The following is a 142,489-nucleotide window of genomic DNA, read 5'->3' on the forward strand; positions in this document are numbered from 1 at the left end:
ACGCACACACGTGTCCACACACACATGAGCTCACATGCATGTAACACACACGCATGTGCTTGCACGCGCACACACATACGCCTGCCACCTCGTGTTTGTCACCTCCTCCTGGTCTCGCTTCTTTCCCTGCCAGGACCGACGGTCTGTACGTCCATCTCAGTTGCACGCTGGTTCTCTGCTGCTCCTGACGCATGCGAGACCCCAGTACTTTGTGGTGTATGTGTGGCGAGCATTTTCTCCCAGCCTGTGTTTTGCTTATTCATTTTAACCATGTTTCCTGATGGTCAGAAGTTTCTAATTTTGATGACCTCTAACTCGTCAGTTCTACTTACATGATTACAGCTCTTTCTGTGTGTGCAGCCCAAGAAGACCCTACCTTTCCCCCAAGTCACAAGATATTCTCCTGGGATGCCTTTTTAACATCTTAATGGTCTAACGTTGATGTTCAGATCTATGACCTAGTTTGAATTCATATTTTTCTGTAGGGTGTGGAGTAGGACTCAAAGTTTATTTTTCCCCATCTGGAGATCCAGCTGCCCTAACACCTTTTGTTGAAAAGAATCTCCTCTCCTCACTGGATTGCTTAGGTGCCATTGTTGGAAATCAGATGATTACATAAATTAGGGTTTACTAGTGGGCCTTCTATTCTCTTCTAAGGTCTGTTTGCTGATTCTTACTCTGGAAGCTGTCTTGATTACCATAGCTTTATGGTATGTCTTGGAATCGATAGTGCAGGTCCTCTAACTTTTTTTTCCCCCCAAAAGTGTTTTAAAGAAAAAAAACCTTTGTATTTCTACACATTTTCAGCTTGTCAATTTCTACCAAAAAATTGGTAGATTTAAAGAGATTTTAAAAAATCTCTTTTTTTAAAGATTTTATTCATTCATTCGACAGACAGAAATCACAAGTAGGCAGAGAGGCAGGCAGAGAGGGAGAGGAGGAAGCAGGCTCCCCGCTGAGCAGAGAGCCCGACGCAGGGCTCCACCCCAGAACCCTGGGATCATGACCTGAGCCGAAGGCAGAGGCTTTAACCCACTGAGCCACCCAGGCACCCCTCCCACTGGGTTTTTGATTAGGATTGCCTTGAGTCTATAGATTAATGTGATGAGAGCAGACATCTTAACTATAAATCTCATCTTGAATTATTTATCTCTCACACCCCTCCGCAGTCTGCTCTTACACGATGTGCTATCATGCCTGCCCCTGAAGCCGGGAGGCACCCTAGATTTGGCCCTCTCCCTTAGCCTTAACAACAATCACTGAGGCCTGCTGATTCTTCTCCCTGAACATTTGCTGGATCCATTTTTACCTCTCCCTACTGCTTTGCAGAATGCAGGCTTTCCTCCTCACTCAGAGAATGGCAGTCACTGTTTACTTGACTGCACTCTGCAAAGCTAGCTGCACAGCAGCCTCAGAGAGAATCTTTTGAAGATCTGGCCATGGATCTCTGGCTCAAAGCTCATTAGCCCCAGGGTGAAGTCCCAACTGCCTTAGCTTGAAATGCACCATGTTCCTGAACTGTCTCTTCCGCAGCTTTTCAGCAGCATTTCCTGATCTCCCCCGTACCTTCCTCTTTCTGAAAGCCTCCCCATCCCCCAAATAAATTAGGGGACCCTCCTTGATGTGCCCATTATGCCCTATGCATAAGAAAGAGTATCCAGGGGCACCTGGGTGGCTCAGTGGGTCAAGCCTCTGCCTTTGGCTCAGGTCATGGTCTCAGGGTCCTGGAATCGAATCCCGCATCAGCCTCTCTGCTTAGCGGGTGCCTGCCTCCCCCTCTCTCTCAGCCTGCCTCTCTGCCTACTTGTGATCGCTCTCTCTCCATCAAATAAATAAATAAAGTCTTTAAAAAAGAAAAAAGAAAGGGTATCTAATGTGGGGGCCCTTGATGAAAAATTACTAAGAATTTCATGATGGTGACAGCAGAGTATTAAGCCAAGTATAAGGCTTTTCTGAGCACAGGGCCCTGTGTGACTGCATGGGTCCTTTGTACATCTCACACATGTAACTGTCTCTGTTTCTATAGAGCCGGAAGCCCTACAGCTCTGGAAGGCCCAGGCAAGTCATCCTGAAAATGAGTTGCTTTTTCCTAGAATCAGTGGCTTTTGTCTTTTGGTATAACCTGATCATTTTCAACACTCTTCAAAGGCAGAACATCATATTGTAGTATTGTAGTCAAGTTACTCGGTCCTCAAGACTAAGTCAACAAATAGCTACGCATGAGACCCACTGAGATCAGAACATTGTGAGCTCTGACGGAATGAATTTGCTTGTGGCCATAATGCCAGCCGGCAACTCCATCATAAGGAGAGGTCGTGAAAAGCTTTCAGGCACAGAAATCACCCGTTTGTATTCTGTGCAGTGTAATTAGCCTGAGTTCACTCTCAGTAAAGAGTTGTTCTTATTCAAAGAAGTCCATGCATTAAACACTCCAGCTATCCCCTTCCAAACAGGCTGGAAATACATGCACATTCGTATTTGCTATTCTTTATGCAAACTGTAAGTGATTGAGGAGGAAATATCTACTGAGATAGCTTCTCACTGTCTCGGGCTGGGCGCGGGGTGATGACTGTGGTCTGGTTTGGGGCATAGTCCTAGTGAAGGTGTCTGCGGTCAAGTGTAAGAAGTCTTCCCAGTCTATTTTACTGCTCAGCAGCCCAGCTTTGATTTCTCCCTCTCCTGGTTTCCTTAGCAGTGTGGGCTCTCTCCTATGTGGGCTTTTATTCCTAACACACACAAGGTCCAATAAATATTTGGCTGATGAATGCCTGAGAAGGAGGAGGGAGAAAGGGGAAGGAAACGGGGAGACTTCAAGCCAGGATCCTATTGTCTTGTGGAAATAAGATAACTTCCTCCCCACCCCCATCACCTAAATCCAACAAGCAAACAAAACAACCTGACTTAATCTAAAGCCCAGCTTAATTTTGTGCTTAATGTAAGTAATAAATTATTCTGGTCCACTGGAGACCATGAAATGCCCGTATTAATAATACTAATGAAAACAGTAATAAATTTACATCAGTAACGTTTATGAAATGTTATTTTATTAATAACATGCATATAATACAGCTTTCATCATTTTTTTAGTTTGGCTATTCATTTATTTATTTATTCAACAGACATCGAGTGCCTATTATGTGTCATAACTAGGGAATAAATTTCCATGATCAAACATTCTGTAGTTTATTTTACCATTGGACATTTGTGGATTTAAACATTTAAAAAAAAAAAAACAACCCACCAGACACCGGGGTGGCTCCTTTGGTTGAGCCTCTGACTTGTTTCCAGCTCCGGTCATGATCTCATGCACTGTGGGACTGAGCACCGAGTAGAACTCCATGCTCAGCAAGCAGTCTGCTTGGGATTCTCTTTCTTCTTCTCCTTCTGGCCCTCTCCCTGCTCTCTTTCTCTCTCTCAAAATAAATAAATAAATAAATAAATCTTATTTTTAAAAAGATTTTATTTATTTATTTGACAGAGTAGGCAGAGAGGCAGACAGAGAGAGAGGAGGAAGCAGGGTCCCCGCTGAGCAGAGAGCCTGATGCGGGGCTCGATCCCAGGACCCTGAGATCATGACCTGAGCTGAAGGCAGAGGCTTAACCCACTGAGCCACCCAGGCACCCTAAATAAGTAAATCTTAAAAAAAAATTTAAAAAGTGAATCTTTCTAATGGTGAAAAAGTTAACTGTATATTCTTTTTTCTTTCTTGTCCAACCCATATGAAATGGCCAAAAGGCCTAACACAGGGTCATATAAAAATACAGAAAAAAAAATAAAGAACCACTGTGTGTTCTCATTCCAGAAAATGTCGCCATTATCCAGTATGCACTCTGCGATCTCTATCCCAGCTCAGCTCACAGAGAGAGTAATAGTCATGACCAAGTTCTGCACAATAATGTCATCTACAGGGCATTTTCTTATATTTAATTTCACTTGAAACCTGCCTTCTGGAAGCTTACAGCCTAGAGCAGACATATTGACAAATGTCTGAGCTGTGCCTGGTGTGCAGTAACAACTCCATAAATATTTGCTGAATAAATGTAGGAATGAGTATGGTCATGGTACATGGGAACAAAGGTAAAGAAGTATGAAGATAACACAAAACTACAAGAAATTTACAGCAAGTCCTCAAGGCACTTCAATTCAGTTCCAACATGGTGTTTACACATCGTAGCAGCTGAACACATGGTGACCTTAACCGGATGGGGTTTGTCAAATCCTGGCTGTGTGCCAGGACTCAGTTGCATGGAGGGAGGAGTGACTGTCTCCTCCCTCGGCAGAAAAGACAGCTTGTGCCGGGTGGTGGCATTGATGGCAGTGGTGATGACTCTTCAGGTGTGGTCGGCGGTGATCTCAAATGACCCAGTGACCCTCGCCTTTCTGTGATTCCCTCCCCTGTGCATTCGATAGGATATTATGGTATGTTACACCGCAACAGAGATTTTTGCAGGTGTAATTAAGGTTATTAATCAGTTGATCTTGCGATAGGACCTAACTTACACAAGCCCTTTAGAAGAAGAGTTTTCTCTGTGGGACACAGAGGAGGAGATCAGAGAGACCTGCTCTGAGTGGCCTGAAAGAGCACAAGTGACCATATAGTGAGCTGCCTCCGGGGGCCTCAGAGGCAGGACCTGAGACTGGTCTCTGGGAGCTCTGAATGGCCCCCAGCGGATAGCCAGCCAGGAAAACAAGGGATCTCAGTCCTTCAACTGCAGAAAAATGGATTCTGCTGACAAGAATAAACTTGGAAGCTGATTTTCCCCCGGAGCTTCCAGCCCAGAACTCAGCCTGGCCACCACCTTTGTTTCTGCCTTATTCTAAGTACAGCCATTCCGTGCCAGACTTCTGACCTACAGAGCTGTTGAGCCAATGTTTATGTGGTTTTTTTTGTTTGTTTGTTTTAAAAATATATATTTATTTTTCATTAGTAAAAGAAAGTTCAATACTGATAGAAAGATGCAAAATTGTCCTTTCATGCATTTGTGGAGCTTTAACTTAGTGACTGTGATCCACTACCATCTCCCACCCCCCAACAGTTGAGTCTCTCCATGACAAGGCTGACCCTAAGAACTTAGCCTTCCTGTTGGATTTTCCCATCAAGGAACAAGTGGAATGTTTGAAGTCTTTCTTACAATTCTAAACCAAAGCTCAGCATCAATGACCTAGCTATTGGAAAACTATTACTTGGAACTGCCTTACTTTCATCATCCTGAATTAAGATTTCTTAATAACCTTACTGGAGGGATGCCTGGGTGGCTCAGTTGGTTAAGCAGCTGCCTTCAGCTCAGGTCATGATCCCAGAGTCCTGGCATCGAGTCCCACATCGGGCTCCTTGCTCGGCAGGGAGCCTGCTTCTCCCTCTGCCTCTGCCTGCCTCTCTGTCTGCCTGTGCTTGCTCACTCTCTCCCTCTGTCTCTGACAAATAAATAAAAATCTTTAAAAAAAATAACCTTACTGGAGATGTACCAGAAAGCCACTCGGTTTGTGGTGGTTTCTTACAGAGCAAGAGAAAACTAATAGCATTTTTAAGATATGGCAATTTGTTCTAACCCTAAGTGATGATGCAGAGAAGCACGGAGATGGGCACGGGTGGGAGCCCCGGCTCCCGGGTGGGGAAGGGCTCTGCTAGGAGGAAGAGGGGGTGGTCCACAGTCACTCACGCAAGGTCTGCCTCCTGTCTCTCATGCAAGTTGGGGCAAGATTTTTTTAAACTTTCAAACCTACAGAAAAGTTGAGAAAACAGTATTTTTAACATATCACATACCCCTTTACATAAATGGAACAAATATTAACATCTTTTGTAATATTGGACAATTAATTCTGCCCCCTGCACCCGTCTTGGTGAAGATTAAGAGAGAAGACTTATATAAAGCATTAAGTTAGAATGCTTACCTTCCACACACTGAAGTTTTGACTTTATTCTCTCTTTTTTTTTAAGATTTTATTTATTTATTTTGACAGAGAGAGATCACAAGTAGGCAGAGAGGCAGGCAGAGAGAGAAGCGGAAGCAGGTTCACCACCGAGCAGAGAGCCTGACTCGAGGCCCGATCCCAGGACCCTGAGACCCGGACCCGAGCTGAAGGCAGAGGCTTAACCCACTGAGCCACCCAGGTGCCCTGATTTTATTCTTATTAATTCTTGCAACACACACTTAGCAGCGTCTGCACGGGGCAAGTCACTTTCAATTCAGCAGAGATCTGACGACGTATCTTGCAGTTTAGGAATCCATGGAAATGTGGATAAGTAAATAAAAAGTTACAAAATTTTCAACCTTAAGTAATGAGCATTCAGGTAAGGGGATAAGAAATCTCACCCTCAGGGGGCGCCTGGGTGGCTCAGTGGGTTAGGTGTCTGCCTTTGGCCTCAGGGTCCTGGGATCAAGCCCTGTGCACATCGGGCTCTTTGCTCTGCGGGGAGCCTGCTTTCCCCCCCCCCTGCTCTCTCTGCCTACATGTGATCTCTCTCTCTCTCTCTGTCAAATAAATAAAATCTTTAAAAAAATTAAAAAAAATAAATCTCACCCTCAGTATTGGCTTAGCTTATTTTTTTTTAAAGATTTTATTTATTTATTTCACAGAGATCACAAGTAGGCAGAGAGGCAGACAGAGAGAGAGGAGGAAGCAGGCTCCCTGCTGAGCAGAGAGCCTGATGCGGGGCTTGATCCCAGGACCCTGAGATCATGACCTGAGCTGAAAGCAGAGGCTTTAACCCACTGAGCCACCCAGGCACCCCTTAGCTTAATTTAAAAAAATATTTTATTTTGAAACAATCTTCAACATGCAGAGAAGTTGTAAATGCACCACAGAAAGTTCCCATACACCCTTCATCCAGCTCCCCTGCTCCTGTCATCTTCCACAACCACGGCATACTTACCAAAGCTCAGAAATGAACACTGAAGCAGTACGATTAACTAAACCACAGATTTTATTCAGATTTCCCTAATTCTTCCATTAACGTCCTCTTTCTGTTCCAGGATCCAATACAGGACACTGCATTGCAGTTAGGACTTAATTTTTTTTTTAATGTTTGACTTGAAAGTGTAGAAATATACACTCAGCTCAAGTTCTCTGTGGTTTTAGCTCTCGCGTTCTTAAACACCGAAGTAAATCTATGCGTTCTTTTCAAGCAAAGCATTAAAAGTCCAAACCAATGTAATTTAAATTAATCTGATTAATCTAATATAATACTGTTTTGATGAAAACCATTTGCCACTTTACTACAGGAATATATAGCACCTCATGAATTCTTTTGCAATCCCTGCCCCTCCCTGATCAAGTTGATTTCCTTCTTCCCATTGCTGTTCTCCATTTGAGAAACTGTAAAACCTTCTTTCACACAGTGGGCCATGACATCACTGGACTTTCACTTGGTTCAAACTTGTCCCTATCACGCTACTTCATACCATCCGCCTCTCCTTCTAATCACTGAGCCAAGACAATGAAAGTAGTGACACGTGGCACCAGTGAACTGTAAACGAAATGAAAACCTGGCATTGACACTGAACTTCTTTCAGAAGATGGCCAGCCAGATAATCAGAGATGCTCATATCACGTTGATAAAAAGACTATCATTGAAATAAGAAAAAAACCCTAAAGACTCTTTTTGAGAATATAGTTGTAAACCCCAGTTTAAAAAAACACTGTAATAAGATTATATACAATGTTGATGAGAACTTAGATATTTTAAGACTTCGGGAGATGAAGAAGGATGAATGGGAGTGACCGAGGTTTGCAGACGGAGGGAGTTGAAAAAAGTCAGGAAAGGCCAGAGAGGGAAGCAAAAGCGGGCAGATATGTTCTTCCAGGTTTGGGGAAAACTGTAGAGTTTTGGGTTAGAGTCTGATGAGATCAAATTTTTCCGTTAGAGACGATTTTTGTCTCCTTTGGGAAACAGAGACCAGGATTACAACGGGTCAGGTGAGAGAGGATGAAGGTTTGAACTCCTGTGGCAGTGGGAACAGAGAAGAATGAATCTGATATCTGAAAAGTAGAATCAGAAGGGTTTAGAGACCAGTTGGCGGTAGAAGGAGAGAATTAAAAGAGGAATCTTGGATAGTACTTGAAAGTTTCTGAAATGGCATCTCATAACAGAACATTTAAGTTATTTGGAGCCTACATTTAGCTCTTTTTTTCTTAAGCAGTTTTAAATATTTTGGTTCCTAGGACTAAACAATAGCAATAACACATGATGCTCACCATGTCAGGCCCTGCTCTGAGCGCTCCAGCTCTACTGTATTTTATTGAATCTAAAAGCCCAAGGGGGCATCTTGCTGGCCCAGTTGGTAGAGCACGTGACTCTTGGTCTCAGGGTTGTGAATTTGAGCCCCGCACTGGGCACTTAACTTATTTAAAAATAAATAAATAAATAAAAGCTCATTAACTATAAGACACACCATTACCTCAAGTACCACTAGAGGAAAAAACTAGAGGCATGATACACAAGACACACCCTCATTTCAGGAATGTTAAAAATAGATGTCCAGGACTGAATGATTTATGGCATATGCTCATTTTATCTTTACAACAGCCCTCTGAAGTAGGTACTCATATTATCCTCATTTTTCAAATAAAAAAACAAATTAGATTAACCCACTGTATCTAGGTTCTCTCTGGGTAGCCAGTAGTAGAACCATGATTGGGCCCCAGGAGATCTGGCTCTAGAGTCTGTTCTCCAAGCAGAGGCATTTAATAAGCACTACACTCAAGGTTCAGTATAACCTCAGGACTGTTTGTGTTACACACGATACTAGGAACACTGGGGAAACTGCACCATGCTTTGCGGTTCTTTTTTTTTTTTTTAGTTTTTAGAAAAGATCTTTATTTATTTACTTGAAAGAGAGAGAGAGAACAAGCAGAAGGAGTGGGAGAGGGAGAGAGAAGACACCCCACTGAGCAGAGTGCCCAATGTGGGGCTCCATCCCATATGACCTGAGCTGAAGGCAGATGCTTAATGGACTGAGCCACCCAGACACCCCGCTTTGCAATTCTGTCCTCAATGGAAAGCAATCCTAGAGAGCGGTAGGTCAAACCCTCAGGCCAGTGACTGTGGGGAGGGAGCTGTCTTGGCACTGAGGAACCAAGAACACCTTGTTTCATCTGGCAGAAAACACTGTGTTCCCTTGTGTATGTTTCCTGACTCAAAGCTCTGACATTTATTGTTGCAGACATAAGATGTAGAAATGGACATGTTTGAAACAATAATCATCTGGCATAGAGACATGTTGTTTTTAATATTACTGAAGGCCAAGATGTATGGACCAAAGAATTAGGACTTTGGGACAAGATGAGCAGTGATAAATTAACTGATTCATTTTTATTAAGAAATACTTACTGAAAATGTGCTACATACTCGGCACTGTGTCGGCCCAGGGAACACAGAGATGAATTAAGACCCAGTGCTCAGCCTTCAAAACAAGGGTTTGTTAAAAAAAGAAGAAGAAGAAGAAGAATCAAATACAAAAATAAAAGGCCCAGTGTTGCCACAGTGTCTCGATGGCGAGGATAGTCAGAGAAGTACATTACAACCCACAAAGATAATTGCCGCAGATTTACTTCAAAATCATTCAAAATAACCCACGGATGAGAGAGTGGTGAGGGTATAACAGAAGCATGATGGGTCACTTGTGAGCTGTGGAAGTTGGGTGATACGTACCTGAGTTTAATACCCTACTATACCTTCAAATATATAGTAATAAGAATGAGGGAGGAAGGAGGTAAAAGAGTGAAGGACATGTACACAAGGAGACTGTCCCAAGTTTATGGGCTCTTGGAAAATGACATTTTAGTTAGCCTTGAGAGGTTGTGGTTATTTAAGGAAACCAGAGCACCTGAAGGAAACCTCTAAGGCTCGACTTTCAGGACAGCATTATATCCAAGTTCATTATTATTATCCTAGTAGGGTGTGTTAAATTACCGAATCTGTTGCTAACGAAAATCTACTAAAAAGATATAATTGCTACAAAGGTACTTATACAGTACAGTGAAAGCATAGGAGAATGAACAAGATATTCAAAAGGTAAGTTTTGAAAAGTTGGTAGAATTTGGATATAAGGAGAAAGGGAGGGCATTCCAGAATCCAGATTAGTATGAGCAAAGATTCGAAACCACCATAATGAAACCAATGCTAACAAAAGAAAAGGAAAATTTAGGGGTCGGTGGGAAATAGGATTGAATAAAGTAGAGTGAAATGGCCTAGGGCCCTTAATTATCAAAATTAGTAGGACAGAGAGAGCTGCCTGGGTGGCTCAGTCGGCTAAAAGATTGACTTTGGCTCAGTTCCTGATGTCAGGGTCTTGGGATGGAACTCTGCCTCAGGCTCTCTACTCAGCCAGGAATCTGCTTGTCCCTCTGCCACTCCCCTGCTGGTGTTCTTTCTCTCTCAAATAAATACATAAAATCTTAAAAAAAAATTAGGTCTACATATCTATCTAACACAGAGCACTTAGTGACAGATACTTATGTTTTACAAAGGGCTTTTACAATGCATTTGTGGAAATAATAAAAGCAGCATTATTTGTATAATGGAAGGTTTCTTGGAAATCATCCTGCATATTTTGGAAAAAGTTTTCTATTTTTATGACTTGCTTAAAAGGTCTATTTTATTATTGCTAGGAAGCCCATGATCTTTCTACTGAGGCACACTGCCTCCCCAAGGAGGATGACGGTCCTGCATACTTCTTCAAAGAAGGTAGTATCTGGACTGGAACTCTGAGGAAACTTACAACAAAAAGAAAATTGCTAAGCCCAGAAGTCCTCACCCTGCCATAAACTAATATAGCCTGTGCTCAAAATGACCCACCTCAGTTACATGTAAGGGACGTGGTGCTATCTCACAATTTCAAAGGGACCCGTTTGAGTGCTGTTGACCTACACTTTCCCCTTAACTTTTCTTGTAGCCGAAAATCCTCCAGTCCTCACATCTGGGTAACAGTAAAGGCTGTTCTCTATGTAACTGGACAATCAGCAGAGTCTGCGGACTTTCTGAAAACGATGTACTGAGGGGCTGCATCTGTCGTTTCTGTCCTACACCCGTCTCCAAAGACATCAGCTGCAAAAGAACTTCGTCCTTGATCTCCACTCTTTTTACCACTTTCCTTAGTATGCTTTTTCTTTTCTTTCCCTCTTTAGTGGAGGAATGACAAACAAATCCAGACGAAAGTAACTTTTTTTTTTTAAGGTTTTATTTGACAGACAGAGATCACAATTTGGCAGAGAGGCAGGCACAGAGAGAGGAAGGGAAGCAGGCTCCCTGCTGAGCAGCCCGATGCGGGGCTCGATCCCAGGGATCCTGGGGATCCTGGAATCCAGGCACCCTGGGATCCTGAACTGAGCCGAAAGCAGAGGCTTTAACCCACTGAGCCGCTGAGCCACCCAGGCGCCCCGAAAGTAACATTTTTAAATACACTAGCTTTAAAGGGCATTCGTCTGTGATGTATTCTTACTGAAACACCGGAGAGAAAATAATACAACTCCACCCTGATTCGTGGCCGCCTTCTCCGCCGGCGTTCCCTGGACCCAGCCCCCAAGCTGTCCGTTCACCCGGCCAGCGCCGCCTGCCCCACTCGGGACCGCGACACCTCGGCCAGGACAGCGACCCTCGGGGGTTCCTAATGTTCGGGGTGTGGGGGGGTGGGAAGAGAGAGCGGCTCCTGGCCCTTCCTGTCGTGAGCTCTCCTCGCCAAAAGCCCACGCGTTTTCCTCCCAGCCTCTCTCCTTCCCTCTTCCGGAAACTGGCGCGGTTCCGGCGCGGGGGCGACGTCATCAGCCGGCGCCGGCGCCGCACGCCGCCCAGTCGCGCGGGGGACACGCTGAGTTTTCTGATGCTCGTGTGCGGCGCGGGGAGAGGGACCCGGGGAGGAACGCGGGTCGCCGCTGCGCTGCGCCGCCATGCAGGTGTCCAGCCTCAACGAGGTGAAGATTTACAGTCTCAGCTGCGGAAAGTCTCTGCCCGAGGTGAGGCACTTCGGGGTCCCCCTCCTGGCAAGGCAGCCGCTGTCTCCTCGGCCCTGGCTGCTGTGTCAGCCTCGTCCTGGCCGGTCCCTGGCTCGGGGAGGCCCGGAGGCTAGTGACGGTGCCCCGTGGAAGCTGGTCGGTGGTGGTGGACGAGGACACTGCTGTTCCCGCGCCAGAAGCGAGGCGGAGGGCTACGGGGGGTCGATGAGCTTCGCTGGAACTTTTGTCACGTTCCCTAGAACAGAGGGCGCGTCTTTGGGGGCTTCTAGGGATGTTCCCAGCTACGCCGCACAGGGGGAAAGCTTGGACAGATGGGTTACAGACATTTCTCCCCCGTTCATCGGCTGTTTGTTGGATGCCTACTGTATGCCGAGCTCTGGAGATACAGCCGTGGGCAAAAAAACGCATCTGCAGAGTTTATGGTGTGCAGGGCAGTATTTCTGAACCTTTCTGACCTTACCTTAACTTCGTCCAGTCTTCGGACCTCAGAGTTAGAAGGGGCTGGGAAAACAGTGATCCCTTTAACAGCCTTCTCTTATTTAAAATACATAACAGTTCCAGTGATGTGAAGGATGGTTTATCCAAGCGCAACCTTGGTTTGCTTTTTCATTTCTTGTAAGTCTTGGTCAAGCCCCTGTCCAAGCTCTTCCAGTAAGAGGAAACTTTTAGCAAGAGCTTATTTCCATTTTTAGATTACTGGTTGGATAGTGGTTTTAAAACTTGTCGTTTTATAGAATGCTGCTGTTGGTTAGACTCTTGCCCTCAGAAATCAGAATAAATGTAGCTCTTCATTGTCTGCCCCTGAAATATTTGGAGTCAGTGATTAGATTCTTCCTTTTCAGAATTCAGGCTAGATAATTCCTCATCAACCAGTTATTCTTCACACAGCGTGATCGTTCTTATTGTGACCAGTGTGCGCATTTGTTGAGAAGTGACTGTATGCTGGCAGCCCGGTTCTGAGATTGGGATGTATGGTGAACACGTCAGATCAGGTTCCTTGTTGGGAAAAAGGATGAGTGAACAGACAAGAAGACACTTCAGATAATGATAAGTGCTTTGAGTGGTGAGTGACTAGAAGTGAGCATTGGGGCCAAAATGTTTAGAGAGAGAGTGTTTTGGATAAAGCCTTCAGGGAAGGCCTTTCTGCAAGAGGTGGTAGGAGCAGAAGCTTGGATAATGGAAAGGAGCCCATCATGTGAAGCTGGGGGAAGAGTTTTCAGTGCTGCGAGAACAGAAGGTATACGTGTTTCCAGGTAGGTGGGCACTTGGCATGTTGGAGAAGCAGAAGAGGCACAGGTGTGACCGTATCCTCAGGGGAGAGAGTGGGGGCAGGGAAGGCTGGAGAGAGGGGCCCTGAAGGCTCAGGCAGGAGGTTAGGGTATTATCGTTAGTGCTTCTGGAAGCCATTGTTGGGCTTTAATCTGGGCTGCTGTGTGCAAAGGACTGTAGCTGGGGAGAGAATGAGTAGGGATGAGGTAGCTCGGCCACCTGAGAGACTTGGGTTTTGGAATTACACTGCCTGCTACACTAAGCTACATTGATTTCAGAAGAAAATTTGCTGTCAGTGAGTATGACTTAAAAGTGTCATTTCTGCATTATCCAGTATCAGCTATCTGGTTAGTTAATGATCTTGTTTTGTTTTTTCTAAAAAAAATAAGTTTACAAAACTTTCTCCTTTTAATGTTTTACTTAGTAATATTTCCCTTGAGTAAAGAAAGTTATTCCATACATTAATTGTAACCCATAACATTTGAGGTTTAGTGCCTTCTGGATGAATTCGTTTTGTTGTGTGTAAAACTTAGCAATTCTAAAACTTACTGTCTAATGTATAAATATATACCAGAAAAAAAAATCCAGAGAATATGTTAACAGGACTGGATTATAAAATATTTTCACTTCCTATGTTAATATGTCCTATAAGATTTTGATTTTTTAGTGTGAGCATTTTTGTAAGCAGAGAAACAAAGTAAATATGATTTGAAGTAAAGTCTCTTCATTTTCTTTAAGTGGCTTTCTGACAGGAAGAAGAGAGCGCTACAGAAGAAAGATGTTGGTGAGTATTATTTTTAACCTCTTTGGCTACATTCGTGATCCATATTACAGTGCTTTCACACATTTGCTGTTATATTTAAGTGGAGGTTTACAAAACAGTGCAGTTAATACGCTGGAAAATATACTTTTTGCCCTTTTCCTTCCCAAGAAACCTTCTGTTGTGTTTGATGTGTTCCTGGTGAATGTGGGGTTTAATTCTACATACTTGGAAGCCAAAAAGTTAGCCTGTTACTATTTCGTAGCTAATAGCGGAAGACATGCTCTCCTGGGTCGGAGGTGAGGCACAGCAGATGGTTATGAGTGTCAGCAGATTACTGTCAGGTCCCCTCGCCCTGAGTCCCCCAGGGGCACTCAGCAGTGCCCCCAGGGCTGCTGGGCACTCGGGGGCCTGTGTTGTGGCTAAGGACCACCACGCTTGGGAAAGTCCACTGCTTTTGTAGCAAGCAGGTAGCAAGCCTGCCCTTTGCCCAGAGGAGACATGTTACCTTAGCCGTCAAGGTTCTCGGCTGCACAAATAACGCTGACCGATAGTTCGGGTGAAGGCATGGCCACGGCGTTGTAGTCTTGCTGTACCTAGCAAGATGTACAGGAATACAGGAGACGTGAGGAGGATCATCTCTCCTGGTTATGCCATAACTGCTTTGTTCTCTTGTGTATCAAAATCTTTTTACTAAAAGATCACTGCAGAAGATACTGATTTTTTTTTTTTTTTTTTATGTCAGCTGGGAAAAATGTAAGATCAGTCCTTTTTTTTTTTTTTTAAAAGGGGGCAGGCAGATCATGACTCCCAGGTATCCTGCAAAATAGGCCAGTCACCTTAGGGGCAACCTTTACCTGCTAAATGATTCATCTCACATTAGCAATGAGGTTTTGGGTGTCACACCAAATTGTTACTTTACTTCTGCATAAGTTTAAGGCATTGATCAGTTTTTCTTAAACAAATTTTCACTGAATTTTCTCTATCACAGCTTGCCATATGTGAAAGGTGATTTATCTTTCCTTATATGTTATTTAAATTCATTCCTAAAAATCAAAGACGAGGATGTTGGAGAGGTTTCTTCTGGGTGTGAGAGAAATAGCCCAAGGCAAGCATCTTGGAAGAGAAGCCTTCATATAGATAGTACCGAAGTTAGATGAGAGAACTTTGAATCAAGGAAAACCAGAACTGCTGCCTTAGTAATGTTCGCTGATTCAGATTTCTTCTGAGTTCCCTGTCCACTCCAGCAAGCTAGTGTGTAGGAAAACAGATCTGGATCACTTAGAGGAAAAAACTGTTCCTCCGCTCTTTGTCTCGACCTGTCTCAAAACGATCCTGTGTCTTCCATATCGAGTGGGCCATTCCTACTGTGTTTCAATCTTATTTTTGTGTTTAATATAATGAACCAGGCAGTAATGTGCTATAGAGTCATAAATGATCGTTGCAGCAGACCCGTTGTTATGATAGCAACTAGCGGGAATGCACATGTTCTTACAGAAGCGAACCAGGTTTTGTGAGAGTTTTGATCTAGAGAACTTGCTCTAAATCTTACTCTAGCTGGGTCCTCTTGGCTCACACCAGCAGAGGCAAAAGTCAGCTTGGTACCAGTTTTTTATATAAACTTTAGATTTTAAGCTTTTATTGTATAGGAGGAAAAAAATGGTAAGATTTTTGTCTTAGCTGTGATTGAGCAGTGATAGTGCTGTAATGTTTGTTCTGTTCGCCCTTCATCCCGGTCTTGAAACTTGGTGTTTGATACACCATTGCAAACACGTTTTTTTTTCAATTAGTGATGATACTTTTACTTTTTTCTTTATAAAAAGTAAAAATGAAATACTAATGTATAAAAATAATGTATGCACTAAGAAAACCCCCCTGTGTGATAGGTGGGTCTGTACAGATGTGCTTTCCCAAGGCTCGGAAGCACAGGGACATTGTTGTCATGTTCGCAGTGACTGCTCTATGTGCTTTGTCTTTTTAGGAAATAAAATAAGCACTTGGTAGTTAAATCCATTACTTATTTCCTCTCTTTGTAGATGTCCGCAGGAGAATCGAACTTATTCAGGATTTTGAAATGCCTACTGTTTGCACCACTATTAAGGTGTCGAAAGATGGACAGTATATCTTAGCAACTGGTAAGCATCTTTTTGGTTAATGATGTCCATGCATTTCATAGCAGGAAGTGCTAGTTTGGGAAAAGTCGCTCTTTAAAATTACCTTAACATTTTACTATAAAAAAGTTCAAACACGCAGAAATACTGAAGAAATTCTGCAGTGAACATCCCTTTGCCCCCCACCTAGATTCTCAGTAGTCTTTTGCTTGGTCTTATCTGTCCATCTCCGACCAGTCGTCAGTCCGTCCTATTTTTTGATACATCTCAGAGCAGGTAGCAGATACCACTGTACTTTTCCTTTAAGTATCTCGGTGTGTATACCATTATCTAGAGTTTACTTTTATTTGTGGTTTTTCTTTTAGGTAAATTTACATATAGTGAAATGCACAGCTCTTTTGAAGGAGTATTGACAGATGTATACACCTGTGTAGGCCAAACCCTAGTCAAGATCCAGAACATTCCTTTCATCCAGAAATGTCTTTCATGTTCCTTACAGTCAGTCCTGCTCTCACCCATGCGCAGGCAACCATTGCTCAGTGTTTGTGTGTGTGTGTGTGTGTTTTTGTACTGGTGACAAGTTTAGCTTGTTTTGGAACTTTATGTAAATGTAGTCATACACTATGGATTTTTTTTCTGTGAGCCTTCTTTTCTTAGGACTTTAAGATTCATACATGTTGGGGGCGCCTGGGTGGCTCAGTGGGTTAAGCCTCTGCCTTCGGCTCAGGTCATGATCTCAGGGTCCTGGGATCGAGCGCCGCATCGGGCTCTCTGCTCAGCGGGGAGCCTGCTTCCCCTTCTCTGCCTGCCTCTCTGCCCACTTACGATCTCTGTCAAATAAATACATAAAATCTTTAAAAAAAAAAAAAGATTCTTACATGTTGTTCTGTGTGTCAGTAGGTTTTTTTGTTTTGTTTTGTTTTTTATTACCAAGTAGTATTTTCCTGTAAGAATATACTGGAGTTTATTTATCCATTCTTCATATGATAGACACCTGGACTGTTTTCATTTTTTGGCTATTACTGATAAAGCACAACGAACAATCTTTCCCAGGCTTGTTTTGAGGACATTGCTAGGTCGGAAGGTAGGTGTCTCTTTAGTTTCCTAGGAAGCTGCCAGACATTTTCCAAAGTGGTCAGATCATTTTATATTCCTACCAGCAAGGAATGAATTCTGAAAGGGTCACTTTTAACATAATTTTCTGTATAATGATATAATGGACTAATATTTTTTATGTCACTAAGATTTTATATTAGAAGATGTATCAGTTCCAAAAAGCCATAAAATATAGGAAACTTTTTTTTTTTTAAGATTTTATTTATTTATTTGACAGAGAGAGATCACAAGTAGGTGGAGAGGCAGGCACAGAGAGAGGGGGAAGCAGGCTCCCCCCTGAGCAGAGAGCCCAATGTGGGGCTCCACCAGGACCCTGGGATCATGACCTGAGCCAAAGGCAGAGGTTTTAACCCACTGAGTCACCCAGGCGCCCCTATAGGAAACTTTTTGAAGAGCATTACCCAGTGTTTGGTTTGGCTGAGATTTGGGCGCATCTGTCCTGTGTATTGTCCACATACTTTTTATTTTATTTTGCTGGATTAACATTATCCTTCTATATCCCTTTCCCAAATCCTTTCTTATTTGACAGCTTTATCCATCAACATGCTAGTCTCTTTTGTTTTATGTTAATGCTTGTCCTAGTGCTAACACTATCCACATTTTTTAGCCCACAGTTCATATGTAAGAACTATGTATGCTGTATATAGTTTTTTTTTTAAGACTTTATTTATTTATTTGAAAGAGAGAGATAGCTAGAGATAGAGCACAAGCAGGAGAGAGAGGGAGAAGCCGGTTCCCTGCTGGATCCCAGGATCATGACCTGAGCCAAAGGCAGAGGCTTTAACCCACTGAGCCACCCAGGCGCCCCTTAATACTGTTTTTAAATGAGTTCTCATTACTTAAAAAAAAAAAGTGCATTGTTTTTAAAAACCAGTCTTTTGGGGCACTGGGTGACTCAGTGGGTTAAGCCCTGGCCTTGGGCTCAGGTCATGATCTCAGGGTCCTGGGATCCAGCCCTGCATTGGGCTCTCTGCTCAGCAGGGAGCCTGCTCTCCCCCACCCCCCTTTGCCTGCTTCTGCCTACTTGTGATCTTTCTCACTGTCAAAAAATAAATAAAATCTTAAAACAAAAAACAAAAAACACAGTCTTTTTGGGGGCGCCTGGGTGGCTCACTCGTTAAGTGTCTGCCTTCAGCTCAGGTCATGATCCCATGGTTCTGGGATTGAATCCTGTAGTGGGCTCCCTGCTCAGTGGGGCGTCTGCTTCTCCCTCTCCCTCTGCTGCTCCCTCTGCTGTGCCCTGTCGCTTTCTCTATCTCTGTCAGTAAATAAGTAAAATCTTAAAAACAAAAAAACAGTCTTTTTCTTTTCTTGATTGCAAACATGATACACTTGTAAAAAATGCAAACATTACAGAAATGCCTAAGATAAAATGTGAAAGGTCCTAAACTTGCCCTTCACAGAGATAAGCAGGCAGTGTGCTTGTTCTTCCAAGCTTTTCTGTACACAGTGCCTACATGACCAGTGTTCGGGTTACAAGTACGCAGCTGTAGGCACTGCTGTGCGGCACTCACCCGCCTCTCTGTACTCTCTTTTACTTGGTAGTATGTTTTGGGGGCTTTCCCCGTCAGTACAGGTCTGCATCCTCTTTATGAGCTACATGACGGTTTGCCATCATCTATTTCATCGTTTCCGTGTCCGCGGACATCTTACTTGCTTTCAGTTTGGGCCGTCTGTGAACTGCTGCAGTGAACACCCCTCACGTCTTTGGTACACTTGTGAGTGTGTTTCTCTAGGATAAATTTGTATAAGTCGGAGTACAGATTCAGGCTGTATAAACATCACATATTTTACAGATATTGCCGGACTGTCCTTCAGAGAAGTTGTAACAATTTATACTAATCACCAAGTGTGTGATTTTAGCTGCCCCTCCCCCGCATCTACACATCTGCACATCTGTCTTAATCTTTGCCATTCCAATGAATAACTGTTTTCATCTACTTTGTTAGATTATTTGTGAAGTTTATTCCTTTTTTATATTTCATTTTCTGTGACTTGCTTGTTTGTATCCTTTGCCGGTTTTCTTCTTGGCATGTTGGGGAGGGCTGCTTTTTCTTCCATGTGGTTATAATGAATCCTGTTTGCCTCTGAACAAAAAGTATACTTAATATATCTTCAGGATATTGACAATGAAAAAAATGTCCTTTAGGTTTTATGTCACATTAATTTTTTTTAATATAGGAACATATAAACCTCGGGTTCGATGTTATGACACCTACCAGTTATCCTTGAAGTTCGAAAGGTGTTTAGATTCAGAAGGTAAGTAAGAGATGAAATTTGACATCGTGAAAGTAGCTTTAATGTATGGCTACTTTTCTGCTTTTTTAAAATGGGAATGTGTCGTGTATAAGTTCTCTTTGCTGTGTAACAAATTACCATGAATGTGGCAGTTCAAAACATGCATTTATTAGCCGATGGCTCTGTAGGCGAAGTTCATCCTGCTGTGTTCTGAGCTCAGGGCCGACCCTCCGGCTTTTATTCCGGGGCTTTGGGCAAGAATCTGCTTCGAAGCTTTCCGGGTGTTGGCAGAATGCAGTTTGTTGTGCTTGTGGGACCAGGGTTCCTGTTTCTTGCCAGCTGTCAGCCTGGGCCACTCAGCTTCAGGGCTGCAGCCTGGGCCACTCAGCTTCAGGGCTGCCCGCACTCCTTGTCACCTGGTCTTCGTCTGTGAGCCAGCACCTACTCACTGGCTCCTCCTCCTGGTTTGAGTCTCTCGTTTGAGAATACCCTGATTCTAAAGATGTGATTCTAGATCTCCCCTTCCCCATCTGATGTGATAGGGTTACAGGTGCGGCCCATCAGCATTCATAGGCTCCGCCCACTCCTCGGGGAAGGCTGCTACCGGGAAGGTCAGGGAGGTGGAGGTCTTTCCGTCAGGGGCCTGGTGTTGGGGGTTGACAGAAAAGCAGTTAATGGGCTAAGTCTTCTTCAGCGGGTTTTACCCTTTCCTTTTTACAAACAAGTCAAACTCCACATGCTGCTACAACTGTTTTCACTCTAATGTGTAGCAGATGTATGATGAATGAGTCAAAAGCTACTATTGTCTTTTAAAAATAAGTAATTAAAAAAAGTTTTGAATGTTCTTTAATGTCTGTTTTATTTTGAGCTTCTCAGAAAAACGGAGAGTTTAGAAGTCATTATGTTTTGTGAGTTTATCTATTTAATTTGCTTCAGTTCTGGTTCTGCAGCAAATCTGTTTGATCTGTGTTGAGAAATTAAAAAGCTTTTAATCTTCCATTGGGTGTTTTGTGCCCAATTTAATGGCAACTTTATTCTTGTCTCATGGAAGGACAAGAAAGGGGAAAAAACCCCATATTTGTATGTAATTTTTGTGTTGAGCCGAATCTTTGCATCAAGTTTGCATTGTTAGAAGAACATGGGTTAATAATTGTAATTTTTCTTACTATTTCTTGTTTTTCAGTTGTCACCTTTGAAACTCTGTCTGATGATTATTCAAAGGTATGCTTGATAGTGTTGGTTGGTACTGGTCATCCTTAGGAAGTCATGATAAGTATTTTTATGATGTTCCCAGTGTTACATTGAAAATGGCTGCATAATAAAGCAAAACCTATCATCTTCTATTAATATATTTTTAGTTTGACACATGTATGATACACAGAGTATCTTTTATTTTCTCTTTAATTTTTAAAAAATTTTTAAATTTTTTTTTCAGAGTATCTTTTAAAAAAATAGTGATAGACTTTGGTCAGTTTAATATCAAAATACGTTTTCTGTATCCTATATAAAACCTTATCTATATTGTCAAGAAATTGGTGGCAGCCATCCTTTTTAATCCATATTAGATTATAGATTTGTGATTTTTAATTATTTCATTTACATTTGTGTTATTTGCCATGTTGCTTTCATATGTGAAAAGTAAAATAGCATTATTGTATGATTAGTTTTCTTAACTCTGCAAATAGTCGTGGAATGGTTCTGAAACAGTTTGAAACACAGCTATACATATTTTTTCTTTTCTTTTTCTGTTGCCATTAGTCCATCTTTCAATTCATGTCATTTTCAGTAGTTACAAAATTGTTAGTAAATCACTTTATTTTTTAGTGATGTCACTTTGAAGGAAAATTGAATTTTCTTTTTTTTTTGAAAATTGAATTTTCTAAGCTGACATGGCTTTATATATTGTCTCAGTTCTGGAAACAATGGAATATAGTTTATTCTTTTGCCTATAGCGGTCATTAATCATGTGTTGGGGGACATGTAATTTTACAAGGTATTTTCTCTAGATATTAATAAATTTGCTGTTAAATACCATTTGCAGATTTTTAAGCTACTTTTGAAATACTTTAATGTTAAATTGGTACAGGGAGTTTATCAAACCTTGAATGGTAATTGTGAGATTATTAAAACATGTTCTTAAGTAAAATAGGAAATTACTTGTGGTTGCTGAGCAGAGCTCCCCGTTGTCAAGTGCTGGTGCCAGATGAATGTAGGGCATTTGCTCTAAGTCTCTGCTCGAAGGCAAGAAGGACTCTTTTGGGTTCAGGAAGGTGTTAAGAAAGCAGGTGAGAGGGTTGACTCTTAGTCGAGATAGAGAGCTGTGTGTGCTTACGTGTGTGTTCACATAGAGAAGCAGGCCAGGAGGGATCAGCGTGTTCTTGCTCTGTCCGTTCTAGTGGTGATGAAGTAAATGCTTTTCCTAGAAACCTCAGCCAACTCATGTTCTTGTTTCATTTCCAGATTGTTTTCTTACATAATGATAGATACATCGAGTTTCACTCACAATCAGGTTTTTACTACAAAACCAGAATACCCAAGTTCGGGAGAGATTTCTCTTACCACTACCCTTCCTGTGACTTGTACTTTGTTGGCGCAAGGTATTGGGTCTGACCGTTTGTTTTCTCCTTTCCACCCCCCAGACAGCGTCTGTTGAAAGCAAGGAGAGGGATTAAAAGAGGAGTAAGATGTGATCCCTACCTTTCTGTTGCTCGAAGGGTATAATATAGTTCCAGAGTAACTAACTCCTCATTGAGGAATTGCATCCTTGACTTTCATTAGCATGGGACTCAGAATCTAGCACAGCAAGCGTAACCTGTGGGGTCATATTGGGGGTGAAGGTGTTTCCTTAGCCCCATTGCATGACATTTGAAAACTTATCATTTTTAAAAACTACCTTCTATGTGATGATAGAAATAATACATATCGATTTTAGAAAATTGAGAAAATATTAAAAAGTATTCGAAAAAATACCCACTGTCATGCTACCCAGAGGAAATCCTTATGGTATTTTGTTGTATTTCATTCTAGTCTTTTTTTCTATATACATATAGATCCGTTTTGGATCTCGTATTCTCCGTGTTATTTGTAAATAATATTCTGCCTAGTAACTTCATAATATTTCCTTGGTTTAAATCACTTCTATACATGAACAGACTCATGAGGTGATTGTTTTTTAGATTGAAAATACATTTTGGTGTTAAGTTTTACAAAGAACAGTCATGCCCTGGAAGCAAGTGATATATGTATATATTTCTTTTTTTTTTTTTTTAGAGATTTTATTTATTTATTTGACAGAGAGAAATCACAAGTAGATGGAGAGGCAGGCAGAGAGAGAGAGGGAAGCAGGCTCCCTGCTGAGCAGAGAGCCCGATGCGGGACTCGATCCCAGGACCCTGAGATCATGACCTGAGCCAAAGGCAGCGGCCTAACCACTGAGCCACCCAGGCGCCCTATGTATATATTTCTGAAAGTTATACTTAATTGAAGCGAAGTTCATTGCAGTTTACCAGATTTCTAACTTTATTCATTACTTTGTAGCTCTGAAGTTTATCGACTAAACTTGGAACAAGGCCGGTACTTGAATCCTCTACAGACTGATGCCGCGTGAGTATTGATTGTGGGAACGCTGCTGTATTTCTCTTGGCCAGGAGGTGGAGCCTGACGCTCAGGTTATCAGATGGAGGTTGCATTTAAACAGAGCTTGGGGAAATTTAGTTCAAAAGAGTATCATTAAGTTTTTTCTTAAACGTAAAATTCACTGAAAGACCTGGTGATTTCTTTAAAAATTTATTTTTTTTAAATATACTCAGAAATTTTATAACTCACTAGAAAGTTGTTTATTATTTTTTGCCCTGTTCTTCAAATTTTCATTTGGATTAACTTGGAGTGTTACTTTTTAAATTTTACTTTTTATGTTTTTGCTGGCAGACATTTAAGGGGTGAAAGCTAAGTTACTTCTCATCTTAAGTGTATAAGGAGCTCGTGGGATTTGCCTTATTGCTTTGAACGGGTTTTTAAAGGTTGGAAGAACGTGTAGTGATAGAGATCAGATAAACTCTCAGTAATTTTTTCTCACATGTCCTTGAAATGCTCTTATTTTCTTTATAAAGACTAGAGGGGCTTCATGACGTATTGTTGGGGAATAAAGAGTTATCTGCCCTTTTGCTGCATCCGTTCCTGTCTGTGTTAGCTCTTATGTATTGTCTCATAAGCTCTAGATGCCATGCTGAATGTTTTGTCGTTTTTGTTTCCTCCTCACAACAACTGAAAGAGTTGGAAGCGTCCATTTGACAGGAAGAGAAGGCGAAGCTCTGACGAGTACCCCCATCTCAAGCTTGTCCGCTCTCAGGACTGGCTTAGTTAGAGCTTGTGTTCTTTCTGCCGTGGGCCAAGATTTACGGAGAAAGTAGAATAAACCTTTATTCTCAAGCTTGTAGGGTAGTATTTCAGAAGGAACGCCTTTCTTGTGTCATCCGCTGGCAGGCTGAGTGTCCGTCTGGGGATTCTTTGATTTCTGGTGCTTTTCATACGCGGAGGAGTAGGGAAGAGCTTGCCTGTCCGCGTTCTCCTTGGGAGTAGGTTGACTGTTCATTTAGAAAGTTCACCGAGTATCCCCCCTGCCTAAGGTAGATAATAATACTTTCTCCCTTACTGCTTTACTGTTTCAGGGAGAATAACGTGTGTGACATCAACTCCGTACATGGCTTGTTTGCCACAGGAACGATAGAGGTAAGCAAACGTTGCCTTTATTTTTAACTTATTTATTTTACATTTGAGAATATTGGTAAAGACAGAGTTGTTTGTTCCTAAGAGCAGAGAGCTAAAGAAGCAAAAAGCCACTGGTTTGCTTTTTGTGGGAACGCTGGTATGCTGCACACGCGGACAGAGCCCTTTTGTTGCTGCAGACTGCCCCGTGGTGCCACTGGCCTGGCACGCTTTGACACGGATCATCTTTGACATTGATCATCAGGGGCTTGATGAGCGTCGCTGGCCTCCAGGGAGCAGTGGCAGCATGACAGCCAGTCCTGTTCGTAACAGGAGGCCCTGTGTCACGCGTTCCCAGCTCTCTGATACTTACCAGCTTTACAACTGAACTACTGTCCCTGAGGCTTGGTTTCCTCATCGGTGACATGGAGGTGATGACAGCCTGCCAGCTTACAGAGGTGCTGGTGAGAGTCACACGGACAAGGGCACAGGGATCATGATCTATGTCCTATATAGCAGGATTCGAGAAATACAGAATGGTTCCCTTTTAAACTGCAGGACTCTTTTTTTTCCCTCCAAAGATTTTATTTATTTATTTGACAGAGAGAGAGATATAGTGAGAGAGGGAGCATAAGCAGAGAGAGTGGAAGAGGGAGAAGCAGGCTGCCTGCGGAGCAGGGAGCCTGATGCGGGTCTCGATCCCAGAACCCTGGGATCATGGCCTGAGCCAAAGGCAGACGCCTAATGACTGAGCCCCAGGTGCCCCTAAACTGCAGTGCTTTTGAATCCCTGTTTTTTATACTTGTCGAGAATTATTCTAGATTTGTGGTTTTTTAATTACAATAGATACTCATAGTAAAAAAAAAGTTAGAAATGTATTACTGAAAAAGTGTTCTCCTGTGCCTCCTAGTCACCAAATCCTACAGCCAGGAGTTTTACTCTGTAATTTTTTGGGGGGTATATGCAAATATGCATATGTGTTAGTCATCTCCTTTTTTAAAGTGTTATATGAAAGTAAAATTATACTTCTTCATTTGCTTTTTTTTAACATGATGGTATATAATATGCATCTTTATACATTGGTTCTTTTAATTACTTATAGTGCTAAACTAATTTTTTAAAACTGGTGGGTAGGATTCCATTTTGTGAATGTGCTGTAGTTTATTAAGCCAATCCCAGAGGAATGAAATTTAGGTCTCTACTCACATTATTTTTGTTAAGAGGTTAGGATTTGAAATGAGACACAAAATTGGTTTAATGAAAATATATAAAGCTGTTGAATGTATTATAATACTGTTGTGCCAAAATTGGTCCAATGAAGCATTTTCTTGGTAAGTACTTTTCTTGACATTACCAAGGGGAAGTTTTAAAATAGTTTCCTTGGGTGACTGGATGGCTTAGGTGGTTGGGCGTCTGCCTTTGGCTCAGGTCCTGATCTCCAGGTCCTAGGATCAAGCCTCACACCAGGCTCCTGGCTGGCTCAGCAGGGAGTCTGCTTCTCCCTCTCCCTCTCTCTCTCCCCCTGCTTGTGTGCTCTCTCTCAAATGAATAGGTAAAATGTTTTTTAAAATTTTAAAAAAATAATATAGAGCAGTTCCCCTGGAAAAGTAGTTTTGAAGTAGAATCCTTCTGGAGCAGTCTAACCCTTACAGGTGCATGCTCTGTCAGAGCCGTACTGTACCCGAGCAGGCTGTTCTTGCCCCAGCTGATTGAAGGCCAGCCCTGAGGGAAGACTAGACCCTTTTTGCATAAAGGTTGGGGTTCCTAAAATTCCTGGATTACTGGGAGCTTGATATCTGATAGACATAGTGAGACCAGACTTTAAAAATTCACTTCTACAATAATTTTTATAATACGTGTTGGATTTTGATTTTGTCTGTGACAGTTCTTATAATAGTACTCATCATTGTTGTCAAAATCAAACCGTAAGGGCTTACATTTTGTGCTTTTTTTTTTTTTTTTTTAAAGATTTTTATTTATTTGTTTGACAGAGAGAGAGAGATCACAAGTAGGCAGAGAGGCAGGCAGAGAGAGGAAGGGAAGCAGGCTCCCTGCTGAGCAGAGAGCCCGATGCGGGGCTCGATCCCAGGACCCTGGGATCATGATCTGAGCCGAAGGCAGTGGCTTAACCCACTGAGCCACCCAGGCGTCCCTCAGCATTTTTTTTTTTTAAATTCTGAAAAGTTATAAATTTCACTTTCTCAAAAGTTGAAAACACAGTTCACTCATCATTTATATACATTTTGCACATTTGCTTTCTTCTATGAAAATGTATATGTGTATGTAGAAAATGTTTTTTGCACCATTCGAAAATCAGTTGCAGATATTATGACATTTTAGCCCTCAATACTTCTGAGTGTTTTTCTTAAAAACAATTTCTTAAAAACAAGGACTTTCTTGTATAAAATAATAATACTCTTATCATCCTGAAGAAATTTAACACTGATACAGTAATGGTACATATAAAATACATAACATTGTTATAGTAATATTTAAATATTCTCAGTTCTACCAAAATGTCTTTCTTTTTAAAAAAACATTTTTTTTTAGATTTATTTATTTATTTGACAGAGGGAAAGCCAGCGAGAGAGGGAACACAAGCAGGGGGAGTGGGAGAGAGAGAAGCAGGCTTCCCGTGAAGCAGGGAGCCCTCTGTGGGGCTCGACCCCAGGACCCTGGGATCATGATGAGCCGAAGGCAGCCACTTAACGACTGAGCCACGGAGGCACCCCGCAGATGTCTTTCCTAGCTCCTCCCACTCCACTCCACCATCCAAACCAAAGTCCAATCAAGGATCAGGCATTGCATTTTGGGCTTCTTTTCCTAACCTGTGTTTTTTTCCTTTTAAAAACAAATTCATCTTATAGCAAAACATTTGACAGAATTAAAAAAGGTATAAGGTAAAAACTTAAATTCTTACCCCCCCATGAGATAATCTGTGTTACTAAGGTATTTGTCTGAAATTTTCCTAGCAGCAGCTATTGTATAAAACCACCACATTCTGTGTTTAGGGTCGTGTGGAGTGCTGGGACCCGCGCACTCGCGGGAGGGTCGGCCTGCTGGACTGTGCGTTAAGTAGCGTCACGGCAGATTCAGAGTAAGTGGGAATTAATATGCCCTTTATGTACCCATCTGCTGTGACTGAAACATGTATCAGTAGTGGGTTAAAAATCAATTGCTAAAGGATGAAACCCCTTAGACTTGTATCTGAGGTTGTGGTTTTGTGATTTATGTAAAAATCCTTTTTGGGGAAAGGCCACCAAGTGGGAAAGCCAGGCAGAATTCGTCTCTAAGGTGCTCTAAGGTTGCTGTGGAATTTTATTAAAACAGGTATCCTGCAGGAATTTGTAGCTCCGGTTCTGTAGCGCCTCGTGCTAGAACCACTCCAGTTAACAAGCAAAGAGATGTACTTTGAATTTTGTGGTGGAGGGAGGCAAGTGCTTCTGTTGTCTTCTTGTTCCTGTTTGCCACTTCCTGGGTTTAAAACAATCCAAGAAGAATACACTGGGGGGATGAAGACCTCTGCATGCCAGAGTTAGGGAAGAAATAGAGACCTCCTGTCCTTCACTCACCAGAGTGGTTACTGTTGCACTGGTTGGTACATAGGTTTTCAGACATTTTTGTGCTCATATTAATACATATGCAGCAGCCTTACCTACACTCTCTTGGTCAGATTCTTTTTTTTTTTTTTTTTTTTAAAGATTTTAGTTACTTATTTGTCAGAGAGTGCACGCACAAGTAGGCAGAGAGGCAGACAGAGGGAGAGGGAGAAGCAGGCTCCCTGCTGAGCAAGGAGCCCGATGCAGGACTCGATCCCAGGGTCCTAGGATCATGACCTGAGCCAAAAGCAGCAGCTTAACCGGCTGAGCCACCCAGGCGTCCCTCTTGGTCAGATTCTTGACATGGGATTGTTTGCTGTAATCAGTTCAGAAACATCTTTTTAAAAAAACATTTTTTTTAGATTTATTTATTTATTTGACAGAGGGAAAGCCAGCGAGAGAGGGAACACAAGCAGGGGGAGTGGGAGAGAGAGAAGCAGGCTCTTGATCTGTGTAGTAACGTGACTTCACTGGCATTTACTCATTTCACTTGGCCAAACATGTACTTGTAGATATATCATGTGGGAGGGGGCTGTGTGATGGGTGGACTACAGAGAGAGTGTGAACCCTCTAAGTTATTGCTGATTTTTATGTGATTTGCATTTTTTCTGGGGGAGAAAAGAATTTATGTAGTTCTTTCTTTGGAAAAATCAGCTTATGTAAAGCATCCTTGACATAGAGAAAAGTTAAGAATTGCTGAATTGGTAGGACTTTTTTCCTCATGTATACATTTTTCCCTATATGGTAAGTCAAGAGTAAGTTAATTTTTTTCATCCTTTAATTATGATGTTTAACAGGAGCGAAGGGGGTGGGAGATGGGGTAACTGGGGGACGAGCATTAAGGAGGGCACATGATATAATGAGCACTGAGTGTTACATGCATCTGATGAGTCACTGACCTCTACCTCTGAAACTAATAATATGTTAATTGAATGTAAGTAAAATTAAATTAAAAAAAATAAAGGGAGTATAGGAGATTTTTTTCCCTATTATTGAGCTTTATTAAAGTAATACCAGCGAACTTCACTACTCATCGTATGGAGTATGTGGAAAATTTACTCATTCTACATTCATTTTGTTCTTAGAATTAGACATTTTTATTGTGAAATATACATACAGAAAATCTCAAAGCACTAATGTGCAGATTACTGAATTATTGTGAAGCTCTATCTTTGTCAATAGAAGAAACCATTAGAAAATTCTTCTCAACATTTTATTACCTTGGTATGCAGGGAACCAAATCAGAGAAGTCTGCTTGTTTTTAGAAACTAGGAAATCAGTTGTTAGTGGAAACTATCTTCCCACTCCCTAGGAAGCAGAAAAGTTAATTTTCTCTTACTTGTAAACGTTAACTGGTTTTTGAATTAAAGTAGAGAGACTTGGGTTCCACTACAATCTGTCCTTAGCAGTTTCTTCTTAGAAAAGTCATTTGAGAAGGCAGGCCAGCAGGAGTTCTTTGTATTATGTCTTATGGTTATTTTTACAGTAAATTTAATGTCTATAATAGATGCAACACTGTAGGAAATTTAAGGAAGGGACGTGAAAAGATAATCTTTACTGTGGTCTTTAGAAATACGGGAATATTTATTCTGGGTTTTTTTTTTTTTTTCTTTACAATAGAATATTGGTTCACAGACACCCAGGCGCCCTGCGTTATTTTGTTTTAAAAAATAATTTCATTTTGTGAAGCTGACTTATACTTAGTATGAAAAGATACTACTAAGCAGTTTCAAAAATACATGCAAGAAAGTAAAAATGGCCTCAGCACACACACGGGCTGGTGTAATTCAAGTAACTAGACCACTCTTGGTTTGGGAGGGCTGTTTATAGATTTTCATGTTGTGCATCCACTTGTAGTTAGTTCCATGACTATTTCCTGAGGGGACATATTGAAAACCTAGATTTTTGGGTGAAATCGCTTCTGTACCCACTGCTAAAGTGCTTAGCAGAAAAGGTGACGTTGGTGTGAGGGTCTCCTTGCCTGTACAGACCACATGTTCTCCTGCCCTCTGTCGCCTAAGGTGTCCGTCCTGTTCTGATAATACTGAAAAGTCAGAAATAGCCCAAGCATGTTGATTAAATACAGCTTGGTAAAAATCATAGCTAACAAATAGTGCTTTCTGTTTGCCAGCTGGTGCCTTTAGTTCTTTACCTTTACTGACTTCATACTCATGGCGGCCTTGGATGCATGTACTCTACTTATTTTACAGACGGGGACAATACCGACCAATGGCATACATAAGCTTTTAAGAATTATGTTGCACAAGTACATTTATTACTAGGGGAAGATGTTCCAAATATACCATTAAGTGGAAAAGCAAATCACGTGGTTGCCTATAGATCTTTACCACATTTTCCTAAGAAAAGTAGTGAACACACTTTCGAGTTGTGGGGGAAAAAAATCTGGATGTGTACCAAAATGGTACAGCTAGTTTTACTTGCTGTTTCCATTTCGGGTGATTTATTTGCTAATTTTTGTCTGCTTAGCTTCATTATTTTCTGTGCAGGCACTGTAAGCTGTCACCTTGATCTGACAGAGGCACTGTAAGCTGTCACCTTTATTATATTGGAAGGTGGAGCCAATATAATAAAGAGAAAGAAGCATGTGTGATTATCGGTTGAGGGACAAGCTGTCTTTATTTGTAGACGCTAACAATTGTCTGCCCGAAAAACTCAGAATCCACTGGAAGATCATAAGAACTAGTAAGGGAGTTAAATAATTTGGTGATGAAATAAATGGATAAAATCAGTGGTTTTGAGGTTTATCAGCAAAACCCATTTAGAAAGATACAATGGAAAACAGTTTTCTCTCTCATAACAACAAAAACTGAAATCCTGAGAGATAAACTTAGGACCAACCTGAAAAAAATGACAGTTTTGTTAAGAGTCAAAAAAGTTTGAGTGAGTAAAGAAAACTAACATCCCGCTGCACTGACACATGCTCCCAGAGTTTGTTTTGAGCGTAAATGACTAAAAGGACGGGCGTGGGCGGCCCCCAGGTCCCAGACTGCGGCATCAGCTCGGCTGTGGCTTGAGGCTTGAGGGGCCTGAGAGCCTTGTGGGCGCTGACGGCTCACGGCCTGGGCTGGGCTGTCCCGAGGACACGGAGGTAGGAGGGACCGTGGGCTGGGCCGTCCCGAGGACACGGAGGTAGGAGGGACCGTGGTCAGGGCTTCTGTCCTCTTCTACCTCGTCTGGCGGCCGTCCCACTGCAGGTCCGGGCGCGTGGTGCTGAGCCTTTTCTCAGTTGCTAAGTGAGAAGCGCGTTCTAGGTTTGTGGCTGTAACCGTCCGCCACACCGTCTCCGTACTTTCTCAGGTTCCAGGCCCCGTCTGAGGATTAGTCTTTTTGATTTTAGCTTGACAAAGGCAATTTTAAAAATGGACGTGAGTATAACCTGCCTGAGTATCAACTCATTTCCTCGTAAGCAAAAGGGGATATTTTTGTAAATGCCTTATCCCAGCTTAATCAAAATGAAAGATTGTGTCGTACTGATCCTTTTCAATTGGTTTTATAGTTTCATAAACTTTTTTTTGTAGATCTTTGAGAGTATTTTTTACAGTTTTAAAGAAGATAATCTACAGATTTTGAAAAGCAGATTACATTTACATGTAAAGCTTACTTTTTATATGGTTAAGAAAATTTGGATATGATTACCTTTAATTTTTTTTAAAGATTTTATTTATTAGAGAGAGAGCGCACACACACAAACGGGGAACGGCAGGCAGAGGGAGAAACAGGCTTCCCAATGAGCAGGGACTTTAACCCACTGAGCCACCCAGGCACCCCTTAAACCCACTGAGCAGGGAGCCTGATATAGGGCTCAGTCCCAGGACTTTGGGATCATGCCATGAGCTGAAAGCAGATGCTTAACCAAATCAGCCACCCAGGTGCCCCACAATAACCTTTTAAACATAAGGCTAGATATACGATTTTCCGTACTACAGTTGAAGATTTATAATGAATTTGTTACTTAGAAGGTTTGGCCGTATGTACATGGGACATGAATATTTTGCCTTTCAGGATAAACAGTTTACCAACAATCTCTGCTCTGAAATTTAATGGTGCCTTGACCATGGCAGTTGGAACTTCTACAGGGCAGGTGAGTGTGTTTAAGCTGGGAACGTCACACTTAAGTTAGTATCTCGGAGGCATGTATATATTGTGGGAAATGTCTATGTGTCTGTTCACTGTGGAACAGAAAATGAGGCATTATTGTTTTGGCTAGAGTGGAGGGGTACTCCAGAGGCTATAATCTTTTAGTACCTCGAGAAATTCCAATTCTGGCCTTCCGGGTTGGTCTGAGAGGTTCTTGAGCTGGGGGTATTACAGCTCAGACATTCTCTCTCTCTTTTTTTTTTTTTTTAAAATATTTTATTTATTTATTTGACAGAGAGAGAGAGAGAGAGATCACAAGTAGGCAGAGCAGCAGGCAGAGAGAAGGGGGAAGCAGGCTCCCTGCTGAGCAGAGAGCCCGATGTGGGGCTTGATCCCAGGACCCTGAGATCATGACCTGAGCTGAAGGGAGAGGCTTAACCCACTGAGCCACCCAGGTGTCCCCTCAGGCATTCTCTTAACTGTGGTTTAGTACAACATTTTCCAGAATGTGTAGAACAGAATTCAATGGTCAGCTAAGTTTGGAATTCTGCCAGATCGCTCTCTCTTTTTTTTTTTTTTTTTTAAGTTTAAAGGTTTTATTTATTTGACAGAGATCACAAGCAGGCAGAGAGGCAGGCAGAGAGAGGGGGAATCAGGCTTCTCCCTACTGAGCAGAGAGTCCAATTTGGGGCTCCATCCCAGGACCCTGAGATCATGACCCAAGCTGAAGGCAGAGGCTTAACCCACTGAGCCACCCAGGCGCCCCTGGAGTTCTCCAGATTTCAACTCTTGCAGGATCACGGTACATTTAAATATATATAAGGGCTCTGAGAATTCCTCTAGACAGGAAATGTATTTAAAACTATTTCCAAAATTTATTTGTCCTAAGAACCTTTTTTTTTTTTAAACTGAGGATCATTGACCGCATGCCCTGCAGTAACGTACCTTAGCAGTGCCGGTCTGACAAGGATGGATGGAGTAGCTACAGAGAGCGACTTTCATCTTTTCTTTCTTCCCTTCTTTCCTTCAAGGCAGAGTCCCCCCACTTGTAAGTTTGTTCTCTTTCAGAACAGTCTGAGAGCCTGCTTCTGGTGGAGTTACCGCTTCTGTCATCATGGTGTGCAGACGCTCTGTCCCCAGGGACCAAGATCTAGGTTCTCCAGCCACTTGCCCCTAGTGACAGGGCTCAGGAGAAACCCCCCAGCTGTCGCCCGCCCCCACCCAGCGGTCATAGCCCTGCTGCCACTGCCTGCTCCGATCTGCCCGATTATCTTCATTCCCTTCTCTGCTTATTCAGCTGGTCGCTGTGACACTGCCTGGTACTCAGTAGATCCTCAGTCTATATGTTCTAGTTTACAAATGACACCAACTCTCACACAGTTTTTGTTTTGTTCCCTTTTAAGTGTAACTCAGTCGTTCTCAGTCTTAGTGAGCCTAAAAAATTATTCTTCGGTTAAGCTCATAAAACCATGTACTCTAAGGGTAATTTAAGAGATTCTTCTGGAGTGTTTTCTGTCAGACTTTAGAATCTCTGTGCCCTGAGTGAGGTGTTCATTATGCTTGTAAAGAGGCAGTAAAACAAATGGTAGCCATTACTCTAAGTTTTCAAAGTTGCTTTTTAAGATAAAATATTTAATTTGCTTAAACAGAAATAATTTGTTTTCTTTCTTTAGGTTTTATTATATGACCTTCGATCGGATAAGCCATTGCTGGTTAAGGATCACCAGTATGGGCTGCCCATTAAGTCGGTTCATTTCCAGGATTCGCTAGATTTGATTTTGTCTGCAGACTCGCGCATCATCAAAATGTGGAATAAGAACTCAGTACGTACTTTCTTGTTGAAATTACCAACTGGTGTGTTTTCCTAATGTTCCTTTTCTTTCTGTTGCCTTTTTTGCATCATGTGGGCTTTTGGGAAAGTGGCTAAGTACCCAGCTGAGAGCTTAGTTGGAAGTCAGTTACTTCGGCAGAGAGAATACTCGTATGTAGGCAAGTAGTCTAGACCGCTTTCTTCCTGTGGAGAAGGTGGCCTGTTTGCTAGAACCGGCATGCCTTTTTACATGTTCAGGTAGGTAGAGAGTAAATCGTGTTTTAAAAACACTGCTCCATGAGAACCTCCTAGATCCTGAGGCTCTCTCACAGTCTTGGGAAAGTTTTTATGAGCTACTAATTATCTTTCCATGTCAACGTTATTATGTATCTCAATTTCATACTTTTAAAACCCATCTCAGATAATTGGCTTCTGTGTATGACCCCTTTCAATAATTTCTTAGTGCTTTTCTTTTTTCTTTTTTTAATTATTTTTGAAGATTTTTTTTTATTTGTTAGAGAGAGAGAGCATGCACAAGCCGGGGGAGCCACAGGCGGTGGGAGAAGCAGGCTCCCTGCCGCGCAAGAAACCCGATGCGGAACGCGGTGAGCTGAAGGCAGCTGCTTGACCAGCTGAGCCACCCAGGCTGCCCTCTTAGTGTTTTTCTTAAAAAACATTATTTTCTGGGGCACCTGGGTGGCTCAGTGGGTTAAGCCGCTGCCTTTGGCTCAGGTCATGATCTCGGGGTTCTGGGATCGAGTCCCGCATTGGGCTCTCTGCTCAGCAGGGAGCCTGCTTTCTTCTCTCTCTGCCTGCCTCTCCATCTACTTGTGATTTCTCTCTGTCAAATAAATAAGATCTTTTAAAAAAACAAAACATTATTTTCTTAAGAATATTTGATGTGGGGGTGCCTGGGTGGCTCAGTCAGTTAAATGTCCAGCTTGACTTGGGCTCAGATCAGGATCTCAGGGTCGTGAGATTGAGCCCTGCGTCAAGGCTCCATGTGTATCACGGCATCTGCTTCTCTCTCTCTCTCTCTCTCCTGCTGCCCCCACCCCACTCATGTGCTTTCTCTCTTTCTCTCTCTCAAAAAGAATATTAGATGTTCTTCTCAATGCCAAGTGTCATTTAAAAAGTAAAAGTAACAAAAGCCTACATTTCTGGTTTTCATCTACCCTATGTTTTTCTTTTTTTTTTTTTTTTTTTAATTTGACACAGAGATCACAAATAGGCAGAGACGCAGGCAGAGAGAGAGAGAGAGAGAGGGAAGCAGACTCCCTGCTGAGCAGAGAGCCCAATGTGGGGCTCGATCCCAGGACCCTGAGATCATGACCTGAGCCGAAGGCAGAGGCTTGACCCACTGAGCCACCCAGGCACCCCTCATTTTTTGTTTTGAAACTCTAAGGTATTTTGAGAGAGTAAAGATCAGTCTGTCAACAAAATGGGAGAAGATTCAGTATAGCAAGTGCTTTTTTTTCTTTTAAAGATTTTTATTTATGTAGAGAGAAAATGCAAGTGGTGTCAGGTCCGGAGGGACAGCTGCAGCAGAAACTGTGCCGAGCGCAGAGCTGGACGGAGAGCTCGATCTCACGACCCTGAGATCGTGATCTGAGCCGAAACCAAGAGTCAGACGCTCAACTGACTGAGCCACCCAGGCGTCCCAGTATAGTAATTGCTTAGACGAGTTCTTTATATTTAATTATATTTAATTAATCACAAACGTCAGTGTCTTTTAAAAAGTGTTACTTCCTTTTTTTTAAAAATTATTTTGGAGGTAGAGGGGGTGGAAGGCCGAGCGGCCTCAGCGGTAGTAGCCAGAAGGCAAGTGTCAGTCTTTCTGGGCTGCATGTGCTCAGGACCCAGGTCTGCCGCAGCCCCGTCACACTCCAGCTGTGTCCCAGAGTCCCTGGCTGCTTGGACCATAACTTCTGTTTTTAATTTTCTTTTGGTTAACTTGCAAAGTATGGACCTTTTGTTGTTGTGTCTTGAATTAGAAATTTAGCTGCAGCTTTTCACTGAGCGAGCAGGAAGCACCTTCCGCGGGCCTCCTGCCCCACTCCTTCACCACGGGAGCCTCTGACATGAGTTAATAAATGCAAGAGCTGGCAGACATTTTCAACATCAGTTCTTGAATTATCTTGCTATAGTTGCTGCAATGCGTTTTATTTTGGCACTGTGGTTATGACTAAATGCGCCCTCAACCAACACCCAGATTGCTTGGTTTTGCTTGACTAGCTGTCCCTATTTACCTTTCTCATCACCTTTTTCCCCTCCGTCTTCTTACCTTCTGCCTCTTGTTTCTTTTACTGTCTTAATTTTTAAAAATACAGCACCTTTCTCCCCCTACCTCCACACTGAATATAAAAGTGTGTTAGCCATTCCTGTGTACCTAACAGGTTACATGTTTATAGGATTTTGTTTTATAAGTTCTTTTCTACCTGCACTCTGACTCAGTCCTCCTCAGAGCTGTAGACATCTGTCTGAGGTAGACCTCTTCATCGGACCCTGCTGACCGTGTCCCATCCTTCAGTTTCTTGGAGTACAGGTTTAACTGGGATGTGCCTTCCAGATTAGGAGAGTTTTGCTAAGTTGATGTACAGCTGTTTCTTAAACCTGACCCTTTGCTACTGTGTGAATTTTATTGATGAAACTTTATGTATTTCCTTGGATAAGTCACCTTTCTCCCATAGGCCTCAGATCCTCCATCTCTGAGGTGAAAGCATTTGGTAGATTGATAAAATGAATGCTCTACCATTTTTGAAACTTAAATGCTGTGCTTCATCTAGGTGATGTATTTCTTTACTTAGCAATGCGTGGTTATGTCAGATCTCTGGTTTATTGTCTTTACTGAACTTTGCTAAAAGTTGTCTTCCTGTAACTGCTTTCAAAATTCCTTTTTGCTTATTCTTTTAGGGAAAAATATTTACTTCCTTGGAGCCAGAACATGACATTAATGATGTCTGCCTCTATCCCAACTCAGGTATGCGGTAGGTAGCAGTAGACCGTGCAGGGGGATAAATCTGGGCTGTGCTTTATGGGGTTTTAAACTCATTCCATTTCTTCAGACGCAGTTTGGCTTGGTCAGGACAATTCTTGGATGTTATATTTACTGGAAGAATCAAGAGCAGGAAGTGGTGTGGATGATTCAGAAAAGGGCCCTCTCGGTGACTCAGTCCTTAGCCAGCCTAGCTATTAGTAGACACCAGCACTACCTAGGCGGGCAGTAGGTGAGATGCTATTTTAGTCCACTCTTCACTCTTTTATCGGAGTAGCAGTAGTGTGGAAATTGAGGTCAAGGCTTTGGAGAAGGCTGGGGTTGCCGGATAACCCACAAGGCTCAGGAAGCCGTGGGTTTTGGTGTCATCTGTGTTGTATGCTGTCCGGCTTGCATCATGGATTTCAAGATTTTAACGATACCTCCAGGACAGATCTGTGAAGACTTTTGGGGTGCGAAAGTACAGAATAGTCCCCACTCTCAAGCAGTGTTGTATTCTGAGGACAGATGTACACAGATAATTTTGATGGAGGGATATAAGGCAAAGCAGGAAAAATTCTGTCTAGTGCAAACAGCCCTTGGACAGCATGTTAGAGCGAGGGGTTTCAGCCAGTGCCACTGGGAGGACTGCGGGGGAGGTGGTTGTTAGGATGTGTTTGGAGTGATGAGTGAGATCCGGTAGGCGGGCTGCGGCGATCACGTGATCCACGTGAGGGAGCCGCACAGGAAGGGCAAGGAGGCCCGGGCACAGTCTGAACCGTAGGGTACCGTAGGGGGTTGTTTGGGAAAGGGGTGGAGCCTTATGTGCTTGCGCCCTGGTGGCTTCCGCAGGAACGAAGGTGGCGCAGGTCCGGGAATCATGTGCTGAGTGTTTGGGCTCAGTCATAGTCAGGACCTGCTTAGACCGTGCTTTCAGAGGGCGGTTCTGTCCGGCGTGTAAAGGGTAGATTGGTGTTGAACTGAAATAAGTCGGAAGGGATACCCCGGGCTGATAGGGAACGGAGGTGACTGAGCAAGTTGAGAGAGATTGTTCTCTTGTTGAAACGTTCAAACATCAGGAGGCGATAGGTCAGTGACGGTGTCCGGCCGAGGGTCTCACCCCTGGCGGCTCGTCGACATCACCCACGGAGCCTTTGCACAGATGCCTTGGCCCGGTCCCCGGGGTACCGACGGGGGTGTCTGGGGGAGGGCCCGGAAGTGTGAGTTTGTGACGCGCTTGCCTAGCGCTTGGGAGGCCGTGCCGCGACCCCCCGCCTTGCCCTGGCAGCCGGGCCTGGTGCTGGGGAGGAGCCGTGGTCCCAGCGTTGGCAGCCGTGCGAGCCGTGCGAGGTCGCCGCGGGGCGGGGAGAGGGCAGCCCCGAAGTCTGTTTAGAGGCCGGTGAGCAGAAGGAGGAGCCAGCTGAGAGACGTAACGGGAAGGGACAGAGCGCCGGCAAGAGAAGTGACCACGTTTGAAATGGAGCAGAGGCTCTGGTACGGGAGGACAGGTGAGGCCCGCAGAGGCTGAGGCGGGAAGGAAGGAACCAGCTCTGTTCCCTGCTTCCGGGCACGGTGATACCCACGGATCGCTTGTCTTTTCAGAACCCTGTGCAGTTAGTGGCGCACATGGTTTTTCCTTTCTGCTTGTCTGTCCACCGGTCTTCCGTCGTAGGAGTGGAGAACGGCTAGGTGACCGGGCGGAGTTGGTCACCAGCTGGTGCGTGGCCGGGCCTCGGCTAGAGCCAGCCTGTCCCGGTTCTGGAGCCCTTGGCCCTTCTGGTTACACGCTGCTCTCCCAAGAAAGCAGGGAAGCAGCAGTTTTGCGATCAGCTGTGTCTCCGTGATGACCGTAGTGGGGCTGAGGTCGAATTCTGACGGGTTCAGAAATAGACAGCAGATGAGGATGGTGGGGTCCTCCTCGGAGAGTCTCAGACAGTCCGCATTCTCGCATTCCCCGTTGTCCCCCAGATGCCTTTTGTAGCCTGTTGTTTGGAACCAGGCTGTGATCAGGGCTGTGTGTTACTGCAAGGTGTGGCCATGTTTGGTTTCTTTCCATTGTAATAGCCGTGTCCTCCTGCTGCCCGTCTTTTTTTTTTTTTTTTCTTTTTTTGCCTTCTCCGTGACATTGACTTTTCCAGGATCTGCTCAGTTGCCTCAGAGAATGTCCCTCACCCTTGATTTTGTGTGGCTGGTTTTCATAGCGTTGTTTACCGTGTACCCCCAGCCTGTGTAGTTTTTCTCAAGTAGAGGTTCAATCTGACTCTGTTGGACTTCCGATTAAATATCCTGGATAAGGGAGATGCTCGCTTCTCCGCGTCCGACCCCCACCCAAAGCCCTGCAGGGCCGGCCAGGGGCAGTGTGGTCCCTGGGGTAAGGAGACTACCGGGGCTCTTCCTTTGTAAAGCACGCTTTTCTGAGGGGTAAAAAGGTTGAGAGTGATGTTTTGGACAGAAGAACAAGTTGACTGTCAAATAACTTATGAAAAGTGAATCAAACACAAAAAATAGCCAAATAATTGATTTCCTGAGCTGGCAAGCAGGGTAGCGCCAGGGGCTTCGGATGTGAGCAGGCTTGATCCGCGCCCTTCACTCTGCCGCGCTCTGTCGTCTTCCTTCAGCCCGCTCTTGCTGCTTTGTGCTTAATCATCACGAGCTTAATCATATTTTAGAAAAGCTAAAACGTTCTTCTTTCTTTATCTTCCCACTTACTCATTTGGAAGTAATTAAAGCCGCATCACGATTGCAGCATTGTCCTGTTCTTCTCTAACCGGAGGTGGCTCAGAATATTGAGAAATGGTCCCGCCTCCTGGCTCCTTTCTCCGTCTTGCTGGCGTCGCTCACTCAGCCCGATTCCGGCATCGCCGCGCGCCAGGCGGCTGTGTGCAGGCTGGCGGCGCCGGGCAGGCTGCGTGGCACTTTGAGGCCTTGTGACCACGCGTCAGCTCTGTGACAGTGTGGCGGCTCCGTGGGCACCGGTGGCTGAGTCTGGCCGCAACCGGGAGTCAGGATCGCTGGGGTCCAGTTGTGGGGATAGAGAAGAGAAGATGCGCTTTGCGCCCAGAAAGCCTGAACCGAGGCCGAGGGTTCATGTCGGGTAGCCCGCGGGGGTCTCCTTGGTCTCTTCTGGGCTCCCAGACCCCGCCTGCGCTGGGAGGGGGTGGTGGCCTCCCCTTCTGCGTCGTGCCCACTCCCAGCATCGACAGGAGTGGGTCGGGACGTCTGTACGCACCCTCAGTGCCTTTGGGAAAAGCGCACGCTCCGCCCCTGCGTTGGGAGTTGAGCCCTCGGGGAGCGATGCCCCGGCCTCTCCTCTCAGGCACAGCCCCGCACCCACCGTCTGCCCCACGCTGTCCCCGCGGGGACCGCCGCCGGCCTGGGGCACGTGAGTGTCTGAAAGACCAAGAGTTTGCCATTCCTTTGTAACTTCCCATCCATGGCAGCCCGATACTTTCCTAAATGTAGTAAGAATGAATGACAAGAAGACAATGTCACAAGGCTGCACGGGTTTCTAGATTCTTCCCTTCCGTTCCTACCCTTCCCGCCGGGCCGGGGCCCCACTTGCACACTGGCCCTGGGAGCAGACGGAGCAGCACTGGCAGAGAGCACGGTTTCGGATTTTGAACTCCGAGCCCCGGTGGATCCTTCAGGCCTGAAGCACATGCAGGGGAGAGTCGATGTGTGCGCGCTTCCTGGGAGGGGCTGCTGGTCCGGCCGCTTCTCTGGATCCCTGGATTCTCTGTGGCTCCCAGTGAGGCCGCACAGCACGCCGGGTAGCGTTCGCGCGGCTCGTGTCAGACTTGAGGCGGGTTCTTCTGACTGTAGGCGCTAGTGAGCATCTCCCTCTCTTTCCGAATTGATGCCATCATTGTTGAAACTCTAACTGTCACTACGAGAAAACTGGGGAGGGAAAACCATTCAGAATTCCACCATCTCTTCCCAAGTACCGCTACTGCTTCCATGAGAGAGATTCTTACCTTTTTCTCATGTTCATGTGGTTTTAGTCACGGTCCTCACGCTGCGTGTGGAGTTGTCTTTTGCTTTCTGGTTGACATGACATTAACATTTTTCCTGTTGCTGTGTGGTGTTTATACTTACATTTCGCTTTTTTTTTTTTAAATAAAGATTTTATTTATTTATTTGAGAGAGATAAGAAGTAGGCAGAGGGGGAAGCAGGCTCCCCGCTGAGCAGAGAGCCCGATGCGGGGCTCGATCCTAGGATCCTGGGATCGTGACCTAACTCGAAGGCAGAGGCTTGAACCCACTGAACCACCCAGGCGCCCCGACACTTCGAAGTGTTTTATTGTTTTTTAATTATAAAGATTTTTATTTAACGCACACAGAGATCACAAGTAGACGGAGAGGCAGGCAGAGAGAGAGGGGGAAGCAGGCTCCCCGCTGAGCAGAGAGCCTGATGCTGGGCTCGATCCCAGGACCCTGAGACCATGACCTGAGCTGAAGGCAGAGGCTCAACCCTCTGAGCCACCTGGGCGCCACCAATTTTTTTATTATTTGACCATGCAAGAATTCTTTTCATTTTTTTCTTAGTTGTGACTGTGGTTGGAGAGTCCTGCATTCCGCAGGCTTTGGAGTTGGTAGAATATCAGCTTCTGCCCTTCCTAGCTGTGTGGCGACCTTGAGCGAGTCATCTCTCTGAGGCCCTGTTGTTATCTGGAAGTAAAGTTCCTGACACAGTGCCTCACACTTATCTCCTCTCTTGCCTGTGATCATCTTAATTTCTGCTGAACTAATTTTCCTTTACTAATTTGGGGTTTTTTTCCCTTCTCAACTTTCTGTTCTTGAGCTTTGTGAGGTTTCCTGTTTGTCTTATTTGTAAGCGGCTTCAGTCCCTTCCCCACTTCAGTCTGGCGGGAGGTCAGCTGTGTCATTGTCCGTGTATGTCAGGTGAGATCCTGTTCCATTGTGAAGAGAACCTGCCGTGTCTAGTCTGGGTTCTTTGGGGGGTGGTTAGATTAGAGCCTTTTCTCTGCTGTGCTGGGTAGGTGTGATTACGTTTCCTTCAGGAATGCTCACTGTTGAATGATCTGTGTTCAGAGTGAGCCAGTGAAGCCAGGCTTAGAGAATATCTTTGGCAAGAACCTTCCTTTTGGTTGTAATCTGTCTCCTCAGTCTCCAGAACAGCCTCTTTCTTCGGGTCTAAAGGGTATAGGAAAAGGTTTGGCTCTAAAATTCTCTAGGTTGGGACAGGGCACTCGGTCCCTTTGAACTTTTTTTTTTTTTTTTCATTTGTAAAATGAGGATCCTGCTCTTTCTTTCTTTTTTTTTTTAAGATTTTATTTATTTGTTTGACAGGCAGAGATCACAAGTAGGCAGAGAGGCAGGCAGAGAGAGAGGAAGGGAAGCAGGCTCCCCGCTGAGCAGAGAGCCCGATGTGGGACTCAATCCCAGGACCCTGAGACCATGACCTGAGCTGAAGGCAGCGGCTTTAACCCACTGAGCCACCCAGGCGGCCCTGTTATTTCTTATTTCAGAGGCTCGTTGAGTGTCCACCAGCGTAATCTCTACGAAGGCACTTAGCTGAGTTGGAAAGAACTCCCGGACGGTTGCTGGTTTCAGTTGTACGGAAAGCAAATCATTCTGGAGCGGGGCCAGGAGGACGGGCACTGGGTTGAGGCTTGTGGGCACGAGCAGGTTATAGGTGTGGCAGAGAGCGGAGAACAGAACCAGAGCAGAATCGGGGTCAGTGGGCCCTGCTGCTCCTGCGGTTTAGGGGGATGCCTTCACCGGGGGCTGGGAACTTCTCCCACACTTCAGTTCTGCTCTCTTAAAATGCAGATCTGTTAGTTGAGTCTGTTCAAACTCCCTTGCGAGTGAAATGACTGGGTAGAGTAAGGGCTGCTAGATGCTGTGTAGGTCTTTCCTGGCGTGGCTACAGCTGTAGCGTTCCCCTTGAGTCGTTTTGTTTGCAGTTCAGGTGCGAAGCTTAATGCAAACCTCAGGAGCTACTTTGCTGTGACATTTTGTGAGAGATGCTTTTCCTTGGTTCTTTGATTCCTGATTAACGGAAAGAAGCCTTTTTTCTTAACTTCATCGTTATTATTATTACAAATAGCGCACCTGAACTGCATTTTGTCTGTGTGTCTGAAGTGTCAAACTCCCCCTTAAAAACGATGGCAGATTGCTGGGGGGAGGGGGGTTGGGAGAAAGGGGGTGGGGTTATGGACATTGGGGAGGGTATGTGCTTTGGTGAGTGCTGTGAAGTGTGTAAACCTGGAGATTCACAGACCTGTACCCCTGGGGATAAAAATATATGTTTATAAAAAATAAAAATTTTTTTTAAAAGTGACTTTAATGCTTTTATATATATATATATATAAAACTTTAAGTGCTATTATATATATAATAGCAATTAATCCAAAAAACAAACAAACAAAAAAACGATGGCAGACTTCATGTGGACCTGAGCGCATAGCAGCGGAAAGAGCTTACTTACTCGGCTAGTACGGCCTGAGCATTTTACAGGTGGGGAAGCTGGTCTTCAGGATACTTAGGCGCCCGTGTAGGAGGATCAGAGACGGAAGCCCATGACCTGATTCCTAGGCGCCTGGCCTCCAGGCCGAGCTCTTCTGCTGTGCGCTGGAACATTTCCAAGTGTAAGACAAATGGAAGAGGGCACCTCTTTCTTCCCCATGTGTTTACCTTTCTCATTGTGTTTGTTTTCAGGGATGCTTCTTACTGCCAACGAAACCCCCAAGATGGGCATCTATTACATTCCGGTAAGTAACACGAAAAGTAGTTATGGTAAAAATAGGATCAGCAAAGACAGGTTGTTTTTAAACTGGTCATATTGGAGGCCTTTGGGTCTGCATGTGGTTGTGCAAATTAAGCCCAGTGGACTCACTTGTAGTTTCACTTTGTTTCCTGGAACCAGTAAAATAACGCTTCACCGTGCTTTTAGGGGAAACCGCTTCCTAGTGTGCAGAGATAGGCATTCAGAAGTCGTCTTCATTCTTCAGATTTACATTCAGTTTTTGTTTCCAAGTATTTTAGAACCGTGAACTTTAAGCTGTTAGTGATCAGGAGGTCTGATTCTAAACCAACAGCCTGGTACTCCCCAGTCATCTTGTTTCTCTTACAAGTCAGCTCTGCCTGAGGAAACTGTCCAGGTGGGCCCGGTCTGTGGCAGCCTGCAGGCCCAGGCCTGGCCTTGTGTTCTGCCTTCAAGAATTCTCTTGCATAGGACAGAGGCTTCCCTATCTTTACCTTTCAGATTACAGGAAGACGGAGACTCGGGGAGGTAGGATCTCCTAAATAGAAAACCACATAGGACGAGTTGGCACTAGATTACTTTCTGGCTGGCAAACAGCTCCCTTTCCGAGATTTGGGGAGAAGAGGGTGGGGGTGTTGCAGAGCAGGACTCTGGGAGGTAAACTCCGTAACTGCTGTCAGCCTCCAGTCGGGAAAGTTCTTTGTATTTATCACGGTCCTTCTGAAGTAGCTTCATGGTGTGTTTCCCCGAGAAAGTATTCTGGTGGATGTTGACTTCTGTGGTTTTAGGAAACTCGTAAATTGTTGAAAACACTTTGAGATATTTCTTTTGGTTGTTAGTGAAATGAAGGCCATTCAAGCAGCAGACGTGTGTTTTTCGAAGTTGTCACTTGTTCCATTTTCCCCGGCCCCTCTGATACTGTTTCTGTATTCATGTCAGTTTGTCTGTCTTTCCTCGTCCTCGTTCAGTGAATACATTTCTTGATCGCATCAGCTGTGGGCCGGGCCCAGTACTGGATGCTGGCCGGGTGATGGAGTGAAGAAGGAACACAGTTTGAGTCCAGAGTGAGGAGGGCTTCATGGAAGGAAGTTGGGGGAGGGGTGCTCCAGAGCATTCAGCAGGGGAGATGCACCACCCGGCATGGGGCTGGGACCTGGGGGGAGGCGCAGAGGGAACTCAGAAACCTGCCGATGGGAATGGACTGTCAGGAGGATGGTTGTGTGCGCCGGATGGAGAGGGTGGGGTGCGGGTGGGAGAGAGATCTGAGAAGTAGAAGGACCAGGGTGCAGACATCAGGGAGAAAGTAATCCACGTGGCAGAGGCGCAGAGAGAGAGGGGTGGGGGTCAAGAGCCAGATGACAGAGGTCTTGTAAGCCCGGTGGGCATGTCGGTAGGGAGGCCTGGATAGCTCTCAGCGGGGGAGTGATCCGATTAGATTTGCATTTCGGAAGGATTGTTTTGGCTGCCACAAGGAGAATGGCTTAGACAGGATCTCGTAAGAATATGCCACGGCCACGCGCGGGAGAGATGAGGGTGCACGTGCCCCCGTGCTTTCCTTGTACTGGTTGTGGCCTTTTGAGTTCTGCTTTGAGACAAGGTTGAACTGGCAGGCGGTAATTTCAGAGTTTTGTTATCCTTGCATTGCCGCGTGGTGTGTCTCACAGGTGTTTACTGATGCAGGCGTGCGCAGATCATGAGAAATGCCGTGCCTCGGTCAGCGTGACCTGGTGTTCAAGAGACATCAATCAGCTCACCTCCTAAGTGTTACTTCTCGTCCTGAGAGAGGTTTCTCCTCCTCTTCCTCTTCCGAGTGCTTACTGTGTGTTGGTCTTTCGCGCTTGCCCATAGGGTGTCGATGGCCTGGATTGGGGCAGCTTTCCCAGGTCGGATGTATGGGGCATCCTCCAGTGAAGGGGGTGGAGGTCTGCGGGCACGGAGGGCCGCATCAGGAGGGCCGCTGAGTGGATGAGGAATCACAGGCCTCAGAGCCCTGAGCCGCTGGCTGTGGAGGCCGGGGGGGCTGTCCCGAGAGCTTGGGCGCTAAGACCACCTCACCCATCCGTGCTCCGCGGGCGGCAGTGGGGGCAGGACTGGGAGATAGGCTTGGCCGCGGATGGGACCCGGGGAGTAAGGGAGAGGAGAGACCAGAGACCGCGGCCGTGTTTCTGCTCGGGAGTGGGTGGAAAGGGAGGAAGAGGGAGAGGAAGAGTAAAACTTGTTCTCCCTTTGGTATCTTCTCCATTTTATAAAAAGATCTTTAAAAGGAACAAACACACAACTTTTTGATTAGATGAACAACGTATGTATGTTTCTATTTATTCCAATTGTTTTACAAGGTATGAGGAAATAAAAACCACCCGTTCCCTCTTGATAGTATTATAAACACTGTTAATACTGGGATGTAATATTTTTCAGTTGTGATATTATTGCTGTGAAGTCATATATTATATACAGATTTGTATCTGGGTCGTTCAGTTAACTTCAGAAATGTTAATTCCAAGGCATTAAAATCACCTAACACGTTTTTATTGTCTCTGTTGTTTTTGCCTTCATTGTAATTGCAGTGTCGTTAGTGCACAGTGTGACAATAGTCGCAGGCGTCTGCCGGGCTCCGCTTCCGTCCTCTGCTCAGTGCTCCCCACCGGCGCGCTCATGGTCCCCTTCCCCTCTGTCACCCGCTGCCCCGGTTCTCTGCATTCGTTTTCATTGCCTGGCTTGTGACGTTTGTATCATCTCAGACCTGTAGGAGACCCATTATTCTCTTCTCACTCCGTCTGTCCATCCCTTGGGGTGATTCCAAGTAATAGGGACTTCCATTAACATGTGATAGGGGTCTGTGCTAGCCAGGTGGTGAGAAACTGCTTTCTTGACAGACCTTAGCCTTAGACCTTCTTAGTTTCTCCTTTGTAGCTCGGAGGTAGCCAGGGTGTGCAGAGAGCCCACAGGGGACACTCCCAGGTGGCCGCATGTGGCGGAGCGGGAGCGCAGCGTCCGTGCCAGGCTCGACACTGCGCAGGGACTTGTACTGAGCGCTCCTTCCTGACCTGCCTTTCCCCGCGCTGCATGAGCTTTTATAGTGCCCTTGTCTTTACCTGGATCCTATTCTTTTGTAAGACTCCTTCAGAGCAAGGGAGAGCCCAGGGGTCTGAAAGCCTGCCATTTTTCATGAGATTTTATCAAACTTACCAAGCTGATATTTGGCACAACGATTTGTTTCACGCCTATAAAACCAGGGAAGTGTGTTTTTAATATACAATTCCTGCCAAATTTAGGAGGTTTGCATTGTGATTTGTTTTAACATCTTATAAATCAGGTATGAAAGCTCTTCCCCCCGCCCCCTGCTTTGGGCCTCTACTAAAAAAGGAAGACCGCTTAATGTTCTTTTAGTTTAAGTTTTGTGTCTCTCTCTGATACCATTTTTTTTGAACACTTGAAATCTTTAGAGATTAAGTACAATTCCTGACTGTACACTCTGCCGCATATGGAACCCCATAACTGGTCTTTCATGGCCAGATGGGTTTTCTCCAGCCTTTACCCTTTTTTTTTCAGTACACTCCTTTTTTTCCCCCTCTCAGAGACCAGGAAGTGTTATTTTGCCTGTTTGTTCGCATTTTAAATTCCACGCTCTAATTCAACTGCATGCAGCTCCTGAGACCAACGCCCGGAATCGGTTTTTAGGTTTGGTTTTCCTCTGTAATGTAACTTAATTTTCGGGTAGTTCTTTATAATTAAATCTTTGGCAACTGTGTGGATTCTAGAGGGAGTCCAAGGGTCCTGTGGCAGCCAGCTCGAAACCCAGCCAGTGTGGTTAATGTTGTTTCTGTTGGAGGTGACCCTGAGTTCCACACCCCCGGCATGTCAGGACCTCCCGAAACCCCTCACAGCCAGGTAGTTGATTGCTTGCACACTTGATAAGATGTATGGATGTATAACTTTGAGGAAAAATGTAAAAGGAAAATGCATCATTATTTGTTTAGGAAGCTGTTTGATTTAGAAGAATAAAAGTTAAAGTTTTATTTTTAGAATACGTAGGGGTGCCTGTGACACAGAGGTTAAAGCATCTGATTCTTGATTTTGGCTCAGGTCATGCTCTCTGGGTGGTGAAATCCGAGCCCCACATTGGCACATTGGGCTCCGCACTGGGTGTAGAGACTGCTTGAGATTCTCTTTCCCCGATTCCCCTCAGATCCCCTCAAAAAAAAAAAAAAAAAAAACCAAACCCCCCAAAAACAAAAAAATAATACGTGTAAGTTTAACTCACTACAAAGATTATATGCAGTGTTGTCACCGAACCCAGTAATCAATATTGGTAGTTAAGTATTTTATTTTAAAACACTTATTTTTAGAAAAAAGATAACTATATTGTTTTTATTGAAGTGTTTTTATTATTTGTAAAAAATCAGCCAGGAATTAAATATTTTAACATTCACTATTTAAAGGTATGTTTTAAATTTGGAAAGTATTTTTGGAGCCAAAGTACCTGAAAATGGGGCGGGATTTCAAATATTATAAGTCCATGATTTCAAATATTACAAATAAAAACAGCAGTCAAATAAAAACATAAAGGATTATATTTAGCCTGCACTAACACTTTTGTTTCTGTTGGGAAATAGCCCTGGAACTTAGCCAGCGTCATGCATAAGCCCCACAAAACTCTTGTCTTTGCAAATAGAGTTAACTAGGGTGTTAAGAAGCGTAAACTCTCAAGAATACTTGCTTCATTTAATTATAAAACACACACACATCCTCACAGAGGCATGTAAAGCCAAAGGAAATAAACATTTTTTAGTTGTGAAATGTAACAAAAGGGCTCAGACTAAAGAATGAGTATAAGTCTCTTCGCTTTAGTGAGTTGTCACAAATCTAGAAAAAGGCCTGTGGTAGAACCAAGGGCTTCTGACACCGTCACTGGGTTCATGTGCTCCAACCTTCATAGGGCCTTAATCACTGGTTTGGGTCAAACGTCTGTGCTCTGGTCCTTAGGGAGACACACTGTCAGTAAGTATTGCCTTGGTTTTTTTTTGGGTGGGGGGGTGTCAGTGCTTTTGAAATCACTGAGTTTTGTAGCATTTGGAAGTCACCCTTAGGAAGTGGTGGGAAAACTTTCTAATCACCGTATGGATGCTTGCATTTGGACACACTGGCTTTTTGCTTCAGTAAAGGATTAAAAATGGGTACTGGAATTTTCTCAGTGTTTTCTACTTGATAGACTTTTGTGACCAAAGCAGAGAAATTTCAATATGAAGGATTTTGCCTGCTCTGTCTGTGGCAGATTGAATTTGTTAGTCTAGTTCTGAACTCAACCGCTCTGTCAAATTGGTATTTCCGGATACGTGGTGGTCATTGCTGTGTGGCCACTTACAGATACGGCGTCTTTTATTTTTTAAGTCCAGGATTTCAGTTATTCCTGCTCTGGGGTGCTTTGGTGTAGTTTTCCAGAAATCTTACGAACATAGCCGTAGAGTGATTTTTAACAATAACTCCTTACCTTCACCTTTTGAGAAGTCACCATACCTTTATCAGCTATCCAAACTGCAAGTAAGTTATATTACGTTAGACTTGACAGGATCTGAAAATTTTTAGGTGGGTGACTCCTTTGCGCTTTTGTCTCTTGGCCTTTTTGTCTTTTCCTGTGCTATAAAAGTCAGTGGAGGAGACTGACCGGTGCTTCTGTTTGTTCAACAAGAACATACTGAGCATGTGCTTGGACGCAGGACTGTGTCCGTGAGTGCCACTGTCTTCCCTCCTGCCTTTGTGAGTTCACAGTCCAGGGGAGGGTGATGGTAGACCGGTGTGTAGCTAAGTGCTGTGGAGGGAGGGACCGGGTGCAGTGACGGAGGAATGTCATGGGGGGACCAGGCCCCAATGACCACTCTCCATCTTATATAGACATGTTAGGTCTCTTCTCTATATAGACGTTATCTTACCAGTTTTAATCTTAACGTTCAGGGTTAAGGACTTGGTCTTCTTCCTGTCTTACGATTGCAGCATATACTTGGGGGCAAAAGGGTGAATGACGGATTTGTTCGGTAATTTATAATCTCTAGAAACAAAGCAAAGACAGAGAGCATTTTAGCCAATGAAAAAAGTGCTGCTCTTCCTGGAGAGTCGTGTGTGCGTACAGTCAAGTGCCCTTGCTTTCTTAACATGGTTCTTACATATAGATCGCTTAACCTTAAGTAGCACATGACACAGCCAACCACACCTTTTTGAAACACTGTCTTGGCTTCTAGAACAGCATTTGCTCTTGGTTTTCCTCCTGTCGTCCGGTCGGCCCTTCTCAGTCTCCTCTGGTGGCTCCTTCTGTGTGTGGTCCGGGGATTGGGCCTCCCCTCTCTCCTCTGGACTTTCAGGTCCTTGTCCCTTCTGTTTATATGCTTTCCCTCAGGAGCTCGTCTGTCCCTAGGCTTTCTGTGACCCCTGAATGCCGATAACTTCCAAATTTCTGTCTCTGGTCTTTCCTTCTCTGAGCTACAGTCACGTATCCACTGATCTGTTTGGGTTCTCCACTGGGAGATCTAACAGTCATGTTGTCTCGGGTGAGTCCACAGTGGAATTCTTGATCCCAGCCCCCCATGCTTACCCCACACCCGCCGTGTGTTCCTGCTTCAGCCGGACTCGCCATCCACCCAGTTACCTAGGCCCAGAGCCCGGAAGCCAGCTTCGTTCCCCTCGCCCTTGCATGTCATGCCTCCTTCTTCCTCTGTCAGCAGGTCACGTTGCCTCCATTTCCGGTTTGGTTCAGACCCTGCCGTGTTCCCGTGCTGCAGCCCCCGCCCCTGACCCGGATTGCGGGGATGGCCTCGTCACTGCTCGCTCTTCTTTCTCCGTTAGCTCTCTTGCAGTCTGCTCTCCACAGCAACTCAGAGTGGTGTAAAATAGAAAAACGAAACAAGATTATATCACTTACTGCTTAAAACCTTTCAGAAGCTTATCACTTTGCTTAGCGTAACTCCTTTCATAATGTAAAATGCCCTATAAGCCGAAAAAGGCCCCAAATCCGAAGTCTCCATTTGCTCTCACCTGTCGGCGCATAGAGCTCTCTGACCCATTAATCCGTCTACAGGGATCACCAGAGCCTGAAACCAAATCCCCGGCCATTGCTGCCACCAAGGGGGAATAACGTGAATGAACCCAAACCAGCGCACGAAGTTAGTAGACAGGAGAATTAAAAGCAAAATCAGAAAATCAGCAGAGTTTGCCACCCGCCCCCCGCCCCCATTCACCACAGGGAGCCACCAGGAAAGCTGGGCTTGGGCCTGAGCAGCTTGCGTGAGGCCCACTCCTCAGGCGGGCTTTCCCTGCCACTGTGGGGAGTCCGGCGTCCATCTCGGTGAGACCTCCAAAACTGAGATAATTTCAGAAAATGGTTAAATCATGACTCTCACATCAGTATCAAGTAAATGTGCTAAAATTATTTACCTTAGATTGAGAGTGGGAGTGGGGGTGGGGGGGCACAGAGGGAGAGAATCTCAAGCGGGCTCCGTGTCCGGCACAGAGCCTGACGTGGGCCTGCATCTCACGACCCTGACATCATAACCTGAACCGAAATCAGGAGTTGGATGCTTAACCAACTGAGCCACCCAGGCGCCCCGAACGTGTTAAGATTTTTATTTAGCCCGTTAATTAAGTGAGGGAACCAGACACAGCTATACCAGATCAAAGGGGAAGTCTAAGAAGGCACACATTTACATGCAGTAAAGTTATGTTGAATTGGGCATGTGCAGATGGCACAAATCGGCCTGTATTTTCAAAGGTCTGGAGGGTTATTTGTGCAGGACAGAATTCCCGTGTGTTGGTAGACAGTATTTTGCTTTGCTACCCGTTGCCGACATTTAGAGCCGTAAAATAAATTCCATAGATCAGAATCCGAATCTCAAAGGGTGTGCTCTAGATCAAGGGTTTGGCAAACTAAACACCACCACCTGTTTTTATAAATAGTTGTATTAGAACATAGCACACCCATTCATGTCTGCATTGTCCTTGGCAGCTTGTGACTAAAATGGCAGAGTTGAGTAGTTGCCATGGAGACCCGATGCCCCCAGAACCTGGAATGTGTACTGGCCCTTTAAGAAAAAGTTGGCCAACCCCTGCCCTGAACCATACATAGTTTTCCATGGTTTTCCCTACACTTACTTATGTACTTAAAAAGTTACACATTTCCTCATCACGGTATAAGTAATACAAAAATAAAACACATTAAGTATTAAACATGGATTTGGGATCCTGTTTTGGCTTTCACTGTTAAACCTCTAGCACCTGAAGCGAGGAATTCAAGTAGTACAGGTGTGGAAAAATTAATACAACAAGTACGTGTGAGAGGGTTGACGGTGATTTGGAGAATCTTAAGTAACGACTGTCAGCCTCCATGATGGCTGGTTGGCAGTGTTAATTTTTAGCTATTATACCAAGTTAGAGTTTTGCATTTGCCTTTTCCTGCTACCACTACTGAATCACAGGAGTGGAGAACGGGGCTCGTAAGGGCCGGAGTGTGATTTTTATACGGTAGGATAAGGATCAGTTCCTTCGCCCTGACAGTACATTCTAATCAGCCAGATCAGAACATCTTGGAGTGATGTAATCTCTGTATTTGGGAGGTGCTGACAGATTTATAAGAGTAATACCTTGTCCAGAAGATTTAATAGCGATGCTGGTAAGAGGATAAACTCTTTCCTAGAAGAATGCAAAAGGAAAATACGGAAGTACAGGCATTTAGCTTTTGTTGGACCCTTTTTGAAACTTGTGCAAAAGTCGGCTTTTCTTCTGGGTAATGCAGACTTGATCTGTTTTAAAAATTGGAAAAGAACTCCTTCATTTTTCTCCCTGTGCTGGAAGTGCTGCGTGTGCTCCTGAGGTGCGGGCTCGAATCTAGACCGTGAGTGGTCCCGGGGATCCAGTGCAATCCCGAGCCGGGACTGAGAGGCCTCTCGTGTCTGCTCATCGGGTATTTCGAGATTCCCAGATGGGAGATCTCTCTGGCCAGCTGGTGTGTGGTGAATGGCCCTGAGTAAGCTAGTGTCCATGTTCACTCCTAAAAGTGACAAGACACATTTTCTGCTGGAGTGCTCGTTTAGGCAGAGGGCTGTTAGGGGGACAAAAGTTATTTTGTTACAAATCCCTGTTGCATAAGGCCAGTAGCAGTATATTCTCTTGGTTTAGGGAGGCAGTGCCTGATACAAAGAAAACTGTCCCCCTGGGGAATTTGCCAGCATACAAAGGATATACAAGACAACATGAACTGGTGTGCTGTAGGGGCATGGGGGAGCCTTTTGAAGCACACAGCCACAGAGAAGGAAGGGAACTTAAAGGTCAGCTCGTCCAACTCCTTCATTTAGAGCTCAGGAATTAAGTTATTTATTCCAAGTCAGATGACAAGCTGGTGGGCAGAGCCGGATCTAGAATGCATTTCTTCAGTCCACATTGCAGAGCGGAAACATCTGAGATTTGGTCATTAGTCTAACCTGAGTTTGAAAACCAGCTTTTTCACTTACAAATTTTGAGACCTTGAGTGGGCGAATGGGTCACTTACCCTGCCTGAGCCTTGGTTTCTTGAACTGTGGGAGAGGAGTGCTGTTGTCAGGCAGTTGTGGGGAACAGATGTATTTATTGGATCATGTACCGTGGTGCCGGGCACATTGGGGATGGTCCGCTGGTTATGACTCTTACGCTTCCTTACGGTAGCAAAATTCAGGGAGGCCGGGGGCAGAGAATATTAGGCATTACGTGGCCATGGGCCTTTATGTAGCTTTTGGAAAGAATGTGCTTTGAGCAAAACAGATATACTGAAAAGTTTGTGGTAAAGTCGTAAGTATGAACTAAGCTAAGAAAATGATTTGGGAAATAGGACTTGGTATTATTTGATCTGTAACAGAGCATATAAAATGCAGGTTGAGAAGGAGCAGTCGAATGCCATTCATTTTGCAATTAATTATTGAAACAGAAAGCAGTGATGAAATCTGGTTGCTAAAATAAGAAATCTGATTTTTAAAACTTTAAAAATCCAATTTTAAAATACATTTAAAAATACATTTCCCTCCATTATACCATCAGAGCCTGCTCTTTTAGAGAAAATGGCAAATAAAGAGAAGCGGGAGAAAACTCCAGCATCTCTCCACCTCCCAAAGACAAATGCATTAATACTCTGCTGTTATTTTCTTCCATTGTTTGAATCTGAAACATTGCTTATGTGGTTTCATACCTTGCTTTTTCCCCAGTTAATTAGTATTTCCCAGGGTCATTATAGACTCTTGGAGATTAGTTAAAACGTGGGTTTTGTGGGGCACCTGGGTGGCTCAGTGGGTTAAGCCGCTGCCTTCAGCTCGGGTCGTGATCTCAGTGTCCTGGGATCGAGTCCCGCATCGGGCTCTCTGCTCAGCGGGGAGCCTGCTTCCCTCTCTCTCTCTGCCTGCCTCTCCATCTACTTGTGATTTCTCTCTGTCAAATAAATAAATAAATAAATAAATAAATAAATATTATTTAAAAAAAAAAAAGTGGGTTTTGTGTATGAACAGAAAGGTGACATATAGCTGAGGCACCTGGATGGCTCAGTCGGTTGAGTGTGTGGCTGTGGTTTTGGCTCCGCTCTGATCTCAAGGTTGTGGGAATGAACCCCATGTTGGCGTCTGTGTTCAGCGGGGCATCTCTTGTCCCTCTTCCTCTGCCTGTGCGTGCGCATATGCTCCCCCCCAAATAAATAAATAAAATCTTTTTAAAAAGACTAATATATAGCTATTTTTAAAAATGTTTAAATATCAGAAAAAAGATGGAAAAAAACAATCACAGTCTCATTAGTCAGAGATATTTTTGCTAATATTTTGTTAAATTTTCTTTGCATTTGGGAATAGCTTAGAGGCCATTGACTAAATTCATGGCACAATCCTGTAATAAGTTCACGTAGCTTGCATAAATATAAATAGAAGTCCTTCAGGGCACTGGGGGCTAGTGGGATGGAGCGCACGGTGGCTGTTATGTGGTGGCCCGTCCACATGGTGGGCCCGTGTCCTGGACTGAACTGGGTGGGAGAGAGCCTTTCTCAACTAGGAGAATTCGGTCCTAATTCCCAAGTGTCCATTGTACATGATTGGTTATCTTCTCTGCTCTGCGGGGAGGAAGGTATTAGATACGTGTCATTCTGGGAGACTAGAGACAGTAGTCCATTAGTTTTTGTGTTATGTAATCGAGACGAGGAACACCACTAGAAAAAGGCTGCTTGGATCTGTTATTTTCTTCCAAAGCTGTTTCCCCTTGTCTCTCTCATAGCCTCACCACACTGAGTGTGATCCTGACCATTTAAGAGGTGGGTTTTTTGTTTTGTTTTGTTTTGTTTTTTTGTGACAAGGCCACTAGATGCAAGTCCCCCAGTGTATCTGCCCTGTTCCAACACCGAGGGAAATGTACTCTTTCCCTTCCTGAAGGATATCCCAAAGGGATTTCAAAATTAATTTTGGTTAAGCTCCATTTCGTCTTACCTGCTTGACTTTAGAGCCTGATCTCTATGTAAGAGGTTAAATCCATGAAATTGAACTTCAGGAGCATTACATGGAATGGATGGAGTAGGAGACAGGAAAAGATTTTAAAAACACAGTTAGCAAGTTCAGAATGGGCAGGAGGGCTTAACCGCAGCTTCTGTGAAAAAGAGATCTGGGAGTTCTCTCGCTGTAAATCAAAGGCGTGAGTGTCTGTAGAATGTTGGCCGTGACGCTGCCTGTGCATGGGGTAGAGGACAAGGTGATCCAGTGAAGGGTGATCGGAATGTGGGAACGGTCACTGAGAAATGATTTATAGGCTGAGGGTCGGAGCAAGCTCAGAAGAGAGTTCAGGAGTTGTGTTGTCATGCACATCTAGAGAAGGCATGTTTTAAGGGTGTAGGGAAAGAGTTAGATTATGCAGGAAAGGCACTTGCATGAGGCCGAGGACATGGTGGGGTGTTGGGCTGACTACAGGGGACAGTGTCTGGGACTGGTCTAAGACAAGCTGTTGGAATATGGAGGATGGAACTTTCAGAGCTTCTGCAAGGAAGAAAAAGACAAATTTGAAGAAGAAACACAATTCACTGTAAACTGAGTTCAGTTTTCAGACCAAAGTTGCATCTTTTTCAGATGTCTTGATTTGTAATAGTGCAAGTGGGACATATGCTTAGTTTTGTTCTCTAAGAAAAACGTTTTAGAGATAAAGCTAATAAGCCTGTAAGATCTAGAAGGATAAGATATCTTATAAAAAGTAAAAGACTTAATTTTATGGAGAAAAAAAAATGTGAGGCACTTCTAGGTTAGTGGAACAGTTAGATCCAAAGCCTGTGTATTTTCTGATGAACAAAAGCCTGTGTATTTACTGATGAACAAAAGGAAAGGGATGTAGAGCAGATGCCCTGTGTGTGTGTGTGTGTGTTTCCTTTCCAACCAAAGTTCACAGCAAACCTGTTGTAACTGAATTTTATTTTATGCATGAAATTGTTTTGTAATACGTGGGATGCTGTTCGTAATTTGTCTTACATATTCATCACTGTGAAATGGGAAGTGAAGGCAGAAGTCAGGTAGCTAATAAGCTAATAAAGTGTTCTGTCCCTATACGGACAAGTTGTTTGCATCTTTACCAAGGGGAGATGTGGGCTACCTCTTTTAATCTAAACACTTTCAGGCAGCAACACAGTATGTGAGGCATTTTTCCCGACAGTGGAAATCCTCCCCGTTTCCATTTCTGATGACAACTTTCTAGGTCATAAGAACGGCAGACCTACAGAAAGCATTTCTGTGCGACACTCAGGAGGCAACTTTCTGAGCATCCTGTCACATTTTCAGAAGTTAATTTCCCTTCTGGCTAGATCAGATGCATGTCATTTTTGTGTGGAAATGTTTGATGCACATGTGACATGTGCTTTATTATGTTAATACGTCAGATGGTGTTTGGTTTTGCTTAAACGGTTACCTGTCTGGCATGCCTATTTTCTTGAAAATAAATGACACCTTCCTATTCAGGTGCTAGTTACTCTGAATCAGATAGTGACCAGAAGGCTTGTGTCCCAGCTGTCTGGCTGTTAGGTCATCTTGGTGTTTACCGGTTTGGTGTCTTTACCATCCTTCTTCTGGACAAAATGGAGTTGGAAGTAAATTGAATTACTCCCGTGTCCCGTTGGTGTGGTCACGGAGGTGGTGGTGGTAGGACAGAGTGGCCACAACCAGGGCTGGTTTTAGCTTCTGAATATGCCTGACCGCTCAAGTCACGGGGCAGTTGCTTTGGTTAGTTTGCTTATGACCTACTCGTCTGTTCTCCTTACAAACAGAAAGTAGGTTATACACACAGGCAAGAATTTGGAGCTCAATTCGTTCAAAAGGCTTGACGTATACAGAAAACAATACAGAACTTCTGGGACTCACACAGTCTTTGCTCTGACTTGGTGTTCTCAAATCCCAAGAAAGTTTATCTGTCTCCTGATGCCGTGTTCTTGGGGGTGAGCTCCGCAAGGGCAGGACTGTTCGTTTATTTTTTTTTTATCTTTTAATTTTTTTAGATTTTATATATTTGTCAGAGCGAGAGAGCACAGGCAGGGGGAGCGGCTGGCAGAGCAGTTAAATAGACAGAGGAGAGCAGGCTTCCCCGGTGAGCAGGGAGCCCAATCGGGACTTGATCCCAGGACCCTGGGATCATGACCTGAGCCGAAGGCAGACACTTAACCGACGGAGGCCCCCAGGCGTCCCATGTTGTGCGTTTCCTTTATGTTGTGGCGTGTGCTGGCTCCCAGGCTCTCACAGAACACATGCGGACATGAAGGAGTAGGTAGTACTGATAGTTCGTTTTGAAAATTTTGTTATGTCAAAATCTCAATTATGCTAAAAGAGGAGAGAGCTAGGGTGAACCCGAATCTACTTATCTCTTTGCTTCTGTATTTTCAGTTGCGGGGGGGAAGTGGAGGTAGGATCGGTTTGTGTTTCCAGCACTTGAAATTGCTCCAGAAGGTGGTGGTTAGAAACGGTTACATGGAAATGAATATTTGACCTTCACTGTGCCTCCTATCTTTAGGCTGTGTATCGACCTGCTTGAAGAATAGAACATTATTCTCAGTTGGAAACAAATCACGTGTAAACAGTGGTGCGGCTTATTGAAAGAAAGGCTGGAGCCTTGTGTCTGTGTTTCTTGTGTATCTGCGCGTGGTTGTATCATTCATTCATAACTGACTTGACTTTTTAGAACAGTTAAGTTCACAGCCAAATTGAGTGGAAAGTACAGAGAGTTCCCACCCACCCGGTACACACATTCACACACAGTGCGCTCATCCATTGTCCGCGTCCTGTACCAGACCGCTGCGTTCACTATGGTGGGTAAGCCCGCCCTGATGCGTCATTTTTATCCAAAGTTGTTTGGGTTCGCTCTTGGTGTTTTCCATTCTGTGGGTTTTGACATGTGTCTAATGACATGTACCCACTGTTATGTTATCATACAGAATAGTTTCGCTGCCCAAAAAGTCCTCCTGTATTCCAGGCTGAAGCTCCAGAGTTTTAGCTCGTACGTACGGCAGAAAGACCTTCAAGACAGCGTGACCTTTCTAGTACTGAAGTTAGCATCCACCCCTGTTCCGCAGCTCTTACCTTTGCGGGTGGTACTTCTGCCCTTCGGTTCCCCTGCCTCCCTTAGTCTCTGTTCCCAAGGATCCCCAAGCTCTGAGGATGTCCTGACTTCGTATGGCTTATGTATGTCTCCTCCTTCACCACCCACTGCCACAGGCTTTGATGGAGCCCTTGTGACTTTTCCTACTTAATCACAAGTTGTCCCAGTCTTTGTTTCCAAAGCCATTCCACCCCCCCCCCCGCCTTTTTAAAATATTTTATTTATTTATTTGCCAGAGAGAGAGATCACAAGTAGGCAGAGAGGCAGGCAGAGAGTGAGAGGGAAGCAGGCTCCCTGCTGAGCAGAGAGCCCAATGCGATGCAGAGCTCGATCCCAGGACCTTGAGATCATGACCTGAGCCGAAGGCAGAGGCTTAACCCACTGAGCCACCCAGGTGCCCAAGCCACTCCCTTTTAAAAGCTGAATAATCTGATACACAAATGACTGATCCCATTCCCTTGAATAAAACCCTTTAAAGGCATGCCGCTGAACTTAAAATCAAAAGCAAAGACTTTAGCGTGTTCTGAAAGGGTTAGATTTAAGCCCCAGTACCTCCCTGGTTTCTCTGTCTCTTGCCCCTAGGAAACCTAAGCTCTTCTCAGTTCTCTGCACTAGAAAGAGCTCCCTGATTCCATCAACCTTCCTTCTCTCCTTCTACCTTTACACTGGCTAAATCCTACAAGCCCTTCAGAATTCAGCTCCGACACCAGGACGGCCTCTGAGCCTCCCACCTCTGCAAAAGTGACTTCTCTGTGTGCTCCTCCAAGGTCCTGTACGCACGTCCTGTAGCACCTGCGCTGTCTGTTCCTTTACGTAACAGTAAGCTCAGAAGCGACAATGTCTGTGTCTGAAAATGTCTTTGATCCCTCAGGCTTTAAGGCAGGCACATGAAAAATGCCTACTGAGTATTTGTTTAATAACATAGTCCCCCCAAAATACTCAGACTAAAACCTTTCCTTTCATTTTGAGTCTAAAGATTTCATTATGTATAGGGCTTTTCTTAAAAAGTTCTCTCCTTTTTGCACATAGCTTGGTTGTATATGAAGTTTTTAGAAATCTGTCCTGACTTCAGTAAAAATGATTCGTGCTGTACACGCGCTGCTTCCCTCCCACCGCAGCCCAGATCTCGAAAGGACGTTGAACATTGTCGTGTGTATGGGACTCCCGTTTATCATCTCAGTAAGAAGTACACGTACTTAAACTCCAAAATAAACTTTCTACCTAGGGTGGTAGAAAGTTACGTACATACTTTATGCTTGGTCACATGTTACTCAATTATGAGTCCGTACTGGGTTCTCTCACTCTCCTTTGCTCTGCCAGTATCATGTTCTCCTTCGGCTTTTTTTGAGGGATGTATGGAAAATCTCATTTTGCTTAAAGTGGAAATGTCGTCTTCAGGATTTCCTAGTTCCATGTGTGGCACTCTGTAGATAAACAGTAACTGGTAAGCGGTGGCAAAATTTTTTTTGATCCTCTTGGAATAACAGTGTTGAGGTGTATAACCTTGAGGAAAAGTGCACATGATTTTAAAACATTTACTCTCCCTTTGTTTCTGCCAAGTTTCCATCCCTGGCTATTTTTAAATATTAACAAGCCGTTAGTTTTTACACAGACTCCAGAATTAAGAATTGGAAAGTGTAAGAATGTGCTGAGAAATTAAAAATAAATTCTTTTGCCTGCAAGGAAGTGGGATGGAACCAGGAAGCTACTGATGTGGTAACCAGGATAACACATGTCAGCCGTCTGTGTGACCCTTGGCAGGACTCGAGTGACAAAACAAGGTCTAGGAGAGTGCTCCTGACCAGGTGTGGGATCCGAAAGATAAATACATTCTCATATGGTGAAGTTGGCCTCGTGCCGTCAGCACCCATGGGGCATATGTGTGCACGTGTGTGTGCAGACTGAGTCGTCAGGGTTGAGCATTCTTAGCGTGGTGAGGAAGTTAGGAGAGGAGGTGGGAAGTGCAGGACATTGACGCTGACATTGACACTTCGATGCGGGCTTGCACTCACTGTTGCCGCAGACCCTGGACGTGAGCTCTAGGAAGCCGACCTAGGATTTCCAGCATAGCATGGCTGTAAACATAAAATGGTGACATGGGTACAAGGCCAGGCTGTCCTGGGACAGGTGCAGGGGCGGGGGGTTGGGGGCAGCGGGGGAGGTGGACGGTGCTAAAGCAAGCAGATGCTCCTAATTAACTAGCAGTGGACTTGGAAGAAGTCAGGGACCAGATTAAAATATTCTTTCCTTTCTCTTGAGAATTTCGGGCATCATTTATCATTTCATAAGAAGGAGAAAGAAGTGTAAAGCTTTTCATTCTACCTTAAATTGGAATCGCTTAGATTAGATATAATGCAGTTTTGGGTTTTTTTGTTTTGTTTTGTTTTGTTTTTCTTGAAGATTTTAGCTTTTTATTTGATGCAGAGAGAAATCACAAGTAGGCAGACAGGCAGGCAGAGAGGGGGGAAGCAGGCTCCTTGCTGAGCAGAGAGCCTGATGCAGGGCTGGATCCCAGGATCCCGAGATCATGACCCGAGCCGAAGGCAGAGGCTTAACCCAATGAGCCACCCAGGCACCCCAATGCAGTTTTGAATGCTTAAGAGAGAAATTTAAGATATTTGTCTTATGAAAAATAAGGAATTTTATACTTTGGAATAAAATGTTTGCTGTCTTCAATTGCAGTGGTTCATTTGAGTGAAATTCTGTTCTTAAATTTAGCAGAACTATTTTTTTTTTAAAGATTTTATTTATTTATTTGAGAGAGAGAGAGAGTGTGAGAGAGAGCACGAGCGAGGAGAAGGTCAGAGAGTGAAGCAGACTCCCCATGGAGCTGGGAGCCTGATGTGGGACTCGATCCCGGGACTCCAGGATCACGCCCTGAGCCGAAGGCAGTCGTCCAACCAACTGCGCCACCCAGGCGTCCCAATTTAGCAGAACTATTTGGTTTTCACTAAGCTTACGTGTTCTAAATGCCGCCGAGCTCAAAGTCTGTACACCTCCAGGGGATATATGTGTCTGGTTTTTTTGTTTGTTTGGTTTTTGTTTTTGTATTTTAAAGATTTTATTCATTTATTTGATGGAGAGAGAGAGATCACAAGTAGGCAGAGAGGCAGGCAGAGAGTGAGAGGGAAGCAGGTTCCCTTCTGAGCAGAGAGCCCGATGCAGGGCTCGATCCCAGGACCCTGAGATCATGACCTGAGCCAAAGGCAGAGGCTTAACCCACTGAGCCACCCAGGCACCCCATGTGTCTGGTTTTTAAAATCTCCTCGCTCTGGTGTCTCAGAAGCTTTCTTTTTTTTTTTTTTTTTTTTAAGATTTTATTTATTTATTTGAGAGAGAGAGAGACAGTGAGAGAGAGCACGAGCGAGGAGAAGGTCAGAGAGCGAAGCAGACTCCCCATGGAGCTGGGAGCCCGATGCGGGACTCGATCCCGGGACTCCAGGATCACGCCCTGAGCCGAAGGCAGTCGTCCAACCAACTGAGCCACCCAGGCGTCCCTCTCAGAAGCTTTCTTGATATTCTGGCATCTCAAATCAATACAAAACATTTTAAAAAGACAAGGAGTGGAATGCTTTTGTACATTTTTTCATTTGGTAAAATCAGGAGACAGGATAGTCTATCTGTAAGCATGGTCTTTTTGCCAAAGTTTGCCAAAGGGTAATTTCATGATACCAGCTCCTTGTGAAAAGAACTGAAGTGTGTCCCTGTCTTCAGTTTTACTCCTCTCTCCAATTTATTTCTGTATGTGTGGTAGGGACGAGGGTAAGGGAGTGTGGCAAGTATTCCTTGCTTCTTCCTGGTCTCTCCTTCTGTAACCCAGTGTACCCTTGTTGGCTCCTGGAATATGGTCCCCAGACCCTTATTGGGCTATACCCCAAAGCCAAAAAACAAAGAAGAAGTGTAAAAATACATGAAAACAAATATTGTAGGCACACTACATTACAAATATTAAACATACAAAGCCAAATGCTTGATGCAGAAACAGGATGAAGAGTTGTTTGGGGGCTCCTGGGTGGCCCAGTCGGAAGCGTCTGACACTTGATTTGGGCTCAGGTCATGATCTCACAGTTGTGAGGGCAAGTCCCATGCTGGGCTCCGTGCTCTGGGTGTGGAGCCTGCTTGAGATTCTCTCTCTTTCCCTCTGCCCTTCTCCACCCCCTCCTCTTTCTGTCTTTTAAAAAAAAATTGGTTTGGCACACATCACTTATGCATTCTTGTTAGAAATGTTTAACTGGATCTGATTCTGAGAAACAGCCTGTAAGATGTCGAGACCTCTGCACATCAGCTGGCCTGAACACGGGAAGAATAAACTTCTTGAAAGGCAGGGGAACTCTTCTAGATTAAAGGGAACTGAAGAGGCATAGTAACTTAATGCAGTGTGTGATCCTTCTTTAGATTTTTAAAATAACAGCTTTTTCGAGGTACAAACTTAAAACCCTTTTAAAGTATACGGTTCAATAGTTTTTAGTGTATTCAGAGTTTTGTGTAGTAAACACCACTACCTAATTCCACTTTTTATCACACCAAAAGGAAGCCCCATACCAGTCACTCCCCAGCCTCCCAATTCCCCACCCACAGTGGCAGCCGCTAACTTACTTCTGTTTCTCTGGATTTGCCCGTTCTGAAAATTTCACAAAAATGGAGTCGTATAATATGTGGCTTTTTGTGTTTGACTTTTTTACTTAATAATGTTTCAAGGTTCCTCCATGTTATGTTATGAATTGGTACTTCATTCTTTTCTGTCGCTGAATGACATTCCCTTGTACGATTGGACCAGATCTTGTTTCGTCATTCCTCAGTGGATGTATGGTGGAGTCGCTTTCGCTTTGGAGATGAATCCTGCTGCTGGTATCAACGTCGCTGCTCTAAACCTTGTGGACATGTGTTTTCGGTTCTCTGGGGGATGTTCGAAAGGGTGTGTACACATATACACACACACTTAGGATTAGAATTTCTGGATCATATGACAACTCTGTGCTAAACTCTTTGAAGAAGCGCCAAGCCGGTCTCCACCGCGGCTGCCCTAGTGTACGTTCCCACCAGCAACAGCTGAGGGTTCCAGTTTCTCTACTTTCTCAGCAGTACCCGTCGTTTCCCATTTCACTGAGCATAGCTGGTCAGGTGACTGTGATGCGACACCTTATCTTGGTTGCGCTTAGCGTTTCCTAGTGGCTCATGACGTGGAACGTCTTTTCATATACTGGCTGGCCATTTCTGCCTCTTTGGGGAGATTCGTCAAATCCTTTGCCAAGTTTTAAATTACGGTACTTACCTTCTGTTGTTGAGTTGTAAGACTTCTTTATAAATTTTTCTTTTTTATTGTTTTCCTTTCTGGAATGTAAGCTTTTTAAAGGTGGGCATTCTTGTTTGTTTTATTCGCTGCTGTATCCATGGCCGACAGGACCTCTGTGTTGAACAAGCGAGTGGTGGTCTTTGGCCGTCTGTTCCTGCTTAAGAGTGAGGCACTAAGACACCAGCTGGAAGGGCTCTGTGCGTGCGCGGTAGTTTTCATCTGACTGCTCATGGGGGATTCTCCGAGATCAGCATCTGCCTTTCCGGGGATCTTTCATTTCCTGCAAAGAAGACACCCCCCCGCCCCTGCTCCTTATGGAAACACTGGGGTTTTGGGCTGGCCAGAGTGGAAGGACAGCAACACGTCTGTGGCTTTGGGTGTTTCGGAAGATGAGAAAAGGAAGGGGTTGTGGGGTGTGGGGTCCCACCTCTGGACGTGCAGACCACCATTCAGTGAGCTGATTTCAGCCTCACAATGCAAGTCCCCTGTGACAGGTGTCCTCTCTCTTGGCCTGATCACTTTCTCCGGAGAGTTATCCTCTGGTCTCCTCAGGGGTGGTGGGAACTTAGGTGTACATCGTCTCTGTCACTTCCCCTCCATTCAGGCCTGGTTTCCCAGATGAACGGAGACCGGAAGTCGTGGGTCTCAGGGGCTCCAGGGAAGAACCCGCTCTCCTTTTTTTTGTCACCTACCCCTGCAGGCCCCTGACGTGCCCCGTGTTAAATCCCACAAATGCCGGCCACATTTTCTTCTTTTGTTCTTTTTGTCCTTAAAGGTTAATACCTTTTTATATTGGTGGACTGTGTATTTTGAGTAGGCTTGGGAGGGTGAGGAGATAAAAGCATATAGTTAGTGTGCCATGATTAACTGAAATCTGTGTGCTCGTTACTGTCGGTTTTAATTGTGTGTTTAGATGTTTGCTTGCGGTGTCCTGTCTCCCCAGCCCCGGAGTACAGGCATTCCATCTCGCTCTTATCTGTGCTCACAGAACCTTGTGTGGATGAGCTGTTGGTTTGATTGGCTCATGGTGAGACAGTGACATGAGCATTTCTTCTGCTTATCATTTCATTTCAGTGTCTAAACTGCTTTTTCAAAAACCAAATCAAAATTGAAATCACAGCTGATAATAATGTCTCTCCTTTTTGAAATAAACCTCTTAAAATGTTGAAATTAAATTGCTCCTTTGCTAATCTGATTTTTAGGAATGAGAGAACAAAGCGCTCAGAGTACCTTTAAATGACTCACAATTACTCAGGCAAATGCATGTGAACTTGGGTGTGCAATTAGGCAGCTCATCATGTTGCAGATGCAATTACACGCCCAAGTGCAGGGCCACTCCCTCGGCTCACCCAGCTGCCTCTCTTGTTCCGGGCCGTGATCGGTTCTTATTAAGCCCCAGCTGTCAGAATTTGAAGGTACATGCTGGTGCTCGTGGTGCCTTTCAGCCAATAAGGGAGGAAAGTTTGAAAGGAAATTCTCCTTTGGGTATATGTATGGCGCAGCTGGTCTTAGTTGGCAGAATCGCATTCGGCCACTAGAGATACAGACTATGTAGTGAGAAAAATTAATAATCGTTAACAGTGGTCAGTGGTGTTGACAGTATAACATACTTCCATTATCTCTGATCTGCAATTCTGAAATCCAGAAAGCCCTGACATCTTTTTAGTAATTCATTGGTGGGAAAACCTGACTTGACTTGCTTCATTGAGACTCAACCTGCCCCGTAATGATGAAGCTCTTTTCAGTCTTTATTTATCCCAAATCACTGGTGCGAATATGTGTAGGATTTTGCTGCGGAGATAATAACATGTTTGAATGTGGACCGCTGGAGATTTTATATAATATATGGTGTGCATACTGTATTACCTTTATAAAAATGCATTAAAAAATCTGAATTTCAAGTACTTTCTGGGCCCAGTAGTTTCTGATAAAGAGTTATGACCCCATACTAAAAATAACAGATTTTTGGTTAGATGTGACTTAAAATTCTTCAGGAGCATGAAACTCCCTCCCTACCTCTTAGGGTCTGGTTTGCTACTGCGATGATCACTTTTGCTGCTCTTGATGCTGTTTTTATTACTGCTCGAGTTCCAGAAATAGATATTTATACCTACTTTTAGAATGTCCGGAAACAGTTTTGCAACAGGATAATATAATATACTTGGTTGCTAGATAATAAAATTATTATATATTCACAGTTTCCATCGTTGCTTATAAGTGTGGTTCTTATCTCTTCAGTGTTGTCATTATAACATCAGTATAAATTGAGTTTCAGGGATTAAAGGGGTATGATAATTCTTCTAACCAAGCATTATCTGTAGAATTAATAATGAGTAAAATATATATTAATTTTGCTAGCATTAAATTCTAAATATTTAGTATGGCAATTAAGTTTTACTGAATATAGAATGATAACCTCTTTGAATTTTTCAAGGCCTAATGCAGATGTCTTCTTCCAGGCTGTTTTGGCTGCCCAGCACCATTTTAGAGTCCCTCTGCTATGACACTAATCACATTGATATTGTAGTTCCTTGTTTTCCAAACTTGTTTTACATATTTTAGACATTTGGCACCAGCTTTTGATAAATGCTCGGTTAACTTTTTGAATGAATGAATGAAGCTGAGGAAGTTAGGAATCATCTAGTCCATTCCCAGAAGTATCGTTATATCTGAAGCTCTTTTCCTGTTGGGTTTCATTTTGCTACTTGTTTTCATAAAGTGGGACATAATAAGCCTGGAACTCAGTAAATGCTTGATGAATGAAAATTGAATTAATCTCTGCCTCCTGACATTTGTTGGAGCTAGTTTTAGTCCCTGAACTTAACGGAATATACTTAAGTCATCGGAATATACTTAAGTCATTTTCACATGCGATGATATGCTCGCTTATACTGTGATGGTTCTTTCTCCAGTTATCATTAAAAGATACCCTACTTCACACTACGCTGCAATGCATTCTGAAAATTTTATAAGTGAATATTTTTAAAAGTCAGGGTACTTGGATACTTTATATACTTCTGTGTGTGCTAATATCAGTTGAAGTTTCCCAGCTTATAAACCCATTTTTACTTCAGAGTTATTTACTGATAGAGTTCTACCAAATGGAGTAATTAAGAATTTTCTTCATTGCTGAAGTTTTTTTAAGTGATTAAAAATTCAAGATAATAATTTCAGGGAAATACAGATCAGAACTAAAATGAGATAGTACCTCACACCTGTCAGAATGGCTAAAATTAACAACACAGAGAACAGCAGGTGTTGGCAGGGATGTGGAGAAAGGGGAGCCCTCTTACATGTTGGTGGGAATGCACGTTGGTGCAGCCATTCTGGAGAACAGTGTGGAGGTGCCTCAAAAAATTAAAAATTAGAGCTACCTCAGCAATCAAACTTACCCATAGGATGCAGAGATACTGATCTGGAGGGACTCGTGCACTCTGATGCTTAGAGCAGCGTTGTCCACAATAGTCAGTTACGGAAAGAGCTCAAATGTCCATGGACTGGGGCCCCTGGATGGCTCAGTGGGTTAAGCCTCTGCCTTCGGCTCAGGTCATGATCTTGGGGTCCTGGGATCGAGCCCCACATGGGGCTCTCTGCTCAGCGGGGAGCCTGCTTCCCCGGTGTCTCTCTGCCTGCTGCTCTGCCTACTTGTGATCTCTCTCCCTCTGTTAAGTAATTAAATAAAATCTTTTAAAAAGTCCATGGACTGATGAATGGATAAAGAAGGTGTGGTGTACATATGTTTACAATTGAATATTATTACTTAGGCATCAAAAAGAATGAATCTTGTCATTTGGGACAGCATAGATGAGCTAGAGTGTATTATGGGAAGCAAAATGTCAGTCACAAAGACAATACCATAGGATTTCATATGTGGAATTTAAGAAACAAAACAGGTGAACATGGGGCAGGGGAAAGAGAGAGGCAAACCAAGAAACAGACTCTCAACTATAGAGAACAAAGGATGGTTACAGGCGGGGGAGGTGGACTAGATGGGTGTCGGGGGTTAAGGAGTGAGGGCCCTTGCGGTGAGCACAGGGGATGTCTGAAGTGTTGAATTGCTATATTGTGAACATGAAACTAATAGTACACTTTATGTTAAGCAACTGGAATTTAAATAAAAACTTGAAATAAAAAAGATCATTTTAAATTTAATTGCTGTTTTATGTAATTGGTTATTTTCTTATACTAATGGTAAGAAGATGATGAAATTATTTGGCTGTGTTCAGTAGCATTATAAGTAATGGAAGAAATGATGAGACTTGTACCAACTGAGTGGTTTGGTTCTTTGTCTCTAATAATAGGAATAATATACCGTTGTTGCTGTTTTATCTGTTAAAAACCATCCCTTTAGTAAATCTTCTGTCTTTATCTCTGCCCCAGCCCAGCTTCGGCTGCAGCACGATGGTTTCCAAAGTAGAGGGCTGGGACGGCTACTCTCTTCTGTGGACTCCGGAAGAATTTTAATATTCATCCTCTTTTCTCCCCACTCTGTCATTTCTGTCCACTGCCGGCATACAGAGAACTTTGGGTCTTAAAATTAAGGCTGTATAAGTAACATCTTAAAGGCAGTTTATAACTGGAGAGGCAGGTGATCTCAGGCACACAGCATGTATTTTCATGTACTTTAAAATCGGTTCTTCTGCTCAGATGGCTTAGACAAGCAGATACTTGGCTTCAGCGGAGCCCTTCCCCGGGCAGCGGGATAAAGATTCTTTCCCATCTGGGAGGACACGTACTTCCGTCTAGATCGGGTGGTGTGATGGTCATTAAAGTTGCCAAGGGGCCCACAGCATCCCCTTGTAGCTGTTGGTTGAATTAGTTTCTAGTTCGCTGCTGTGCTGACCTGTAACTTCAGGAAATTCTTATAACTTAAAAGTAGAAGTTCATTAATAGATAATAGAAGTTTAAAATAGAACAATCTCCACTAATTTTCTGAAACAAACAAACAAAAAAAACCGTTTAAGGTACACAAAAAAATGCAGCTAAAGGAACAATACTCACTTGTGGCTCACTTGTGGCTGAGGTATAGAATATACCAATATAATGACAGTACAGAAACCCTCAAAGCTTTTGATACAATAATAGTATTCCAGTGGTTAGAGAAAAGATGTTTTCTTCAACTTGTAAAGCCTGAAATTTAGGAAGTAAATTAACATATTTTTAAGGACTAATTCAAGGTTTAACATATTTTATGAGGACAACAAGGACTTTTTACACATTAATCCTGTGGTCATTATAGAGCTGTGCATAGGGTTATGCCCTCCTTGTTGGTTAAACCCACCCCTGCTTTTACCACCTAATGGTAGACCTTTGAGGAAAGCTGGAATGTAGATAAAACCTGCAGTTTAATGCCAGCTAAATCAGTAGTTTCAACTTTGTTATGGTTGTTCTGATGTTTCTTTTTTTTTTTTCCCCTCCTGAAGAGGAACTACGGAAATGTGATTAATAAAATCAACCCACTAGATTTCATTTTGTTTTTGATGGAAATATTTCCTCCTCTAAAATTTAATGGCCGTGAATTTGACTGTAGAGTTTATTTACCATAACCAGACCTGTCCCCTGAGAGGTGGTTTAAAACAATTCCATTAGAATCCAGTTAGCTAATCAAGGTAAATGTTGTGGAACATTCTAAAAAAGGACTTTTGTGAAAATCAGTTCAGATCTGGCCAGATATTTTGATATTCCTACTCTTTACTACCTAAGCAAAGTCAGTAAACATAGTAATAATCTTATTACTGTCTTTCAGGCCAGTGGTTTATCACTGCTTGAAGGTTTTTTATTTCAAGATTTTATTTATTTATTTGACAGAGAGACACAGAGGGAGAGGGAACACAAGCAGGGGGGAGCAGGAGAGGGAGAAGCAGGCTTACCATCGAGCAGGGAGCCCGATGTGGGCCTCGATCCCAGGACCGTGGGATCATGATCGGACTGAAGGCAGCCGCTTAGTGACTGAGCCACCCAAGCGTCCTGCTTGAAGGTTTTTTTTTTGTTGTTTTTTTTTTTTTTTAAAAGATTTTATTTATTTATTTGACAGAGAGAGATCACAAGTAGGCAGAGAGGCAGGCAGAGAGAAGCAGGCTCCCTGCCGAGCAGAGAGCCCGATGTGGGACTAGATCCCAGGACCCTGAGATCATGACCTGAGCCGAAGGCAGCGGCTCAACCCACTGAGCCACCCAGGTGCCCCCTGCTTGAAGGTTTTTAAAAGTAAAACTGCCGAGGCACCTGGGTGGCTCAGTGGGTTAAGGCCTCTGCCTTCGGCTCAGGTCACGATCCCGATGTCCTGGGATTGAGCCCCGCATCAGGCTCTCTGCTCAGCGGGGAGCCTGCTCCCCCCTCCCCTGCCCCCCCACCGCCTGCCTCTCTGCCTACTTGTGATCTCTGTCAAGTAAATAAATAAAATCTTTTTTAAAAAAATAAAAGTGAAACTGCCTTATTATGAGGTCTTTTGGTTGCAGTTGCCCCCTTGCCTAGGAGGCAAAATGGTCTGACTTTCACCAAAAAGTGTTATATCTAGTAGTTTTATGGAGAGGTATTTGAGTGTTTTTATCTGAATAAGAAAAATAAACAATTTAAAGAATACTTTCAGCAAGCAGGACCCCTTACGTCTTGGTATGTGCGGCATGGAATGCCCGAAAGCAGGCGTACAGCCCGTGCCCCCACAGGTATTCGGGAAAGGTGTACTGAATGCACACGACGGGCAGGCAGTGTTCCGGGTCCTAGAGACGCGGCATTTACAACAGCTAGGGTTCCTGCCCTCGCACGAGGACGGCGTCTTGGATACTACATTCCAGAAAGGTGAGCACTGCGTGCTTCCATTCTGTCTAGAAGAGGAGAAGGTTGCTGCCCCAGGTCCTGCACCACAGGGCTTTGCGTTTTGCTTTATGACCGATGGGGAGCAGATATGTCATGGTTCCAAGTGCCCGAGCCGTCGCTCAGAAGGGACCCTGTGATTTTCCCCGCCGGCTCAAGGGTTCACTCCATCCCTAAGTCCCTCTCTATGTGCTTTTTGAGTCCCTGCCGTTGGTTCCTGGCCTCGCCCGTCTTGCTCGTGGACTCCTGCAGTCTCCGTCTCTTGCTGGAGCAGCTGCGTGAGTGTGCGCCCGTGCCCCGCTACATTTCCTGTCCCCGTGAGATTTTAAACTCCTTCAGGGAGGTCATGGCCAGTGACTCTGGTTCCGTGCAGTGCTTTAGCTGTAGTAGCATTATTATTAGCATTCGTTGACATCAAGCTGCTTGCCTAAAATGGCTTAAAATCACAGCAGCTTCTTTAGAAAGCATTCTACGTTGAATTTTGTTTAATGCCTTGCATTTCTTTAAGGTTAATCTTTCCCAGTTAGAGCTAAACCACTTGGTGCATTAAAACCTTTACTTAAAAAAAAGTTATATAGGTGATGCACGTATGAAACTTGTTGCTAGGACTCCTTTTTGCTCATTAGCATGGTTTTGAGACCATGAGAGCCATAGCCTTTGTGGTCTGGGGGATCACCCTTGCTCATCAGGCCCAGTAACGCCGCCTCCGTGTGGCCACCTCTGACATTTACCTGTTTCTGACTGGAGATGGCGTCAGGCGCTGTTTCTTTTTCTTTCTTTTTTTTTTAAATTAAATTTATTTATTTTCAGCATAACAGTATTCATTATTTTTGCACCACACCCAGTGCTCCATGCAAGCCGTGCCCTCTATAATACCCACCACCTGGTACCCCAACCTCCCACCCCCCGCCCCTTCAAACCCCTCAGATTGTTTTTCAGAGTCCATAGTGTCTCGTGGGTCACCTCCCCTTCCAGTTTACCCCAACTCCCTTCTCCTCTCTAACGCCCCTTGTCCTCCGTGCTATTGGTTGTTTCTGACTGGAGACGGCGCCAGGCGCTGTTTTTCATCGTCACAACGCTCTGCCTCCCACCCTCCCTTTCCCAAAAAGTTTAAACCCGATTTAAAAATTTCCATTATGATTTTTGTTTTTCTCCTGTTTCATTGATTACCATCACAGTAGACGGGGAGGTAGTCATGGGACTTTCCATTTTGTCAGAGCCCGGGTTGTTCCTTGTGAAAGCCTGCAGTTCACGGAGGCTTTCGGCCCCACGGCCTGCCCACCGAGCCACGCTGCTTCCTTTGGGATAAGCTTTGACCTCGGTGGGTGAGGCATTGTGCTGGGGAGAGATGTGTATCAACAGCAAAAAAGTCAAAAGCAGTCACGGTATTTTAGGGAAGTAGTTGGATTACAGAATGAACTATTCCTGTTTCGTTAGTTATAAATTCTCAACTTTTATTTCTCACTAACTTGTGGGCCCTGGCGACCTTTTAGGTCAAGTCTGAAGGATTCTTTACAGAACTTTAATTTGTAATGAATTAAATGAAGTGGACCACACAAGAACAAATATAATTATCAAGTAATTAGTTGAAAACCCCCAAGAAGAAGGTAATTCTCATTTTAGACTTCTGCTTGTCACAAATGGCAAACTTAAAAAAGTCTTTTATACCAAATGGGCTTTTGTAGATTTTAGTAATCTTTTGGATAAAAGAGGTGATAGATTAAATGGATGTTATTTTAAGTATCTGAATTATTTTTATTTTGATAGTGCTAATGTAAGAATATTCATTACTATCTTTGCATCCCAGAGATTTTTCCTTTACAGGCCTAAATTTTCCCTACTCTGTTTTCTTCCACGATAAACTTGTTGATTATGCGTATTAGAGTTATTTTTCAATACTTCTGATAGGAATAAGGATTTTTAAATTACAGTTAAGAAAATCTGGTGTAAAATAACTAACTCTTAGTTACGTGGTGAGAATGTGCATGTGCTGACCTTTCAATTAACACCGATAGGTTCTGGGTCCTGCGCCCAGGTGGTGTTCGTTCCTGGATAACCTGACAGAAGAGTTAGAAGAGAATCCGGAAAGCACGGTGTACGACGATTACAAATTTGTCACCAAGAAAGACCTTGAAAATTTAGGTAAAAAAAATTATAACATTTTTTAAAAAATTATTCATGGGGTGAGTTTTGAATGTTAGAGGAAGAGTCACATTTATGTGATTTTCCAAATCTTCTCTTTCTGCCAAATCATATATTAAACTTGCTATGTATATTGTCAAGTTTGTAATCTCTGCTTAGAGAAAAGGTCCAGATAAATTCAACCTGCTGAAGCTTTTCTGTGTCGTAAGTGAGGAATAATTTTCTTTAGCATACTAGCTATGTACGGAAAAAATGTCAAGAAGGCAGTAATTTTCTTTAAGTACTGTTTGCATATAAGGTTTTGCAAAAATCTCAGAGACTGCACATAAATAGTTTCCAGCTCCCTTTTAAGTTTGCTGGTAGAAAACCCCGTCTAAACCTGAGGAACCCAGCTGAACCCTCAGATGTGTAGAACCTTATAGTTAACTTTAGGTTTTAAGGTCACAGACCAAGAAATGCCTTTTACCAACCCCCAACGTCGTGGGGCTTATCATGTGCCAGGTAATACTCTGCCCGTTTACATACAGCTCTTAATCCTCCCCACTCCATGGAGTGCATATGGTTATGGTGCCATTTTATAGATAAGGAAACTGAGGCACTGGAAAGTGAGACCAGCTAGCCAGAGGCTTCAGTCCTGAACACGAGGGTTGGGGTTTCCACCTAGAGCGCATGCACTCTGCCTCAGGCACACCGCCCCATGGGAAGCATGCAGTGTCCCAGGTGACCGGTGCTGCTTCGCGGGCTGGGGAGGGGGGGTTTTGCTGATCTAGTTCTGTCATTGGAGAAAGACTGCACAGGAGATGATGGAGAGTGAGAGTGGGCAAACCCTGACGACCCCTTCTGTGCAAGTAGGCAGCTTAGTTGTCTGTGGGACAGATATATGTATGGCAGCAATTAAATGTTAAAAGAAAATAGAATCCTGTCCTAATTAAACTGAGAGGTTTTTAAACTTTATTTCGTAGCAAATAAAGGGGAAAGACTTAAAGGGGAAAGACTTGTAGTCGGCCTTTTAAAAAGGAAGGCAGGATGAGTTACGGTCAAGTGGGATCTTCCTACTGATACACCTTCCTGAAGATCTCCAGGGGAACTTTTACACTGTGCTGTGTCCCACTCACCTCCGTTCTTAAATCGGAGGGAAAAAGTCATTGCTAGTTTGCAAGGTTTTTAAGAATGCTGGGTTTAGTTCATTTGGGGTGCTTGTTTAGTCTCTTTTACTTTTTGGGTGAGGAAGGTGGTTATAATGCATGGTGTTTCCCAAAACACGTTTCGTGGAGTGTTACTCGTGCTGGAATGCTGGACGGTACACACCGTGGCTAACAGCACGGGCATCAGAGGGAGACTGACGGGTGCGCCCCACATCTCCTTCGTGTCTGCCCGACAGGGCCAGGTCACCGAACCTCATTAAGCCTCGGTTCTCCCATCTATAAAATGAGAGTAATAATGGGAAAGAACATGCCCTTCCTACTTAGTGTGCTTCGTGTTTGGAAATTACGGGAGATAATGCGCCCCCCCATTCCTACTTCGTGGTGTGAAGTTGGCAAGTCACTATTGATGGCAGGATTATTTTTTAAATTGAACTGGTTCACAGAGTCCAAAAATCTGAGAACCACTAGTATACAGAATCCTTCTTTGCCAGTCTTTCATAGTTCATAAAGACTTTTTCCATCATTTTTATGCTTAATATGATATATAAAATAAATAAGGTGATGCTGCTTAAAGTAGATTAAATTTCCTCCATAGTTTGTGAAGATTAACAGTTCTGGTCTGTATAGTTTTACTCCAAAGTGAAATCTTACCATAGTCCAAGGAAAAAATGGTTTAATTTTAATCAAGATTTCATAAGGACCCGCTCTCTTCTGATTAACTCCCTCCAGGGCTCACGCATCTCATTGGATCACCTTTCCTCCGGGCGTATATGCATGGATTTTTCATGGATATAAGACTCTATCACAAGGTAAATAGGAGAGTATACTTACTTTATGTGATTAACGAGCCATTTCATTGCTATTTACTTGCATTTTATAGAACATGCTTATGATTTGTAAGTGGTCTGCCTGTTGTTCGGCAGAATAGTCATGATGTTGATAAAGCATGCTATTAAATATGACTTTAATTTTTGAACTTTATTCCTACTTTGAAAAGGTGAAATTGATGGTAAACCCATTTGCTTATGAAGAATACAGGAAAGATAAGATCCGACAGAAGATAGAAGAAACACGCGCACAGAGAGTCCAGTTAAAGGTGGGTATTGTGTTCTCCTCATTGACGAGTTTATCAGAAAAGTACAAGTTCATTTTGCGGGTTATTGCAGGGAAACGTGCCATCTGTTTCTTCATTTTCCCATTTTTAGTTTACATCTTTTCATAATAGTGTTAATCTTCTTTATTGGTCATAAGGGTGGCTATTCTTTACAGTTTGAACACGATGGATTCTGTGGCCTTGATATTGTGGAAGATAACGCCAGAGGGACTGATGTTGTCAGCCCGTCTGAGAAAATGTGATGGAATTTTTAGACAGGTCTCTGTCAGTGTTTGGAGCATTGGGGCTTCGATAACCCGCATTTCTTTCTGGCATTTGGCACTCTCTAAGGCTCTCTGCTTGGGTCACGCTCATCGGACTCTGTCAGGGTCCGGACAGGAATCAGATCATCTGGTTCCAGTACTAGAATTTTTTTTTTTTTTTAAAGATTATTTATTTATTTATTTATTTACTTGACAGACAGAGGTCACAAGCAGGCAGAGAGGCAGGCAGAGAGAGAGGAGGAAGCAGCTCCCCACGGAGCAGAGAGCCCGATGTGGGGCTCCATCCCAGGACCCTGGGATCATGACCCGAGCCAAAGGCAGAGGCTTTAACCCACTGAGCCACCCAGGTGCCCCCCCAGTACTAGAATTTACTGTGAGCAGTTGTTAGCCAGGTGTTAGAGAACTGAGACAAAAACCGGAAGGACGGCACTGGGGGAGGCGTGCCCGCAGGAAGCAGGTGGCACCTCGGGGCGGGGCGGCGGCGGCTGCTCCTGAATCCCGGCCTCTGAGGAGGCTGTGGCCAGTAGAGCCAGTCCACCTCTGCGTGTGTCCGAAAACCACCCGCCGGAACCCCACAACCCGCCGGAGCCCCATCTGCGGCCGGGGTGAAGAACTGTTGACTTGCGCTGCCGGCCCATGACAGGCCGCTGGCAGTAAGTAAATCCACACATACATAAATACATACGTACACACACACACACACACACACACGTGTGAACATACGTCTACACACACACACACACACACACACACACGCTCAGTACCAAAGACTGCTTCCCTTTGTGCAGGTTGTTTGTAAAGTTTTCTAGGAGTGTTGAACGTGTGTGTGTAGGCAAGGGGGAGGCTAGGATGTGCAGTGCTTTTGCCCCATCTCTGCGTTACTTGTCAGAGTTGTAGCTTACAGTGGGACCTAAAGCACTGAGTGGGAAAGGACAATAGAGAGTTCACAGCTTTTTCCAGAGAGTTGTCGGTCTCACATCTAAAACTCCGCTGAGAAATGTGCTATTTCAGGAGCCACGAATAGTGCATTTAGTACTCTCCATGGTGCTTCAGGGCGTCCCTGCACCCCAGCCGGAAGCTGCAGTAGCAGGCCTTCTGGCCTCCGGTTCGTCAGCGACGGGCCTGGCCCTCTGCGGCCCGCCTCGGCCAAACACCGCTTCCCGCAGCTCGCTTCTCCATGCGCCAGGAAAGTGGCCGCGGGAGGGCAAGTGCTCCCACCTGATTAGATCACATGTGTCCACGCTATTTCCTCCTCTGGGGATAATGAAATTGTAAAAATAAGAATTGGAGGGGTGCCTGAGTGGCTCAGGTGTCCTGCGGTGTTGACTCCTGCGGGTGTCAGTTAACTGTCTGACTCTTGATCTCAGCTTGGGTCTTGATCTTGGGGTCATGGGTTCAGGCCCCACATTGGGCCCCACACTGGGCACGGGGCCTACTTAAAAAATAAATAAATAAGAAGTGTCCTATTTATGCTCCTTACATAACTATTAACTTTTACAGCTAGAATGTAGGTATTTAATACACCTTTTTTTCCCTTCTCCTAGAAATTGCCCAAAGTTAACAAAGAGCTGGCACTTAAATTAATTGAGGAAGAGGAGGAAAAGCAAAGATCTACCTGGAAAAAGAAAGTTAAGGTAAGATTTTGCAAAGCAGTGAAGACATTGATAAATTGTTTCTGTATTTTCTTAGTGGTTACTTATAATATGTGTTCTCTTTCTTCTTGAAGCTTTTTCTCCCCTGCTTATGGGATAGTATGTGCTCAATATGGGAAATTTGGAAAATAAAAAAGAACAATAAAGATGTCACTTATGTAATTCTACCTAGAGAAAGGCCTCATTCATATGTTGGTGAATTTCCTTTCTCTCTTATTTCTCTTAAAATTTTAAGCTATAGTAGTGAGATAATATTGTATATATAAAATGTTTATCCTGGTTGTATAAAATAACATAAGTGGTTTCCCATTTCATTAACAGTTCTTCATAAATACTTTTGAGAGCTGCGTATACTCTCTGAAGGGTGTATAATTTTTTTAATCCTTTTATTGTTAAATATTTAAATTTATTGTTTTTCCTCATTCTGACTAGATCTGTTTGTAATTCCAGAAGTAATTAATTTTTTAGACTTGGTGTTTTCAGGAGCATGCCCGCGTGTGTGTGATTGCACCTTCCTTTACTGATGTAAAAACGGATGGAGGTCGGTCATGAAATAAGTGAGGATTAGTGTTTCATGTTGCAGATACGATCAGGACAGGGGGACAGTTTTCTGATTTTCCCATATATGTGAGGACTTCTCATCATCCACTTAGACGAGCAGGAAGGCAGGTCAGTCAGGCTTGGCTCTTGGCTAAAATGAGTTATAAAGACCCGATCTCTTGGGAGCCCGCTGGCACCCGACTCTGCACGAAGGGCCTGACCTTGGAACTTCGGGCCACCTGTGTTACCCTCACAGGAGATTTTCATTTGCTTGTTTACTCTTTCTCTGTCCTCCCGCTCGTTTCTAACCAGGTAAGCGAATGGGAGATAAGCCAGCTCTTTTTGTGTTTGTTTTTGTTCTACTTGTTTCCCTAACTCCCTCGGACTTCAGCCGAAGGAGCTTCTCACTGGCTTCTCGCTCAGTGACCCCGGGCTTTACTGGGGCACAGTTTTTTCTTCTGTCACATACAAAGATAGGACCGGAGAAGGGTGTTCTTGGAGTGCTGTGATTTCTAAGTGGAGTACACACGGCTCATCTTCTGCCTCCTTGCCCTGGCTGCATCTTTCCATTCTGGTCTAGTAGGGTTTTTTTAATATATTATTTAAAATTTGATTTTTGGAAGCTTCTCTTAAGTAAATCCATAGATGACTTTTTTGTTTCCATTTTCCTTATGGGAATAATTTACCGACATTGAAATAATTACTTAGACCTGCTGTATACATTTCTGTCCACGTGCTGTGTCTGTGGACCCTCCTAATTAATTCACATCAGGGCATTAAGTGTGTGCTCGGATCTCCAAGCACTTGCAGTGGAAGTGCTTCCTGCGGTGTTGACTCTGTCCTCCGGGTGTTCACCTTGATTTTCTTGTTAGCCCAGCCTGAGGGTGATTAGGGAGGTAACTTTTCAACTTTAGAATGCTATTTTACAGGGTAAATGGAAGTGATCTTTGGATTATGTGCCCTAAAGCTTCAGGAGGAAGAGTGTGGGCCTGGTGTGGGGTGCAGATGTAGTCCTATCTGTGTTTTATGCTAATGAACCCATATCGATAAAGATACATATCTTAATATTACAGAGAGTAAAACCCTTAAATTATAACTTTGATATGCGTGCAGTATGGTGTATTCAGTTTAGGAGCCTTTTAAAAAGGCCCTGATGATTTGAAGATGTGGGGAAAGCATCCTGTCCTTGCCTCCCACCGCCTCTCTTTTGCAGACTTTCATTGAGGTTAGGGACAGTCAGAGAAGGTTTCTAACACAGATAAAGACAACTGTGTGAGCTGAAAACACACACTTTATGTGTTTTCACGCACAAAGGGGAAACATCATGATTGTGCATTTGAAAATTTTTGTCGGAATGTTGATCGGGTCACCCTGTCAAGAATCCTCCATCGCGCCTTCGGCTCAGGGCGTGATCCTGGAGTCCCGGGATCGAGTCCCACATCAGGCTCCCAGCTCCATGGGGAGTCTGCTTCGCTCTCTGACCTTCTCCTCGCTCATGCTCTCTCTCACTGTCTCTCTCTCAAATAAATAAATAAAATCTTTAAAAAAAAAAAAAAAAAAAAGAATCCTCCATCGGGCCACGTCCTGCTTCTTCGGTACCAGGAGGAACAACTTTCAAAATTCTTATCTTCGGGACGCCTGGGTGGCTCAGTTGGTTAAGCAGCTGCTTTCAGCTCAGGTCATGATCCCAGCGTCCTGGGATCGAGTCCCGCATCGGGCTCCTTGCTCGGCAGGGAGCCTGCTTCTCCCTCTGCCTCTGCCTGCCATTCCGTCTGTCTGTGCTCACTCTCTCTCCCTCTCTCTCTCTGACAAATAAATAAATAAAATCTTTAAAAAAAAAAAAAATTCTTACCTTCTCTCATCAGACAGTGTTGTCTCTCTAGCTCCTGGAAGCTGGAAGTCCTATCTTTGTAAAAGCTACGTCCCCTGATAAAAATTCTGCTACAAAGTGGTGTTTGTAAAATGTGCCCCTGATTTGCTTTTGGGCGGCTTGCTGACCCGGTTCTGGGCCTATCATCAAAGCTTGGTTCCTTTCCGGAAATACTTAGAGTTTTTTTAGAAATCTCAGACTGTTATGAGACAAAGTTTATATGACTTGTTGTTTAACGTGGTTGTCTAATTAAAATGAAGCCCTTAAAAACTAGGAAAGAGCCCCTCATAGTATCAGTGCTTGAGAGAGTTGTTTCGTCTCTCAGCAGTTCGTTAGTCTTGCCTTTGAACTGAGTTCTGCAAACTGTCAAGAGCTTTAATAGCTCTGATGACTTCTGATGTGAAAGCCAGTGTGGTTTAGTTCTGCTCTGGCCCCAGTGGGAATTTCTCGGAGGCAGACAGTGAAATCTGTTCCCGAGTATGGCAGCCGCTGCTAGTGTCACTGGCCCGGGCAGTAAGGAGGCTGCGGTTCAGTCCTAGTGCTGGGCCCGCGGTGCGCAAGGACCCACTGGGTCAGGAAGCATTATCTGGGCCTTATCCCAGCTTAGCCATTGATTTGGGGGTATTAGTTCTCACTAAGAGTCGGTTCACCCTCGCACTGAATCTGCGTTGGGCTCCCTGTGTGCGCAGGCGTCTGGGAGAGGCCCGGCACCCTGGGGATTCACTGGGTTTGAAAGGGTCTGAGCCATTTTTCTTTCAAGTGTCGTTTCCCGGCTGTTGACTCTCCTGCCAGTTTTTCACTGTTGCCTTAGAGTCTTGTACGAACGTCCTTCTCTTGGATTCTGGGGCAGCTCAGTCCCGTGTGGTGTGCGACATCTCCAGGCCGAGCACGCTCCCGCCTGGCCGCGTGCGGGGCAGTGTCTTAGCCTGCAGGTTTGCTGTGGACCGTGCAGGGTACATTTTAAAGTAATAACTCCTCTCTCTAGGGAAAAGATAGAGCCATGCATAGACACTGGGTTGGATCAGATCCGTTTAAACATGCCAAGTACTCTTTTTAATGTTTTTTTTAGTACCAATTAAAGATTGTTTTTGGTTTTTATTACAGTTTTAAGCACATGGTTTTAAAGACTAAATGTTTCTCCAGGGTTTGTTAGGAACGAACCTGACTATCCCTCTGTCCTTCTCTCCCTGCCCTCCTGACCTTCTCCCCCGTTTGCACCTGTCCTGAGACAAATACTTCGGCCCTTTTAGCAGATTATTTTCGTGTAAAGTTCCAAGTCTCTTAATATTGCCCCAAGTGCTCCTTCTTGGCCAGTTATCTCGCATCTTTCGGTGACCTTCCCTCCCGATAGGGTCTGCTGCAGCTTGTTCAGCGCTCGGCGCTTACCTCGCCGGAGCGGTGCACGCTCTCGTCCCATTGCGGGCAGAGACAGGTGCTGTCCGGAATCACGTTACCCGTCCAGCCTCCGTCTTCTGTGATTTAGTGGCTGGCCTTTTGTTTGTTTTCTATACGTTGATCACTGGTTAGCCCTCAGTCCTTTGTTTGTTGTCTGACTCTCATCTCAAGGTGTTTCTGTGAATATTGGTTGTTACATTACTTTTTCTTTTCCTGACGGAGTCTCTTCTGCTGTGTCGGCCTCTCTGTTCTGGACTAGCCATCTCCCGAGCGCTGGTTCACGGTCAGCGTCCTGGGGTGCACTCCACCTCCGCCCTGTGTGGGAGGCAGAATCAGAAGGACCTTTAGTTTTCCGAAGGAGTGGATTTCCAGCCCAGACAAGCAGGCCGTCAGTGTAAGGGTCAAGTGAAGAGATTTTCAAACATGTAGGTTCTCAGCAACAGCCAGACATTTATGTGCATGTTTTCCTCAGGAAGTTCTTTAAGATGCTCTCCTCCCAAGTAAGAGAGTAAGACAAGGACTGGGAGTCCAGAGAAGCCCCCGCGGATGGCTCAGAGCGGGGGTGGGGCCCATCTTCCCTCCGTGAATCCAGCCCACAGTGCCGGCCCATGGGGCCCGTTCAGTCCAGAAACTTGGGCTCTTCCGTGCTGGGGGATTTTCTTGGGGAAAAAATTTTTTTTAAGTAGTTTAAGTAGATTTTCAAATCTCAGGTCATTGTTTATATTTAAGAGTGAAGGACCTAAAACAACTTAATGGAAACTCTGAGGTGGGGAGACAGGACTCACCACTCAGGATGTGGTGACGCAGCCAAACTGTTTATTTGGGGACACTTCAGATTGCAGCATCTTTTTGGCGTTCTCTTGGCCGGTCAGATTCTCCTGCTTGGAGGGTGATGGCCGGGCTCCCAGCATCCTGAGAACTTTTGTCTTAAGGGCGTGAGGTGTGGGACCGGGGCAGCATTGCAGCCCCTTTGTACCAAATGCTTCTCTTGCCCTCAGGGTGCTGCTTCTTTCCCTCCAGGGAAGAAGCCTCTCCTGGGACAGGGAGGATTGAGGCCTGCCTTTCTTCTTTCCAGAATCACTGCTCCTGTTTCTTTCTTGTCCTCCTTACCCTTAAGGGTCGTGTCTTTTTAAAGCTCATTTTCTATTGCTTTACTGGGGTTTTAGCAGAGATTAGAAGGAGATGCCTTTGTTCAGAACATCATCTTTACCCAGAAGTCTGCACCACAGACCTCATAGCATTAAATTTCATAGACAGCATTGAAGGACTTGACTTGTTTCAAATGTTAAGGATTCCTCCTATGTTACGATGTTGAGACAAAATATTCATAGGAAGCATCCTACTCAAATCTACAGCTAATACTTCTTTGAAGTAGCGCTGTGGTAGGAACAGTGCTTTGAGATGTTTTTCAAATTTGAATGGCAGGTGTTTAGCCCACGTGCGTGTGTATTTCCAGGATAGATAGCTAGCCAGACGCTTCGAAACCCACCGTAGTGCGTCGCGAACTACATCTGAGACTCCTCCTTTAAGTCAGCTGTGAAAACAAACGATTAGACTAGGAAGAATCTCCAAGGGAAGTATTTTTATAGCTAGGTCAGAAAAGTTATTATTTTATAGTTGTTCATCCAAAACATACTTGTCTTTAGGCAGTACAGTTTATTTGTTTAAAATTAAGAAGAAAGGGGCATCTGGGTGGCTCAGTGGGTTAAGCCTTTGTCTTTGGCTCAGGTCATGATCCTCAGGGTCCTGGGATCGAGTCCTGTATCGGGCTCTCTGCCGAGGACTCGCACAGCGGAGTTCTCTCCTTGTCATCCAAGAGCCCCAGAGCACACTTCGAGCTGTCACCTGTCCCCTCCTCATCCTTCTCTTCCCTAGGAGTGCCCCCTCACCTGTAGAATAAAGGGCCTGGTGTTACGATGTTGATGTCCTTTACACTCTGGCCAGATCAAAAAATGCATTTTCAGATTTTGTCATTCTTGTGTCATCAGACTGTTCACCACTTCTCGATGGGCTGGAAATGCCTTAAGCTTGGTCTGTTGGAACCCAGTCACCTCTCCTCCCAGGTGCCACATCCCCCAGTGAGCCCTTCTGACGTGTCTCTGGTTGGAGGTACATTTTACCTCTGCTCTTAGGGCACTTTCAGCTTCGCTCAGCATCCTTCATCTGGTACCTTGGAGCCTCCAGTCTTTTGTTTCTGCTTTTTTCTTTCTCGTTAGATTCTGAGCTAGCACCTTGGGATCAGGAACTAGATCGTCTCTCTGTTTCTCCCTTGAACCTAAATCTGTCTTGGAAATGATATTTAATCAGGGAAGGCTTGTTCAGTGTATCTTCAATATATATTTAGTATGTCATAGAATTTCAGGTTAAGGGTTTATCAGATTTGGGGTACATACCTCTAATACACAGCCCCAGTTCCTTAATGTCTTACGACTCACCAAAATTTTGTGTAGCTGTATTCCAAGGACCACGCTCAGAAATCCACTGCTTACAAGCAAGCACGAACAGCTTAGCTTTTCCAGTGCGCGTTCAAGTGGTTTAATTTACAAACCCTGTGAAATAGGTTGATTTACCTGATTTCCAAGTCTGCAGCAGATAAGAAACCATAGGAGAGCCCTGAGTGTAGAAGATTGTCATGTGTCTATGTGAGCAGCTAAGCTTATGGTGCTGTCTAGAAAACTTTCTGTTCAAGAATGGTACAGTTAGAAAGGAACTTAATGTTGGCCCCAACCTATTCAAATGGGTCTCATTATCAGTTTTATTGTGTCAAAAAGTTTACACTGTATCCTTTGTGAACAATAAATGGCCTACGGAAAAAAATTGATGAGGCCTTCCTGCAAGAGATGGAAGCTTCCCTTATGTTTCCAGAGAACTCACTTAGAGTCAGGAAGCTTCCACCCGCAGCTCCCACCATGTTAATTCTTGCCTTATTATTGTTCTGTATTTCCTTTCCCAGTTTTGGCATATGAACTTGGAAAACTCACTGATTTTGTTTCTACATGTGTAATAGCTATGCTTAAAAAGCCATGTTTCAAAAATACATATTTCCTTAAGAAGTGTTTTTTCATGAGAAATGTTAATTGAAGAAAATTCTTTCCAATGTAGTAAGCGTAAATTTAAGTCAAAAATGTTCTTTCTTTGCTCATTATGTGTAATGGTCAAGTAATACGTATTGTCTGTGAAATAGATTAATAGAATCTATTTGCAGGTAGGAGACAAAACCCAAGGGTAGTTTGAAAGTTCTGGAAACTAGTTCTAAAGAAGTTTCCTAATAATTTGATGTGCCTTGTACAGCTTATTAATTTAGAATTGGCTGAAATGTTTTTAGGACATCTTTCTGGTCAGATTTTATTCATACTAACTTTAAATTTCTACATTCTTTTTGTCATAGAGCCTTCCTAATATTCTCACCGATGATCGGTTTAAAGTTATGTTTGAGAACCCTGACTTCCAAGTGGACGAAGAGAGTGAAGAATTTAGGCTTTTGAACCCACTTGTTTCGAAAATAAGTGAAAAACGGAAGAAGAAACTAAGACTCTTAGAGCAACAAGAACTTCGTGAACAAGTAACGTACTCCTTATCATGTTATATCTGCTGCTGTTTCTTTAACATAAAGTTTTCTGAGTAAGTCAGAAGAGCCTTCGGGACACTTGGGGTGTAAGTGGTTTGCACTTCAGCTTGGAAATAGATCTTCCTTAATTAAAGGGATCCCCCCCCCGCCCCGACGCGTGCAGTGTCACGTACCCTGCGGATGACGGCAAGTTGGAAGAGAGTAACAGGTCGCTGTTCGGTGGGGGAACGGAGCTGCTGCTTACTATTTTTATTTTCAGGAAGAGGAGGAAGAACCGGAAGGAAAACCAAGTGATGCGGAGAGTTCTGAGAGTTCAGATGATGAGAAGGACTGGGTCGAAGAGGTCAGGAAGCAGCGCAGGCTGCTGCAGCAGGAGGAGAAGGTGAAGCGGCAGGAGCGGCTCCGGGAGGACCAGCAGACGGTCCTCAAGCCCCAGTTTTATGAGATCAAAGCAGGCGAGGAATTCAGGAGCTTCAAAGATTCTGCCACCAAGCAGAAGCTGCTCAAGTGAGTAACCCTGCTCTCGGGGCCTCGCCGGGCTGCGGGGGCCTCGCTCTTCCTTGCGGCCATGTGGCCCTGAGGAGGACATTTTGGTCTTTGGAGTTAAAGCACCGCAAGGCTTGAGGGGACGTACACTGGTCTCAGTGGTGAGGACTGTTACTAACCCTCCGAGCTGGTTTCCATAAAGTCAGGCCCAGGGCCCGGCCCTGGGAGAGTATTGGCCAGTTACGTAAGAACACGTCTGTGCCGCGCTGGTCACACGCGTGTGTCGTCCTTGCTTCCTTCCGTCCGCTGCGCTGGCCCGCAGGTGCCTGTTGGATTCTATGCCCTACGATCAGCACTTCTCCGTACAGTGGTCATTGGGAGGCAGCAGATTCTTGGCATCTTAGCAGAAAGCTATTTTTCTTAATTAGAATTTCAGTTACGTTTATCCGTATCTCAGCTTGCCTGATTACTTGGTTACTTGGAAAATCTGCCAGATGTTTTAAGCCTTTTGCGAGAATATTGAGAGATGAGAAAGAGTGGTAGTCTGAACTAGTCCAATACATAGACATAGAAAGTGGGATGGTGGTTCCCCAGGGCTGGGGTGGGGGAGATGCCACTTCAATGAGGTACAGAGTTTCAGTTTTGGATGAAGAAGTTCTGGAAACGGATAGTGGTGGTGGTGGTTGCACAGCAACATGAATATATTTCACCTCAGTAAAAAAGTCAACACTAAAAATATTATTTTGACTCTTAGAGTTGTAGGCGGCTAAGTAAGGAACAAACTAGGTCCTCCACGTCAGATCGTGTGCAAGCCGTAGGTTAGGTAAGTCTCTGCTCTGAGAATTCCGGGGCTGAGTATTAATGTGACAGGCGGACCTGGTGGAGAATCTTATGAGAAGAGCCGGAAGGTCTGGGGAGCCCAGGGGAGGAGGAGAGGGAGGAGGGGTCTGGCGGGTGGTTGAGGTACGGGGTCGGGAGCAGTACCAGTTCTCTACCTCACTGCTCCGCTCCGGGCTTCCTGTTTGGAAGGTAGGCTTTTCCGGATGCAGGCAGTGGGGAAAGGGTGGAGAGGACATCGGTGGACAGGCTGAATTGTTTCCGGAACGGAGATACGGCTAGTCCTCATCAGCTCACCAGCTTCTAGCAAGTAACTGGGAGACCCAATGTTGAGTAAATCCTTCAACTTGGAATCCAGGAGCATCTCAAAATTCTGGTTCTAACGAATAAAAGATCGGCTGGTGAACAAGGAATCTAGTAACAGGGGCTATATCTTTGGAAGGTATCTTTACCACTCTTTTCTTTTTCTTTTTTTTTTTTTTTTAAAGATTTTATTTATTTATTTGACAGAGAGAGATCACAAGTAGGCAGAGAGGCAGGCAGAGAGAGAGGAGGAAGCAGGCTCCCTGCTGAGCAGAGAGCCCGATGCGGGACTCGATCCCAGGACCCTGAGATCATGACCTGAGCCGAAGGCAGCGGCTCAACCCACTGAGCCACCCAGGCGCCCCCCACTCTTTTCTTTTAACAGCAACTTCCAGGAGGTCACTTACATAACATGCAGGTCAGCTGCTTACAGCGTGCAGTCCGTGCTCTCTGGTGTATTCACAGAGCTGTGCGGCTGTCACCACGACGCATCTCTCCCAAATGAGGCCCCGTGCCCCATAGCGTTCGCCGCCGTCTGCCCCCAGCCCACCCCATCCCCAGGCGGCCACCAGTCTTTCTGTCTCCGGATTCGCCTGTTCTGCGTGTCCTGTCAGTGGGACCATACACTGTGCGCCGCTCGCACCGGCTTCCGTCTGGTTCGTGGTCGTCTGCGCTGGAGCATCTGTCCGCCCTGCCTTCGCTTCTGTTGCCGAGAGCGCTTCTGGTGTGTGGGTGGACCCTGTGTCCTTCATCGATCGCCGGCGGATGGACCTGTGGGTTGCTCCACGTTTCGGCTGTTGTGAATTATGCTGTTGTGAACGTTGGTGTGTGCGATCTTACCAGATCACTTCGTCTCTCCGGGCGGCACAGCTGGGAGTGGAGTGGCGTACGTAGCGTGATGCTTCACCTTTTGAGAAGCTGCCCACCTGCCTCCCAGAGGGGCCGCTCCATTTCACGTTCCCGCCAGCAGCGCGGGCAAGCTCACATTTTGTGCACCCGTCGTCTCGAAGGTTCAGCTGGGAGTCCTGCTCAGAGGAGAGGGAAGACCGGTTGTTTGTAGGTTTCCGACTCTGTGCAGTGTTTCTTTGGTAGGTTGTCGGCTGGTTCTGTCTTGCTCTATTTACTTGGCCGCTGGCTCCTGACTCGGTACTAGACCCAAGTGGGGACTTGATATGGTTTTGTAGAATTGTGACTCTCTTGTGCCTTGGCTCAACTCCGGAAGTTCCTTTTCAAGGCTGGACTGAGAGAGGACCCATTTGCTCCCAGCCCACTGGCCAGGAAAACCTGGGGACTGTTGTCTTCAGGTAAGCATGGAAACGTGGTGATTTGGGGGCAGGAAGGTGCCTCCCGTCGTTTCTGTTCTGCCCATGGGTTGTAGCAGGACATTAATAAGAGAAACAAAAGGATGGAAATTTAGTATTTAGTGGATAAATAATAGCCAAGTTAATATACTACAGTTCAACATTTTTACTCCGTTAAACTTTTTTTTTTTTCTTTTGAGAGGAGGAACTGTGTAAGTGATAGTGCTTCATGAGCCGAAAAGGAGAGTCAGTCCTGCTGCTTAAAGTAATAAGCCTTTGGTATAAACAGCCTACAGTTTGCTGGCTTTTTGGCACCAACTGCTCACTGAGTTCTAGTCTTGACTGGATTATTTTGGCAAACCCTGAACTTGCAGTATCTTTGTGTTGTTTAATGAAGCATTGAACCATTATCCTTCAGAGAACCAAAGTGACGCCTTTTGCTTATTCTTTGAGTTACCACGAGGCAGTCAATAAAACACAGGATCAAAACGGAGTGTATTAGGTTTTAAAGGTTCACCTGGACTTGCCTAACTTTAAAACGTTTTCTGCAAAGGGAACAGTGAATTACGAACCCGAACTCTGTACTTGAGTGAGTTGTCCTTTTTGCTTGGCCTGGTGACATGACGTCAGACCCACACCTCCGTGTGGCAGCGCGTGTTTGTGTCCTGACGGCACTGGGCTTTGTGAGTGTCTTCAGCCGCCCGGCGGCCTCGCTGGCTGCCCATTCATCCGTCAGACCGTCGCCGAGTGCCCGCCCGGGGTGAGCGGTGCCGTCCGGAGCCGGGGCTGGAAAGGCGAGCGCGGCCCTCAGGACTGCAGCCTCCCCGCTCCCGCCGCTGCTCTGGACGGCGCAGGGCCACGTGGACAGTGCACGAGAAAGGAAGGGGGTTAAGTTTTGGAGACTGAAGGAAGTTTTTACAAGAGGTCGTACTGACACTGGTCGAAGACAAAGACAAAAGGTTGAGCACCCACAGCAGGGTGGCGGGGGGGGGGGGGATGGCGGGCGAACAGGGAGCACTGCATGAAGCCATGGGATGTGGTCGTGGCCCTGCGGGGGCGCGTCGAGTGACCGGGGAGCGGCCCACACACGGCTAAGCCACTGAGATTACCAGCAGCAAATTTCTTTCCAACCCCATCCCCGAATCATGTGAATACCCACGTAATAGCTGTCCATGTTTGTTACAGAGAATAAAAATAAAAATTTAGAGGCATAAAAGTCCCTCTTTCCCAGAAACTGGTCATGAAATATCTCAGTTTGAGAGAGAAACTGCAGGGAGGGGCCCCTGAGCTTAGCTAACAAGACTGTTCAGTCAGAAGTAAGTGATAAAAGCCTGAACTGTGGGGCGGGGAGGACCAAGCAGCTTAGCGCCAAATTATTCACAAGACTGTCTAAGAATAAGAGAGGAAAATGGGCTTACAGCTCAAGGTTGTTTGATTACTAACTTAATAGCAAAGAAGAAAGAAATGGTCAGGCAGTGTTGAACTGTCTGGCCGTGTTGCCACCAAGGTCAAGGAGATGGAGTAAAAACCAGGTTTAAGGTTGCAAGCACTGAGCCGGCTATCAGCCCAGGAAGTGTGCAGTGCCGCGTGTCTTGGTGACGTTCAGTAGGGAATCCGAGACCCAGGGGATGGGCCGGAGCCCTGGGGGTGAGCAAGCAGTCCCGCGTGCTTGTGGCCCACTCGAAGTGTGCAGAGCGCGGTGAGGGTGAAGAGGGGAGCCCCTGGCAAGCAGCAGGTATTTTTTGAGTCTGTGGTAAAAAGCGCACACCTGTCCTTAGAACGATATACCTGCACGCAGAGCGCTGCTGCCTGTTTTATAGGTGTCGCCGGTGAAATTGACCGCCAAGGGCTAAGGGTTCCAGTTTGGAAGACAAGCGGAGGAGAAGGAGGTAGTAAAGATCACTAAGGAGTTTTCAGAGTTGGAGGCGGAAAGCTGGAAAGAGCCAAGCAGGGAGAAAGGGTGTGGCACAGATGTCAGAGGGAGCCCCGAGGGCCACGGGTCAGAGCAGAGCCACGCTCGTCTTGCTGGGACCAGCTTCTTCAGGCATCAGCCCAACTGTTGGAGGGCAACGGACGGATGAATGAATAGAGATAATAAATTGTGAGCGGTTAATGTGGATGATTCTTCCAAGGAGTTTGGCAGAAAAAGGAAGGCATCAAAGCCAACAGGTTGATGGGGAACGTCTTGTAGGCTTAGGAGAGCTAGAATGTGTCAGTGGGCGGGGAGGGATTACCTGTGGCGAGCAGACAGTGATGCAGGAGACCGAAGGGACAGCTGAATTCAGTAAGCGGTCGGGAGGAGACGGGCCCGGGGTAAGGAGGGGGCCTCAGAAAGGATGGGGGTACACCCTCAGCCCGAGAGGAGGCCGTCAGGATGGATGGGTAGAAAGTGGGGCAGCTCATGCCGCAGGCCTGTCAGGAGCCTGGGCAGTGGGCCTCTCCAGTACCCGGGGCAGCGGCCGGTGGGGGAGGCTCTGGCGGGGACGTGCTAGGGAGCCTGGAGGAGAGGTCTAGAACGACACGGCTTCTAGGCGCCCAGGAGCTGGGGCCGTCTCCCCTCCCCGCCCTGCCAGGTGGCCCTTAGGTGGGAAGGCCTTCTTTGAAGCACCTAGCCTGTGGTCTGTCTTGGACATTCAGAGATTTCAGAGCCATTTCCTGCCTGGAGGAGCTCATCTTCTTCCCCAGGTGACCTGAGTACCCCTTGCGTCGCTGCTTATCATGCCTGCAAATTTATCCCTTTGTGGGCAAGCTGTGGCTCGTTTTACTCTTCAGCTGATTTTCCTCACTGCCGGTGAGTGAGAGCTGAAGGAACATGGTCTTATTTTTTTTTAAGATTTTACTTATTTATTTGACAGAGAGAGATCACAAGTAGGCAGAGAAGCAGGCAGAGAGAGAGGGGAGGAAGCAGGCTCCCTGCTGAGCAGAGAGCCCGATGTGGGGCTTGATCCCAGGACCCTGAAATCATGACCTGAGCCGAAGGCAGAGGCTTTAACCCACTGAGCCACCCAGGTGCCCTGAACATGGTCTTACTTTAACAGAAGCATTTTTAAATCTAATTTTGAAAGCAGTTTAATTCCAGAGTTGCACTTAGAAAACCAAATCTCTTCTTATTCAAGTTGATACGCACTCAGGTGACCTGTAAGCCTCTTCCACTGTAATACGTTAAGAATGTAGAATAACAGGTGAAAGTCTCCCTTTTACCCCCACACTCCCTCCCGGAGGTCACTGCTGTGTGTGCCTTTCTAGAATTCAGGGGCTCCTGTGGGGGCACGCTCACGCGTGCGCAGTGCTGGCTGTCCTCTCCTGGATGTGAATGTCCCTCTCAGTCCTGTTGCCAGCGAGCCGCTCCGTCCACGCAGCGATGAGCGTGGAAAAGTTTTCTTTGCAAGTGCGTGTGGGCCTCCCAGTAGCTGCACTGCTGGTTCATAAGGCGGACGGGCCATAACGTGTGTCAGCGTTCCCTCGGTTGGGAGGTTCAGGTTGTTCCTAGTTTTCCTCTTCCCCTTTTCTGGTTAGGAATCCGTACAGCTGTGCAGGGATTTCTTCAGACTGTACCACCCAGTGCCAGAACTTGCTGGATCCCAAGGGGTCACATCGCCCTGGAGAGAGGCTTCGAGCTCTCCGCACTCTTCCCAGCATGCCTGTTCCCCACACTCACGGCAGCAGGGGCCGGCAGGCATCTTTGTGACTCGGAGCAGAGCTGATCGATGCCGGACGCAGATAGGCTGGTCACTTTCGTCCGCATCTCCCGACACGGGCGCTTCGAGGAACGTGCAGACAGACAGGAGGCATTGAGATGGAGTTTTCGGTGACCTGCGCGGTCTCTGTAAATACCCGTCGAAGGTACTCGGCTCTGAGCAGAGTGTTTCACATTTGCTTTTTCTCTGTAGGTTCTGCTTGTCCGCTGCCTGCCTGTTCCTTTGGTGTGGACTGTGGAGCAGCGCGTCCTTTCTTTTGGGTTAAGTCCTCCGAATGCTGAACAAACACACCTGCCTCCACACAGAGTGCTTTTAAAAAACGCGGTGGAGGAGCACTATTTCCTGGGGCATAAAATAAATACCTAATTTGATGTTTCCCCTTGTACTTCATGCCTATTTTTTTTTAAGATAGCGTTTCTGAGAACTCTGGTTCTTCCCTCCCCCCTTTAGCCCTGTCCTTTGTCCTGTGCTAGAAAATTCTATCCTTTCAACCTTTGGAAAGTTGACAAAGGTTGGAAGCCCACATCTGTCTTCTTAGCAATCCCCATAAAATGGTGGGGGGGGGTTGGTCCTCATGTGACTGTAGCATTTTTTTCTCTAAAGTTCTTAACCTTCCTTATCGATGTCACACCGGGTAGATTTCTGCATTTTGTTCTTCTGTTACAGCAGACCAATTTCAGATGTCTGTCTGCTGCTTAAATCAGCTCTGGCTGGATTCATTCTCAAGTAGCTGGCTTAGGACCTGCTGGTTAGCAGCCACATACCGTAAACCGACTTTCAAAGGGAGGGAAGTGGAACTCGCTTTAATGTAGAAATCTCCACGTTCAGTGCCTGTGTCTGATCTTCTGCCATGGCTCGTTCTAAAACTCTGCTTGTCTTTCCAAGCAGCCCAGACAGAACAAGTTTTTACAAGTGCGCATTGGAAGTACATTGAGAGAAAACCAGAATTCATACACCCGATCGTGGAGGAAATAAGGTCATTCTTAAAAGAGTAGTAATTGCCCACAATTTACTTGAAAAGTCACTTTCTTCCCAAATTAGTGTTTGCTGTGTGCCACCCTGGCTCAGTGGCTCCATAGCTCTTCTGAAGCCATGAAAGGAAAAAACGAGAAGGGCACGGACAGGCTCAGGAATGCGCTTAGGTGGACATATTTCCCCTCCGCGTTGGAGCCGCTGACACTTGACGTCTGCGTTCTCGCTAAAAAGCCAACCTAAACCAGAGCTTCGTTCCATTCCGGCTGTCGTGTGGAAGCTTGTCATTTGGAAGGCTTTGTGGACGCATTTCCTGCACAAAACGGTATAAATCAAGTTTGGTCTGACACACTCCTGGAAACCAGAAATGCTTAAATTGGAATCCTGGTTTTAGACTCCAAGTCCTCACGTGGCCCGGGGCGAGTCATTTAGCGCCTCGCCTCCCTTCTCGCCATCTATAAAGGATAAATACTTGTGTCTCAGGGATGTTGAAAGGATTAATTAGTTCGTCTGTAAAGCACTTTGAAGATGAAAAGTACTTTAAAAGTGCTTCTTAATAACATTATTGCTTAGAAAAGAGTGCCACTTTCATGCTAACCACTTCATGTCTCAGGTTAGGTAAAGAAGGCGTGTTCGGGACGTTACTGCTCGTCGTAAACGGAGATAAGTCTCCCCTGGTGCGGACATCAAACATTTCCTGCGGAATTTCAAAGGGGCACCGCTTTATCTTGCAGGCCGGTTAGGAGAAGGCTTCTGCTCAGTAATTAGTTATGAAGATCATATTTCAGGCAAAAGCAAACCCTTCGCCCAATTCAGCCATTTCTAAATTCAGTCAGGTGTTTTTAAAGGTCACTCGAGAAGGGCACACTCAACTCTGATCGGTACAAGGAGGATCGGAATGGGAAGCGTTAACCTTTTTTTGGAAGAGGGAACAGCAGACAAGAGAGAACCATATTCTCTTCCTCTGGCTTCCTGGGCCCCCTCCTCCCGTTTCCATCACAGGCACCCATGGGTGTTGCCACCTTGGCCGGTTCTCCAAGTGTCAGAGCTGCCATGGGAAGTCACCGTTTTTTGCCCTCCAAGCCCAGTTCACAGAAAGGGCCACGTTCTGATTTTCTGCTAGAACATGAGTACTGCGACATGCAGGGAACGGTCACGTGTGCCAGGTACAGACTAGACGTCTTGACTGCAAAGCCGGGTAGGTGGTGGTTCTGGCGCGGAGGGCAGCCAGGCCGCAGCGGGGGCCTAGAGACCCTAGAAGTGTGTGGAAAACGGGATCAAGAAACGCGATGAAATTTCCACTGGGGGAAGAGTAATTCAAGTATGAAAGCGGAAGGAAAAGGCACCGAGACAAGCAGCAGTGAAGTGAACAGACCGAGTGGAATTTACCCACCGAGCTTCCGTTTGCCGTCTGTGGTCAGAAGGATTCATGGCCCGGGGTCCGCACGGTGGGTGGGGAGTGTCGCCCGGGGAGCTGAGAGCGGGTGAAGGGCGCCTCCGGACCCGCATGGCGCTTCTCCCTGGCTTCACCTGGAAGACCTGCCCGGAGTCTTCCCTCGGAGAGGTGGCTGGGCAGGAGCGTGAAGCGCTTGGCTGCCTGCCTGGTGTGGGGCCTCAATACAGAACACTCCAGAAATGCCCGTGCCACTGACCGTGCCAGTCCGTCACGGGCTTCAGAAATAGCTCTCCTCCCCCTCCCATGGCGGCTTCAGAAATGTGATTTAGCGAGATCAGGAGCGGCTCTTGAAAATCTATTTGGAACCACCATTTGAAATACTAAACGAGCGGGTGTTTTGGCAGCTGCTGTTTCTACTGTGTAGCTGCTGAGCGTGAGCCATGACGGTCCGCCCCCGTTCTTCCCGCGGTCGCCGTCCGGGAATGCCATTTTCCGTCTCTCCCAGAAGTGGAACAGATTTTCTTCATGTCATTTGTTCTAATTAAAACTTGTTTCAAATGCCAAATCAAAACAATGCTAATTAACGTGTCATTCTCTTAAATCTCCTTCAGTAAAACCCTTGAAGATCGTTTGAAACTCGAAGCAAAAAATGGCACGTTGAGCGTAGCAGACACTACAGTCGGCAGCAAACAGTTGACATTCACATTAAAGAGGGTAAGTTTTCCGATGTGATTTTGTTAATTCAGGAAAGGAACGTAGGCTTCCAGTAGCGCCGCGCATGTGTCTGACCTCAGCATGGCCTTCCCAGGCTCGTCCCCTGTTGAGGTAGCCATGTTCCTGTTCTAGCACTTTTTCTGCAGCCGGAGCCCCTCCGGGACTGGGAGCGAGCCCACAGCTTGGTGGAGGCTGAGCCCGAGCGGGGCCCCTGCTGTCCTGACGGGGCGGGCCCTCAGCGACCCAGAGCTGGCAGTGCTGGTGTGGGGCGGGCTGTGGGGTTTCTGGGTCGCTGGGCAACCTCAGTGCAGCCTTGTAAAGTGAAAGCCCTGACTGTCCAGGGCTTAGAATGCGGGGTAAAATGCAAATAAGATGCCTCTAAAATTACTAGTGTTTTGCAAAAGACCAAAGAAGCACTAATAAGTGCTTGGCCCCATATTGGGGTCTGGCAGAGGCTATGAAACTGTGTGGGAAACTGTAGCAATTTATGTTTGATTTTACCTGTTTGTATCATTAGAGCAACAAAATTACAACTATCAAATCTCAGGTTTAGGAATAATTAGGGATTTGTTCAGTGTCCAGTAAAAATCTCCTTTGATACTAGGTGTGTGATTGATTTAGGTGAAATCTCAGGTTTTCCCAGGATTTTTGTGTATACTTTTTTTTTTTTTTAAGTAAACTGTACTCCCAGCATGGAATTTGAACTCACGACCCCACCATCAAGAGTCACATGATCTACCGACTGAGCCAGCCAGGCACCCCTTGTGTATACTTTCTAATGCGTGACTGGATGTAAGGGGAAAGTTCGTGCTTTAGTATTATTTACAGTTGTTCGGTGGCAAAACTAGGATTAAGGCCCAAATCCAGTTTTCAGGGTTCCTGTACTGCAGTTTCTCACCAGACCATCGGCCAGGCTGCTTCTAATAAGGGGTGGGGCTGACACACGTCCGCATCCCCCCTTCTCTGTGCTGGCGACTGTGGGTGAGCAGCTGGGGCAGGATGGCGAAGCAGAGGGAAAGGAAACTTGGTAGATGAGCTACCTGCCCTCTCGGTCATACGGGACTGGGCACGTAGCGCGGATGTCGTCTGCTGCGGCCTGCCAGAGAGAGGCTGGTGAGCGTCCCTTTCCGCATGGGGCTTTGTCTGTGGGACAGTCGCTGCTGCTTCCAGGCTCCTCTGGAGGCTCCTGCCTTTGTGGGGAAGGCCCGGCAGGACTCTGCAAAACATGCTGCTGCCGACGGAGAGGGGCTCCCGGGAGACTGCTCCCCCAGCAGACCCGCGGGGACACGCCCGGGACGGCTGTCCACGCCGACGGTGCGGAAGAGTGTCTAACGGACGAGCTTCCGCACCTGTTCATCTTTATTTGGCCTGTCGCTTTCCAAAATTATGTGGACAGGAGGCACCTTGGGGGATACTTCATAACGTGACGAAACCAAATATTAAGTCACCAGTGCAGGTTGATCCTACAAGGGCCCTGATACCATAGTTCGGTGAGCCCGTGTGCAGGCTCCTCCGGGTTTCTGGGTGTCCCATCAACAAGTGTGTACCCTGGGGTGTGTGCTGTGGGGACTCAGGGCGAGACAGACGGGGCCCTTGCTCCGCAGCTGTCCGTCTGCTGAAAGAAGGACACACCCGGCTGTGTCCTTACGGTGTGGCAGGTGCTCCAGCAGAGGACGCAGCGCTGTGAGGGTGTCTGGTGGGGCCGGACCCAGACCGTAGGGCCAGGGAGGGGGAGGTGCTGTGAGGTCGGGTCTCTGAGCTGCATGGGAGCACTGAGGGGTCAGGCACGGTGCCAGGCAGCGGGTGGCACTGAGGCAGCCTTGCTTGAGGATCTGAACGAGAGTCCGTGTGTGTCGGACGAGGTCAAAGGGAAGAGGGTCAGACGGAGCGGAGACCGCGCGGCTCCAGCCCGGAGGGCCGTGTGAGGTGCTTACCGGAAGTCCAGGTGGGACCGTGGGAAGCTGTTGAAGAGCTGGAGTTAGCAGAAGACTGACCCTCTTTACTTCTGAAAACGGACCAGCTGTTGCCCAGGGGGTGGAGCCAAGCGGCGGCTCTGGGGATATGCCAGGAGGAGCCGACGGGGTGGGATTTATTAGGACTCTTGAAGAATAGTAATACTCAGAAAAAGCACTTAAGGAATTTTTCAGAGCCCCAGTCTCACCAATCGCTCTCCATCCCCACTACTCCGTTACCTCTCAGCATTTTCTTTTAAAAAATGAAACAGTGCCCGCTGGAGGTGAATGGGGACGTCTCCTTCAAGAGCAAAATACGAAGGAGGATTTTAGGTGCGCAGAGTAACACAGGTCAGCATAAAGCAGTCTCATAAGGGGACTAAAAGGCAAACTTCCCAGGTTTTAGAACTTATACCCCACCAGTGCTTTCTCAGTTTACCTTTTGTGCAGTTCCAGCGGCTGGGAATATCTTTCTGAGCTTTGCATTCAAAAGTTGGTACCCTCAGAACCGTCAAATGTGCTTTTAAAACCAGGCGGCTCTGATCTCCATTTTGGGTTCTGCACTGGTTCTCTTCTCTCTGAGAACTGCTGCTGACAGCCACGGGCCTCCTTGGGGTGGACGGGGCCACCTGCTCGGCCAGCACGAGCGTCCCCATGGGAGGCATGCCCTTGGATCAGTCAGCCCGCGAGCCCGTGTGCCCACGCCAGCCGGGGACCTGCAGGCGACTTGTCTGCTGAGCCCTTGTCCAGGCTTAACAACAGCAAATCTCGGGCTTCCCAGGGGAGTTGGACTTTTTGAAAACAGCCAACGATTCTTGGGAATCTGTTCTGGTGATTGATCCTTAATTGTGGTGGCTTATAATACGCCTTCTGTAAATGCAACTGTTTGTGTATGTGTGTGTGTGTTTGGGGCAACGTAAATAAACCATTGGTCCTGGCTAATGCCTGGCTCGGTCCAGCGAGAGCGGAGTCTGGGGGCCAGACTACATGCCCCGAGACCCCCGGGCAGCTTGGCTACCTCTGCCCGGCTGTGTTGGCGGTGTGACGGGGGTATTCTCATGGTTACAGAAGGGGGTGTCGGTGTTTTCTTTCTCTTTCTCTCTCATGTAACTTTCTCCCTTAGTCCGAACAGCAGAAGAAGCAGCAGGAGGCTGAGAAGCTGCACCGACAAGAAAGGAAAACCCTCCGTCGCTCAGCTGGTCACCTGAAGTCCAGACACAGACGTGGCCGGCCGTTCCACTGACTCCGTTCCACTGACTCAGTCCTGCCCGCGGCTCGGGAAGAGCGCCCAGACTGACCGTCATGGCAGCACGCGGAACAGTTCACGGAAACTCTTGGTACCTGGGCACGGTAAAGGTTTGGCACCTGTCCCCATGCCTTCTACAGCAGACTTGGGGACCGCCCAGTCACCCGCACTGGGCAGTGCGTCGCCCCATGACCTCGGGGCATGTCTGTATGTCGTGTCGTTGTTCCCTGTAAACACTGTCTGTTTCCCCCCGGTTTTAATCAAGTGAGGCCAGTGGTGGTTTTCCAACATTGTGAAATGTGTACCATGAAATGGAAGGTTATTCTGTTGTAAAAATGCAGATCGGCCTTGTTGTAGGCGCGTTTTCCTTGCGGGGCCTGCTGCCCTTCGGTCTTGACGCCCAGGAACCCGTTCCTGTCTCACCGGAGTTGTCGTGGGGGCCGTGTTTGCATTTCGGTAGTTTGTGACTTGTTTATGTTGGGGGGTAGAACATTTTTATAAAAAGAATATAATTTAGTAATAACCTAAAAAATGGAAGCTACTGGTCATTCTCTTTTAACTTTTTACAAGATTAAATACAGATTTTCTTTCTTTTTTTTTTCTGTTTTTTAAAGTGCAATTTGAGATAAACTGGCTGGAGAAAACATTTACAAAAATAAATACCTTCATTTGAATAGCTTCTTTGAGAAAGAGCCATTTTTTAGTTAATTTGAAAATTGAATTCGGTCTCCCTAGTTCTCAGGAATCAATGTGATTTTGGAGGTGTGTTTCTTTACATACAGCTGGGACGGGGGCTCTTTGGCCTCTAAATGATGGAATCGGCTGGAAATGCGCTCCACGCGAAGGGAGAGAGTGCGGGGGACCAGGCTGCGGGCTGTGTCACCAGCCGCTGCGCCAGGCTCTGCCGGTCGGTCGCTCCTTTCTTCCTCCTCCTGTCGCAGCGCTGCTCCTTAGGCCGTCAGGTCTCCCCACTCTCCTTCCTTGGCGTCCTTCTCTCCTGTCCCTGTCGTATCTGTGTCGCTTCTGTACAGACATCTGTCCACTTCTGAGAGGTGCAGCCCGTTTCCAGAAAAAAAGATGTGCTTGGCTGTGGTGTGTGTGTGTGTGTGTGTGTGTGTGTGTGTGTGTGTGTGATGTGTGTGATGTGTCTGTGACGTGCTGTATCTGGCATGTGTGTGGCTATGTGTGTGGACAGACACCGTCACCAGAGTCTAGTTACCTGGGCACCCACCAGCTTGTGGTCCGGGACCAGAGGCTTCACCTGTTTCCACTCCCTGCTCCTTTGGCCTCCCGTCCCCTGCCTCCTCCCAAAGGAAGGGGCCTCAGCTCTTGCTTGTCTCTGTGTCCACGCTGATGGCTCCCTTAGAGGGAAGGATTTTGAAAGGTAAGGGAGGCTGCCACTGGCCGGAGTGTGTCCCCAGGGCTGGGCGGTTGTGCTGCAGACCTGGATCCCGGGGTCAGGGCCTTCCGCATACCTGCCTGGCCTTCCTGGGGCGTCTCTCTCCCTCTCCTTCCTTCTCTGTGGGAGGCCGTGGGGGGGGGCTCCCTGTGGCGTGGGGAGCCGGTAGGCCATGGCTCTGGGTCCCAGGCGCAGTGGCACGAGCTCGCGGGGCGTGATCGTGTGCTCTGTGACACGGGGCTGTGTGTCCAGGTGTGGCCGGGGCGAGGGCCTGGGACGCTGGCAGCGGAACCACCCGGCCCAGGGTGCGATCCTGGCCCTGCTGCCCACCAGCTCTGGAATCTCGACTGTTGAGCCTCCTTGAGCATCCGTTCCTCCTGTGAGATGAGCCCAGGCCTCACGGTCGTGAGAGTGAGAGGCGGGCTCGGTGGGGACAGCACCGAGCGCGGCGTGCGGCCGGAGAGTGCTCCCTAAAGCTTGTCCGTCACCCGCCGCCCTTCCCGCACCTCAGCACACGGCCCTCCGAATCTGAGGATTTCTTAACACCGAGGCTTTTCCAGGGCGGGGTGCCCCTCGGCTTTTGTCCTAGGGCATTCCTGAAAGGGCCGGTGGAGGACCTGAGCTGCATCCGTGTTGGCCGTTCAGGGGAAGCTTAGCGAACAGACTTGCACAGAAACCGGCCCCGGCCCCGGGGCTCCCTCACCAGTGCCTGCAACACCCCGCCTCTCGGGCGCCGACATTCTCCAGGTGCCTGCGACAATCCTCACCTTCCTCTGCAGGACACGTCGCGTACTCTGGAGCGCGTTTGTTGTAACAGACGACCAGCCCTCGGTTGCGAGTCTCCGCCGTGAACCCACGCGCGGGCCGCTCGCGGCCTGGCCCACGGGTGGGGGCTTGGTTTTCACGAGACTGTCCCGGGCGCTCCAGAGTGGTGGCCTCTCCCCTGGGCCTGCTCCGGATCCCCCTCATTCTCTAATATCCCTGACCTGATGCCTCAGTATATTTTTAAACAACTATTTTCAAAAAAGTTGTTTTCAGCAGTCGGGGCAGGGAGAGGGGAAAGTGGCTGGGGCGTGCTGGGGCGCCGTGGGACATCTGGGCTCTGGCTGGTTCTGCTCCTCAACCTGGGCGGTGAGCTGCTCTCCCAACTTGGATGCCTTTCTGTACGCATGTTATACTCCAGTGAAAAACTCCTCTTAGAAAGGAATTGTTTTAGCCAAGTCACCCGTACCCATTATAACAACTTATTCCCATCAACCCGCCGAGATATATTTGTTCCAGTACTTTTCTGTTCTATAAACAAGCATATATACACATGTGTTAGTCATCTAGTGGGGCCATACTGTTGATGCTCTTCCTTGCCTGGAGTTTTATAACTAATTTTCTCAAGTGTGGTCAGAGAGAGATGTCCTTCATTCTTCTGTATAAACTTCAGAGTATTTTATCGCATGGTTCATCCATAAGCTAACTCTTCTCCTACTGGTGATCATGCTTAAAAATCCACAGAGGGAACCTTTTAAAAAGTCACATCTATAGTTAGTATAACCCAACTTACTTTTTTCTTCTTTAAAAAAAAAAAAAACATGTATTTATTTATTTTAGAAAGGGTACACGTGAGTGGGGAGTGGGACAGAGGGAAAGGAAGAGAGAAAATACTTGGGCTCCCTACTGAATGCAGAGCCCAGCACGGGACCCGATCCCAGGACCCAATCACGACCCGAGCTGAAATCAAGAGTCGGACGTTTGACCGACTGAGCCACGCAGGTGCCCCATCCCCCAGCTCACTTTTTAAATGGACATAGTAACTTCATGAAACACCTGTATGTAACGAAGCAATCTAAATGTCATTTCCATTTTTTCTTCTTTTTTAATATGTGGGATTTGAGAGAATTTCAGTTCTCTGGTTAGGATCTAGTTTTAGCTTTATCCACCGTTTGTCAAAAGAGCAGAGGCAAATACCTTGCCACGTAATGAGACTAATCGTAATGACATTCTCTTCAGTACCATTTATGGAGTGTTATCACACATGCAACTCTGATTATTAAGAATTTCCTAGATGCCGGGGTGGCTCAGTTGGTTGATCATCTGCCTTCAGCTCAGGTCCTGATCCTGCATCGGGCTCCCTGCTCGGCAGGGAGCCTGCTTCTCACTCTGCCTGCTGCTCCCCTGCTTGTGCTCTCGGGCTCTCTCTCTGACAAATCCAGAAATAAAATCGTCATCACTGCCCTGACCTTGGAGCTCCTAGAACACTGGGCGTTCTCTTAAGCCAGGGCCTTGCAGATCCATTTCCTCTGCTTGCAGTGCTCTCCGTCGGCAGCCATTGGTACGTCTGTGTCACACTTCAGGGCACAACCATCCTGTGTAAAACAGTCCTGCCCCTGCCCGCGGGGCTCTCCCCACGCCTTGACTGCAGCGGGTACCCGATACAGCGAGCTCGTAGAAGACTTCTTATTATGGAGAATCTCAGACATAGCACAGAATAGAAAAAGAGCTTCATGGTCTCCCGTGGGCCCATCACCCCCCTCAGTAATTAACAAGTCTTTTTTCATCGTTATGCTTACCTACTGGCCCCATTACTTTTAAATATTTTGATTCCAGGCATAGTATTTTATCCATTCATACTCATAGTGCCTTTTTTGTTTATTTATTGTCTTTGTCCCCCACCCCGCACCAGAATGCAAATTCAGTAAGTGTAGGGATTTTTTGGTCTGTGTTGTTCACTGCTGTATACCCAGCCCCATGGCTGGCACGTAGGTGCCGTCTAATAAATTAGTATGAAATGACTAGTTAAATGGAACTTTGGATTCAGTACCAGAGGGGCAATTCTCCCTCGACAAGAGCCGTTTCCAGGCTGGAAGCCCTCCCTGGAGTAGCTCAGGACAGTAGGGAAAAGGGAATCGGAAGGAGGGATGGTCGACAACACTTGGCAGTTGTTGGATATAAGGGAGCAGAGGATAGGACCTGTGAGATCAAGACCGGGTTTTCTTTAAAACAGGAGAAGCCCCGGCATGTCTGTGTGTTTCTGGGAATCATCCAGGAAAAGCAAGAAGTAGTGACATCAGAGAAGACAGTTACTAGAGTGACACCGTAAGTAAGGGCAGTAGGTCTCTATCGCTGTGTAACAGATTACCCCAAACCTTAGTGGCTTGAAAGAACAGAGTTACCCAGCCGTGTCCGCGGGTCAGGAACTCAGGAGCTGGGTGGCTGGGTGGCTGGGAGGCAGGGTCTCTCACGAGGGTACAATCAAGACGTCAGCCAAGGCTGCCTGGGCTGGAGGACGCCCTTCCTCGCTCGGATGCACGGCTTCAGGCTGGAGGGCTCAGTCTGTTGCCCCGTGGACCTCTCCATGGGGCTGCCGGAGCCTCCTTGCGACCCAGCAGCCCACTTCCTGCAGAGGTATCCGAGGACGTGAGGGACCAGGATGGAAGCCACCATGCTTTTATCACCTGTAGCAGAGGTCAGACGTCATCACTTACCCTTTTTCCCATTTATTAGGAGAGAGTCACCAAGTATAGCCCATGCTCAGCGGGAGAGGAATTAAACGCCATCTTCTGAGTGCGAGCGAGCGGCATCAGGCCCTGTTCCATATATCACATGGGCCATACATTAAAGAATTATTTGCTATTTATCAAAAATTCAAATTTAATGGACGACCTGTATTTGTGTTGCTAGCTCGGGGAGCCCTAGAAAGGATCTGTAGACGTAGTTTAGAATCAGCACAGTAGCAAAGGAGGGAGAGGGGTGTAGGACACAGGTCGAGGCAGTGACCTTCCATAGACACAGGTGCAGGCTGTAGGGAGAGAAGAGGCAGGGTACTGGGGCGTGTTCGGGAGGTAGGTGATGGGTAGGCAGATAAGGAGCAGGAGGCAGGTGGACATTCCCTTCCAGTTGCTTCTGTTTCCTCCCGAAATAAGAAGTAAGATTTGAACCAAAGTGAACTACCCCAAGGCCTACCCCCACCGGCCTTGTTCTGAATGTCTGTGCTGACATACCGAGCTCACTCTTGATTCAGAGCCTTTGTTCTGCCTGAATCTCTTAATCCCCAGTGGACTGTCTGTCCTGATCCTTCTCTCCGTCCTACCTCCCCACCCCACCATCATTTTTGGAGAATACCCGACTGTTTCCTCAAAGTAATGAAACACAGGACATCAAGTTGAGAAGTGCGGGCTCTGCTTTTTCTCTTCCCCTGGTTTTATTGCCTCTCTGGGTTTCCAAAATTCTATCTCAGTGTTTTCATGTGTTGTACTTTGTCCCACGGTAAGAAATACATTTGACATTGTGACGCAAAACAAATGTATATCCAAAGTGTTATAAACCGTAACCCATAAAGCACGCTGGGATTCTTCTAGTCTCTCCTGTAGCAGTTCCCTCATCCCCCCTCACCTCCACCCATGTGAAAGGCTCACACCCATTCAATTGACTTCACAACCCACTGATGACGGATCCAGCCCCAAGCTGAAAATCCCTGCAGACCCGAACACATGGGTTGTGTTCTGGCATTCCGGGAGCGCAGGGCAGAGCCCGCGAGATTTGTTTCTCAGATGTGTGCTTGCGTGTAATCATGATGCACTGTGTAGTGAGATATTTTGCTGGATCTTCCATGATTTTTTTTCCTTTTACTAAATGCACAAGATGAATATTTAACTCTTTTTCAAAGCTCTATAATCAGCATCATTTAAGTGCAAAACAGATTTTTTTAAATGTTTATTTGAAATAGAGAGCCTCACACATGGGCGAAGGAAGGGACTAGCAGAGGGAGAGGGAGAGAGACTCTCCAGCAGACTCCCGTGCTGAGCGCAGAGCCAGACACGGGCATGGATCTCAGGACCCTGACCTCATGACCTGAGCCGAAACCAAAAGTCTGGAGGTTCAACAGATGGAGCCACCCAGGTGCCCCATAAATGCAAAACAGATTTTATACAAGAAAAGCTCTTGTGGTTTTATAAGAAAATGTGAAAGTGTTTATAGTTCTTGGGCAAATTTTCAATGCATTAAAAACTTGGGGATTTTACTTGATTGATTTTGGTTTTGAAATGATTTTCAAACTTCATTTTACCTCTGTAGCCATGAGACTGAAACAGAATTATGGAGTTGACACTCATTGCTTTTGAGAGAATGTAGAGGGCAGGGTTCACAGAACCATTTAACGCTTTGTAAGAGAGACCTATTTCCATGTTACAGATTCAGTAGGAAACTTGCCTCTTTGCCATTTGAGAATACCAAAAGTAATGTATTTTAGTCCAAGGAAGTCCACAGTAAATGAATATGTTGAGTCTTAGAGTGACTGAATTGTATTCATACTTAAAGAGAAGAACAAAGTATTAGAAAACAGTGTATATATGTAAAAATAAATAACTAGATGCTCAATTATTTTTATCAACATCCCTAAAAAAGTTGGCATAATTTGTTTTCTCCCCCTGGGGAACATACAGGATTGTCTTATATTTGGAATTACCTTCTATTTAGGCACAGCTAATAACTTGATTTAGGATACCGTACCTCTTCTTGAACATGCATGGAAAATTCCAGTCCTAGTAATTTTTATTCTTGAAAGTCAGTTTTTATGTCCATGTGAATTTTCCTAAATTAATTAGTGCCATACAAAGATCTAACAGTTATGTCCGAATGAGCTATTTTGGGAATTAGGGTGTGTCCCCTACTCAGAACAGGTACCTTTCCTCATGCCTGAGCACGTACTGGGTGGAGAAATTTATTGGGAGATACGCTTGCTTCTGCCCGGCTCTCCTGATGGGGAGTGGGAACCCCTGATGGTGGTGGCTGCCTACAAGGGGACTTGAAAGTCATAGGGCCACATGCCTTCCTGTTGTTGGGGAGGGGGAGGCCACCTGTATTTTTCTAGAAGATTTGGGTTTCTTTCAGACCGGGACAGGCTCATGAGTCCGAGAATCAAGATTTGAAGGAAACTTCGCGTTTAGCCACAGCACCTGCCTGCTCGGAGTCCCCCATCCCACCCGTGAACTCACTGTCCCATCCGTTCCCGCTTACACACCCAGCTGATGAGCGTCTCTCTCCCGTTTCAGATGCTCCAAGTGTGAGTTCGAAACTGGGGAGTTGAAACCTTCCTCCCCACCCACCCCTTCTCATTCTTCCTCCCACCCCTGCTGGTTCTGGCTCCCACGGTTCTACTCAGCCAGTTGAGGTCTTCCCCTGCCCACATCCCGAGGCCTCGTCTGCATCCCTGCGCAGTCCCTCCTTCCGGCTAGAACCCACCTTCTGGGCTCTACTCCATGACCAAGGACCGGAGTCTCGGGCCAGAAGCTCATCTCTTCGTTTTGCCAGATCTAAGACCAGACTTCTCAGACTGTGCTTGACTCCTTTGTCATGCTGGTCACTGTCAGGCCCTTGGTCTCACGCCGGCTCCTGTCCTCACCACCCACCCAGGTGCTGATGAGCTCCAGGATTTCTTCTCGATCCCCTCGATGTCAGCTCCCCTGGATCACTGATCACCCGTCCCGGGTGTCACCCGGCCACCCACCACAGCTGCCCCCCTTGTCTGTGTGGGCCACTGGGACCTCAGCTCAACGTGCCCAAAACCAGACCCGCGGGCACCATGCCCCCCAACCCAAATACATGTTCCTCCCCTCCCTCCTCCTGGGTCACAAACTGAGGTTTGTGTAGCTATTGACTGGCCACTCCCTGCCAGTGACCGGGCAGGAGGCCCTGGTGTGGAACCCGCGTGGTCCGGCCGTGGGGGGACGGGCGGTGCCCGCCCAGCATCCTGAAGGGGAGGCCCACGACCAGGCCCGGGGTGGGGGCCTGCTGCTGTGTTAGGGAGGCGGTGTCAGGACCGGCCCGTGAAGATGTGAGATCGGGGAAGAGGCTTGAAGGACATCTCGGGGAGGAACATTCCAGGCTGAGATCCCGAAGAAGCCCCCAGAGGCCGGACAGATTGTGAACCAGTTTCTGATTCTGCTGATTTGGAAAAGGGCAAACGCCACAGATCTGGGCCGTGCTCTGAGCCACAGCAGAGACCCCTGGGTGGCCATGCAGAGGGGTAGACCCTCATGACCGAGCAGGAGCAGGCTGGTGTCAGTCAGCCACCAAGGCCTGGCTCTGCCACAGGACGCCAGGGTTGCTGCACGTCCTGTGCCCCCGCCTTCTGGCAGCCCCGCCTCCCCTTTCCCCTGCTCCCCTCCCTCCTTCCACCCTGCGGCCTCCCCACCAGGGCCTCCTCTGCACATGGAGGGCAGCGGACCACACTGTGGGAACCCGAGCCTTTCGTGAAGAAAGGCTTTCAAACCCGAGAATGGAGTCTGCTGAGTGGAGACAGCAGAAGGAGACCAGGGGAGGCCCGGGTCGGGCCCAGACTCGCTCACGGCACGGCTGCCGGTCCGTGGCCAAGTCACTTAACCCGTCCGTGCCTTGGTGTCTGTGTCTGTAAAATGGGTTTAATAGTATCTGTCCCCTAAAGACTTCAGAGGCTGTTTGTGAAGCTTAATGAGTGAGGTCCATTAAACCCCTCAGAAGAAAGGCGTAACTAAACACAAAGCACTATTGTAATTAGCTCTCCGGCTCGCGAAACCAGGCCGCATCTTGTTTTAAGAGAGTTGCCACGACGACGGGTTTGTTTGAAAAACACATAAAAAAGGTGTGGCCATAAATCTCACAATAATAACTAAATTTACTTTGCTGGTTTCTATCATAATAAAGAACCGTCTAGCTCCCGACCGAGAGTCACGCTGGCGGCAGCCGTCACTGCGACCAGGGACGCCGGCAAACTGTCACACAGCATGGACAGCACCAGCTTCCCTCTGGGGCACACGGCAGCCACTTCATAACTGATTTGGGGTTAACGAGCTCACAGCGCCTGACACTCCGTAGGCTCTGGAGTGGAGACATGGTCATGGCACCGGTAATGCGGGTCCTGTTAGCGTTCTCCAGAGAACAAACCCACAGGACAGAAGAGATACGGACAGATTTGCTGTGGGGGCCCGGCTGACATGGTGATGGAGGCCGACACGTCCCCAGATCTTGCGTCAGCAGGCTGGGGCCCCCGGGCAGCCAGCATGGCTCCGTCCATGTCCAAAGGCCTGAGAAGTGGAAGAGGCTGTTGCCGTCAGGAAGCCAGCGGGCTGGAGACTCGGGAAGACCTGTGCCTTGGTGGTGCCGTCCGGCAGGAGTTCCCTCTTGCTCTGCCTTTCTGTTCTATTCGGGTCTTCGACTGACTGGGTGAGGCCCACCTTCATCGGGGAGGGCCATCGGCTTTACTCAGTCAACCAACTGAAATGTGATCTCCTCCAGAGACTCTCACAGACACCCCCTGGGATGATGTCTGACCAAACGTCTGGGCATCTGTCCACAGGCCATCAACCAGCGCAGTGGCATTCGCACAGCCTCAGTAAGCGCCGGGCATGGAATTCAGCACACGGGGAGCTCAGGGTCCAACCTTGTTGGATGGATCAGCGGATCAATGGACACATGGGTGTGGGGAAGCTGCTGGACTCAGCCTCGTGCTTTATGGACCCTGCGCTGTAGTTGGGGGCCCCGGCGAAGGTTTGGGAGCAGATGTTAATAAATTACTGAAGTTTCAGATCAAAAGGTGAGGCTAGGAAGATAAGGAAGAAAGCGGAGAGCACAGCTCCTAATTCACCCACAACGGGAGCATGAGGAGGGCCGGGTTTGAGGCACAGACACCCCAACTCCGAGGACTGGCTCCCTGGCAGCTGGGTTCTTCCCTCCTGGGAAAGCAAATCCCGTCCGAGGCCCGAAGGCCTCGCTGGCTCCAGCAGTCCACTTCGAGCTGCTGGACCGCCAGGCTTGGAGCTCGGCGTGCGCGCCCACTCAGCCTCCTCCCGTGCGCTCCCGGGAAGGGGGCGCCCGGCATCCCCGACGGGGCTCAGCGCGGCCCAACGTGACACTGCAGGTGCGCGATGAGGGCGAAGACTTGATTCCCACACGGGGACTAAACTGACCGGAGGTGGCACCTGGGTGGCTCAGTGGGTTCAGCCTCTGCCTTTGTCTCCGGTCATGATCCCAGGACCCTGGGATCGAGCCCCGCATCGGGCTCTCTGCTCAGCAGGGAGTCTGCTTTCCCCTCTCTCCACCTGCCTCTCTGCCTACTTGTGATCTCTGTCAAATAAGTAGATAAAATCTTAAAAAATAAAAATAAAAATAAAAAATAAACTGACCGAACACACTAGCTCTTGGGGATGTGCCACAGATGGTCAGGTAGGAAAGGCTTCAGGAAAAGCAGGCTTTGAGATGGAGAATAAGGAAGAACGTGCTGGAGACGTAGGAGAAGGGACAGGGCTGGAAGGCAGGTTAGCTGGAGCTCCAGGCGACCCTGGCTCGTGGCCTCCCAGAGCCAGCACCAACTGGGGAACCTTCCTGTCATAGGGACATGGATCTCAGTGGGGGTTGGGACAGGGAGACCAGGGGACAGACCCGGCTGAGAGCTACAGACGCCCGCTGGTTTCCTCGCAGAGGTTTCCTGCTGGTGAGAAACCGCAGGGGCAGCAGCGGGAGGCAGAAGACGGGGAGTGAGGAGAGACGGCCTCGGGCCAGGGGAGGAGGGCGGGCCCCCAGAGGCGAACAGGGAGGGAGGCCTCGTCCCTAGGCTGGGCTCCAGGCAGCAGGGCCCGGCTGACAGGCCGCTGTCCTGAACGGCAGATTGTTCCAGGCCTGTGGGCTTCTCTGCACCTGGGAGGGGCACCCCCTCGGCAGAGGGGGGATGGAAGGGGGATCTTTGAAGAATCCTTTAAGAAATGTCTGCTGGGAAGTAATTATTTGCCCTCAGGGTTTGGCCGAGCAAGCGGGGTCCCTGCCTTTCATGTAGTCAAGGGCAGGCCCGCAGGAAGAACACGCAACGTGTTCTCCTTTCTTCCTGGACAGTTGGAGGCCGGCGCTGTGTGCAATCAGATGAAAAGACTCGGGTTTGGGGGCGGACACTGGCCAGCTCGCCCTCGGCCTGGGGAGTGTCCGGGGACCGCACCACCCAGGAGCTCCGTCCCTACCTCCCGGCTCTCTGTTCTTCAGTTTTCACTACTACTTTCTAGACCTTAGCTAGTCCGTGCCCGAGGCCATCCATCCACGTTAGCCTTAACCTTCAAATGAACCACTGGAAGCCCCAGTAGGCAGGTCCCAGGAGGTCGGCTGTTGTCTGCTGGTTCTCAGCCCATACGGATGCAGGGAGGGGAATGGCGGGGTAGGGGCGTGGGGGGAGGAGGGTAACACCATGCACCTCTGCCCACTTCTGGTTCCTGGCCGGGACCTGGTGACCAAGGTGACATCTGGCAAGGTCAGGAGGTAGGGACAGAACTCTCCCCATTCTGGAACTGAGCATGCCCTTTCAAAAAGGCCTGAGTGGTCTGCCCCTTTGTGAATTTTAGCAAACAAGTGAAACAAGTTTTTTCTGGTTGCTGGTAACCATAGCAACGTCCTTCACAGGGGACCATTCTCCCCACCCCCACTGGGCCTCCCACAGACAGACGCTCAGAGGCATGGACCAGATCTGCCCTTTACCATAGCTGCAAACTTGGAAATCTTACTAAAACATGCTGGATTTCTTCATCTGTAAAATGGGCATGATTATTTCTACCTCACAAGGCTGTGGGGGCATTTAATGAGGTAAGGTGTGCAAAGAACCCAACAGTGCCTAGAAGATGGTAGGTTCCTGCTGAGTGTTCAACGTCACCGCCTCTCCACCAGCACGGACCAGCTTCGCCACAGGGTGGCCCTGCAGAGCACCATTCTGCCTGAGGGACAGTTACCCGACTACATGACAAGATGGCGCCCGGGGAGCTCCTGCTCCAAATGAGGTCCCAGGCCCTATGTCGGGGACATGGGCTCCACCCTTGGGCCACAGACACCGAAACCATGGAAATAGGGTTCTTGGAGTCCTGGGGTCCCCTCCCCACTGCCTGGCCCTATTTGTGCCACCACCTGTTCATCAACTGAAGCCAGAATCCCCAGTAGATTGTCCCTCCCCCTCCCTGATACCACCTGCAGGTACATTCTGTCTTCCCAGAGTCATCCCTTTGGACCAAGAGCACAGGAGACTTCCTTTCTGGCTCAGGTCGCCTGGTGTCTGCCGACACCCACCTTCCCTTCTCTCGGGATGTTACCAAGACCCCAGGTGGAAAAATCTCTTCTCATTTCCCGGCCGTTTTCGGGATGGGAACGAACCCCAACCTTTGAATGAATTTCGAGTGTTTCACCGCCCCCATCCACCCCAGCCTTTCTCCCTCTGGTTTCAGAATCCCGATCCCCTGGGTTTCAAACAGTTGCCTTTTTTCAAAAGCAGATCTGTGGTTTAAATCACTACACAGGGCACCTGGGTGGCTCCATCGTTACGCGTCTGCCTTCGGCTCAGGTCAGGATCCTGGAGTCCCGGGCTCGAGCCCCACACTGGGTGCCCTGCTCAGCGGGGAGTCTGCTTCTCCCTCTGCTCCCTACCTCGTGCTTTCTCTCTCTCTCTCCTCCAATAAAATAAAACCTTCTAAAAAAATTTTTAAAAATCACAACACAATACATGAATCTGGCTTACAACTCGGGAGTTACTATGAAATATTTCCAGCATTTCTGGCTTCAGAATCTCTGGTGGCAAAATCTCACGGTGGGGGCCTGCACGTTGCGTGGCTGGTGTGTTTCTGGAGGATCGGCGTGTCGCGCGACCCCCGGAAGACGTGCCGGGGCCGGGAGGGGGTCACTGGCATGACATCTAAAGGCGGGAGCCAGGCGGGGCGCCAGGAGGGACGGGGCGGAGGGACGGCAAATGCCTCAGAGGAAGGCCCCAAACCCCCGCCTTCAGCTCTGGGGGCCTCAGGCCCTGCAGCCCCTGACCGTGTTCCCCTCGCTCGCCTGACCGCATCCCCAGCTTCCCCCATTAGGACCTGATCTCTGAAGAGGACTTGGGGCTCCCGAGAATCACGTCAGTCATCTCCGAAGCTACTCTTCAGTCAGAGTGTTCTTCGGACTCTGTGGGGAAGCCTTTCCCTGAGCGCCCCTGGGAGCCCTTTGCCCTCGGGCAGGGAGGGCGGCAGGGGTGGGACTCCTAGGAGACACTAAGACCAGGCGCCTCCCTCCAGCTCAGCCTAGAAAGGCCTGGCAGCGCCGCACAGTGACAGGGTGGGTGGGCCTAAACCTCCAGGCCCAGGGCCCAGCCCCGGAGGGGGCAGCGGGCTTCGTGTGAGCCCCGAGGGCCTGGGCCTCCGTCCTGGAGCAGAGGCTCCGGGCGGCTTCTCGAGCCCAAGGATGACTTGGCCCGTTTAACCCGCCTGCGTCCCCGATCACCTCACGTCCAGGGAAGGGCGGCTGATCCTCCGGTTCTTTTCAGAGGCGGGACTGGGGGGCCCGAAATGCTGTAGGAGGAAGCGGGTGGTTTGCTGTGCGTTGGATGGCATTTATACCAAAAGCTTGGGAGCCCTCGCCTCTTCTGACTCCTTGTGTGTGTGAGGACAGGAAGGAGCCGGGAATCCCATGCTCTGGGCCCATGTCGTGTGCGGGTCATCTTAGGTGGGCGCCAGCCTCTTGCCTGCGGGGTGGGGGCGGGGAGAGTCTGCGGATGTCAGCCGGCAGGCCTCACCCCACGGCTGGACCTTATTTTCTGTTGCTAATCGGAAGAGAAAGACATGCTGGTTATTTTATAAGGCTTCTTAAACATCACAGAAATGTAACCAGGAAAGCCAAGTCCACCGCCCTCCCGCCCCCTTCCCCAGCCCTGTCTCTCCAGAGACCGTACTGTCGAATCAGCAGACCTCACAGAGTTGACTTGGGTTTTGCCGGGCAGAGGGGCAAGTTCAGGGGCTGGCACCTTCCCTTCGGCCCCGGCCGACCCTGGAGACCTCGGGGCTTGGGGGTGGGGGGCGGTGCAAAGCGCTGCTCTGGGCACTGTGAGGGTTTCCGGTGTAACAAGGTAGGACCTCCATCCACACCAGGTGTTGGGTCCATGGTCAAAGGAGCGAAGGTCAAGCAAAGCTTTATTTCGCACCAAGCACCGAGAATCAAACTGACCGGCCAGGGCCGTCTCTTGCAAAGGGGCGACCTCTCTCTGCCTTACAAACGAGCTTTTAAGGGCAAAGGCCATGTCGTTGGGCCTGGCCACACACAGGGGGCCGATGAGATTGTAACGCACAGAGAAAGCTGCACAGTCCTGCTAGGTCACACACGGGTGGCCAATTGAATTACAATTTGTCCTATAGTAGATATTTGAACCAGCCTATCACCTTGGTCGGAATTGGCGCCCAAAGGGCAGGGCCCATACTCCTTGGTAGCTCGGAGACAGTGTGCGCCCCCGCTGACTGGATACCTCCACCTGGCCTGACCCACCCTTGTATTTGGGCTTTGTTACTTGGGACTGGTTTCCGGGACTTGTTTTTAAATAAGTCCTTTGCGGGGAGGAGGGACAGGGACAGGGACAGTTTAAGTTTTACTCCATAAACAACAAAATCACAGTTTAACTGGATGTCATCGCTCTGGCTAAATAGGCCCTTACACAGGGAGACCAGAAGACTGAACATTATTGGTATTCTAGGTAGGATCCTGGGACCCGAAAAGGACAGCAAGTAAACCCAAGGAAATCCGTGCGAAGCATGAACTTGATGTCTGCATACCGGCCTTGGTTCAGGAATTGAACGACACGTTCCTAACAGACCCAAGATGGTGATGACCATGACGGACCCTGGTGCTGGGTCGACAGAGGACACCCTGCCCTATAGTCTGTTTTTCTGTAAATCTGTTTGAAAAAACGAAGTCTACATTTCAAGACTTGAGTCAAAAGAAAGCAAACGCTCCCCAAAACGAGATAAGGCAAAACGGTAAATGGCTCATCAAGGCAAAGGGAGGCGGAGGCTCTGTCTGAGCAGCCTCCCTCCTCTGGCCGGAAGCCGCAGAGCTCACACTCCTGGGCTCTGCAGGCAGCCAGCCTCCCAGCAATGCAAAGGAGCCGAAGCTGGGATTTCGGGAGAGAGCAGTGAGGGGCTCCGTCTGCACCCCTCTTCACATCCCTCCCTGGCGGGGCCCAGGCAGGCGAGCAGCACCCTTAGCCCACAAGGAGGGGGACAATTTATGGGTATTCTGAGGGCAGAGGCCGGGTCTCCCTGCTCTGGCTCTAAGCCCCCGCTGCCAGCTTCTGGGAAGGGCCCCGCGGATGCCCACTGAGCACAGGAGTCCGCGAATGAGCCATGTGTTGGTTTCCAGATCTTGCTGGAAGGCCTGCATCGAGGCCTAAAGCCAGGGCTGGCGCAGGTAGGGGGCCCTGACTGCCATTCCCTGTGCCTGGAGGCCTGAGGTGGAGGCCCAGATGCTCATAAGCCTCCTTGACCCACTTCCCATGTTACTGTTTTTCACGGACGGGAGGTCAGATCCAGAAAGCACTTCTGCGCCCCACAGCTTCCTGCCCCCGGGTGTCCCCACTCTGCCTTTCCTGTCCAACACCTGAGCGGAGTCGCGAGCCCAGGGAATTGACCGGCTGGCCTGGAGAAGCCGCGTTCCTTCGGGTTCCTTCCCCTGGACGTGTGTTTGTGAAGGTCTCCGCAAACACAACTGTTTGGAAAAGGCCTGAAATAGGAAACAGAGTCCCAGCTGAGTATCTAGGTTACAGGAGAGTCTAAAAAAAAGAGAGAGAAGAAAAAATTAAAATCATTTCCTTCGAGGTTGCCAAGCGTGGAGGTCCTGTCCGGATCCGCATATCCTGCAGATGAGTCAACTTGAATTTCCCTCCCTGGCCTCCAGTCTGGCCCCGTCTGCTCACCCGGGGGGCCCCTGAAGGAGCGGGTGGCCCTGTGTTGGGGGGGCCCGGGCCAGCCTCCTGCTCTGTCCTGACGTTGCCCTTCCTCTGCTATTTCCGGGTGCATGGCACAGTGGGACTCGGTGTGTTCCCGCGGCCATGCTGCCCTCATCACCCTCTTCATCCCTCCAGACAGAAACCCTGTGCCCATGAAGCACTCGCGCCCCCTCCCCCAACAGCCCCTGGAAAACTCCATCCTACTCTCCATCCCTCTGATGCTGACAGTTCTCGCTGCCTCACGGAGGGGGAGTCCTACAGTCTTTGTCCTTTTGTGTCTGACTTCACTTCATTTACCATAATGTTTTCAAGGTTTACCTGTATGGTGGTAGCATGTACCCAGATTTCATCTTAATGGCTAGATAATACCCCCTCACCTGCATATACGCATTTTGCTTATCCATCCAACCCTTGACGGGCACTCACGTTGCTTCCGTATTTTGGCTGTTGTGGACAATGCTGCTATGAACACGGGGACACAGTATCTGTTTGAGTCTCTGCTTTTAGCTCCTTTGAAGTGAATCGAGGGCAGCTCCAGCCCCTGCTGCCCGAGGACAGTCTGTCCCTGTTCTGTCCGGTGTGCTCATGTGTCAGGCTCCCTGCCCAAGGACACCCCCAGCTCCCTCCCTGCAGGCCCAGCTTGATCAGCCCCTTCCTGCACCCCGCACTCCTCCCCGCGTGCTCATCAGCACCCATCAGCTCTGGGGGCAGGGATTTTGTCTTCCTGGTGGATCTCTGGGAGCAGTTTCATCATCCAGGGAAGCAATGAGCACGGATAGTAAATAATAGTTATGAATAAAGGAGAGCAAAACCCACGCCGGTCTTATTACACAAGGTGTGATGCATTAGAAGGATGGGGTAGACTTACCCATCTGAGTCACATCCAATTTATTTGTCAGATTCCTCAAATTGTGCAAACGGCCCATTCCTCATCTAATGGGTGTTTGCCACCCACAGCCAGGCTCCAAGGATTCGTGCCTTCCTTGTCACTGCTTGGGTGTGAGCTCTTCTGGGAGTGAACCCCAGCTCCACGGGAGCCAGCAAGTGAGAGGTAGTGAGTAGCCTGTCAGAGGGAAGATGCAATCTGTCTGAACAACTCTCCTGCCATTATCCCTGGTGGACTGTTGGTACACGAGAGAAAAATCTGGATTTTTCCAGAATACCAGTGCTCTCCACTTTCCCTCCAATCATGTCAGTAGAGAAATCTCTGAGCACCAGCGGGCCGCGGCCACACCGGCTGCCTCCCAGCTGGGCACCCGCTGGGTGTGTGTGGAAGCCCCGGGCGGGCCTCCCAGGTGCAGGCTGGGCTTCCTCGGGCGTGGTCCGGCCTCCAGCCTTGCAATAGGGGGCTGAGGCTCCCAGCCTCTCACCTGAAGGAAGGAGGTGTGCACCTCCCCGAGGGGACCTGCATCCGGGCTAGACTTGGGGACTTCTTCAGCACCTGCTTCCCCCAAACATCCCTGCACCTGCCCCCCCAAAACACCCCTCACCTCACTTACCTGCCTCTGTCCCTTCGGTCTCTCCATCCCCTTACGGCCCAGTTGGGCAGCTTTGTTAGTTTTGTTCTTCCTCTTGCCTTAAGTGGAGAACACAGATGTCCCAGCGGTCCCAGGCTCAGAAGGGAAGTCGTTGCCCTGTGCCATGTGGTGGGCCTGTGTGGGGGGCACAGGGGCTGCCACAGAGTTGGGGGGGCAGCAAGGGACATGGGAGGCTCATGCACAGTCTGAGGCTCAGAGGGCAGGGGACCGCCTGGTCAGAGATGGTCCCAGGACTGGGGCTTAGACTGGGGTCTCCCGCTCACACACCCCACCCCCTCACCCCCCCACACGGCCCCAGCTTGTCCACCACACGTGCACACCCGAGAGTGCAAACCAGCAAGAATCCTGCCTCTGTTCTTCCCCCCATGCTGAGCCCCATCCCAGCCTCAGATGTGGGACAGACACAGGGTTTCTGCCCCGTCTGCACAGAGACTGGTCCTTACTGCAACTGCCTAATGTCTCCAGAGGAATTTGCTATTTAATGGCATCCTATGATCGTTTCATAAAGAAAAGAATCAGCCCACTTTTCTGTTGAGAATATCTGAATTTTCATAGGTAGGGTTTGCTTAAGGTAGGATTGCCTGTTGAAAGAGAGACAGACAGAGAGAGAGAGATTGGGGAAGAAAAGTACCAGGTTGCTTAGTGAAAACTGAATTTCAGATAAACAACAAATAATGTTTTAGTTTAAGTACATCCTAACTCCTGCACAGGACCCACTGAAATTCCCATGTGCCTGGGGACCTGTAGGGGGTCTTCTGTTATGGGATGAGTGTATCCCCCAAGATCCACATGTTGGAGTCTTAACCTCCCATACCTACGAGTGTGACCTTCTTTGGAAATATGGTCATTCAGATGATCAGGTTAAAATGAGTTCATTAAGGTGGGCCCCCGTGTCCCCATAAAACGGGAAGATTGGGACGCGGACAAATAGCTAGGAGAGAGTATGTGGAGATGAAGGCAGGCGTCCCCATGATGCTCCTACAAGCCGAGGACCACCAAGGATTGCCAACAAACCACTAGGAGCAGAAGGAGAGGCTGGACCAGATCCCCCCTCGCAGCCTTGGAAGGCACTAACACCACCAACGCCTTGACCTTGGACTTCCGCCCTCCAGAACTAGGACGTAAATGTCTGTCGTTGAAGCTTCCCCGGGTGTGGGGCTGTGCTCCGGCAGCCTTGGCAAGCCGACAGGGCGGGCAGCCCCGGCCGGAGCCCCCCGTTCTTGCCCTTCTCGCTCTTCCCCGCCAGGCCCCGAGGGCTCGCCGATGACGGACGCAGGTTCCCAGGGCTCCTGTGATCTGTCCCGCGGCGCTCGGGGTAGTGGAAGGAAAGGCCCCGCGTGGCTGAGGGAGGCCTGCCCGAAGAGCGAGCGCCAGGCTGGGCGGGAGCGAGGCCTCGCGTGCCCTCCAAGGGAGGTCGGTGCCGCCGAGCCTCGCTGGCCCGGCTCCTGTGCGCCGGGGGAGGGAGCGCCGCGGCAGCCGCTGGGGACGGCCGCTGGGGACGGCCGCCAGTCCGCGCTGCAGGAAGGATGCGGGCAGCGCCTCTCTTTCATGGCCTGAAGAATCAAGCGGCCGTGAAATCAGTGATACCACATTATTGCTTCCTGGCCGTGCGGGGTGGGCTTCCTTCCCGTGGCCGGCGGCCCCCGAGCGGCGGCTCCTGCTCTGGAAAAAGGCTGCAGACACGTGTATCCTGGACAGCTGGGGTAGGGAGTGTTTCCTCTTCATTGTTTGAAGGAGGGCCCAGGGGAAAATATGGAAAAAGCCGGAGAGTACACGCAGGTCGCCTGATCCAGGTGTTGTGGCCAGGCCTCGGGGGACGCGGCCAGCCTGCCGCAGGCCCCGGGCACGGCCTCCAGCTCCCAAACGCCTGGCCCTTTTTGTCCCGGCGGCCTGTAGAGCTGTTGTTCCTCAGAGAACAAGGGCAGTGTCAATTCGGGGGACCTGTGGGTCCCTACTGCCTATAGTAATGTGGGGGCCTGGGGAACCACGCTGGGGGGCAGCCCCCCCAACACTACCCTCACGAGGGAGCTGCCATGTCGGGCTTTCCCTCGCTTCCTCCGGGGCTGGGGCTACTGCTGACGGTGGTGGGTTCTCAGCTCTCAGGGCACCTGTCCCGCTTGCCCACAGGGCATACTCCCACACCCTCCGGATCCAGCACCACCATGCACACATTGGGAGCTACATCAGAGTCCCCCGTGCCCCCCACACCTCATGGAACCTGCACCCCATCAAGTTGCTGCATTAATTGTTACTGCATGGAAGTTTCCAGAAGGTTAAGTCCAAGTAGAGAAGAACCAGGTGAATCAAAGAAATGCAGACTGCCTTAGCAGGCGATGAATGACTGCCCAGCAAGTGGTGGGCTCCAACAGAAGAGGGGCAACTGCACCGTAAGAAGCAGTGTTAGCCATTACTGGGGCCGAAGGTACGGGAACAAGTGGTCCTCCACGGCCTTTCAACTGGAACTTCTAAGAATCTTTATAACTGACCGGAGCACCAAGGCCCTGTAGCCCAGCTTCTCCCTGATGCCACTGCCCTCCAAAACACCACTGTTTCCTTCAGGCTTTGGGATTGTAGAATACGATATCCCCAATACTTCTTCTCCCTTCTTCCAAAAGAAACCCCAAATGTTAGCACAGGACCCCCACGAACAAAGACTACACTTCCCAGCCTCCCTGGAGCTAGGTGTGACTGTGCCAGTAAATTCTGGACCAGGGGGTATGACAGAAGCAGTAAGTACCATCTCTGGGAGTCAGGTTCCTTAAGGAGGGAGCATCCTTAGGAGGGAGGATGCTCCCTCCTAATCTCCTGCCTCCTCCCCAGGGTCTGGGATTCCAGCACAGTGGCCAGATTTCAGCAGCCATTTTGGGCTGTGAGGGCAAAGGTTATACCCATGGGGTAAGTCTCTGAAAGCCGGGAGGACCCCAGAGATCCTGGTGATCTTCTGGAGCTCCTGTACGGTCTGACCTTCTGGAACACCAGAGCGTGCTGCTTTGGATCCTTCTGCGCCGGATGGAAAGACTAATATATTCAGTTGACAGTGATATCCACAATTTCCAATTTCCTTGAAAGGAGGGACTGTGTTTTACATTTCTTTGTATTCTTTTCAGCATCTGGCCCATAGTGACTGTTTTGATTTGATTTGATCTTTTAAAGGACGGGTTAGCCAGGGAGTCACACAATATACGCAGCAACTTCCTGCTCTGTCCGCTGACACTTCCCTCTTGCGTTCTAAAAATTACCTCTTTTAGGTTGCACACAGGCCCTTTGTAAAGGATGCCAAGCTCACTTTGGACCCAAGTGAGGCTGATGACGGGCCTGGCTGACCTCGCTTCTTAGATCCAGTTCTTTCCAGATGGGAAGTTCCCTCCAGCAGCTGAGAAGGAAGCCTCTGATGGAGCCCATGGGCGAGCCCAAGGCCAGGGGAGGAGAGGCCTCCAGGAAGGAAGGGCTGGGGTCAAGGGACCGGTGCAGGGCAGCCCCTGGCTGTGAGGCAGGCTTTCTGGTGTGTCCTGGGGCCACAAGCACAGGGGACCCCTGGAGCTGGGGCCCCGCAGCAGCCCCGACCGCTTCACTGAGGAGGTGTGTGCTGCTAGGAATGGCAGGACACAGAATGTTGGGTGCCGGGGCCCAGCTCCCCTGGGTGGGCTCTGGATGTGGCTCTTTTCCTGACAGCAACAGTTTCTTCCCAGCTTGGGGGGAATGGGACCTCTTTATATCTTCCTTTATACACATCTGCATTGTTTTTCTGTTTTTGAAGCCTATTTGCTTTTGAAGGACTCCTGTCGTTCAAAAGGAAATATTTAAAATCAATTCTTAAAAAAAGGAGCCATTAGCACGGAAAGATAAAAACCCAGGAATGCCTCTCCACAGCCTTCTCTGGGAATGGGATTCATTTCCAACTGTGGGGTCAGCCAAACTCGGGGTCACGGGTGAGAAAAGCTTCGGGAATTCCAGACGCGGCTCTGGGCGGGGGGTGGGGGATGTCAGGTAGTCACAAGGGTCAAGGAGCCTGGGACGAGTTATGTGCATGTCTGCCAGTGAAAGGACTCAGGAGAGTATCTCTATTTCCATACTGTTTATTCCTGCAGCCACCGAGTTGGGCTCCCATAAGACAAGGCTAAAACTGCACGGTTTCGGGGCTTGGCTTCATGGGAAGGACCTGGAGTTAGGGTGGGTATGGGAAGCGCGCCCCTGGCCATAGACAGCATCTCGGTACTCTCTCAGGGTGCACTTTGCACCCCTAGGAGCTAGATACCATGTAAGATGCTACTCGTTGTGTCCAGCTGCGGCTCACACTGACCCTGGGGAGCCCCATAGTATCTGCCCATTTCATAGATGAAGAAACTGACTCTGACCAAGGTTCCCACAGCCCGCAAGTTGCCCGGTTAGAACTGGTCCCTCTTGGTCTTCCAGGCTGAGCTGTGTCTACCCGGACTGGACGGGCAGGCACAGTCTGTGCCCACTGAATCGACCCAAATGTGTGGGAGATGCTTAGCACAAATTATACTAGGGTTTACACATTTTCTTTTGTTTATCAGGCACCTGCTGTGTGCGTGGCCTCGTGTGGAGGTTGTCAGAGTTATGGGGGCAACATGATGTTGAGTGTTTCTTCAAGTGGCTGAGAAGCAAGGTGCACACAGAGGACAATGCCCAGTGTGAAGGGTCGGGATCAAGAGCCCCGTGGGACACAGAACCCAGGCCCTTCTGGATTAAGGTATCATCTGAGAGGCCTTCCCAAACAAAGTCCGGTTTGGGCTGAGCTCCAAGGCATGCGCAGGGCAGGAGTAGGTAAGAACAAAGAAAGAACTTTCCAGAAGGGAGAAATGGCATGTGCAAAGAAAGGGTCGGAGACAGGCACATGTTGGGCGTAAAGGGGAGACGATAATCCAGGCTGGCAGTACAGCAAAAGTCCTGCTGGGGTCTGGAGGAACCTCAACTTGGAAGGCACCCTTGTGACCCATGCCCAGCGAGGATGAACACTGAAGACATTATTTCTTCACTGAGCAGTGAAGTAAAGAAATAACAAAAAAACAGATCAATAAATGAATCCAGAGCCTCATCGTTTACTTGGGCTAAATCATGTTTCTCTTTCAAACCTACCAATTACACAAAGATTTTTGTTGGCTGCTAAAATCTGGCTAATAGCTTTCCATCTTCCCTGTTGTCATCTGCGGTTTGTGTAAACTAACTGGAAGGTTTTAGAGTTTTAATAAATGTGTTCGGAGTTCACCAAATCTCTTCATCGCGACGGTTTGTAAGCCGGCTGGCGAATTACGTGCTCAGGGTTTTGAAGTGTGCAGATACGGAATCTCTTTGGTTGATGCACTGCCAGTGGTCCCACCACCAAAAAAAAACAAAAACCCACACACAACAGTAGCATTTTCAAATGTATTTTCCCAAATGCTCAATTGTACAAGATAAAGCAATTTCTTGGCATTACCAGAATGTCATTTCCGTCGGAAGGGACAGACTTTGTGTGTGCGCGCCTGAGGCATCTGCCAGGCGATAGTCCCATGACTCAGAGAAAGGGTCACTAAGTTGGGACACTTGAGTTTCATTTGTCTTCAGCTCCGTGGGCCTTTTCACTGTCCTGTCACAGATCACGTTTGGACCTTTGTGGAACAAAGGATGTTCTTTTCCCTCTGTCATCACAAAAAATGGAGAAGATTCTACTATGTTTAAAGGTATTTTTTTCTCTAGTATCAGAAAGATAAGAAAAGATATCAGAAAGAAAGATAAGAACCAACAAGTGTTTCAACAAGTGGCAAGGACATGGACAAAAGGGAATCCACATGCACTGTTGGGGGAAATGTAAATTGGTACAGCCACTATGGAAAAGAATACGGAAACCCAAAATGATAAAAAAAAAAGTACAATTATCACACAATCCGATAATTCCACCACTGGGTATAGAAAACAAAAACACTATCTTGAAAAGATATATACTCCTCAATTTTTTTTCATTATGTTGTACATGTGAAACTAATATAACAGTGTGTGTGTCAACTATACCTCAATTAAAAACATAGTAAACTATTTCATCAAAAAAAAGGTATTTTTTCCTATGATTTTATTTATCCATTCAACAGAGGGCATGAGAGAGAGAGCGTGTGAGCGCACAAGCAGGGGGGAGGCGCAGAGGGAGAAGCAGACTCCCCGCTAAGCAGGGAGCCAGACCCCCGCCACGGGACTCGATCCCAGGACCCTGAGACCATGACCTGAGCCGAAGGCAGTCGCTTAACCAACTAAGCCACCCAAGCGCCGCAAGGTTTTGTTTTGTTTTGTTTTAAAGATTTTATTTATTTATTTGACAGACAGAGATCACAAGTAGGCAGAGAGGCAGAGAGAGAGGAGGAAGCAGGCTCCCCGCCGAGCAGAGAGCCCGATGCAGGACTCGATCCCAGGACCCTGAGATCATGACCTGAGCCAAAGGCAGTGGCTCAACCCACTGAGCCACCCAGGCACCCCAAGGTTTTGTTTTGATGAAAGTTCCCACTGGTATTTGCATGCAGTTGTTTCGCATGGATTACCTTGACTTCCTCAACAATGAAGGGAACGAATTCCCTGCTTCACTATCTTTGTAACTGGATCCGGAATTCTTTCCTTAAAAAAAAATTCCAAGTGAACATGCCGCTTTGGTAGCTTGCAGAGCTTCTCAATAACACATTGTTTTAAAGAGGTCATTTACAGTTGAGAAAATACCTTCCTTGAGTGGCTCATAAAGGGAAAAAGAAAAGTAGCTCTTTGTGCGTTTCATTTAGTGACAAATAATCTTTTCCAGATACAGTCGCAGGATCTGTAGTTTTATGCAATGGCTGAGCACACTTGCCGCTGAGTAAGTGGTTTCACGATTGCTCAGGGTCTCCCCGCTGTTCTCCAGCATTTGCAGCAGCGTTTGCGGTGGAGGGAACTGGCGTCTGCTGTCACCTCTAGTCCGTTCTTGGACCCACGCAAGCGTTTGCCTGCCGGTGGCGCCTCTTAGACTTTTTCCATTAAAACTGAACTCAAAAGAAGCTTCTAAACACGTTTCATCAAACGTGCCAGGGTTGGCGCAGAACTGGAGGGGGCAGCGACATCCCGGAGGGTGTGGAGACGCCCCTTGGGCTCCGGGCGCTGGGTTTCCCAACGTGTTGCTGAGCGATGGGGCGTCACCCCGGTCAGGGCCCGGGAGACCCAGAGGCAGGGGTCTGGTCAGCAATTGCAACGGATACCGACCTCCGCTCCCAAGAGCCTCAGTGGGTTTTCAGATTCGACCTGCGTTGTTTTCATGGGGTGTTCATCAGCTCCGCACCCTGCTGTGCAGTGTGCAATGATGTCACTGCGGACACGAGATGCACGCTGCTTTTGCACACCCGCGACCAATTCTGCATCTCCTTGACACCTGCCGGTGACCAGCTATGCAATTCCCTGCTGACGCCATCGCCCGAAGCTCACGTCAGACACCCCCAAGTTAAAGGTTCAGCCCCTAAGACCAGCTCCGCTTCCGGCTCGCGCCCCAGTGGGGTGTCCAGGGTGCCCACACGTCTGCTCAGCCACCTCCAAATTCAGGGCTTCCCGCCCTGCGATAACTCACAAGAATGGCTCCCACAGCCCAGAACACTGCCTTCCTGACCATCACAGTTTATTATCCCAGGGACACAAACAGGCAGCACAGGGCCACGTCTGGAAGGGTCGGAAGCAGGTGAGCCTTGTTCCCTTGGAACTCAGTGTGCCAACCTCCCGGAACGTGAATGCGCTCATCAGATCCCGTCATTTCTGGGGTTTTGATGGAGGCTTCATGACTTTGGTACAATTGATTAGACGGTTGGCTGCTGCGGATGGAACTCAATCTCCAGACCCTCCCTCCTCTCTGGAGGGACTGGAAGTTCAAACACCCTGATTTTGGTGGGGTCTTTCTGTGGACCAGCACCCACTCTGGAACTTTCTAACACCCTTTGGGTCATCTCATTAGCATATATACAAAACACTCTGGAGATTCTCGGGGCTTTAAGAGCTCTGTGCCAGGGACTGGGGACAAAACCATATCCACTGTTATTATTTTCAGTTTATTGAAAATAAATTGATTTTTTTTTCGATTTTAGGATCTTTTTTTTCCCTGAGCCATTTTGAAGCCACGTTTCCATTTGAAGACAGTCACTGTAGTTAAAATCAGATGACATATAATCCATAGATCCCTCGTGACTGTTCTGGGGACAAGTGGTCTGTAAAGATCACACAATGCTAAAAAGAGACAAAACATCGGGCAGAATGTGGGCGAGGGCTCCCTGTATTCTGCACGCAGGAGCAACCTTCTGATGGTGTCAGTCTGAGGAATAAATATTTGTAAATCTTACTCTCTTAAGATAACTGAGTCAGCGAGGATTCTTGGGGCTGAGTGATTCATGCACAGTTTCATCCCACAAACACATACGGGGAGCCTCTTAGCTTTCAGATGCTGTGGGGATTTGGAAGATACGGTTGCTTTGAGAAGCACATAGTACAGTCATCGACCCAGAAGAGCAAGCCAACAATCCCACTATCAGGTATCAGAATCACAGGCGATGACAGGTGCCCAGGAGCAAGGCAGGAGTCCCTTGTGTCAGCCTTGAGTCATAGGAAAAGGGTCAAAGATAGACTTCCAGAAGGAAAGGATACACCAGCTGAGTTTTGAAGGTCAAAATAGAGATGACTGATGTCAGGAGAATAAGATTCAGGAAAACAGAAGGAGTGGGGTGAGGCCCAGAAAGAAATTTCCTGAGGTCAAGCTGGGCAGAGGAGAGGTCAACGAGAGGCAGGTTCTAGGTCTTTGTGTGAGGGGCCACAGAGTTTCGACTCTCCCCCCCGCCAGGGTAACAGGAGCCAGTGACGGTTCAAGGGGAATGTCAGGGAATATGTGAGTTTTAGGAAATCCTCTCTGAGAGCAGACTGGAGGACGATCCAGACAGAAGGAGACACGAGAAGCAGGCAGCCAGCGAGGGGGCACTGTAACAGTGGGTGGTGCCTCAGGAAGGGGAGCTCCCTGGGGCTAGCCAAACTCAAGGTTAAGGGCCATCCTCCACAAGCGAGACCTCACTATGGACATCCACCCCAAGCTCAGGGATCCCCAGGACCACCTTCATTTCGGAGCTGCTGGCTACGAATTTGGAGGTCCCCATGGACACTCTCAGGCTTGATAATTCCCTAGAAGGGCCCACAGAACCCAGAAACGTGCTATTCTTGATGGTTACAGCTGTATTATAGCCAAAAATCCGAATTAGAACTGAGCAGAGGAAGAGATACACAGAAGAACTCGGGAATGCGGAGCCCGCACCGTCACGAGGGTCATTGTCTTGGCATGAGTGTGACAATACTCAAAGTTATTTTCCTCTAGGGGTGCTCACTTGAGCTCGGCATCCAGCATTTTTCTTGGCATTTAAGTACGTAGGCACAACTGATTGAATCATTGGCTGTGGGATTGACCTCGACCTCTAGTTCCTCATCCTGCCCCCCAGGTCAGGTCTGGGAGCATGTGGCTTCAGTCCCAACCCTAGAGTCACACAGCTGGCCATTCCGGTTGCGGCCGGCCCCCCATCCTGAGTCGTCTGCTCCCATCAAGTATCCGGACTCCCCCATCACCTCGAAAAACAAGACACTCTGTCACTCAGAACCCTGAGGGCTGAGAGGCTTGTCCCAGGAAGTGGGACACAACCACTGGACGCAGGACACCGTGGGAACGTGTGGAGTGGGAACGTGTGAACGGACCTGGAGGTGGGACATGCCGGCAGGAAGGTGTCTGAGCCGTGGGGGTGGGAAGGATGGCTGTGGTCCGGACAGGGGGCGGGGCTTGTGAAGCAGAGTCCGTATCTTTTTTATTCCCTCCCATAGCGTGTGCATTTGGGGTCTGGTACAGGAAGCGTTTTCCAGTCTCTGGGTTACACAGATTCTCTGTCACAGTTTCCTCCTACAGGCACAGCCCAGAAGTATTGCGCGTTCAGTTCCAGACCATTGCAATACAGCAAATACTGCAATAAAGCGTGTCAAATGAAGTATTTGTTCTCCCAGGGCATAGGAAAGTTCTGTTTACACTACACCGCAGTCTCGTAAGTGTGCGATCACACTGTGTCTATAAGTGTCCGTACCTTAATCAAAAGTACTTTATTGCCAGCCTATGCTCGCCGTCATGTGAGCGTTCAGTGAGTCACAATCGCTGACCACGTAACAGATCACAGGTCACCAAAGCAACTGAAATCATGATGAGAAAGTTTGACATCTTTACCAAATATTTCATTACCAAATTGTGGTGCAAAGACACAAAGTGAGGGGCGCCTGGGTGACTCAGTCGGGTGTCTACGGCTTGAGTTATGATCCCAGAGTCCCCGGATCGAGTCCCCCGTCGGGCTTCCTGCTCAGCGGGGAGTCTGCTTCTCCCTCTCTTTCTGCCCCTCCCCCTGCTCATGCTTTCTCTCGCTCGCTCACTCATTTTCTGTCAAATAGATAAATAATCTTTAAAATACAAAACAAAACAACAACCAACCAAAGACACAAAGCGAGCCCCTGTTGTGGGGAAGCTGGTGCCAGGAGACTTGCTCCATGGGGGTTAACGCAAACCTCCAGCGTGTAAGGAACACGGCGTCTGCGAGGTCACAAGCCAAGCTATGGCTGTGTCATGTTTGCGATTGAAGTTATTATCCCTCTGGAGTCCACCATTCAAGATGTGCTACAAGGTAGAGGAGTCCAGCCTAATTTCGCACAAACAAGGACCAGTTTTCTCGACCCCATCACTTTCCGACGAGCCCTTCTCCCTCGATGCTGGCTAGCAGGTGCCTGCGTACGTATGGAGACATTTATGAACGGTCTATCCTGTTGGTCACTTTACTCGTCTACCCCTAGCCTAGAGCTAAACTGATTTTATTTCTGACTTTCCACTTGCAGAATAACAGCCCTGGCTTGGGGAGACTGGGGCCTCGAGCTGCCTTTGCCCAGGAGGGCCGGGCAGGAGAGGAGGAAAAGCCTCTGAGCCCTGCTCTCTGGGGAAACTCCCCCACACTCTGATGACCCCGAGTCCTCCTCTGTGGACCATAGGCCTGGTGTGACTGGGGGACTTTCATGCTAAAACAGACCTGGGCAAACCAGCAACGACTTAACCCAGAAATGAAGAGACAAGGCTTCTCTTCTCAAATACCCTGCCTGAGCTACAATCAGCCTGACCAGTCTCAGAAATAAAGGTTTTCCAGACATGAGATTGAAACTAAAAGCCAGAAGAGTATTAAGTTCCAGGGCAAGGAATTTCCAAACAACCAGGCTCCATTGCTGGTGTGTCTGCGAAGGCTGAGATAGGGAAGGCCCTGTTCTTTTGGGGTCCGGACTGCCCCTGGAAACAGAGCTAAGCAGAAAGCCACGGCTCGGAGCAGCCAGAAAAAGTGGATTTGTTAACAAGGCATGGCCGGGGCAGCACCGGGGAGGTGGGAAACAGCGGCTCTGGCTTTAACAGCCAAGGAGAAGGCGGACAGGAGGTGCCTCTCTATCTGAGTGCCAGGGTGCAGCCGTGCCAATACGGGATGCTGGCCCAGACAGGAGACAGCACGGGCGGGTGTGCTAGGAGGCCTGGCCAGGGCGGCGCCGCCCAGCCTCACCCACACCTGGGGAAGATCCCACGTGCGAGATGACACTTGTGAAGACCAAGAGTCAGGTGATCAGGCCTGTTCTGGGTCTGAACCTGGGCAGGGGGTCCATGTATGCCCCTGAGACCTGACTGTCATCACTCCCCCTGGGCACCCCATGGCGGTCTCTCAATGCACCGCCAGATGCAACTGAGGTCTTTGACAGAGGCTCCGGGTGCCAGGATCAGCATTCCAGGTGGCCAGGTGTCTCTGACCCGGAGCACGTCCTCCCGGTGGAAGGGGGAGCAAAACCCTGTGCAGCCCCGCAGCGGCTCTGATGTTCCATCGGCCTCCTGCCCCCAGCAACCAGCCACCAGCCTCGGTGCCCCCTCAGGATCACCCTAGATGAGGATCACCCTAGACAAGCCCGAATCTTCTTTTCTCGGCTGGTCCCCCAGACGTTCGCTCATCATTTCCTGCTCCGTGACCCTCCCACGCTCTCCAAGGTAGGACACCCAGCCCCGCAGCGGGGTGCACGCTTCCCGAGGCGCCTAGCCACCCCGGCTGGGCCTGGCTACGGAATTTGTAGAAACATTTAATGATTTAGCAAAGCCCCCTTGTTCCTCCTGTATCATGCTGCTGCCGTGCTTGACAATTCAGACGCCAGAGGCAGGGGGTAGGGGGTGGGGGCGGGGGGCTTTCCCTGGACTGGGCGAGTCCTTGACCCCGACTGGCTGTCCCAGCATTGAGCTTGCTTCCGACACCATCCACCTGGAGAGAGCGTCAGGGCCCACGGGCTCGTGGCTCTGGCCCCCAAGACTGTGCCCCCACCTTGGGCCAGCAGCAGCGAGTCCAGATTGTCACCCGCGCTTCTGACCTCCTGGATGCCAGCTGTAGACGCTCACAAGCTCCTCCTTCGATTCATTTGCTAGAGCAGCCCTCAGAACCCACCAAAACGGCTTGTTTACTGTTCACTGTTCCTTCTAAGAATATACAACAGAGGACACAGGTGAACATCCGGCTGGAGGAGATGGGTCGGCTTCCCTCCATGCACGGCGCCCCCCCCGCCAGCACGTCCCCGTGCCCCCAGCCAGAGAGCTCTGCGAGCCACGCCGTGGTAGGGTTTCATCACACAGACACGATGGATCATTAACTCCATCCCAGCCTCTCCCCCCTCCCTGGAGAACGGAAGGTGAGGCTGGAAATTCCAACCTTGTCATCGCGGCTGGGTCTTCCGGTGACCGGACCGGTCCCATCCAGCAGCGCGCCCAGACTCACCGTAGAACAAAGACAGGGCTATCATCCAGGAAATCCCAAGGGATTTAGGAGCTCTGTGTCAGACCGTGGTCAAAGACCAATGATTCCAACAAAAGATGCTTCTGGTGCTCTTATCACTTAAGACCTCACAAAGGTTTTCGGAGCTCTGTGCCAAGAACTGGAGACAGAGATAACCTATGTATTTTCTATCATCCGCCCACAGTACAGAAGAAAACTGTGGGGCCCTGGTTCAGAAATCAGAGCACATTACAAAACAGCAACAGTGGAGGGTTGCACGGACCCAGGGCCCTGTGTGATGGCACAGATCACACACCCAGGAAGACAGCCCCATCACGGTCACTCCCTCCTGGGCACCCCCTGGCCTATCAGGGGTCCTCCTCAAAGGCCAGGGGTCAGGCTCCCGGGACTGCTCAGAGCGGCCATCAGAGCCGGTCGGGTCTTCCTTCCTTGCCCGGTGTTGCAGCCTGTGGTCAGAGAGGAGCCACTGGCCTCTGAACCCCAGCAGAGCTGGCCAGGAATGCAGATTCCAGGCCCCCCAACAGCTCCCAGACCCCTGGATCAGCATCTCCGGGTGTGAGCTGGGGCCTCTGCCGGTCCTCAGCTTGCGCTGCTGCAGGAGGGAAGCCGGCCCCAGGGCTGATTCTGCAGCCTCTGGGGGAGGAGGCTGGGCTGCTCGTGGAGCTGATTGTGACCTAAGTGGCTCCTTTTCCTGAGGGCTGCTGGTCAGCCTCATTGCCCCATCTTTGGCGTAAGCGAGTTCCTTCTGACCTTCTCCCCGTGAGATCAGGCCTGAGCCGACATCAGATGTCGGGCTGAGGCCTGAGGGCTGCCCAGTGGGCCAAGGTGGACGGCTGGGGGGTCCTGGGGCCCATTCGGAGCTCCTGCCACATGCCCCAGAGGCCAGATGAACGAGCAGGGCCACTGGGGTCCAGGCAGCTGGGAAGGAGCCATGGAGATCGGAACCTACTCTGGAGTGGGGGATAAAACACGGGACTCCTGTTGGCAGCTACAGCCACGAAGCTCAGCAGGGCCCCCAGTGGACCGGCACCTGTGGCTGAATCCGTGGCCCTCATGTCAGGCCCTTCTCTTTCCTGGGCCTTCCAACCTGGTTTTCCTTCTTAGTCCCCAGGCCAGCTTTCCTTGCGGCTTCAGAAGCTCAGGGCATGAAATGTGTCTCCTGGGGCCTCCCAGCCGGTCAGAGCCCAGGGCTCAGAGGTGAACAAAGGTCTGGGACCAAAACCCAGAGTCAGAGGTGAGAGAGGAGCCACGTGTGGGCCCAGGTGCTGACCTGCATCTGCCTTGTTGGGAACGTTTGAGAAAGGAGGCTGGTGCCCCCCCACCCCCCACCCCCATTCCTACCTTTGGAGGATGCTTTCCCAACACAATGTCATCACACCCTCGGTCTAGGGGGCGTGGTCTCTGTTTCTGAGCCGCAGAAACGGAGTCTGCCCATAGCAGGTGGGAAAGGGTTCAGGAGGCAGGAGAGGCCACCCCCAGGTTTCTGGAAGGAACGTTACTATGTACACTGTGAGCACTGCAGAGCAAACCTTTAGGGACAGAGGTTCTCCCTAGGAGGGAGGTGGCTCCAGGGACCAAACCAGGAGATCTGTGCCCCCGAGGGGCTCTGTGGGGGCAGTGGGAGATGTGCATGTTTCTGGACTGTCCTTGGGACCAGGCGTCTACACCCAGCACTTCAACCCCGGCTCTGGTGACTGGTCCAAGTCGGGTCTCCTTTCTGGAGCCCGGGAGGCTGGGGTTGGCAGAAGGGGAAGCAGGGAGTGACCCCGGCAGAGTGACACAGCTCTGCAGGCTGTGCAAACCACTGAGCCCACGGGTTTTCTCCACGACTGCGGCAGTGGCCTGGGCACAGCTCGGGGGCTGTCACTGTGTGGACCCCAGGAGGAGAGTCCAGTGGCAACAAACTGCTCAAACCCCGCCAGATGGGTGGGGGCCTGGGCAGGCAGCCCGGGCTTTGGGACCCTCCTGGGCTTGACATTCATTCACGGTGTGTGAAGGCGACCCTGGCATCGGTCAGCCAGGACTAGGGCAGGGAGAGGCGCTCCAGAACCTGAAATCTCCCAGGGCCGCTGCCGGGGCACATGTGCGCTCAGCGTGCTTAGTCCTGAATGCTCTGCTCTTTTGTCTTTCTTTCTTTCTTTTTTGCTGGTTATTTCTTACGTAAATATCACAGTTCTTTTGTCATCATCAATGCCCTACATACTTATGTGTCTTGTCTTGCTCGGACGTTTCTGAGCTGGTTAGACAGAGCCCCGTGTCCCCAGATGAACTCCGGATTTCAAAACGATCTCCGGCCCTGATTGATCCCCAGTGTTTCCAGAACCATGCTCCACACACACAATCACCAGGGACTGAAAAGCAACCCCAGTGCCTGGCCCCATTCCAGAGCCCCGGATTTAGTGGGACGAGAGTCTGCTCCCCCAGTGACTCCAGCACCAGGACCAGGCAGGACCCAGGGTTGCAGGGAAGCTCGCCGTGTAGCGCTGCCGGATGCCCGCCGACCAGCGAGAGACAGGAAGGGCCCTTGGTTCTTACCAGGTGTGTGACTTTGGCAAAAGCTCCGAGTCCCAGGGGTCCTAGGTTCCCCTCTATGAGTCGGGAGCAGCCCTGCCTTCTGTGTCTCCCAGAACCATGGAGAACATCAGATGATTTCGAGGATGGGCCGAGAGCAGGCTGGCAACCAGGAAATGCTCTGCCTCTTCCAAGGTCTGGCTCCTTGGGAAGGGCTCCGAGCCCGTGCGTGGCTGGAGACTCGAGCCCGGGGCAAAGCCCTGTGGGTTTGCCCTCCTGCGGGTCGTGTGACTGTGCGGAGGGTCCGCCAGGAGGTGGTGCGGGGGTTCCGGCCACGGGCTTCTGTGTGAGCAAGGCCTGGGCCCGGCGGGACACAGGGGGGACCGGGGAAGACGGGCCAACGTCAGCAACGTCTGCAGTGTAATACCCGGAGGCCCACAGTGTCTCCGAGGGGAGGCGCCGTCCAGGTAGGCTAGAGGAGTTACAGCGCAGGAGTGAACGAGCTCCCGGTTCCACGCTGCTGATGTGAGAGTCCAACCCCCATCCCGGAGAAGGCGCCGGAGCCTCAGCTTCTCCATCAGCACAAAGAGCCGGGGCCACTCTGAGGACTAAGCGAGACCATCCAGACCCGCTGCTCGCTTTCGACCTTGGGCTGCCATGTCGGACACCACCGCCGGGAGGGCTGCTGACAGGCAGTGTGGACATCAGTCCTGCTGGACGTCCTATCCTCCCCCCTTTTCTTGGGGGACAACTGGGACTCAGGCTGAGTCATTCACCTGAGTTCACAGAGCCTGCGGGTGGAGACGGAGCCAGAACTTGAACCCACGTCTGGCTCACCCCAGAGGCCGCCTGGCCTCCTCCGAGCGAGCACTGTTTCCGAGTTGTTTGTAACTGGGAAGGAGAGGGGGCCCTGGGCAGCTGGGGGCAGGGCTGGTGGCCCCTTGTCTGACAGAAGCTGCTGGGTCCCCAGAGAGGAGCACCGGGCAGGGCAGGGGGCATGGGGAGGCCCCGAGAAGCAGTCACAGGGGATGAGGCTTTGGGGTCTCCTGAGCCCCTAGTCCGTGCTCACACCCCGTGCCCTTTGCTGAATCCTGGATCCTCACAGCTGGGTGGCGCTGTCCCAGAGACAATATGCGACCTGTGACAGACAAGATGACCACAGGCGCTGCGTCTCGCCGCCGAGAGCTGAGAGGACTGCAGAGCGCTGCAGCAGACCACAGGGGGAGGAGGACCCGCGCCCTGGCCGGCGGGGTGCTCCCCGCCATGGAGAGGCCCCGGGAGCACCCAGCCCTCACGCCGGCGCCAGGCCCGGGCCCACGGCCTCTGCGGGGCTGAGCCTTCCGTGTTGAATGCGGCTCCCCGGGCCGGTTCGCAGCCTTCTCTGGGACCCCCGGCCGGAGGGGCTCTGCCCTCCAGGCTGCCACAGCCTTCGGGCCCGCAGCCGGACACCCCACCGCCTTCCGTGTGGGCCTCTCGGCTCGTCCCCTGATAAGACCAGAAAGGCAGCTCAAGGAGCAGAGAAAGCAGCCGGGGCTGGCCTGGGTCTCCAGCACGGGGACCCCAGCGCTGGGCGGGTAACCTGTCCTGTGCCTACGGCAGGAACGGGGGTGACCGGCAGGCCGGCCGTCGGGGTTTTTCTCTGGAAACCCTTCAGGGTCTCTCCCACGGGGGCTCGTCCCGGTGACGGCATCCAGCCCAGCCGTCTGTCGCTCTCCGAGGCTCTGAGCCTCACAAGCCTGGCTGCAGTGGGCTCTCGTCCGCACCCCGAGACCCTCCGGAAATGGGGATCCGGCCTCGCTGCAGGACGAGTGGCCCCGTTGTCATTAGAAGGGGGACGCGTGGCCCACGGTGGAGAAGCAGTCACCTCGCTCACAGCCCGTGCTCTGGAACGAAGGCCTGCAGAGCCCAGGGGTGGCCGGCCGTGTGGTCGCTGGGAGACCCACTTGTAGACTTTATTGACTTGAGAGAGAGAGAGAGCGAGAACGCAAGTGCACAAGAGCAGGGGCAGGGGCCCAAGGAGAGGGAGAAGCAGAGAAGCAGCCTCCTCGCTGACTCGGGGCTCCATCCCAGGATCCTGATCACGACCTGAGCCCAGGGCAGACGCTTAACCGACTGAGCCCTCCCAGACGCCCTGGGGCGAACCGCTGTGAAGGCTGTGAGATGAGCAAGGCCCCTCTTAGTCATGCGGCGGGTTTGGAGAAGGAAATGACAGGCTCAGGACGTGCTAACGGAATCACAGAGCTTGTCTTCCTAGTCGTGGCTCATGAGACTCAAAACAGAGCAGAGAGGCGCCTGGCGTGATAGGTTAAGTGTCCGCCTCTTGATTTCCGCTTAGGGTCCGGGGATCAAGCCCCGCGTGGAGCTTCGCGCTCAGCAGGGAGTCCGCTTCTCTGCCTCTCCCTCTCTCCCTCTGCCCCTCCCCCTGCTCACTTTCTAATATGAATAAATAAATCTTTAAAAAAAAAAGATTCACTTGTCATTTCATTATTAAGAGAAACAAAACTGAGCAGAGTCTGATTTTAACACCACGTGCATTGGTAGCCCCTCTGGGTCTTTTAAGGGAAAGTGCCAGAGCCTTGGGGATTGTTGGGACTCTTTGGGAATGTTTGCTTTGCTGGGATCCCCAAACCCCTGGAGCCCAGAAAGCAGTTCGTCCCTCCCAACTGATAAAGCTCGACCTTTCTGTTTCCTCCTCACCCACCAGCCTTGGCTGCCCATAGATGAGGGAGATTACCTTCCCCCACCAAAACCCCCAAACTTGCCAATTCATTGAATCCCAAACTCGGGGAATATATGTGAGAATGGATTTGAGAATAGTAGACAGGGAAGAAAGAAACTGAATATTAAACTGGGCTGATTTCATGAATAGCTGCTCTGAGCAAAGATCTGGAGTCGCTGGGTGAGCTAGGAGCAGTGTCGCGGGCCAGTCACGGGCTGGAACCTGGGCTCTGGGGGCCTAAGAGAAAGGAAGGGCGGCTTGCACGACCGTGGAGCAAAGAACCCGCACATGTCTGGAGAATAACAGTGGGCGGATCTCCGCAGCCCCTCCCCCACTCCTGCTGTCCGCCTGTGGACACCGTCCCTTTACCTGAGACCCACTGTCAAGGTTATCTCCGGCATCTTTCTTTTTCTTTTCTTTTCTTTTTTTTTTTTTTTAAGGATTTCACCTATTTATTAGAGAGAGAGCAGAGCGAGAAAGAGAGGGTGGTGGGTGGAGCAGGAGGGAAGGGAGGAGGGAGAGGGAGAAGCAGGCTCCCTGCTGAGCAGAGAGCCCGATGCGGGGCTTGATCCCAGGACCCTGAGACCGTGACCTCAGCCGAGGGCAGACACTTAACCCACTGAGCCACCCAGGTGCCTCTCACCAGCGTCTTTGAAGACAGACGAAGTGGCTATCCCTGTCCTTCCCCGGGGCTGCCGGGACCACCTAGGATTTGCTGCCCCTGAGATGGGCTCTGATTCAGAGAGAACGAAGGGATCCCTGAGGGGCCAGGGGGCCGTGTTCCTGAGATGGGCGGCAGGACCCAAGTGGCCTGCGGACATCTCCCACGGATCGCAGGATTCCCAGGACCGAAACAGAAGAACAGCCGCTGAGGTCCTCCTTGACTCTACGACCGAAGAAACTTCCAGCCTGGCAAGCAGAGACCAGGCTTGAGTCATCGTGGTGGAGCGTCACGGTGCTCAGCCACACCACAGACCTCAGAGCCCCTGGGATTCCCGAGAGAGGTTCCCCGATAACACCACAGGCACAAGTTCTGCAGGTCAGCGCTGCAAAGGCCTCCCGAGCCGCCTATGGCCATCGTGGGAACTCTGGGCTGGGCAAACAGGAACCGAGACATTGCAGGGACAATCGGACATTGATCCTGAGTTCTGACGACCTAGGACGAGTTAGTAAGGTCTTGTGACTGTAGCCCCCCCAGTCCCCACACTGGTTTATGGGAGTCAGTGATAAAACACCTTCTTGGATGCTTCCATGCATAGAAGACCGTGGCGCCAAGACCCGGTGCCATGGGGGAGTTTCCTGACTGCGTGGCTGGAATCCCCACACCGGCTTCCCAGCTCACAGAACAGGGACCGTCACAGTGGAAACCAGCTATGCAGGGGTCTCCAAAGCTCCCTCTCCTTATAAAAAGTATCAAAGCACTACACACTCCGGCTGACATCAGAGATACTGTGTTTACCATCAACCCTCAAAAGATGGAGAGACCGTGGTCAAAAGCCTTTCAGTTTGGGCTTTGCGGGGACCTACGGCTCCTGGAGATGGCAGTGGAGTCACTGCTGCTTAATGGGCGGAGGAGGGGGGATTCTACCTGCAGCTGCTGCTCTCCCCGGGGCCCCTTTGCTGGAGCAGATATGGGCAGTGGTCCCCCGTCTGGGCAGCAATGGATGTGGGAAGGGCCCCTGGGCAGTCTACCATGCAAGCGGCGTGGGGTTGTTTACCTGCAGTGTTCTGGGTCTCCAGGGCGGCTCTCCGGCTCCTTGCTACAATGTCGTCCACGGGGACGTGAACCCCTCATTGTTGCAGAAGACATCAGGCTGGACCATGACACGGATAATGCCATGCCACAGGCACCTGCTGAGCAGGAAGTTCTAGGCACCATCTCAACGCGTCTGGGAGACTTCCATGTGCCCGAGGACAAGATAACCCTCCAGCCCGAGCCAAGTTCCTGGGACTGTTGGGCGTCTCCCCTGCCAAGTGAACCTTGCAGTCCACACTGAGAAAGAGGTGCAAAGCACGGTGAGTCCCTGCGGATTTGGGAGACAACAGACATGATGTCTCTGCGGGCTGCCCGGTCCCCTGTACTGAACGGGTATACCACAGGCTCTCTGCTTCATGGCGAGGACGGGTGGAGGCTTTCTAGCCGATTCAGGCCTCTGTGCGGGGAGCTGGGCCCCTGAGAGCAGAGCACGCAGAGCCAGCATGCCCTAAGTGTCTAGCGAGACCAGAAGGTGGTAGACCAGAGGACCCGGGTGAGCCCCGATGGAGGGACAACTGTAAAGATGCCCAGCTCCAGGAGCAAAGCCACACTTTCAATAGCAAGTAATGGCCCTTCATTTGAGAAACAGACTCTAGGCTGAATGTCGGCCATGGAAGATATCAAGTAACTGTGACCTTGAGCGAGGCATGTGGGGCTGGGTGTGGTCCGAGCCATCCAGCCAGAGGCTGGCTGTGTCCAGCAGCCGCTAATCACCAGGGCGCTTGTTCCCTCTGAAATCTGTAGGAGGAGCCTGCCTTGCCTCTACCGGCTCCTGGTGATTTGCTGGTGATCCCTGGCTTTCCTCGGCTTCTAGAAGCATCCATCACTCCAAACTCTGCCTGTGGTCACGTGATGTTCTCACCTTGTGTGCCTCTCTCTTGCCCTGCTCTTACAAGGACACTGGTCATACTGGGTCATGGGCCTACCGACTCCTCTTCTTAACTAACTACATCGGGAAGGACTGCGTTTCCAAGTAAGGTCCCGTTCTGAAGCTCGGGAGGTTAGCACATCCGTATATCTTGGCGGGGAGGGCACACAATTCAGCGCACGGCCCCAGTGGACTGAGGAGAAGTCTGAGTGTGGGTTAAGGATGGTTCGGCAGGACCCGCCCCAGGGGAGGCCTCCAGCACTGCTGACCCCTGGGGGCCTCACCCTGAGGCGAGCCGCGAGCCTGACAGCGCTCACCCGCAGCGGGAGGCTAGACCCAGCCAAGCCTGTCTCCCTGGCTGTCACGCAGGGCACCAGAACCTAGCTGGGCTATTGGTCAACGGAACCCTCTCTGAACCCTGCTTCTCGAAAGTTGCCCATGCGGGGGATGGGCAAATCAGCGTTGCGCTGCCTGGAGCTCACTCCGTTTAAGAACAAGGACGCACGATTATGAGTATGAAATTGCGGGCTTTGGGATCCTCCTGGAATATGACACAGTCAGGGGCCGTCCTGGGACTCAGAGAAGGGGACAGGGGGACACCTTGGGGAGGAGACCCACAGGGGCATGTGGGACCCACCGGTGGGGCTCTGGGCAGCTGGTGACCAGTGGGAGTCGTGGGGTGGGGGTGGGGCATCTGGGGACCTGGGACAAGGCAGAGGACCCCGTGGAAGGAGCCGGACTGGGGGCTGCAAGGGAGAGCAGGATGGGGTCCAGACCTCCCGTCTGGGAGAGCCGGCCTGCCTGTTGAGTGTAAGAGAAAATGAGTCGGCAGGAGTGTCTTGAGTAAATTAAAGGGAACAGAGGCCGGGAAGCTGGGACTTGGAGAGGGATGTTCCTGGCGGCACAGGGTTGGCAGCGGGGAGGCCAGCGCAGGTAGAGCCCGCATAATGCAGGCTTTATAGCAGGGCCTGGCAGCCAGCCCCAGGGTTCAGGGCTGGAAAGGGAGGGTAGGAGGGAATTTGACCTGAGGGGGTTGCTGGGGGAGCCGGGAATCTGCGGGAGGAGAGGCCAGAAAGGGGGCAGGGGGAGGGGGAGAAGAGTCCAGAAGAGGGGGGAGGGGGAGCCAGTGGACACGGTGCGTGCGGAGACTCAGGCCCTGAGAATGGGCTGTGGGGAAGGAAGCGTGTCCTTCGCAGTTGGAGAAAGGTCAGTAAGAAGTGGCCCAGGAGGGTGACCAGACAGCTCTTCTGAGGAAAGGAAGGTGAGTGGCCAGCCTGGAGCGAACCCACCAGGGATCTGTCTCCGAATCTAGTGACGCCGATTCCAGTACCAGGCCAGCCCGTCTCAGCAGGAAGAACCTGGGAAGCACAGCCCTGCCCCTCCACTATGCAGGTGGGGAGACTGAGGCCTGGAGCGGGAACCAGAACCCAGCCCCTCTGGGCACCACCCCTGGCCCCTGGTGTCAGGCCGCACAGCAGGACCCCCCGTATCTTGCCCCCGAGGCCCTGTATCCAGAGGAAATGAGAACCACATGGCTCAGGGAGAGAGCAGAGCCCAGCCCTCCGAAGTGAGGCTCTGGCCCCACAGTCTCAAAAGATCGAGAAATCACTCACCACAACGTTTTGCTTACTCAGGGTCTAATCTAAGAGGTTTGAGATTTCCGTTGGCTTGCAGGTGCATAGCCCGAGTGTAGGGCTCGGTCGTGAGAACCTGGTAGAGGGACGCTCTCCCTGCGAGTGGCCTCCGGTGACCCAGAGCCGCTGTGTTCACTGTCCAATTGGCACAAGGCATAGTAGGGTCCCCCGGGGTTTGTCCCAAACCTGAAAATCAGCTCAGGGCAGAGAAGTACTCCTCCTCCCCATCCTTCTGCCCCAGCTGCCCCACCTGACCACGGCCTCGACACCATTAGCTAATGTACGTTTATAACGTGAATCGCTTTTTATGATTATGAAAGATCCATGCTTGTGAGAAACTGGGAAAATAGAGGAAAGTAAACGAAGAAGACGGAAATCCTGAGGGGTTTGGGGGTCTGTTTTTTCTAGGCTTTTCTCAGTGTCTAAATGTAATTTTCAAAGGTCATCATAACTGGGTCATACCGCCTGCTGTTTCATATGCTGGTTTTGGTTTTTTTTTAACTGAGTATAATAGTCTGTGGGTTCTCCTACACTGATAAACATTATCCAAAAGCAAAACATGAATTCACTTTATTCAAGCCTAAATTTTTAGAGAGGTTAAATTATCCATACTGCCTGGCACACAGTAAATCCCCACCGACAAATAAATACCTAAATAAAAATGCCACTTTGTCCCTCCTTTCCACAGCTTCCGCCTCGAGCTGGTCGGCCTCATGGGCGGACTTGGGCCAAGCAAGTCAGGCCTAAGAGATTTGGAGGCACTGATGTATAATGGAGAAGAGACCCTTCCAGAAGACAAGCCCGTTTTCTAGCAGAGAGAGGGGGTGAGACCTGGCTCTGCCCTGACACGGTGAAGACACTGTTTGAAGATTCAGGTACATTGTTCTATCGACCTACACGACAATCCGTCAGATGTGCAACTGGCAGGGATGTCCTGTTTTCTCCCAATGTTCCTCCCCCTTCTTCCTGAGCATAAAGACCCTACTTTTATTGGGACACATGGGTGCTGGAATAAAAACTACGTTCCTCGGAATTCCTGGTTGCTGGGTGGGACCATGTGACAAATTCTGTCTAAAGGCCTAGAAGCTAACGTGTTGTGTGTGACTTCAAGAAGTGCCCTTTAAAGAGAGGCATTTTAAGATTTCATTTATTTATTTGACAGAGAGAGAGATAACAAGTAGGCAGAGAAGCAGGTAGAGAGAGGGGGAAGCTGGCAGAGAGAGAGGAAAGCAGTCTCCCCGCCAAGCAAAGAGCAAGACGTGGGGCCCAATCCCAGGACCCTGAGATCATGACCTGAGCCGAAGGCAGAGGCTTAAACCACTGAGCCACCCTGGAGCCTTAAGAGAGGCACTTTAAAGAGAGGCACTCCTTACTCCTTTTTGCTAGTTGGAAATAAGACGTAGTGGCTGGAGCTTGGCAGCCACATTGGGCTGGGAGGTGAGAGCTTCCTACAAGAGTGGCAGAATAGCAAGAAAGAGGGGGACTATATCCCTGCAGATTGTGAAATCACCCTGTCAGCCCAAGACTGCTTACCTGTGGAACTTCACATGACAGAAGAATAAACTTTTATCTTATTAAAAAAATATTAAAAAGCCTTGGCAGGACTGTTAGAGCCCTGGGCTCTTTCCATAGATAGCTCACTACTATTAGGGAAGATTGTTAACATTTATTGAGTGCCTACCACTTGCCAGATGTATTATATACTGTATTTAATTAAATGTAATGTAATTTAGCTTAATTTAATTTCCTCAACAACCCTGCAGTGTTAGTATTATTATCCCATCCTAGAGATGAAGAACCTAAGGCTCAAAGAGGCTGAGAAACTGGTCATGTCACACAGCTAGTAAATGATAGAGTGTGACTACCCAATTTCTGTCCTCCCGCCCCCCCCCACCCTCCCAGACTCGGCTGGGTTCCTTGTCCTGCCCTTCTGACAAGATGAGCTCCCACCGGAGAAAGTTAAGCTGCTAAAGGTAGCTTTGCCTCTTTTTCTGCCGGCCTCACAGTTGAGCTGAACTTCCAGAAACTACTCCATTTCCCAGGGGTGTGAAGGAAAACTTAAATCATGTTTTAATATCATAAATTATTTTCTTCACTTAAGGGGGGGGGGAAAGCCCATCGTCAGCTATAATAAATCCACCTCAATTACACTTATTACCGTGATGACTGTTCATGCCACTCTAATTGGCTTCTCTCAGCATTTTCATTAAGAACCTGCATCTTCAAAGGTTTATAACTCAGACAGTTCTTTACTTGGAGCTGAAATTTGGCGTTAACAGCCAGATGGGGAACCCAGGCGCCACAAGAAGGAAGAAAGCCCAGCCCCCACCCCTGGAGCCAGTGCTCAGTGCTTTGGATGGTGCTAGAAGATTCGTCGGGGGACTGGTCACTGCACAGTTGTCCCCACACAGACCAGAGTCTTGTCGGGATGGGTCCCCGGGCTTGTCAGATGGTAGTGGGGCCACAGCCTGGCCAAGCCTGGGCTCCAGCAGGGATTCTGGAACTCACTTCACTTTGAAACAACTCCCCAGGGACCACCCCCCCCAGGGGTTGTGGCGTTTGGTGGAAGGAGGCCAGTGCAAGAAGTCAGACCTGGGTCACGGTCCTTCTTGCTGTCCCACGGTTTGGGGCAAGGTGCTTGGCCTTCTGAATGCCTCATCTTCAAAGTGGGTAATAGTTACCATGAGGCTCAGTGAGATCAACCCTGCAAAGCAGTTATGGAAAGTGCTAGATAGATGGGAGTCTCTATTATGCCCCCTCCCCAGGACACCCCCTGACTTCTCTCTTAAGTAGAAAGCTTGGACAGACTGGACCAGTCTGGACCAGTGATACTCAGACTCAAGTCACTTCTGCCTGTGTATGTCAAGCCAGTGAGAGTCACAGCGTGCCCCTTTGGTGGACGGGCTCCTGGGTGGCTGAGGGGCTCCTGTGTGGCAAGGGGAAGGGGGCTTTCTTTAGACGGCCTTGGGTTCCAATCCTGCCTGCTCCCCTTATTCTTCAGGTGACTCTGGGCAAGTCACTTAGCTTCCCTGAGCCCCGGTTGTCACTAATCTAGAAGGCAGGTAATAATTGTGTGAGATACAGGCCAGCACAGGCCGGTCCTCTGCACAGCGGACCTATTGTCATTAGCAGTGGGTGACCTTGCACAATTCAGAGAAACTGGTGCGTGGAGGGGAGCTGGCCGGCCCTCGTGACTGCTGGTGAAGGAAAAATAAAAACTCTCCAGCTCAGGGGGACCAGGCCCCTTCAAGGGTGGCTTTGGGGGAGTTCATCTGGAGACCTCTGCCTGGGGATCCCCCACTGGGACTCCCAGCTCTCCCCTCGGCCAGCCCCGCCTGCTGCATTCCCGCCGTTCATCTGCCTCAGTTTACTTCCTGGAGGAAGACAGAGCCAGCCTTGATTCAAGAGGTGTGCAGGGACAGGGAGAAGGGGGTGGCCCCTGCAGAAGCGCCAAGGAAATGTCTAGGAAGGGCTCCTTCATGTGGCCGTGATGCAGGGTGGCTGTGGGAACAGGGAAGCTTGAACTCACTCTTGGCTCCCCCTCTGGCCCCATCCACCTGCCCTGGGGCATCTCCCCGTGTGACTGTCTCTCCTACATGCTGAGGCCTGACCACCAGTAACTGTACACTGGAGTGTGGGACCTGGACTCAGCCACTCGCTTGTCGGCCGGAGCCGTTTTCTGGGCCTCAGTTTCCTCATCTGCAAAATGGGGTAACAGTGCATATCTGGCAGGGTTGTGGTCAAGGTTATAGGAGACAGTGCACTCTGGGGGCCGCACAGGGCCCAGCATGCAGCAGACTTTCAACAAACAGGGCAGAAGCAACAAGTCAGGAGCCTCCCGGAGCCTCTGGTGACCAACCAGTCCTGCCCCGTCATCTAACACGCCCACAGTCCAGGCATCTGGGGATGAGGGCAGAAGCCTGCAGCTTGCCCCTCGCACCCCTCCCACCGGGCCGGCTATACGCACCCCTCCCCATCAGTCTCTCTGCCTCCAGCCTCTCCCTTTCCCGCCCCTTCTATGGCCCCCTGCCTGGGCTGCCCACCTGAAGTCTCTCCATTCAGAAGTGCTCAATGGTACTACTGTGCGAGTCCATGTACATGACATTCTGGAAAAGGCAGAACTGTGGAGACAGTAAAAAGTTCAGAGGGGGCCAAGGGGAGGGACAAAGGCAGCACAGAGGGGTTTTAGGGAAGAGAGTACTCTGTGTGATGCCGTTGTGGGGCAAACACGACATCACACGCTTGTCCAGGCGCCTAGAAGGTACCACAGTGAGAGTGACTCTAGACTATGCACCCCGGGCAGTAATGCATCTACACGAGCCCGTCAGTTGTAACAAACGCACCGCACCGCTGCCCTGTATTAACACTGGGAGAAATCCGTGGGAGGCGAGGGGGAGTATGGGAATTGTAGTTGTTGCACAGTTTTCCATACACCTAAGACCACTCCAAAACACAAAAACAAAAACAAAAAAACACCCTATTACATTTCCTTTAAGCCTCAATTGTTGTAAACCTCTCGATTTCAACCCCTCGGTTTGGCACTGAGGCCTTCTAGGAACGGACTTCACCTCCATCCCTGTCTCCCTCTCCAGACAGGGACACCCACTCGCAGGAGAGGGCTGTCTGGCATCCCCAGAGCCCTGGGCCCCGGCTCTACCTGCGGGCCAGAGGCCAGCCTGCGCGGGATCAGCACATGGAACCTCCCCTGCTCTGCGGGGCCGGTGGGGGGTCCTCACAGCCACCCAACAGCACCTTGGGCTCATCTGAGCGGCTTGGCCTCTCCCTGAACCCCCATGTGCAGTGTTGGGCGACGGTCTCGGGGTGCCTAGGGGCGCTGCAGGGAGCGGCCATCATCACGGCTGCACTGGGTCCCATGTCCCCAAGGGCAGGAAGCGCAGGGCAGCATGAGGGCATGGTGGCTGGTCACCCGGTCCATCCCATGCCAGCAGTTCTAAATGTCCTGTTTGTGATTCCCTGGAGTCTCACGAGGACCCAGATTTACTCCCCCCTCCCCCCCACCCGGGTTTCAGACAGGAGGTGTGGTCAGCTGAGTAGTGGCCCCTGGACGCCTGCGCGTCCTAATCCCCAGAGTGTGCCTTATGTGTCCCCAGGGATACATGTGGGGTCGTGCGGATGGGACAGGGCAGAGGATCTGGAGAAGGGGGGAGGTCCCCAAAGTGACCGCCACGGGCCCTCCAGGGAGCAGAGGGAGCGCTGACAGCAGAGTTGGAGGGACCAGCACAGACCAGGTCCTCCCACCGTGGAAGTAAGCAGCTCTGAGGTCACCCAGCTTCAGCCCCGAGACACTCAGCTCAAAGTTCTGGCCTCCAAGAGCTGGAAGAATAAATCAGGTTACAAGCTACTAAGTCATGACTTGTTACAGCAGCAACAAGGAAGCTAATGCAAAGGGGAAGCGAGTCACCCAAGACCACACAGCCACCTGGCATGGTGGCATCAGGCCTGCGTCCCCATGACCTTGGCTGCAGGTGGAACTCTGCCACCGGCGCAGTAAGGCCCAGGGACCGCAGCGGACCAGAGGTGCGCCACACAGCCTGGGTGGGCTGGACTTGACGGGATGGGCAACTGCAAGGCTGTCCTGGCCACTTCCATGGGGGTCCATCCCTTCCAGCTTGGCACCTGTGACCTTGACCTCGGTGCCAGCGCATGTGGCCACCGCACTGGCCTCCTTCCCTCTGCCGGCCTCACACCCACCCCTCCTCCCTAATGCCAGGCCAGGCCCCCTGCCTCTCCTTTCCCCATCTCCCCTGCATGTCTGTGCCCCTCTCCTCTGCCCACTGCCCCTGCTCTCCC

At 48.4% G+C, this 142,489-nt stretch overlaps 1 protein-coding gene and 1 non-coding gene across 2 annotated transcripts; one reads left to right on the forward strand and one right to left on the reverse strand.

Moving 5' to 3' along the window:
• Positions 1–11,785: 11,785 nt before the first annotated feature.
• NOL10 (nucleolar protein 10) lies at positions 11,786–97,330 on the forward strand. Its single transcript, XM_044262078.1, has 21 exons — positions 11,786–11,952; positions 13,960–14,005; positions 16,018–16,116; positions 19,390–19,467; positions 20,630–20,667; positions 21,907–22,043; positions 22,984–23,049; positions 24,114–24,174; positions 27,162–27,247; positions 31,773–31,851; positions 33,521–33,670; positions 36,571–36,637; positions 43,313–43,365; positions 72,078–72,204; positions 74,079–74,158; positions 74,347–74,445; positions 76,271–76,360; positions 83,572–83,745; positions 84,011–84,258; positions 93,356–93,458; positions 96,534–97,330. The coding sequence occupies exons 1-21, from the start codon at positions 11,887–11,889 to the stop codon at positions 96,651–96,653; spliced, it is 2,067 nt and encodes a 688-aa protein (XP_044118013.1). The 5' UTR covers positions 11,786–11,886; the 3' UTR covers positions 96,654–97,330.
• Positions 14,775–14,924, reverse strand: LOC122916570. Its single transcript, XR_006386229.1, has one exon. It is a non-coding gene; the product is annotated as a U12 minor spliceosomal RNA (small nuclear RNA).
• Positions 97,331–142,489: the final 45,159 nt, after the last annotated feature.

The sequence above is a fragment of the Neovison vison genome, chromosome 8 (assembly GCF_020171115.1).
Source record: "Neovison vison isolate M4711 chromosome 8, ASM_NN_V1, whole genome shotgun sequence".
NCBI lineage: Eukaryota > Metazoa > Chordata > Mammalia > Carnivora > Mustelidae > Neogale > Neogale vison.

Excerpts from the sequence above, each read along its gene's own strand:
- NOL10 (XM_044262078.1), top strand. The coding sequence starts at position 11,887 with ATGCAGGTGTCCAGCCTCAACGAGGTGAAGATTTACAGTCTCAGCTGC. Across the intron at positions 72,205-74,078 it reads GAAAGACCTTGAAAATTTAG|GGCTCACGCATCTCATTGGA; the intron begins GTAAAAAAAATT and ends AACTCCCTCCAG. Across the intron at positions 76,361-83,571 it reads CCTGGAAAAAGAAAGTTAAG|AGCCTTCCTAATATTCTCAC; the intron begins GTAAGATTTTGC and ends TTTTTGTCATAG.